The sequence below is a fragment of the Podarcis melisellensis genome (assembly GCF_964234715.1).
Source record: "Podarcis melisellensis genome assembly, chromosome: 13".
NCBI lineage: Eukaryota > Metazoa > Chordata > Lepidosauria > Squamata > Lacertidae > Podarcis > Podarcis melisellensis.
The window spans coordinates 34,902,328-35,046,506 of NC_138545.1; the positions used below are offsets into that span (position 1 = coordinate 34,902,328).

General features: G+C 46.7%; 1 protein-coding gene across 1 annotated transcript; it reads left to right on the forward strand.

Annotated features, from left to right (window-relative positions):
* The first annotated feature begins 50,647 nt into the window (after positions 1 to 50,647).
* Positions 50,648 to 113,427, forward strand: NGFR (nerve growth factor receptor). Its single transcript, XM_081884544.1, has 7 exons — positions 50,648 to 50,883; positions 73,348 to 73,486; positions 93,986 to 94,345; positions 98,010 to 98,087; positions 99,632 to 99,848; positions 104,216 to 104,376; positions 107,645 to 113,427. Exons 1-7 carry the CDS (start codon positions 50,821 to 50,823, stop codon positions 107,944 to 107,946), a joined length of 1,320 nt encoding a protein of 439 aa, XP_081740670.1. The 5' UTR covers positions 50,648 to 50,820; the 3' UTR covers positions 107,947 to 113,427.
* Positions 113,428 to 144,179: the final 30,752 nt, after the last annotated feature.

Sequence of the window (144,179 nt, forward strand, 5' to 3'; positions counted from 1 at the left end):
TTCTTTCTTTCTTTCTTTCTTTCTTTCTTTCCAAAGGCTCTACCTCTGATTTTGAGAGCAGGGTTTTGCAATACATCTGTGTTCAGGTAACCAAGCAAAGGTTGATGCAATCGTACTCTAAAGTAACCTTGCTAAAAAGCAAGCCCAGGGGAGTACTGTGTGGAAAAAGGCCTGAGATTAAAACACCTGTCTCTTTAAAGATCCAGCATCCCAGGTCTAGAACCTCACATGGTATTATCTACCCATCCTGTTTCAAGCAGATGGTTCTGTCTCCCAGACATAAGAATGGATATGTCTCCCATTTCTCTCTTTTGATGTTCACCTTCCTGGGTTGCTCAAAAGTGCCAATGGCCCATCTCTGCGTGTGAAGATATAGGACACACCATGGCTCATGTAAGAAAAAATATGCTGCTAGAGGTGTCTCCAAGTCCACACAGCCACACCCGAGTAGCAGATGCACCCCCTCTTTCCACAGGGTTAAGAAGTGGAAATTATCCTCTACACAGACTTGTCACCTACCAAACATCATGGATCATCTTTAATCCTCCTAGGCAAATTTGATAATCCTCTTTAAGATTGTCCAGTTCAGTTTACTTCAGCAATAACATGGAGTGTGTGTGTGTTCACCAGATTACAAGTCCAGCACTCTTAACCACTATACCACACTGTCTCTCGCCTATTATTAAAGCCTATTATTGTAGCTCAGGCTGTCTGAGAAACTCAGCATGTAAAGCGCTCTGAGCTGGTTGCTCCAAGCTCTGACCGCACAGCTCTAACACGCCTTTCTTGTGTTCCTGTACCAATAATTTAGGAACTTTCACCACTGTAACGAAGCAAAGTTGTACTGCCTGTGTTTTCTGACTGCTGTATGGAAAAGCACACAAACCTGACCTTTGAAATATTTGTGAGTAAATCACATTTTAACTTACCAAATGTGTGGTCTTTTCCTATGCTGGGGGAAGAGAGGATTTTTGAAATTCACAAGGGTATATTTTCAAGGTTTAGCAGCCAATTTTTCCATGCTTTGCTGCATATTTTGTAATTCAGAATCTCTGCTGATGTTCTCTCACTAAAGAGAACTTGCCCCAAACCTTGATTTTGGCATCCGGGGAATTCTTCTTTTTTTATATGTATTTTTTCCTTGTCTAGCAATAGAAAGGTGTGATAAAGCCATAAATAAACAATAGGCTCCACTAGCAGCCTCCGCCCGTTGTCAGCAGGCAGCCTCACAGTGATGCCTGAAAACTCAGGGGCACCTCAACTCATTGGAGGTTGTTGGGTTTCTGTTTTTTTTCCTGGTTAGAAGTCAGCAAGATAATTAAATATTTAGAGTTTGAATTAATTTGAAAATGGCTGGGAAAGCACTCAGCCATCGGTTGAGGGATATTAAGGCTCTCGTCAGAAATGTCATAGGATTGTAATGAGGAGGTAATATGATAAACTTTATTACAAGCACTTAATTGCTTGGGAGAAAATTGCGAGGGCTCATATGCCATGGCGGAGGATGCTTTCCAAACCCCCTGACGCGAGACTGTGGAGGGGAAGGCGAAAATACAAACCAACTGGTCTGTTCCTCCCCCCACCCCCCGCACTTTTCTTTAATAGCTGGGAGCTCGTTCCTTGATCCATCAAGCCTGAAATTTCTTTCCTACCAAGCTGGGCCTGGCAAGAATCATTCACACCTTTGCGACTCCTCGACTTGTCCAAAGCACTTTTCAAGGGCTGCCTCTGAAGGACGTCCAGGGGAGGCAACTGGTACAGGAGAGAGCTGCTCGTTTCTCAGTGTGGGGTACATTATGTTGAGACTGTGAGGTCCTTAAGGTGCTCTCTAATTGATTCCCAAATAGCAGGCTCCAGGGGTTGGATTTTTGGAGGGCTGGAAACTCGGCAAAGTGCCCTCCAGAGGGCTCTCTGCTACTTTGATGGGCCCTGGCAGTGGGCACTGCTCTGAATGACTACTGGGTGGCTGGGAGCCATTTTAATCTCCCATAATGCACTGAGGCACTGTGGGAAATTATAATACAGTGGTACCTCAGGTTAAATACTTAATTCGTTCTGGATGTCTGTTCTTAACATGAAACTGTTCTTAACCTGAAGCACCACTTTAGATAATGGGGCCTCCTGCTGCTGCTGCCCGATGGAGCATGATTTCTGTTCTCATCCTGAAGCAAAGTTCTTAACCTGAGGTACTATTTCTGGGTTAGTGGAGTCTGTAACCTGAAGCGTATGTAACCTGAAGCGTAGGTAACCCGAGGTACCACTGTACCAGTTTCCAGCTCCCGAAGTCTACCATAGGATGGAAGGTGCTTGAAGATCAGACATTGACCGGCAGCTTCTCCTTCCCACCTGACTTTCGTCTCCTTCTTGACAGTCTCTGCCCCCTTACAGTCCAGTATTGCTCCAAGCAGCCTGATCAGATCTGGAGCAATCATAGGCTGTTTCCACCTGACTCCAGATCCCTCTGAATTGGCCTGATTCAGTTTGGGATTCAGCTGTTTCTGTTGCACAGTCGTCCCCCCCCCCAATAGAACTCATCAAATGTTTCATAATTTTACATGCATTTTAAAATTCATTTATTGTATGGATTGTATAGCCCATGTTTGTGTAATTGCAACAAATCAATAACCAAACCAAACAGTTTATTGACCCAGGACCAGGACCAGTGGTGCTGTCAGGGCAGGACTTTAGGGCAGAGGTCCAGGTCCCCACATAACAGAATGACTAGGAGGGCCACTAAGTGCATCAGAGTTGGCTTACCACATTTTGAAGTAAATGAAGTAATAGACTAGTTGCTCTAGTTATCTCTTGCTTGGACTACTGCAATGCTCTACCTTTGAAGGTGACTCGGAAACTGCAATTAATCCATAATGCAGCAGCTAGACTGGTGATTGGGAGCGGCTGCCAAGACCATATAAAACCGGTCCTGAAAGATCTTCATTGGCTCCCAGTACGTTTCCGAGCACAATTCAAAGTGTTGATGCTGAACTTTAAAGCCCTAAATGGCCTCGGCCTAGTATACCTGCAGGAGCGTCTCCACCCCCATCATTCAGCCCGGACACTGAGGTCCAGCTCCGAGGGCCTTCTGGCAGTTCCCTCACTGTAAGAAGTGAGGTTATAGGGAACCAGACAGAGGGCCTTCTCGGTAGTGGCGCCTGCCCTGTGGAATGCCTTCCCAGCAGATGTCAAGGCAAACAACTATTTTACGTTTAAAAGACAACTGAAGGCGGCCCTGTTTAGGGAAGTTTTTAATGTCTGATGCTGTATTGTTTTTAATATTCAGTTGGAAGCCGCCCAGAGTGGCTGGAGAAACCCAGCCAGATGGGCAGGGTATAAATAAATTATTATTATTATTATTATTACAGTGGTGCCCCGCAAGACGAATGCCTCGCAAGATGAAAAACCCGATAGACGAAAGGGTTTTCCGTTTTGGAGGTGCTTCGCAAAACGAATTTCCCTATGGGCTTGCTTCGCAAGAAGAAGGTGGGGAGCAAAGCCTTCCCCCCCCTTCGGCCTTCAGAAGAGGTCCAGGAAGGCCGGCGGGGGCCAAAAGGCTTTGCTCCCCACCGCCAGCATTTTAAAAGCAGTCCGGGATAGCAGGGAAGCGCTTCCCGCTATCCCAGATGGCTTTTGAAGGCTGGCGGGGTGGGAGCAAAGACTTTTGCCCCCCGCCCGCCTTCAGAAGAGGTCCTGGACCTCTTCTGAAGGCTGGCGGGGGGCAAAAGTCTTTGCTCCCCCCTGCCTGCCTTCCCGGGAGAGCGGAGAAACGCAGTGCGTTTCTCCGCTGTCCCGGACGGCTTTTGAAGGCTGGCGGGGGGCAAAAGTCTTTGTCCCCCCTGCCTGCCTTCCCGGGGGCTTTTAAATCGCCCCGGGACAGCGGAGAATTCCTCCGCTGTCCCGGGGCGATTTTAAAATGCTGGCGGGCGGCAGCCCTGCCGCCCGCCAGCATTTTAAGATCGCCCCGGACAGCGGAGAAGTCCTTTTTAAAATGCTGGCGCTGCCGCCCACCAGCATTTTAAAATTGCCCCGGTACAGCGGAGGAATTCTCCGCTATCCCGGGAAGGCAGGCGGGGGGGAAGCAAAGACTTTCGCCCCCCGCCGGCCTTCAGAAGAGGTCAGGGGACAGACTGTCCCCGGACCTGGTCTGAAGGCGGTTTCCATAGGAACGCATTGATTGATTTTCAATGCATTCCTATGGGAAACCGTACTTCGCAAGACGAAAAACTCGCAAGACGAAAAGACTTGCGGAACGAATTAATTTCGTCTTGCGAGGCACCACTGTATTATTATTTAGACAATACACTCTGAAAAGGGGAGAGAGAGGCCCTCAGACTATCAAGTGGGCTGCCATAGCATCATAATGTCCAGAGTCTAAAATTGCCTAACCATACCACCAACCAGCCCTGGCTCAAATGAAGACCTGGAGGAGTTCAGGGGGATTGTGATGATGCACATAACTTAAGCAGACACAAAAGAATGAAAGGTGCAGCTGTGGTGGCTCAGCAGATCTCCTTCTGTGTCCACCTAAGCACGCTCCCTTGTCAAAAGCAAAGGAAGTGGCTGCTTTATGGGATGGTCCTGAGCAGCCATCGCTGAACTTCAGGCCTAGGGAACACCTGGGATCTGGACAGTCCCTAGACGTTGTAGGGCTGTGCCCCACATGTTGACCTGACCTGTTCCCGTCCACAGTCCCTCCTTTCTTCCTCCAGATCCCCACATCCCCACCCTCCCATGCCATAAAGGCCTTTTTTTAAGGGAAGGAAGGGAAATAAACCTGATTTAAGGACAAGGAACCTCGAAAGGCCATTGACCCAAAATGCAGGATGACAGGCAAACAGCCGAGTGGCTGTGTCAATGAATCTTGCCTATCCAGACACCAGCAGTTTCTGCGGGTGCCCCAGCAGCGGGAGGTGAGCCTGTCAATCGACCCAGCTGTCCAAAGAAAGGACGGTGGCCTGTGATTTAACGACGCTTGGAGTTAACGAGTCCAGGGATGGGATTCCCATTCGCAAGCAGGAATCCGAGCCATTTCCTGGCAGCCATCCCGAGGAGCACTTGGGAGCAGGGCTCTCTGATTGATCCTAGAGATTTTGCAACCACCTTCAGGAACAGATGGGAAATCAGTTCGGGGCCCAGTGAAACCTCTGCCTACACAGATTGCTGGACAAGTAAAAGGCATAGATTTAGGTTCAAGACAATTGATTTGGGCTAAGGTTCATACGCTGCTTTGGACTGTACCCCACATTGGGGGTAGTCAGGAAGGAATTTTCAAAAGCAGTACCGATTGGCCAGTAACTGGAGTTGCTTCTCTTCTTCCTGCATGGCTGCATACACACTAAATGTTGAAAACTCATTCCTCCCCCCAAGAAAGAATCATGGGAACTGTAGTTTAACCCTAACAGAGCTACAATTCCCAGCACCCTTTCACTAGTATATTCATTGTCATGTGTGCTATCCCTTAAAAATATTCATTTCTATAAACGTTATTTGGTTGGAGAACAGCATCACAAAATTCAGATACATGCAAATTTCGAAAGGCTGCTGTGCTTCAGCTCACATATTGTTCCAGAAAGTGCACATTTGCTAGATTCTCCTTTAAATGTAACTCCCCCGTGGCCCTGCAGTTTAGTTGTTGTTCCCTAGGGACTTCAGTGTGGCCGGCTCTGCCCTGTGGAACTCTCTTCCACTAGAACCATCCCTGTATTCTTTTAGACATGTTCCGAAAACCGCACTGATTGGGCAGGCCTCCTCAATAGGCATATCTCTTTCTAACCAATCGGTATTTATTTTCCGATGTTTTGCTGATGTTTCTAATTACATTTTTATGGATGCTTCTACTGATTTTCTGGTACAGTCGTACCTTGGATCTCAAACTCCTTGGCTCCTGAACAAATCAGCTCCTGAATGATTGAAACCCAGAAGTGAGTGTTCTGGTTTTCGAACGATTTTCAGAAGCTGAACGTCCGGCATGGCTTCTGCAGCTTCTGTTTAGCTGCAGGAGCTTCCTGCAGCCTATCAGAAGCTGCGCTTTGGTTGCCGAACGTTCTGGAAGTCAAATGGACTTCCGGAACAGATTCTGTTAGACTTCCAAAGTACGACTGTATTTTGTATGCTGCATACCACCTTGATATAGTTTTATGAAAGTGTGGATTTATACATATTTCAATTAATAAATACATTCCAAGCATCTCTCTGCAGGCATGAAGACTGATGACTTTCCTTTCCTTTTGCAACGCCCGAAGCCAGCCATCCCAACTCTACAATTCTACGATCCCTGGCACCACTCCCCCCCTTTTTTTACTATTTAGGAAATCCAGCACCGAGAGCAAGACACCTCCCCTCCCGAATACTGCCCTGTAAACGCTAACACGAGTCTGCTTGTGCCAACCTCTCGTCTTCTCTTTCCTCGATATCCACAGCAACCCGGTGTTTGAAGTTCATTTCCTTTGAACAACTGAAATCCTGTTCTATCAACAACATAAGCGGATCAATCGGCTCCTAAAACCCCGGCCGGTGAGAAGAAAGCCTGCCGGGCCCTTTTGCATGTGGAATCAATCAATATTTTAAGCAGAAAAATATTGATAATGCAATCCACAAGCCGTTGCAGACATATTTATGTGCCTTATTATAGTCACCACAAGGAGCTTGATCTTTCTCTAATACCCTCCCTGAACGTGCGGTTGTTTATCCTTCACTGCGTAATCTGAATTTCTTTCGATGACACTCCCTTCCCTGCCGCTAGCACAAAGAGCATTCTGCAAGCGCATCCATTTCCCCCCCATCTTTCTCTAATTCAGGGCTTTCTGCTCTCTCTCTCCCACCCCCCCACCCCCGTTAACGGATCGCGTTTCGCGGACATTGTTGTGTTTGGTTGCGCCGGTTCCTTGTAAGAAACCAAAGCTGCATTACGTCGCTTTGCCCCCTTTGGCCTGTCATTCTTCAGAGCGAGACGTCCCGTTGAAAGGACACTTTGTACGGAGAGAAAGGGAGATGGGAAACCTTTAACCAAAAGAAGATTAACAAGTGAAATGGGAGGTGGCGGGACGACATTAGGGGAAATTATAGGGTTGAGAATCAAGGGGTGTAATGGAAACCAGAGCAGGGTTCTTTGACAGTAATGGAAATCAGACATAGCGTAGGGCTTGGGCTGTGGGGGGAGGATGGGAAAGCGTTCTACCCCATTTACCCTGTACAAAGTGAAAGGGATCGGGATGCCAACTGCTGGCACATATTAAAAATAATAATAATAACAATCTTGCAATCCATACCACATTGAAAGGTTCTAACGTCGCTAGACGTGGGTGCAAGACAGCACCGCTTGCTCCCTGAAATACTGAATCTAAAAGGATTAATATTAATATTAATACTCTGTCACAAGAGACTAGGACCCTGTGGGACTTGACATCTTTCCGCAGGGCCTGCAAGACAGAGCTGTTCCACCAGGCCTATGGCCAGGGCACAGCTTGACTCCCTCCTTTGGCAGTCTTCACAGAACTCTAGCCCAATGGATGCCATTAATTTGATTTGAATTAATTTTATAATGACATGATTTTAGAATGTTGTATTATTTTATTGTTGTTAGCTGCCCTGAGCCCGGCTTTGGCTGGGGAGGGTGGGATATAAATAAAAAATTATTATTATTATTATTATTGTTGTTGTTGTTGTTGTTGTTTTTAAAAGTCGAATTCCAAGGGGCAACGGGTGTCCACCGCTGAAGCTGCCTAAGCTCTTAACTATCTACCTGTTGGGATGGTGGCAGTGCAAAAGGCATCACTGCGACCTGCGAAGGTTCCTGGTCCTTAAATGCTGCAGAGAGGCGGTCCTGTGTGCACAAGGCACAAGGCGCTCAGTGACCCACCGGCTGCATGCAAGCCACACAAGTTCAGTCATGTCAACGGTGCCACTGACCCCGAGTGAAACATTGCAAATTGCATTTTGATTTCATCACTTTCACAGTTCAAATTTGTTTAGAGAAATCGTTTAAAAAAGCGTGGTGTCTGACAGAAGCATAATAAAAGTTAATTGGGGGGCTAAACTAAATTTGGGGGCACTGGGTGGATCTTTGCACCCCAGTGGCGCATATGCTAAAGACGGCGTTAAATTGTGAAGGAGAATAATGTTAAAGGGTAGTAATAGATTGCCCCAATGGTGATGTTGATTAGCAGCCTGGATAGCTCAGTTGGTTAGAGCATGGTACTGATAATGCCAAGTTTGCAGGTTTTATCCCCATGTTGTTGTTGTTTGTTATTGTTATTATTATTAACATTTATATACCAGGGCCGTCTTTACCTGGGGGTGCAAGGGGTGCGGGGCACCCGGGCGCCGAATTCCAAGGGGCAACGGGTGTCCACCGCTGAAGCTGCCTAAGCTCTTAACTATCTACCTGTCGGGATGGTGGCGGTGCAAAAAGCATCGCTGCAACCTGCGAAGGTTCCCGGTCCTTAAATGCTGCAGAGAGGTGGTCCTGTGTGCACAAGGCACACTTTTTGGGAGAGCGCAGTGAATGGGGGTCTGCCAAGGATCTCCAGGTGGTGTACATGGTTCTTCCCCCATTTAATCTTCACAACAACCCTGTGAGGTAGGTTGGGCCAAGAAATGGTGACTGGCCCAAGGTCACCCAGTGAGCTTCACGGCTGAGTAGGGACCAAAGGGATATGGAAGATGAGAGAGGGGTGGGGTGGAGTGCTGCGTTAATTTTCTGCATTTGAGGCCTTATGTGGTTCTCCGATAAATATAAATAAAATGAAAGAGGATCAGAGATAAGAAAGCACATTTGATTTGAACATCTTTGTTTATGCCACAATACAGATAAGGAGAAAGAATTCACACTGGAACATTATTTTATATTGCAATGCAGATCAGATCATCAGAAGACCTTAGTATGGAGGGGGGGGGCTTTTTATTTTTAAAGAGATTTTCTGGACTTTTAGGTGTAATATTTTGAATCACAGTATGAAAATTAATTGCAATGTTGGATTCAATACCTAGCCTGACCAAATCCACAAAAAGTTTCTGAGAAATTGTAGACTTTAAATAATTTTTAATTAGCTAACTTTTGCTAAATAATCTCTCTCCAGAAGCTATTGTTTCTGGAATTGTTAATAGTATTCTTAAACTAACACAAACATTTGGAAACAAGTCACCAAATCTGTACTCTATTAACGAGTTCAATAGATTAATTGCTTTAACTATGCATTTACAAATTTGTTTTAGGTACTGAGGGTGAATGTTGCATTTCTTTTCCAAAACCAGCAGCTACCAGTGCCTTCAGCAGATATCAGTACAGACTAATAATAATAATAATAATAATAATAATAATAATAATAATAATAATAATATACCACCCATCTCATTGGGTTGCCCCAGCCACTCTGGGCGGCTCCTAACACAATATTAAAAACACAAAAACATCAAACATTCCCTATGAAGGGCTGACTCTTCTAAAAGTTGAATGGTTGTTTAATTCCTCGACATCTGATGGGAGGACATTCCACAGGGTGGGTGCCACTACCAAGAAGGCCTCGACAGAAGTGCTAGTCTTGACTGTCTTATGACTCCTCTCATCTTCCAAGTTCACTTCCATATGCATCTGTATCCGTTTCTTTCTGGTTTCCAAGCAAGCCTGCCGTCTCGCCTTGTTCTATCTTTTGCCAGAACTTCAGCACCGCCTCTCTGGATTGCCTGGGAGAATGTGGGCGGCAGAGAAGGGAAAGAAGCATTCTATGGAGGCGTACAAAAGGTCTTCACACAATACAAGCTCCCCGACTCCCAGGTGCCCCCTTTTTGACCCAGGGCAGGAGTATGATGGACCTCCTGCACCCCTTCTGCTGGGCTCTGTCTGGAGTCTAAGCTTAGCCAAGTTTGCTTCTGCATTTACCTCCAATCAATGGGATGGTTTGTGGTTCTTGAATGTTACTCTGGAAACAGTCCTTGGAGAATGGGTAGGGGTAGAGGTCGCAATCAGGAACGAGGTTGGCAAAAGGTATTTTGTGGGAAATCCAAATGTCAGTTCAAGACCCATAGAAATGAATGTCTGTGAGTAAGATGTAAGATTAGCAACAAAACGGCACCAACAAATTAGTTAAAAGGAATTTGAAGATAAATGTAACTAAAAGAAATGATAAATTTTGGATAAATACTATGTTAAAACTAAGTTTGTAAAAGTCGGGAACTAAGTTATCTAAAATTGGGGATAGAATATTGAAAAATTATATTACAAGAATTGAAATAAGGTAATAAATTGCTGGGTAAAGTTCGAGATTTTGGAATGCAGGAACGAGAGTCGTGAGGAAGTACAAAGAAGTAAACGAAATGTGGATATTGAAAAATTATATGTTATTTTATATGCTTTTTAATTGTTTAAACAAAAATTCTTAATAAAAATTATTTTTTTAAAAAAATAGAAATGAATGTCTGTGGCACAAGACTGAGGGTTCCACCTTCTAGTCCTATTGCAATGAAGTGTTGGTGCTGACCTTTAAAGCCCTAAATGTACCTGAAGCCCAGTGTACCTGAAGGAGCATCTCCACCCCCATCGTTCTACCTGGACACTGAGGTCCAGCTCTGAGGGCCTTCTGGTGGTTCCCTCACTGCGAGAAGCAAAGTTACAGGGAATCAGGCAGAGGGCCTTCTTGGTGGTGGTGCCCGCCCTGTGGAATGCCCTTCCACCAGATGTCAAGGAAATAAACAACTATCTGACTTTTAGAAGACATCTGAAGGCAGCCCTGTTTAGGGAAGTTTTTAATGTTTGAAGTTTTATTCTGTTTAATATAGTGGTACCTCAGGTTAAGTACTTAATTCGTTCGGGGGGGGGGGGTCCGTTCTTAATCTGAAACTGTTCTTAACCTGAAGCACCCACTTTAGCTAATGGAGCCTACTGTTGCAGCCGTGCCGCTGTAGCACGATTTCTGTTCTCATCCTGAAGCAAAGTTCTTAACCTGAGGTACTATTTCTTGGTTCGTGGAGTCTGTAACCTGAAGCGTCTGTAACCTGAAGCGTATGTAACCCGAGGTACCACTGTATTATGTTGGGAGCCACCCAGGGTGGCTGGGAAACCCCAGCCAGATGGGTGGGGTATAAATAATAAATTATTATTACATTATTATTATCATTGAGGAGAACTTCCTAGGAGATCGTATTAAATAGGCAAGTTGGTGGTGGTCTTGGTGTGGCCCTGCAGTAAAAAGTTTCGGCAATCGGTCAGCTCCATTGAAATAAAGAATGGAAGAGCAAGTCATTGATTTGATAGCTTGGGGCTCATCCAATTTGGTGAATTCACTTCCCAGTCCCCACACAGGCTCTATGAGTACTAAAACAGAGAAGTAGCAGGCCCATAAAGATAATTTAATGTGGCTTTTCGGAAATGAACAGGAACTTTATCCAAATGCATTAAAGTTCACATATGTATTGCAAAGGGTGTAAATCATATTGGAATTGGGACTGCTGAACAATTACATTTTTAGTGGATTAAGTGGGCTGCTTTTAACTCATTAACCAGGAAATTAATCAACCAAGTACTAAATTGCTGCAGATAGTCAATGCATCTCTCTCTCTTTCTCTTTCACTCCCTCTTTCATATATATAATAAAATTCACCGGCATGTCCTTTCCTGCTTGCGACTAATCTCCACCTCCAATCCATTTACTTTATAATGTTAAACTTTGTTTTACTGGCAAATGAAGCCCAGGGCTCCAATCCTGGGCACAGTTAGGAGGCAGAAAGCTGCACTGAACTGAGGGGGCCTTATGTCCGAGAGAACATGCAGTGCGATCCTAGGTGGGATTAGTTCCCCCTGTGTTCAAAAGGGCTTACTCTATATGACTGTCTAGTGGGAGAGAGGAGGGAGGAGAGGAGGCTCATGGGAAGCTGAGGCAGGGATGGCTGGAGACTCAGAAGGGAAACCAGGGCGGGCTCCTCCCTACCTAACTGAGCTGCCAACTTTTTGCTCTTGACAGGGTGAGCTCCCGTTGCTCAGTCCCTGCTCCTGCCAACCTAGCAGTTCGAAAGCACGTCAAAGTACAAGTAAATAAATAGGTACCACTCCGGCGGGAAGGTAAACGGCATTTCTGTGTGCTGCTCTGGTTTGCCACAAGTGGCTTAGTCCTGCTGGCCACATGACCCGGAAGCTGTACGCCGGCTCCCTCAGCCAGTAAAGCGAGATGAGCACCGCAACCCCAGAGTCGGTCACGACTGGACCTAATGGTCAGGGGTCCCTTTACCCTTTACTATCCCTGCTACACCTCCATAGCTGTAAATATATATATATATAATCCTCATTTCATACCCTCCAACATGTTGAGTCCCAAAACTGGGATACGCGAGTCGCGACTTCCTATCGGTCCTTGTCATGTGACCTACGCAAGCTCACGGAGCCAAAAGGACACACTTTGGGGGAGCTGTGCTCTCATGGCACCCAAAAATGCATGTTTTGGGGCACTGTGAGAGATCGCAGTCCCCCCAAAATGCTTTTCCCTCCAGGGTGAAATTGCCCAAGATCTCGGTGCCCAAAATCAGCTGGGAGGAGACTGGCAGTGTCTCCTATGCACCATGAAGCCAACGTAGAGATGGCGTTGGGGAGAGACTGCCAAGGTGGTAGAAGATGCAGACTCCAAGGAGCGTGCTGCAGTTGCTGCTGTCACAGTGATGCTTTATTGGAGACTGGCGATGTTTTATTTGGAGCCTCGTTCTGCTGCCCCTTTGGATCCTGCAGCCCGAGGCGGTTGCCTCACTTTGCCTCATGTATGGGCCGGCCCTGCTTAGTGGTGCCATTAATTCAAGACTTGGGGGAGCAGGAGTCCAGGATGAGCAGGAGGGATCCCCACCCCAGGCTATAGGGTTGGCTTTTCACATTTTGAAGCAAGTGGAATAATACATAGTGCCGTATAATATACGTAATAGTATCATGGAATACAGTGGTACCTTGGTTCTCAAACTTAATCGGTTCCAGAAGTCCGTTCCTAAACCAAAGCGTTCCAAAACCAAGGTTCCAAAACCCATCGAAAGTAATACAAAATGGATTAATCCGTTCCACGCTTTAAAAAAGAACCCCTAAAACAGCAATTTAACATGAATTTTACTATCTAACGAGACCATTGATCCATAAAATGAAAGCAATAATCAATGTACTGTACTATAAAATAAATAAGACAGTATTGTAGATGATAAAAATTAAAATTAATTATTTTTCTTACCTGCACTGATGATAGTTATTGTTTGGATGGGGGGCTTTTATCCATTTCCACAGTCACACAATGAGTCAGTAGCTGAACAGGGTTCCACACAGACACAAAAACAAATTAACCGGAAAAGCCTCAAAAACAAAAACACAAAAGAAATAGCAAAAACGAAAGCACCAAACTTAATCTGTTCCGGAAGTCCTTGTTTGAGTACCAAGGCATTTGAGAACCAAGGTACCACTGTATAAGTAAATCACTGCACCTCCCCCTTCTCCAGAATCTAACATGACGTAAGTGCATCACCAGCTGGGCCTCTCAATGTGGGACCAGAATCCAAGCACAAATTCTCCCCTTGCCTAATATAAGGTAAAAGTCACTGCCTATTAGCACAGTTTGCTTTTGCAAGTTCTAAAACTTCCTCCCCAGGGAACTTTGAGCTGGCCTGCTCTCCTTCTTCTTCTCCTTCTCCTTCTTTACAAAAAAACAACAACCTTTAGCTAGAAGATTACCCAAGCAAACCCCTCCTCTTGAAGAAGACCTTTGGTTTGCTAGAATGAAGTTAGGTCATTTGTATTCTTTAAAAGGTTTTATGAACTGGCTGGTCTTAATTGCTAGCTGTGTCTTGTTTAAATGGATTTTATTGTTTTAGTAGTTTTAAATGGTTTCTTTAACTGCTTCCCTTTTTATAGGATGTAAACTATGGCAAGAGCTTTGGCAGAGAAGTGTCAGCCAGCACCCGAATGGGAACAGTAAAGCAGAAGTTGGAATGAGGCAGAAATTTGATTTCTGTTTGCCTTTTAATGAGAACGTAGCTAGTTTGCACTTTTCAAACCAATATGCAAACTGAAACACAATTATCCATTGAAATCTGCACTTCTTGTGGGATGACCAGTCTCAAATAACCAACACGCTCATGTCTTATTAATACATGAAGGGGTTAAAACCATAGAGTAACTGTCCTGCCAGGCTTCTCTATGTCACTTCCCCTTACCTTGGGAGAAAGTAGGTAACCAAGCCTTTGTTTCCTCCCCAGTCTACCTGAGAAATTCAGCATGTGTAAAGGTCTGAGCTGGCATTTCTTGAGGCGCTAATTAACCTCCCCCATCCCTCTCAGATCTTCCTCTGGGTCAACTAATGCCAACTCCCTGATCTATTCACTCTCCTGCTTGGGATCTGCCCACCCCTTCTATGACATCCTCACGGGGCTCATGACACCCTCAAACCTGGAGCCAGCCTGGAAATGACTTCTAGCCACAAGTTCTCTTCTTCTCCCCATCTCCTAGAGTAGAGCACTCATGCAGTTTTTTCCTGCTCTTGTTGTGGTCTAGGATTGAGTTGGAACCTGTTTTAAAGAAAACCAAGTGGATAGGCCTTTAAGCCGTGAATTGCAGAAATGTTGTCAGAAAGTTGACCCTTTCCTGTAAAGCTCATCCTTACTTAACTTGAGGCTGCGGTAGGGCAATTTGTATTGTTTTCCCCCTCTCCGACAACGGAGGACATATTTTTAATCCGATCCTTATCCCAAGGAGGAATGGTTTTTTTGTGCATTCCTGTCAAAGTGTGATTCTGCGCTTCTTAATAGACGTTTGGTTGGCAAGGGATCACAACCTGGAACCGTGCTTCTGAAAACTCAGCCAGCCCTACTCTTCCGTTTGGGCTTGCCATTGCATCGACTAGAAATAAATGAGTGGTTTTCAAAGGTTCAGTGGGCTGGGAAGCAGTTCCAGATGTCAGGCTGCCAACATGGCAGAAGTTCACAAATATTTGTGCATATGCTTGGCTTTCCAATTTCATGCTCGTGAATGTCGACAACAGATTTGTGGTTTCTGCTTCCATTTGAATCGGTTTCATCTAAAACATCTCTTCTTCCACCACTCGCCCCATGGGGGTGGACCTGGGAGACCGGGGGTCAAGCTGTATCTGTGACACAGATTAATTGCATGGTCCTGGCCAAATCGTTTGTCTCTATTGCCTCAACATGACATCTGTAGAATGGGGATAAAAGCACCCACATCACAGGTGTCAACCTGTCACCTTCTACACCGACTTCATTCCCATTTCAAAGCCCTGCAGAGCCAGTTAGGTCCAGTAGCTAGACAGCTGGAAAGATGTGGGAGATCTGGACTGATGCCCCACCTCTGCCATGAACACTCTCACCCTGAACCATCAGACAGAATTCACATGCTCAACAGAGTGTGCACAGCCTTCTTGTTGGCCCTGCCATTCTCTTTCATGTTGCCTCGGCTCCACGTCTGTAAAATGGGAATAACAGTGTGGCAAACCAAGATCTATCAGCCTTTATCAATGGGTGGAATACAGGCATGGAGAGAACATGAAAGCTCCTGCTAGATGTGAGCTTTGTGGAGACAGGGTGAGCTCAAGCTATGGTTTCGAAGCTGCAAGGAACAGAGAGATCCTCCAATGAAAAAGATCAGGAATGGAAGACAAGTTGTCTAAATAATAATAATTATTATTATTTAAAATTTATACCCCCTCCTCACCTTGCTGAGTTTCCCCAGCCACTCTGGGTGGCTCCCAACAAAATATTAAAAACACGATTAAACATCAAACATTTAAAACTTCCCTAAACAGGGACTTCCGGTCGGCGCCAGCGTTAATGGCGGTCCTTGCTTCGAGCTCCGAAGCAGGACTGCTCCGTGAGTTCGGGTCTGACCCGCTACGGCGAGCGGGGGACCCCTAAAATCACAGGCGCTGAAGCCTGTGAACAAGGAGATTCGGTGGGCACCTTTGCGCCCCCCGGTATCGCGAAAGAGCCTTTTTAAAGGCTCCGGAGCGGCATCGGGTGTGAGCGCGGTGCTGAGGATCGCAACCCAGCTCACGGAGCGAAGCCGCGTCGCCATTGACGGAGAGCGCCGATTCCTTCCTGAAACTACCGATTGGAAACAACACCCGTGAGTAAGAACAGTAAATAAAGGGAACGGGACTTTAAAATTTAAGAAGATTTGGCTGAAAACGGGAGAGGCAAAAAATAAGGAAGTCTGCCCCCCGGAACTACATGATTGACTGAGCAACGAAAAGAGCAAGCTGTGCTTAAAGGGGACGTTTTTATGCTTTTTAAATTGGTTAAACTTGACATCGGAAGAGGACCTCCCCCCCCCAACGAGCAGGAGAGGGGGGGAAGAAATTTGACTTAATTTTATCTGCTCAAGAAAGGAGACTTGAATGGGAAACCTTCCACTGCCGATACCTCTGGCCAGGCTGCCGGGGCAGTGAGCGCCTGAAGTGAGCTGTCAAACTTGATTGAGGATACAAAGTAAGATTTGTCTGATACAAAATAACGGGACTTTAGCGGACAAAAACTGTAACATTTTAAACTGCAAAAAAGTAGGGTTTTTATTTGGACTTTCGCTTTTGGAACTTTGCATGGCTATTTCTTTCCCTGTTTCTTTGTCTTTGCATTGGATACAATGTACTCCCTCTAGAGGCTTAAAAGAGAGACTGCTGCATTGAGATATAAACAGTGGGATTTTCCAACTGCAACTGTTCCTGTGGGAACGACCTTGAGATATGAGCGGCCCACTGGATGAAATATCAACAAGATCCAAGGCAAAACAGGCTCAGGCTCAAAAGAAAAGAGGCTCCTTGACAGGAGCAACAGCAACACAGGAAAGAACAACAACGGTATCAATGGATTCCATGACACAGGCTCTACTCAGGATAAATGAATCTTTAGAATCGCTTACTAGGCAATCTACAGAGAACTCCAAGAAACTGACTGAACTGACAACAAGATTGGATTTGAACACGACAATAATATCGACTAATACAGACTCTATAAACCGTTTAATTCAGGAAAGCGCAGAGACGAGGAAAATAGCCGAAAGCGCGAGGACCACGGCCGAGGAAACCAAAGGGAAATTTGTTCCTATTGCAAAGAAGGTACATGAGCATGATGAAGCCCTGGCCCTTATGGAACTCGAGAGGAAAGGCAAGAACTTGAAACTGAGACTGGTACCTGAGGAGGAGGAGGACAAGCTCGGGGAATTTCTTACAGACAAGTTCCAAGAATTTTGGAGTGAAGAGTTGGGAGAAGAGGAAGAGGAATTTACAATAACTACAGCCTTCCGGATTGGAAGAAAGCAAGGCAAGAAGCCAAGGGATTGTTTAATAACTTTTAGATCCAAGGAAGAGAGAGATAAAATATTGAACCTACATTTCCAGAGGGCATTGGTTATCAAAAATGCCCAAATACAGATCTTCAAAGATATTCCTAGATACTTTTTGGAGGTGAGAACACAATTTAAAGACCTAGTCGACATATTAAAACAAAACAACATTCAATTCAGGTGGGAATTCCCACAAGGACTGTCCTTCAACTTCAAAGGGAAGAAAACTAAAATAAAAACAATTCAAGATAAAGAACACTTTTTGGAGAGAAACTTTGAGGACTTTCAGAAAGGAACTGTAGAGGGGGGAACACTGGACATTACCAACCTATCGTTTGGATTGAACCAAGCACCGACTGACGAGGAACAAGAACTTGGAGCAGTGGGTGGGAAAAGTACCCAATAACAAAAATGTCTCTGCAACTTCTGAGTTGGAACTGTAATGGTCTAAACCATCCCCGAAAAAGAGATCAAGTTTTTCATATACTAAAGAAAGAACAGTTAGATATAATTTGCTTGCAAGAAACCCATATTGCCAGGATACACAGGAAACTTCTGATAAATAAGAGATTAGGATTGGAATTTGTTTCCTCGGACAAAGTTAAGAAAAGAGGGGTGGTGATTTATGCCAAGGAAAAATGGGAACCAAAAATGATCTTTAAAGATGATGAAGGAAGATACCTGGCAGTAGAAATCCAAATTCAAGGAGAAAAGATTTTAATTGTTGGAGTTTATGCACCTAACGAGGGGAAGGCAGAGTTCTTCAAGAAGTTGCATGAGACTTTAATGGACTTTATGGACCTTAAAATTATAATGATGGGAGATTTCAACGGAGTTGTCTCCACAAACATGGACAAGGCACAAAGGCAAGTAATATCCAAGGATGGGAGACTACCAAAGACTTTTTTTGAACTCACTGACACCATGGACTTGATCGACATTTGGAGAACTAGGAACCCTCTGGAAAGAGAGGGAACCTTTTTCTCGGAAGCAAAAATGACCTGGACTAGAATTGATCAAATTTGGATTTCTAGCAGTCTGGCACCAAGAGTGAAAAAAACAGAAATCTGCACAAAAACCTGCTCCGACCATAACGCAGTAAAGATGGAAATGAAATTAACAACGGCTGGAACCTTCAGATGGAGAATGAATGACACCCTATTTAGAGACGAAGAAATTTATCAGAAGGCCCAAAAAATATTGAAGGATTACTTTGAGATAAATTTGAGAACGGAGGTGGAAAAAAGAATAGTATGGGACGCAAGCAAGGCCGTGATGCGTGGATTCCTAATTCAGCAAAATTCTATAAAAAGGAAGAAACAAAATGAGAGGAAGGAAAAGATTTTGAACCAGATAAAGGAAGGAGAAAAGAAACTGAGATCTAAGCCGAAGTCTCAAGAGATCTTAAGAGAAATAAAGTACCATCAAATGCAATACATGGAGTTGATGAATCAGGAAATAGAATGGAAGATAAAGCAAATGAGACAAAGGACATTTGAATCGGCAGATAAATGCGGGAAACTGCTGTCATGGCAACTGAAAAAGAGGCAAAAATTAAACACGGTGACATCCCTGGAAATAGATGGGAAAATCATCAACAAACCAAATGAAATAAGTAATTGTTTTCAAAGTTTCTTCAAAAAACTTTATGCACAAGGGCCTACAAATGAACAAGAAATAGAAGAATTTGTTAAAAAATATGGACTACCAAAGATTTCAGAACAAAATAAAAGGATCTTGAATGAAAAAATTACAGAAGAAGAAATAGAGGGTGCCATTCAGAACACAAAACTAGGGAAATCACCAGGACCAGATGGTTTGACTGCAAAATACTACAAAGATCTCAAAGAATGGCTAACACAGCCATTGAAGGAAGTATGCAACCAGATATTAGAGGGGGAAAAGGCTCCCGAATCGTGGAAAGACGCATTCATCTCACTTATACCGAAGACAGAAACTGAGAGACATCAAGTTAAAAACTACCGCCCTATATCACTCTTGAATGTGGATTACAAAATTTTTGCAGACGTTTTAGCAAAAAGATTTAAGAGAGTTTTGATGGAGGAGATTCATAAGAACCAAACAGGCTTTCTCCCAGGGAGACATATGGCAGAGAATGTGAGGAACATTATAGACATTTTGGAGATGCTAGAGGTGGACATCAATAGGAAGGCAGTGCTGATCTTTGTGGATGCGGAGAAAGCCTTTGACAACATTTCTTGGAAATTTATGAAGAAGAATCTCCATGGGATGGGGGTAGGTCAAGGGTTTGAAAACGGTATAGGTGCAATATATTTTGAACAAAGAGCGAAACTAATTGTGAACAATGTGGTAATGGATGAAATACCAATAGAGAAAGGTACACGACAGGGATGCCCTATATCCCCTTTACTGTTTATATCGGTCCTGGAGGTTTTGTTAAATATGATCAGGAGGGACCAGCTGGTAAAAGGAATACAGGTCGGATCTAAACAATATAAGTTAAGGGCATTTGCAGATGATTTAGTGCTAACTTTGCAACAGCCAGAAGCTAGTACCAAAAGAGTTTTAGAATTAATGGAGATATTCGGCCAGGTCGCAGGATTTAAATTGAACAAACAGAAAACAAAGGTGCTGGAAAAAAATCTAACAAAAGAGGAGAAAGATAGGTTTCAAAGTGAAACTGGGTTGGAAATAGAAAAAAAGGTCAAATACCTGGGGGTGAATCTGACATCAAAAAATGTGAATCTATTTAAAGATAACTATGAAAAATGTTGGACAGAAGTTAAGAAAGACCTAGACATATGGTCCAGGCTGAAATTTTCCTTGTTAGGCCGAATTGCTGTTATCAAGATGAATGTATTGCCAAGAATGTTGTTTTTATTTCAGACGCTGCAGATTCTAGACAAAATGGACTGTTTCAAGAAGTGGCAGAAAGACATATCTAAATTTGTCTGGCAGGGCAAAAAGCCCAGAATTAAATTTAAGATTTTAACCGATGCAAAAGATAGAGGGGGCTTCGCCCTGCCAGACTTAAGACTTTATTATGAATCAGCAGCCTTTTGCTGGTTGAAGCAATGGCTACTTCTTGAAGACACAGACATTCTTGATCTGGAAGGATATGACAATAGTTTTGGTTGGCATGCATATCTGTGGTATGACAAGGTAAAGGTTTATAAAAGTTTTAAAAACCATATTGTCAGGAAAGCATTGTACAATGTTTGGAATAGATATAAGGATTTATTGGAAAGTAAAACCCCTAGGTGGTTGTCACCAATGGAAGCGAAAGCAGTGAAAAAAATTAACATGGACTCTAATTGGCCTAAGTATTATGAAATTTTAGAATATGATGGCGAGAAACTGAAGCTACAAAGTTTTGAGAAGCTAAAGCATAAAGTTCGAGATTGGTTACACTACCGTCAGATAAATGAGATGTTTAAGCAGGACAGGAAACTTGGTTTTCAGAAGGAGAGGTCAAAGTTAGAAACAGAATTGTTAGAATCCAATACTAAAAATCTATCTAAAATGTATAATTTGCTGCTGAAATGGAACACACAGGATGAAACAGTGAAATCAGCTATGATTAAATGGGCACAGGATATTGGTCATGACATTATGTTTGATGACTGGGAACAGTTATGGACCACCGGTGTTAAATTTACGGCATGTAATGCCCTGAAAGAGAATATAATGAAAATGATCTATAGGTGGTACATGACCCCAGTCAAACTTGCAAAGATCTACCATCTGCCCAATAACAAATGTTGGAAATGTAATGAGGCTGAAGGTACCTTCTATCACCTTTGGTGGACTTGCCCAAAGATTAAAGCCTACTGGGAAATGATCTATAATGAAATTAAGAAAGTCCTTAAGTGGACATTTGTAAAGAAACCGGAGGCTTTTCTCTTGGGCATGGTCGGCCAATTGGTACCAAAGAAGGACAAGACATTTTTTATGTATGCAACCACAGCAGCAAGAATCTTGTTGGCAAAGTATTGGAAGATGCAAGAATTACCTACTCTGGAAGAATGGCAATCGAAGGTGATGGAATATATGGGACTGGCAGAGATGACCGGCAGAATCCGTGACCAGAGGAAAGAGACAGTGGAAGAGGATTGGGGGAAATTTAAAATATATTTAAAAAATTATTGTAAAATTGCGGACTGATAAGATGACAAGCGGTAAGAAACAAAGAATTACAGCTGTAAACCCTAAACTTCAAGAAAATGTAAAAGGGACCAGATTAAATACTGACTGATGAGTTGCTCGAAAAAATGGCAAAATAAGGATGTGGTGAAGGGAAGGCATGGGGAAGTCAAATTTTTGTTGTACGTCTTTGATGTTTGTGTTTTGTTTTGTATTGTCTTTAATATGTGTAAAAACCAATAAAAATATTATAAAAAAAAAAACTTCCCTAAACAGGGCTGCCTTCAGATGTCTTCTAAATGTCAGATAGTTGTTTATTTTCTTGACATCTGATGGGAGGATGTTCCATAGGGTGGGCGCCACCACTGAGAAGGCCCTCTGCCTGGTTCCCTGTAACCTCACTTCTCGCAGTGAGGGAACAGCCAGAAGGCCCTCAGAGCTGGACCTCAGTGTCCAGGCAGAACAATGGGGGTAGAGACGCTCCTTCAGGTATACAGGGCGGAGGACGTTTAGGGCTTTAAAGGTCAGCACAAACACTTTGAATTGTGCTCAGAAATGTACTGGGAGCCAATGTAGGTCTAAAGGATGGTTCGTTCTCCCTAACTGCTTTTCCTCTGCAGTGTGCAGCTGCCTTGGAGCGGTTGTGTGGTGACCCTAGATTCTAACTGTTTTGCCCATGTGGTCACCATCAGCCTAATGAAGACTGACATCCTGTCTCAGGACGTCGCCATCAGCAATGCTTGAGGTGATAAGCAATTTTGTCTACCTGGTCTTCACCAAAACCAGCATCCTCTCCATTGATGCTGAGCTGGAGAAGCATATTGGTAAGGCAGCTACAGCAATGGCTCACCTCTCCAAAACGTTATGGGAGAAGGTGATGGTAACAACCGATCCCAAGATGAAGGTCTACAAGGCTTGCACGTTGAGCACACTGCTTGATGGGAGTGAGTCGTGGGCAACTTACACCCACCAGGAACAATGCCTCACTGCTTTCCATATGCGCTGTGCCAGGAAGGTTTCGGGCATCACATGGCAGGACAAAGTCAACAACAAAGGTGTGCTCTTCCAAGTCCACATTCTCAGCATGTTTGCACTTCTATCTCAGCAGTGTCTACACTTGCTTCGTCATGTCCATGGAATGGAAGCTGGCAAGATCCTCAAGAAAAGGATGTGCTTTATGGGGAACTGGCTTCAGGCACCAGGCATGTTGGCAGACCAACTCTGCCTTATAAAGATGTCTGCAAACATGACATGAAGGCTAACAACATTAACCCTGCCATATCAGAATCCCTTGCAGACGACCGCAGTGCCTAGAGACAGATAGACAGGTTATGTATCCACAGCAATGACCAGAGGAGAAGTGATCGCTGAGAAGAGAGCAGAGAGGAGAAACACCACAGCGTATCTGTAATAGCAAAACCAGACATCTTCACCCGCCCCAGCTGCAACAAAACATATCTCTCCCATATCAGTCTCTACTTTGGCTCCCAGTACGTTTCCAAGCACAATTCAAAGTGTTGGTGCTGACCTTTAAAGCCCTAAATGGCCTCGGCCCAGTATATCTGAAGGAGCGTCTCCACCCCCATCGTTCAGCCCGGACACTGGGGTCCAGCGCCGAGGGCCTTCTGGTGGTTCCCTCACTGTAAGAAGTGAGGTTACAGGGAACCAGGCAGAGGGCCTTCTCAGTAGTGGCACCCGCCCTGTGGAATGCCTTCCCATCAGATGTTAAGGAAATAAACAAGTATCTTACTTTCAGAAGACATCTGAAGGCAGCCCTGATTAGGGAATTTTTTTATGTTTGATGCTTTATCGCTTTATGATGATGTTGGGAGCCACCCAGAGTGGCTGGGGAAACCCAACCAGATGGATGGGGTATAAATAATAAATGTTGTTGTTGTTACAGTGGTACCTCTGGTTACGAACTTAATCCATTCCGGAGGTCCGTTCTTAAGCTGAAACCGTTCTTAGCTTGAGGCGCACTTTTGCTAATGGGGCCTCCCACTGCATACACGCCTCTGGTGCACGATTTCCGTTCGCATCCTGGGGCAAAGTTCGCAACCAGGAGCAGCTACTTCCGGGTTAGCGGAGTTCATAACCCAAAGCGTTCGTGACCAGAGGTACCACTGTATTACAGCCACAGCAGCTGCTGTAGCTCTTCAAAGGCTTGACTTGACCCTCAAAGGCACAATCTTCCATTGTCTCTCCAGACAGTCGGATGCCAAGTTTCTCAGTTCCCATGGGGTAACCCTAGATTCTAACAGGTCTTGCTATACATGCAACTTTAAAGTAACCCAAAGGAGCTCAATTGCCAGAGGATGGTTTGTTTTGCGGAGCTGAAAGTCAAGCAGAAAACAGGAAGTGGGGTGAGATTTAAAGGAACAGGACACCACAACCTAGGCCCCACACAAACTGAAACTGTGACCTAAAACATGTGGAGCTCAAACATTCCCATCCTGAAAGACCATTTGAAAATTTCTGGGAGTCTCTTGGCAGACCACTTTAATAAACTTCTCCTTGTCCTACAAATCAAAACACACGCATAACTCATGTTTTAATAACATTTCCCCATCATCATCAAAACCGGTGCCATGTTATGTAAATCATAGCTTAGGTCCTGGTCAGCCTGCTAGATGATTTGGTCCTGTTCAAAATGTCCTCAAACTCCAGGATGAATAAAGTTAAGTGCAAATATTCTCAACTGTTCTGCTATCTCTCCACCGAGTTTGTGGGCTGTGAATTATGGAAATCTGTCCTTAATTTCACAAGTAGATACCTATCTCTTTTATATCGAGCGCTGAACTTCCTGCTCTGTGTTCCTCCCCTCTCTTCCCCATCTTCTCATATCCCATATTTTTGTTCTGCACTGCTCCAGAAGACTATGAGTAATTCTGGTCTTCCGCCGAGGCCTTATTTATGCATTGTTATTTATAACTTTCCACTAATGGGTGGCCAGCTTTGACAGGGAAGTAATTACCTCTTGCTTTTTAGTAAAATCAATGGAAAGTTTAGCTAGGTGCAAACGAGTGCAGAGTGTTTAACTTGATCTACTGCTGGAAGGTGAGGCATGGTACTTGCTCACAATGCCATGCCTTTGGGATGAAGAGATAACGAAATTCCAAGGAACTCCTGGGGCAGGGATGTGTTTGTGTGTGTGTGTGAGAGAGAGAGAGAGAGCCAACCTGCAGTTAACTCATTTCACAAAGGGGTGCGTCTCCCTGCTAATCCTCAGATGCGTATCTGAGTGTGTGCAGCTTAGATATGCTATCTAAGCTGCTTATCTTCAATTGGTGGCTTGGAAACCGATACTGGGATAAGACCCAAGCTAATGTGGGTCACGCCAGGCATGCCACCACTTCTTTCTCCCATGTGTGCGGGTGTTATAAGAATCCCAACGTGTCATAAATAAAATGAATTTTCATAAGTGCAGAAAGTAAACACACACAGACCCGCTAAACCACTGAGCCTCTTGGGCTTGCCGATCAGAAGGTCACTGCTTAAAATCCCCAGTGAGCTCCCACTGCTCTGTCCCAGCTCCTGCCAACCTAGTAGTTCGAAAGCACGGCAGTGCAAGTAGATAAATAGGTACCGCTGTGATGGGAAGGTAAACGGCGTTTCTGTGGGCTCTGGTTTCTGTTACGGTGTCCCCTTGTGCCAGAAGCGGTTTAGTCATGCTGGCCACATGACCCAGAAAGGTGTCTCTCGACAAACGCTGGCACCCTCGGCCTAAAAGCGAGATGAGCGCCACACCCCATACTCGCCTTTGACTGGACTTAATCGTCCAGGGGTTCTTTACTTTTTACCTATTTTCCAGGGACAGTCCCGGATTTACAGAAGCAGTCCTGGTTTCTGATTGGATCCTGGAATGTCCCACTTTTCCTTAGGACATCCCTATTTTCATCGGAGAAATGTTGGCGGGTATGGAATTATCTGACCCCTGAGCCATCTGAAGGCAGCCCTCTATAGTGGAGTTTTTGTGGGATTTTTTTTTTAAGTTTCATGTTTTATTATGTTTTTATGTATGTTAGAAACTGCCCAGAGTGGCTGGGGCAACCCAGTCAGATGGGTGTGGTATAAATAATAATAAAAAATTGTTATTGTCATGATGGAATAGGACGTCCCTATTTTTATCAGAGAAATGTTGGTAGGTATGAACACATGCATAAGTACATAAACCACATGACTGAAACATTACAGGTGAGCAATCCTGAAGCCATCTTGAAGGAGGCCTGCATTTCAGCTTGCGTATTGGTTCAGGAAGGGAAAATTGGGTTCGTTCTCCTGAAAATGAAAGCTGAACAAACTTCTCCCTCACCCTTAGGGAAAACTAAGGTTTCACCCAAAACAGAGTTTGTCAGTTTAGCCCCAGAAGCTGTGTCCAATGCTGTAAGAAGGAAGCAGAACAGCTGATTTGCATTCAGAAGAACCCAAGTCTAACCCCAGCCAGCTCTTGCTGAAATGATCAACCGGCAGATTATGGAGGGAAACTATTTGTCTGAGGCCTGCGAAAAGATGTATATGAGGAGAAATGTGTGTGTGTGTGTGTGTGTGTGTGTGTGTGAAAATGAATATGAATTTTCATGCCAATGTCAACAGCAAGCTGTCACCGATGACATGATGTGGAAAAGGGCAAATGAAGTTAAGAATGGAAAAATGGAAAACTGAAACTGACAAATTGGTCTTTCCTTAGTTTACTTCTAAATAAAGTCTGTGCTTGCAGGAGAAAACGGTACAGTTATAAGTGCTTTGCTTTCGCTCCCCTCCGAGGTCCTCTCTTCCCTTCCACCTCTCCCCTAACAGGTGAGACACCAACTTGGCCGCCGCCCTTATGGGAGCATCTTGAACCCACGCATTGGCCTGTATCCTTGAGGGTCTGATGCTTTCCAGGTCAGCTGCTTGCTGGAACCTGGTCCAAAATGGATCAGACTGAATTCTTCACTCTTGGCAAAGAAATAATTGGATATCGCATACATATGAACCCCGCTAATAATTCTTCTGGGATATCTTAAAAGAACTTGTGACATCAGGAGATCGAAATTCAGCTGGGGCTTTGTTAACCGCTGCCAAACCACTGATCTCAGCCAAATGGCGTCCTCCGATAGTTCCAAGAGAATTATAACGGTGTAGTAAAATTTGGTGTCTTGCCACGACGAATGGAAATGGTAGGCTTAAGGAAAGGTAGAGAAAGAAAATTTACAATTTGAGAGCCCAAGGTTCCCCATTATTAAGTGCAAGAACATCATCTAGAATTATACTTACGGCTTTTTCACTGCTGTGATAATGAATCATGTATGTTATAGGAAACAAACTCTAATATAAACTTTTGGAAACGTATACAGTCGTACCTTGGTTCTCAAACTTAATCCATCCTGGAAGTTCGGTAGACTTCCAAAAACGTTCAAAAACCAAGGCACGGCTTCCGATTGGCTGCAGGAGCTTCCTGCACTCAATCGGAAGCTGCGTTGGATGTTTGGGTTCCAAAGAACGTTTGCAAACCAGAACACTCACTTCCGGGTTTGCGGCATTTGGGAGCCAAAACGTTCGAGTCACAAGGCGTTCGAGAACACAAGGTATGACTGTATTTCTACTGCGTGACATTAAAAAGTTACAATTTTAATGTATGATGATTTGGAAGTAAAAGATAAATTTGGAGAAGATGAAGAGCACAGTATGTCACTTGTGATGATTTCCGGGATAGCTTGGTTGGTAGAGCACGAGACTCTTAATCTTAAGGTCATGGGTTCAAGCCCCATGATGGGCAAAATTGTTTTCTGCAATTCAGGGGGTTGGATTAGATGACCCTTGTGGTACCTAAAGGTAAAGGTAAAGGTACCCCTGCCCGTACGGGCCAGTCTTGACAGACTCTGGGGTTGTGCGCCCATCTCACTTAAGAGGCCAGGGGCCAGCGCTGTCAGAAGACACTTCCGGGTCACGTGGCCAGCGTGACATCGCTGCTCTGGCGAGCCAGAGCCGCACACGGAAACGCCGTTTACCTTCCCGCTGGTAAGCGGTCCCTATTTATCTACTTGCACCCAGAGGTGCTTTCGAACTGCTAGGTTGGCAGGCGCTGGGACCGAGCAGCGGGAGCGCACCCCGCCGCGGGGATTCGAACCGCCGACCTTTCGATCGGCAAGTCCTAGGCGCTGAGGCTTTAACCCACAGCACCACCTGCGTCCCTTGTGGTACCTACATACTCTATTATTTGGTTTGCATGTTAACACAAAAACAGGAATTCTTCCCTGTCACCCACAGGAAACAAGCAGCTTATTTGAGATGACGGATGCTTCTCCTTCAGGAAGAGCCTGGAAGGTTCAGGCGACAGCCCATCTGTCTGTTCTAACACATATCTGAACTGTCCATGTTAGGAGAGCATCTGCCTCCTGGAAGTAAGATATCAAATAGTCTCACAGCATGACAGAAGGACTTAAATCTCCTGAAGAAGAGAGATATGCAGGGGATGAAGTCTGCTGGAAAAGCAATATTTCTGTCCCAGAAACCCTCCCCGTCCGTGCAGATGTATGCAAGATGGGAAACAGTTGGGGTTACTCAACGGTGAAGGGCAAGACTCAACGGTGAAGGGCAAGACTCAAGTGCTCGTTGTCGTTTATAGCAGGGGTTGCTAACCTTTCAGGGCTCGTAGACACATTGACGTTTTCAAGAAGTGCTGTCGACACCAGTCAAGAAACAGATGACATGAGGGGGCTTGGTGTGACTCAGAATGACTCTCTGGCCGGGGACAATATGACTTCTATCTTCTCTTTAGTCTGTAGGACAAATACATTTTAAATGAGGGCGATTTAACTATGCTTAATTTAAGGCAGCAGTTCTCAACCCGTGGGTCCCCAGACATTGTTCAACTACAACTCCCATCACCCCTAGCTAGCAAGGCCAGAGCTCAGGGATGATGGGAGTTGTAGTCCAACAACATCTGGGGACCCACAGGTTGAGAACTGCTGGTTTAAGGGATAATGCAACATTTTCAGGGCTGAGCATCCACCCTAGGTGTTTACTCTTGGCCCACCGACTTTTTATGGGGCATCTTGAAGATGTTGTCACCAGACTGTGGACTTCCTGCCTTTTTCCTGTGGTGCTTCTGTCTCTTTGGCTCTTCCGGAAGGGGCTTAATATCGCCAACGGGTCCTTCGGGTGTCACAAACGGGTGACAATAAAGACGTTGTTTGTTTTAAAAAATCTGAACACCTGGTAAGCAGGGGATTCCATCCTGCGTGGCGCTGCTTCAGGGGGAGAGGTGTTGGGTAGGAATGAGAGGCTGAGTGGGAAGGAGAGATTGGGCAGGAAAATCCACACCCCATGCCCAAAGGGATTCACCTTCCTCCAGGAAGAGTTAGCCGGCTAGATGGGTCCTTCCTGCTCGCCTAGCCCTTTTTGCAGGTTCTCCTTCTTCCTGTCGGACACCTGCCTCTCCTTTCTGCCTGCTGCCTGACAGCATCTGCTTTATCTCTCTGCATGCACTGAAGAGATGTAGCACCTCCATTCCAACCTGATTTATCACCTTCCAACTCTACAATTCTACGAATGAATGAATCTTTATTTGTGTCAGCCATAGCAATAAAACAACAATACGATATACAAAGAACAGAAATAAAAAGTCAATTATATAAAATACATTTTAGGGTTTTGAATCAATAGTCAAATAGTGGATCTTATTCTGATTTATATAATTTAAAAAATTCTGATTTTATTTATTTAAAAAACAAAAATAAATCCCTATATTCTTAAAATATTTGTGCAAAGGCACTTAATTTTTTCAAAAAAGCCACAATATTAATTTTTGCATTGATATTCTGCTGAAAGCATGTGCTAAGATGTCACACACCTAAACCAAGTATACGATTCCCCGCAAATGCTACCCTCCCAGAGGTGTGGCAGCTCTGTTTCAAATCCGCATGTAGCACCCTCGGTGAGCAACTTTCAGGAGGAATTTCATTGCTCGTTCTGTTTCCTGAGCCCCTCAGGCAACGGATTCCTGTAGATTTGTCTGCCTATTAGTTTGTGGTCAAACTCAGGTTCCTTACCTGGCACAAAACCACAGCTTTTGAAACGAGCTCCAGATGGATCCAGCAGCTCTTTCATTGGTTCAGTCTGTCTCTGGAACATGGCACAGCCCATCAGGAATGTGAAAAAACGGTGGTACAATTTTAAGCTTTCACTCACTGTGTGTTGTATCTCTCATTGCGTGTTGTATTGCATTCAGAATAGAACCACTGAAATTAACACGCATGGCTAACTTAGTTCCATTAATTTCAGTTACATATCGTTGGCTGGAGAATTCACAGCGCAATCCAACTTCAAGATCCACCAGGATGCAAGAATTCGGATTCGGTGGCTCTTAGGTCTGCCTAGGCTTGCATAAGTTCCTCACCTGTGCTCAGCCCGGGTTCATTCACAGAACTTAAAATGGTGTTTGAAATGACATTTGTAAAAAAACAGAAGCATTTTTGTTAGGGATTGTAGGACAAGACCTGCCAAGAAAAACAAAGAATTTATTTATGTATGCTGTAACAGCGGCAAGAGTCTTGATAGCACAAGGATGGAAGAATGAGGAAATCCCAACGAAAGAATAGTGGCAAGAAAAATTGATGAGCTATGCAAAGTTGGATAAATTGACATACAAACTGCATGATAAGAATAACTGTGACTTTAAGTAAGAATGGGAACTTTTTACAAATTATCTAAAAAAACAACAAAATGAACTGGACTCCTTGGCAGGTTTGGAATAAACATTCACAAATTTATTGGTTGGTTATATGATAGATAGGGACGCAGGTGGCACTGTGGGTTAAACCACTGAGCCTAGGACTTGCCAATCAGAAGGTCGGCAGTTCGAATCCCCGTGAAGGGGTGAGCTCCCATTGCTCAGTCCCAGCTCCTGCCAACCTAGCAGTTCGAAAGCACATCAAAGTGCAAGTAGATAAATAGGCACCACTCCTGCGGGAAGGTAAACAGTGTTTCCGTGCGCTGCTCTGGTTCACCAGAAGTGGCTTAGTCATGCTGGCCACATGACCCGGAAGCTGTACGCCGGCTCCCTCGGCCAATAAAGCGAGATGAGCGCCGCAACCCCAGAGTCAGCCACGACTGGACCTAATGGTCAGGGGTCCCTTTATATGATAGATAAGGCAATGATATGTATAATTTTATAACATGCAGAGAATAATATGTGCAGAGAAATCAGAGAGAGGAGCTGAGGAAAGTCCTTGGTGGGGGGGCGGACAGAGGGATTGAAGGGGGTGGGGGAAAGGGGGGGGGATAACGTATGTGATTATATGGTCTGATAATTTGTTATGTTGAAATTGCTTAATAAAAATATTTTTTAAAAGAACTTAAGATGGTGTAACTTATGCCAGAGTCAGCGGCGGAGCAAGCTGATCGGGAGTCTGAGGCGGCGCACGTGCCCTGTGCCCAGGGGCGGGGGTCAGCTGCCCGCGGGGTGGGGCCAGCCAGGACAGGACGCTCAGCTGGGCCTCCAAGGAGTCTGCCTGCCTCCTCCCACTTAGCCGCCCTACAGTGTTTGGGGCAGGGCGGAGCCTGAGGGTGCCCAAGCCACCGCGTCACTCCCAGGAGAGATGCGTAGCTCGGGAACACTGCAAGCCCCGCGGTGAGTGCCGCCCTTCATTTTGTCACCCCCAGCAGTGGTGACACTCGGGGCGGCCCATCCCCACCTCGCACCCCTTCCTTCTCCCCTGGCCAGAGTAAGTTTCCAAAGAAAGGAGTCCTTCTCGGTAGTGGCGCCCACCCTGTGGAACGCCCTCCCACCAGATGTCAAAGAGAACAACTACCAGACTTTTAGAAGACATCTGAAGGCAGCCCTGTTTAGGGAAGCTTTGTAATGTTTGTTGGATTACTGTATTTTAATATTTTGTTGGAAGCCGCCAAGAATGGCTGGGGGAGCCCAGCCAGATGGGTGGGATAAAAATAATAAATTATTATTATTATTGCTAGGGATGTGGCATGGTGTGGCTGAGATGGGGCCAGGAGAGAATGACACCTGTCACAAACCCCTTGCAGCTCAGTCATGTGACCTAGCAACCCAGTGGAACTGATTCAGCAAAAAAGCTTGTGTAGGTCAGATTCCTCCCAAACAAAAGTTTGGAGTAGGGGTGATTTATGCCAGCTTTAATTTATAGCGATGTAACTCATGCCGGCTTCCTATAGTCAGGATTGTTCTGTGATTTGCAAAATTCAGAGGAGTGCAAAGTTCAAAGGATTGGCTGTGTTCCGGTTTTGGAAATTGCAAATTAAGTAGGTTTAAATGCAAACTGAATTGGATTGCCCCCCGCCATCCTTTGCTATGGAACTAAACATGCTCATCCGAGAGGGCTGTGTAAAGTTCCTACAGGGAGCAGCAGTTTTCATTTACCTTTTGCTGGCTCCCAGCCCGCCCAGCAGATGCATCCCATCTGATTGGGTGTCTTGTGTTCCAGCTTTCGTGTTGTCAGTAGTTTGGTGCGTGTGCACAAGACACACACACACACACACACAGTGGGCAGGGGGCCATGCAACAGCATTGGCAAAGCACCGCTTTCACCCCTTGGGGACATCTGCCTCCTTAAAAGCCACAGAGGGAGCACCACTGTGCGCAGCAGAAAAGTGAGGAGGACCTCGGGAGCCAAGCTGGAAAAGAGGCTGCCGCTTTTGATCGGGTCAGAAAGAGAAATTCCATGGCAAAGCGGGAATCAGTCACAGCATTCCTGAGGCAGCGGGTGATCGTCCTCCGAGTCTGGAGCTTTTAACCAACTTGGTCTACTGGAGGAGGGGCTGGGGGAAAGCAGAGCCCAGCCCTGGACTCGGAATCACATTGGGAACGAAGGCTTCTCCAGGCTGGTTTTCCATGCCCAACAATAAGTACATTCTATTTTATTTGGCTGTTCCTTTGAACTTTTCCCCTCAACTGTCCTTCAGCTCCGAGAGCAGCCCAGCTGGCTTTCAGCTATAACACACTACAGCAATTAAGCCCAAAAAGCAATAAAAAGACAATATCTCCCCAATTTACAAAGCAAAACAATATATAAAAGAAACCACAATCTTTCCCAGGGCAGGCTCGCTCCTCAAAACTATGCAACCAAGTTGAAAGACGCTAGTGAGAGTTGAAAGCCGGGCAGAACAGATGGTTCTCCCGGAGAGGCCCAAACTTTGACGGTAAATGCAGATGCTGGGGAGCGCATCATTCCCGGTGGGACCTTCTTTAAAGTGGAAAAGCTGCTTCCAGAGGAGGCCCAATCCAGACAAGAGAAGCAGCAGGAAGGGGGCTTAACCCTTTCTCTGCCTGCCACCTCCCAGCTTCCGATGGCTCCTAAGCACCATCACTCCACAGGGTATGAAATGGAGGATAGCACGTATGCATAATCACATGTGTGTGTGTGGTGGGGGAGCTGCTAAGGGGTGATTTAGAGCTGGGAGGGAAGGGGAGGGAAGGTTAGGCATTCCTGTTAAGGGGAACTTTGAGGCAGAAGAAGAGAAGAGTTTGGATTTGATATCCCACTTTATCACTACCCTGAGGAGTCTCAAAGTGGCTAACATTCTCCTTTCCCTTCCTCCCCCACAACAAACACTCTGTGAGGTGAGTGGGGCTGAGAGACTTCAGAGAAGTGTGACTGGCCCAAGGTCACCCAGCAGCTGCATGTGGAGGAGCGGGGAAGCGAACCCGGTTCCCCAGATTACGAGTCCACTGCTCTTAACCACCACACCACACAGGCTCTCACACTGGCAGGAGAAAGGTACAGTCATACTTTGGATCCTGAACGCCTTGCGAGTCGAACGTTTTGGCTCCCGAATGCTGCAAACCCAGAAGTGAATGTTCCAGTCCTTTGGAACCCAAACATCTAACGTGACTTCCACAGCTTCCCATTGGCTGCAGGACCTTCCTGAAGCCAATCAGAAGCTGTGCCTTGGTTTCCAAACGTTTCAGAAGTCAAATGGCAGCCCTACGTATAACACATTGCAGTAATCTAGTCTTGGCAACTCCACTTGCTGAGTGACAGCTGCTGGAAGCAATGGCTCTTGCTGTGTTCACGTGTAGTTTGGAGAATGAATGACCTCATGCTTTGAGGTATGCAGACAAGATTGTATTTTAGCTAGAACGGCAAATATATTTCACCACTGTGGGCAAGATGGTGAACAGATGAGCTGTGCGCCTGTTCAATCTGCTGTCCAGCTGCTGACTGTTGATGGGCATCCAAGATCCCTTCACTTCCTTCTCATGGTTCTTCATCTTCAAACCGGCCTTGGATTGGACAGCCCTCCCAAGAGAGGATTCGTGTCTATGTAACGATTATGTGGCCACCCTAATTCAGGTGTACATTAAAAATGTGACCCATGTGATGTGTGCATGGATATTGCCTACTGAAAATGAAATAGAGGACCGCCCTCTATAAAGTAGGACACCTGCCCACTTTAGAAAAAAGAGCAGACGCAGGAAACTCCTGACTCCACACCAGAAGACATCCAAGTTCAGCACCACCTAGTGGCTTAACTATATAACAGCACTGTCCACCCAACATCACACTGCCATTTCCCCAAGTAACTCAAAGCCTTGAAGCTGCTATTTGGTGCAGGGATGTCAATGTACAGTTATCATAATTGAATGCTTTCTCCCATGGGGTAAATGGGTTTTGAGGGAGGCCTTCATGAAGAAACTAGCATAATACCCTAGGTTAGGGAGGCCAGCTGTCTGGAGGACTGTCTTGTGATGACCTGCAAGAACCCAAGCAAGGAAGCTTAGTGGCTGAGCATGGGTTCGAGCTGAATCTTAAGCCCGACACTCTAACCACTCCACCACACTGCCTAGCAGCGGTCTGCACCTCTGTGGCTACTACCAGTTCTGTTTCAACATGCAAAGCATTTCGTGACAACTGCAGACCTTTCATCCAGGATGTGTTCCTTCCCTCGTTTTTACAAAACAACAACAAGCAACGTGGGAACAGTTTTAAATTATCGAACTCCGAAGGGACTTCATTCCATACTAAGCTATGCATAAACATGTAGTCTAAACCTTGCGATTGGGGCGGGGTGTGTGTCCTGTGTTTGCATGTTTGTGTGTGTTTGTGTGTGACAGAGAGTGAGAGAAAGAGAAAGAGAAAGAGAGAGAGAGAGAGAGAGAGAGAGAGAGAGAGAGAGAGAGAGAGAGAGAGAGAGAGAGAGAGATGGAGAGAAAGGATTAAGGTGCTTCACAGTCTCTTTGCTCTCAATCGACCCTGCAAGCTGCTTTTTGAAAAATAATAACGGCTCTGGGGCTCTAATATGTGCTTTTGTGCATAGCGTGCATTTAGCCCCTAAATCTCCCAGGGGTCAAAACAGACATCCACAGAGGTTTGCTGTACATTCTAGGAAATACAGACGCGCAGCGGGAAAGGGAGGGGCAGGGGGAGAGGTCTGAGATCAGTTTAGCTTCACCCCGTCCCCTCTGTTCAGGCACTTCCTTGGCCCAGCTGGGTCCCCTGAGCACCTCAGTTTGGTGGAACCCCACGTCCTGTAAGCTGCAGAACGCCAGAATCTAAGGCATGTCTCTGCTAACTGGAGGCCGGTCTCTGAGCTCCCCCTACCCTTCTCTTTCACACCTAAGGAGGGGCTTGATCTAAGCCAGCCAACTCAATTTCCAAAGAGGCTTCACCATGTGGGAAGCACATGTATGTGTAGCTTAGGAGCGGCTACAAGACTTGCGTTTTAGGTGAGTTTTTCATTCTTTCCAGGACCATAACTAGGACCTTGACGTTGATGTGCAGGTGGGAGGATGAAGTGATACCTGCTTTCAGAAATCGCAGGACTAGGAGATGCCCCAAAGGTCTGCGCTATGTGTTAAAGGTGGACTGAATTTGCTCAGTTGGAAGTCCAATTCCCCAGTCCCAGATTTGTGGCAGCCACTTGTAATTATTCTACATGTAGTGAGGGCAGTTGTGCCAAAGCTAGGGGGTCTTCGACCCCCTCAGTATTTGTTGGAAGGGGGCAGATGTAGCCCTAGGTATAAACAGAGTTTAGATCAGCAAGTTATAGAACAAACTCATTCATTTAAATACAGTGGTACCTCGGGTTACAAACGCTTCAGGTTACAGACTCCACTAACCCGGAAGTAGTACCTCAGGTTAAGAACTTTACTTCAGGATGAGAACAGAAATCGGGTGGCAGCAGCACGGCGGCAGCGGGAGGCCCCATTAGCTAAAGTGGTACCTCAGGTTAAGAACAGTTTCAGGTTAAGAACGGACCTCCGGAACTAATTAAGTGCTTAACCAGAGGTACCACTGTATTGGGGTGTTCTTTTCAGTGAATCCCTTTCGTGGAAATGGCATACCGAGGCAGTGAAATCTAAGGCACAGAAAACTATTGGGGCATTGATGAAGTTTTATTCTAATAAGGAAAGGCAGCTGATCAAACCCACTGTATTTTCTTTAGAATTTCAGAGCTAGTTTAGAGCTAAAGGCATGCTTGTTTCCTCAAGAAATGCTTTTATTGAGTTGCAATTTCAAGTGATGCCAACTGCAATCCAGGACGGCTGCTACAACAAGGTGGCTGATGAAGGCAGATTCTGTGTTTGTGGCCAATATCAGGTGGAAGACATTATTCCCTATCTATTAATCCGCCCTTTATATAGTGATCCAAGAGAGAGATTTCTGGAACCCTTGTTGACATATGGAAGCAGGAATACCTTGTGAAAAACAGTACAATTTCTTTTGAGTGACACTAATGACTTTGTGACACTTAAAGTGGCTCTCTTTGCGCTGTCTGCAAAAAGAAAGAAAGAGTTTGATAATATTGCAGTGAATTGTTTTGGAGACTCTGAGACTTCAATCTGATGTTGAGTTAACTGATGGTACTTCTAGTTTTTCTTCTGTTATGTTATCACTAGGGTTACAGACCACCCCAATCCCTATGAGCGGTGTGAGATACCATGGGTTGAAGGAACTCTTACCACAGCCTGTGTTCCCTTTTGGACAATGAGGCACAGTGGAGCCCTTATGATACAGTGGAACCTCGGTTAACGAATGCTTCGGAAGTCAACATTTCGGCTCTCAAACGCCGACAATCCGGAAGTGAATGCGTCCGTTTTTTATCGCAACTCGGACATCGAACAGCTTCTGAGGCACATTTCTTCATTTTTCCAATGGATTTTGCCGACTGGCAATTGCGCCTTGGTTGTTGAACATTTTGGAAGTTGAATGGTCTTCCGGAATGGATTACGTTCGACAAACAAGGTTCCACTGTACATGCCAGATGGGCACATACTAGGAGCTAAAGCTCACAGAGTGTTCCTGTTAAGTCTGCTAGAGAGAACTTTGTGAGAGACACTCCCCCTGTGCCCTGACAGGGGAAGGTGATAGCCTAATAGTAATAATAATAATATACCCGCCCATGTGGCTTCTGGACAGCTCCAAACAGAATGTTAAAAACACAATAAAACATCATACTGTACATTAAAAACTTCCCCAAACAGGGCTGCCTTCAGATGTCTTCTAAAAGTCAGATAGTTGTTTATTTCCTTGACATCTGGTGGGAGGGCATTCCACAGGGCGGGCACCACTACCGAGAAGGCCCTCTGCCTGGTTCCTTGTAACCTCACTTCTTGCAGTGAGGGAACTGCCAGAAGGACCTCAGAGCTGGACCTCCATGTCCAGGCTCAACGATGGGGATGGAGACGTTCCTTCAGGGAGCTGCCTGGGCATATTCTCTTTTGCTTCACTTTCTTCTCTTACTCTTCCACCTTCATCACCAAGCCAGAAATGTGAGAACAACTACTAAGTCTGAGCTACAGCTTGTCCTTGTAACTGAATTACCATTTTAAGCCCGGCTGAAAAAGGTGCTGTACTGTATCTGTTATTCTGCAACAGAAACTGAGTGAGTGGATGCTCCTCTTACCTTTTACAGTACTATTTGTGTGATTATTGATTTAAGGAGGAGAAAGGGGTAAATACCAGGAGAATCCAGTCTGCCTTAAAACATCTGGATTACTTAAACTAAAAGGCTAAAACTAGTCTATCTAAGCTTCCCCTTTAAGCTGCAAAAGGATGCACTCTGCTGAACTCACAAACGTGAGGAAGGAAGGATAATATCTAACAATTATTTTTTTTAAACATAATTTTTATTAACAGGCCAATCATATCACATTATTTCAAACCACATTAATAATATCTAACAATTATATCCTCACCTACAGTCTATACGCGTCCCTACTTTCTTTACACATACATAAAACCTGAGCCTAGACAGAGAGAGTTCAGAGTATTCACATCCCAAGAGGGTCCTATTCCCTCCACTGCTGCAGCCTCAGATTCCAGGAGACCCCAAACATTGTGTCTGACCCTCTCTGCAGCATAAAACAGGCAAACTGTCTTCTGCCTTGCTCCCCACTCCAGATGGCAAAACAGACAGTTCTTCTGTTTGTTTACATCAGGCAAACGGTTATCTTAAACCAAAACTACTGGTCGTTTGTCCTACTAACTATCCCTCATTTGAAGTGGGCACTGCCTTGGCTTGCTGGGTCAAGACTCTGCCTTTGTTTCCTAATGGCTTATATCCAGGTGATTCCCTGGACAGGAAAAGCAAGTTTATCCTGCTTTTTTACACTGTTAATCCAACATCTGATACCTTCTCTTAGTATTCCAAGCTTTGGTTAAATTCTAACATTTACTAAATCTTGGAACTATGGGTGCCTTGCACCCACAAACTCTAGTACTATGTCTGTGTTAAAGGAAAAGGGACCCCTGACCATTAGGTCCAGTTGTGGCCGACTCTGGGGTTACGGCACTCATCTTGCTTTTTTGGCCGAGGGAGCCGGCATACAGCTTCCAGGTCATGTGGCCAGCATGACTAAGCCGCTTCTAGCGAACTAGAGCAGCGCACGGAAACGGCGTTTACCTTCCTGCCGGAGCGGTACCAATTTATCTACTTGCACTTTGACTTGCTTTCGAACTGCTAGGTTGGCAGGAGCAGGGACCGAGCAACAGGAGCTCACCCCATCGCGGTGATTTGAACCATCGACCTTCTGATCAGCAAGTCCTAGGCTCTGTGGTTTAACCCACAACGCCACCCGCGTCCCTATGTCTGTTTTAGGTGCATTTTAATGTAATTGTCATTTGGCCAGCACAATAAACTTCTTGAATGAATGAATGAATGAATGAATGAATGAATGAATGAATGAGTCTCATAAGCACTCTCAACAAACTACACTTCCTAGAATCTTTGGGGGAAGCCATGGCTGGTTAAAGTGGTATGATACCCCTTAGAATGTATAGTGCTGAAAGGGTGCGTATCGGGTAGATGTGACCCAAATATGGTTTTTCTATTGTTCTTCTTTGGATTTTTGCAATGTTTTGCTTTTAACTTTCCTAATACCCTGCCTCGAGGGCAGTACCAGCCCAGGATATTTTGCTATCTCAGCCAGAGCAGCAGATCAATCCCGCTGCCAGGCAATTCGAAGTGTGTGTTTCCCACAGCCAGCCAAGCTATTTTAGCAACTTGGGTAAGAAATCCCAGAAGCACCTTCCTCCTTCCCTGGCAGTAAGAATACAATAATAATGCAATTAATGGATTAACCAAGAATACTCTTCCTGATGTTAGGACTGCCCAGTGCTGGGGGAAACCATTTGGGATATTAAATATTGCAAATAAATTCATTTCATCTGTGGGTGGAAGGACTGCAGTTTCCTGGTCACGAGGGGAGTGAACTCTGCATATGCTCAAGAGCCATATAATTTAACACAGGCATAGGCAAACTTGGCCCTCCAGATGTTTTGGGACTACAACTCCCATCATCCCTGACCACCGGTCCTGTTAGCTAGGGATGATGGGAGTTGTAGTCCCAAAACATCTGGAGGGCCAAGTTTGCCTATGCCTGGTTTAACATGTTCCAAAACCAAGTCTTGACACTGGAAGCAGGCGTGGGTGCTCAGGTACTCTCGCCTCTAGCCTTTGATGTCTTTGTAATTAACTTTATGCAGCCGGAATAATCGGCACCATCGTTGTAGTCTATCAAATGTTTTTTTTATTTGTTAATATTATAACCAGTTAGATGAGTCAAGCGCTGCAGCCCGAATTGCAAGCCCTCCTAACACTGCGAAGGGGGAAATTGTGGAATACGCCACAAAGCTCTGCGGAATGAGAAGTAGGCAACACCCTTGGTCTCTCGCACTACCATTAAAGCCCCTTTGTCGTTGCTAATCAGAGCAGACAGATCTATGAAAAATATATAATAATGACAGCAGAACAACTGCCCGGTCAGACCGATAACCCCACAAGCCTCAGCGGGTCGATCGTTCCTGCTTTTCAGAGAAAACCCCGTATGAAGCAATCGATAGGACAAAAGCTCTTATTCCAGAGAAAGATGTCAACTCTGGCGAAAAGGCAGGCAAAAGCTGCCACTTCACAACTGCTGTGCAGCAGTGAGAAAAAGAGATACATACAGTGGTACCTCGGGTTACATATGCTTCAGGTTACATACGCTTCAGGTTACAGACTCCGCAAACCCAGAAATAGTGCTTCAGGGTTCTCAGGATGAGAACAGAAATCGTGCTCTGGCGGCGTGGCGGCAGCAGGAGGTCCCATTAGCTAAAGTGGTACTTCAGGTTACGAATAGTTTCAGGTTAAGTACGGACCTCCGGAACGAATTAAGTACTTAACCTGAGGTACCACTGTATTGCACATGGATCGTCACCCCATCTGTGCCCTCTCTGTTTTTTTCTCTTCCTCCTTTCCTTTTCTCCTCAGAAAACGCTGAGAGGCTATATACCATTTGCTGGCAGCAAGGCCTGGACGGTAAGGAGGGTTATAAAAAAGTGTTTTTTTACGACCGGCATCTGAAAAAACACACCAACGCTTCATGCCGCTGCAGTTGGTTTGGGCCACCTCATTACTCGGAAGATATTGGCTAGCTGGAGAGAGTTGAGAGGAAAGATAATCAAAGAAAGGTTGAGGAGGGCACAGGGAGGAGGGCCTGATTTTGTGAAGGGGTTGGGGGGAAATAAAAAGGACAATGAACAGAGCTTCAGGGAAGGAGAAGAGTTCAGCCACATATTGTGAAACGTTCAAGCGGGGATTGGAGGGTTGTTTATCTACACCATTGTCTGGTTTTTGAGTCAACGCTTGGCTCTCCTGTTGCCACCTGACTTTCCACTAACTGATCCCTAGTATTGCTGTCAGGTAATGGAATCACATGCCCCACATTACAGAGGAGAGTCTTCTATTTGAAGGTGTCCTCTGTTTGAAGGTCTGTGTGGTCTGAGTCTGCTTTAAAGATAGAGGAAGGGCCGGCCCTAACATTTGGCAGAGTGAGACGGCTGCCTCAGGTGGCAGATGCTTGGGTGTGGTAGTGAAGTGTTGGAATACAGAGCTGTGTATGCCATGGAATCTGCTCTGCATCTCCTAAGCTAACATGCTGCTGTTGATGTGATGGAGGATAGTGTCCCATTGCCAGTGTTGATGGATGTGAATTTGGGTTAAGTATTGCAGTTCCATCACTTCTAAGTCCAGATCTGAATATTCTGACTGCCATTCCCAAATCCTCTATGCTTCTTCTTACATTACAGGCTTACAGGAGCCAGCACAACATTTTATTGCCTTTATGCAATTGAATTAGATTTTAACCAGGTGCCTTATAGTGCTTTTTAAATCATTTGCATCACTGTTATCTCCTGTTGCTGGTTTTATTTGGTTTGATGCTGTTTTGGTCTGTTTTTAGACTCTATATTTCTAATTTTACTTCTTCCTTGTCATTTTACTTTTTTCTTTTTTTACAGTATTCATAGCATTAAAGTATGCATACTCAAGAAGGCTAGTTGTATATGTAAACTGTGGGAAGATTTCTGTAATCCATTTAGCTGCTTTTATTGTGATATTAAATGGCACAATGTTTCGAAATAAATAAATAAATGGTAGTATATAATAATAACGTAAGGATGCCATCAAGCTGCATTCCACATGGCTGCCAACAGGTGGCCACACAAACTGCAGGGCGGTGATAGAACAGCAGACAAGCAAGCAGGTATTGAATGAGCAGGCAGAATAAGCAGTGTGATTTACGAATAAAAGAGTGTGATTTGGACTGGAGGAAAACTTGATTTAGTTTGCATTTAAAGACACACCTCCCTAATCTGCACTTTCCTAAACGACATGCGAACCGAAACACAACCACACTTTTCTGAATTTCTCAGCACAGTTCTCCAGCCAATGCAATGTGTACAAAAATGCATACAGTAGGGTATGCCAATGGTGGCTCTCAGTCTTCCTCATTGCAGGAAACAGATGTGGAAGCAATGACGGGGGGTAGAGGGGTAGGCTATAACCCAGGGCCGGATTTACGTATAAGTTAACAAGCTATAGCTTAGGGCCCCACTCTCTTGGGGGCCCCCAAAAAAATTAAAGGGAAGAAAAACCTGGATGTACATTTTCAAAATATAAGATAAAAAAACAAATAAAGTGAAACCTACATACAGCAACAGTGTTGTGCAAGCTCCTATGATGTAAGTCATGGGCCCCGCCTGCTAGCCAGCTCCCTAAAATATCACTGGTTTGCTCCTTTCTATATATAGGGTGCCTACATTCTGCATGGACTGGTTGCACGGCAACATGTAGCATGCAGCTGCAGACCGCAGTGCAGCACAGTTGAATGTAGGCCAAGCTGTTGTGCCTGTTATCTAATATTAAAGAGTGCTTGTAGACTGATGATCAGGCAGCATAGACTAAGGGTATGAGTCTTAAGCCCACTGATTGATTTCATACATTCAACACACACAAAAAACAGTAACAATTTGTTGTGGACAAAGCGCAGCCGGACATATGCTGTTGTTGTTTAGTCGTGTCCAACTCTTCGTGACCCCATGGACCAGAGCACGCCAGGCACTCCTGTCTTCCACTGCCTTCCGCAGTTTAGTCAAACTCATGCTGGTAGCTTCGAGAACACCATCCAACCATCTCGTCCTCTGTCGTCCCCTTCTCCTTGTGCCCTCCATCTTTCCCAACATCAGGGTCTTTTCCAGGGAGTCTTCTCTTCTCATGAGGTGACCAAAGTCTTGGAGCCTCAGCTTCAGGATCTGTCCTTCCAGTGAGCACTCAGGGCTGATTTCCTTAAGAATGCATAGATTTGATCTTCTTGCAGTCCATGGGACTCTCAAGAGTCTCCTCCAGCACCATAATTCAAAAGCATCAATTCTTCAACGATCAGCCTTCTTTATGGTCCAGCTCTCACTTCCATACATCACTACTGGGAAAACCATAGCTTTAACTATACGGACCTTTGTTGGCAAGGTGATGTCTCTGCTTATTAAGATGCTGTCTAGGTTTGTCATTGCTTTTCTCCCAAGAAGCAGGCATCTTTTAATTTCATGGCTGCTGTCACCATCTGCAGTGATCATGGAGTTCAAGAAAGTAAAATCTCTCGCTGGCTCCATTTCTTCCCCTTCTATTTGCCAGGAGGTGATGGGACCAGTGGCCATGATCTTCGTTTTTTTGATGTTGAGCTTCAAACCATATTTTGTGCTCTCCTCTTTCACCCTCATTAAAAGGTTCTTTAATTCCTCCTCACTTTCTGCCATCAAGGTTGTGCCATCTGCATATCTGAGGTTGCTGGTATTTCTTCTGGCAATCTTAATTCCGGCTATCATATAAATGGCCCCATTACCTTCAGCAGCCTAGGGCCTCATCAAACCTAAATCCGGCCCTGCGTGTAACCTCCAAGTTCCTGGCTGTGCATCTGAGGTAGATCGGTACTCCCAAGTGCTTAGCCGTGGGTCAGATCCACTCGCTGCTGATGGTGCTATATTGATGGAGGTGCAGATGGTGTATTGCAGAGGGACATAGTGATGGGCAGCTGGTCATTTTTGCCTCCCCCCCCCCGACTTTTTCACGCCTTTTTGCAGTTTAAATCGATTACCGGTAATTTATTTTGCAGTTTAAATCAATTTATTTAATTATTTCCTGGCACCTTGTATTAGACCCCCACGAATTATAATTATAACTATGAGGTTGGCGACATTAAGTGCTCACCAGGCCCAGCTATTTGTGCTGGTCTCATATGAGCCGGTGAGAACGGCTAGAGGGGCCCCTTACATGCAAGATCTTGTAAAAAAAAAAGGGGGGTCAGCATGTACCCGGACCAAAGGCCTGGCAGAACAGCTCCATCTTGCAGGCCCTGCGGAAAGATGTCAAACCCTGCAGGGTCCTGGTCTCTTGCGACAGAGCATTCCACCAGGTCGAGCGTTCCACAAATTGCTCAATAGTTAACATAATTACATAATATAACATAATTAGAAGTACAGTGGTACCTCAGGTTACATACGCTTCAGGTTACACACTTCGCTAACCCAGAAATAGTGCTTCAGGTTAAGAACTTTGCTTCAGGATAAGAACAGAAATCGGGCTCCGGCGGCGCATCGGCAGCAGGAGGCCCCATTAGCTAAAGTGGTGCTTCAGGTTAAGAACAGTTTCAGGTTAAGTACAGACCTCCGGAACGAATTAAGTACTTAACCTGAAGTGCCACTGTACATCACTTCTAAACTGGCTACTGAAGTATTTCATAAAAAAGGTTAAGTATCAGACCTGTGGAATATCTTTAAATGATTTTAAATATTTTTGTATTGAAATTTTGTGGGGAGAACGTTTTTCTCCATTGTTTCCATGGGTTACAAATCTTTTTTAAAAAAAACAAAAACAAAATAGGATGCATCTGGGCTAAGGCGACCCCACAAGTAAATGTAGAGCTGAAATTCCCGACGATACAGCTTAGGTTGGAACTCCAGTCTCTACAACATTATTCAAACTGTGAGAGGTGCATCCCTGAAGAAGCCATTTTCGGTGGATGTTGTAGAGCCTATCAATTTTTAAAAACGGCTCTCTCATTTCCTCTCTGCCGAAGCCCAGTTTTGAGGGAGTGTTTTCCAAGAAAGCAGAGCGCCTTCTGAGTTAGCGTTCAAACTGGCATTCATTATTAAAGCCACAAGAAAAGCCATAAAATGCTCTGATGAGCAACCGGAGAGGTTGTTCAAGCCGAGTCATGCTCCAATGTGCTGCTGCTGCTACTACACCCAGGATCCCTCCTCCCCAGAAATGCTTTGTTGAGAGAGATGGAAGGGTTACGGCGGTCTGAAATGTCTGTCTTTAAACAAGTGGGTAATTTAGCCATTCAAGGCTGAGTGATTGGAGCTCAGAAGGCCGGGCCTTTCATGAATGAAAGAGACAAGGCAGAACAGACAAGATCCAGTTCGAGCCTGCGCACAGAAGAGGGGCGATTTTTGTCGAGTCAGACAATTAGATCCTTGTTTCTGTTATTATTGATCTTACAATGGACTCAGAAAGGAGTTGTCTGAGATTGAGAAAAAACCAACAACCAGGGCTGATCTTGCCATGAACCACCATGAAGCGGTTGCTTCAGGCAACATACTGCAGAAGGAGACCCCTTATTTTGCATTTATGTTCAGGGCACATCGCTTAAATAAAGGAGCACCGCTTGTGAGCACGGTGAGGTTGCAGTTCAATGTTTTCTGATCAAATGCAAAACAACAACAACATAAACACCCCTCTGTTTTCCTGCACGTTTCTTAGATATATTTCACCAGCGTTTATAGCATCTTTCCTGCATGTTGTGGAACATGCTGGAGGCAGAAATCTGAAATGACATTCCCCTTCCACTAATTGACTGGGGTGGGGCACAAAGCGTCTCGTTGAAGCGGGTTTAAAGTGCCATTTGAGATGAAAAGGAACTGCGCAGAGCTTGGGCAGGAGAAACGGTGCCTTATGGCTTACAATTCAGGGTTTCCCAAACTTGGGTCAGCAGCTGGGTGGTGGTTGTTTTTTTGGGGGGACTACAAATCCCATCATCCCCAGCTAGCAGGACCAGTGGTCAGGGATGATGGGAACTGTAGTCCAAAAACTGCTGGAGAGCCAAGTCTGTGAAACTCTGTGTCAAGGACTGGGTAGAGGAGGAATGTTGGAGACCACTTCCCCAACCTGACCCTTCTGGAGAAGAAGGAGATCATTCAGAATTACAACAGGGGTTTGAGGGAGATCATAGTTCAGAGGCAGATGAGGGGGAAAGCTGGGAAATGATAAGAGAGGAGGAGGAGGAGGAGGAGGAGGAGGAAGAAGAAGAAGACAACCAGGGGAGAGACAGCTGACAGACTCAGTGTCTTTAGAAAGCATTTCAGACACCCCGAACCTGGTGGACATTGAAAGTAGGAGAGCAGAAAGCTCAGAGGCAGAAGGCACAGCTCAGCCACCGTAGGGATGACGTATTATAGGAGAGACGGAGGGGGTGGGGTTTCACTCAGAGCAGCACCATTACTCCAAGAAGCTGCATTACTAAGCCTCTCTCTGTGAATATTGAATAAACAACATTGGTGGTGAGAACTTTCCTTGTCCTATTGTTTCGTGGCAACCTACCGTAGGGGGTTGGATCCTCTGACGCCTGACACCTTGGAGCCTTTGATGATCTGATTGTCCGTCTTCAGTTGCAAAAGGTTTAATGGAACCCCAAATTTGCCACCTGAAGTGGCCACTTTTTAATAATACTTTTTATTGATTTTAACATATAAATTATAATATGTACCACAAAACTTTATCACCTATACAATCTTTTTGGACTTCCATCAGCACCTCTGATGATCCACCGTTTTAACCACTTCTTACACATTTTTAAAATTTATATTACCTTTAAATTTATTAACTAATCATCCTACCCCTTATCCATTTTTGCAATAATTCCAATAATACTCCTCACAAAACTTCTTGCAAACCTACAAACGTTGTCTGATCTTGACAAATACTTTTCAAATAATCTGTAAAATTACTCCAGTCTTCTGTGAATCTCTGGTCCCGCCGATTTTGATTCCTTCCTGTTAGTTTATCCAGTTCTGCATAGTCCATTAGTTTCGTCCTCCATTCTTCTTTCGTCGGTAATTCTTCTTGCTTCCATTTTTTGGGCCAATAATATTCTTGCTGCCGTTGTTGCATATAAAAAGAGCTTACATTCCTTTCTATTTATATCACTCCCTACAATGCCCAGTAAAATCTGAAGCGGCCCCTTCATGCCATCTCCTGGGAGGGCTGGCTCCGTTATGAGATGCTCCAGGACTAGGGCATGATTGAAACAGAGAACAATAGCTCATGTGAGCGCAGGCAGAATGACCTCCGAGGTCACGCTTCCATTTGTTGCCTGCTTGGCGAGTGCAATGCTCACCTGGTCAGTTTCTCACCCTGCCTTCCCTCCCGTTCTTCTTTTTCTTTAAAACAGGGTTGAGGAACTTTTCATATTGGCTTCTGAGCAACCTTTCGTGGTGGGTGGGGCCAGAGGCAGAAGCGGGCAGGGGACAATATAGGGCAGATCCCAGGGCCTGAACTAACTTTTGCAGGAGGCGAGCCTGAGGATTTGAGGCAGGATCTGGTGAGAAGAGATGAAGTTCTAGGTCTAACAGAAAAATAATAAAAAACAGACATTGATTGGATCTAATGGGCATCACCCAAGAGGGCATGGAAAGTTGCCAATGCAACACCAATTTTAAAAAAAGGATCCAGGGGCAACCCTGGAAACCAACCTCTCTCCCAGGAGAACTGGGGGAAAGTATTTGTCAGGGAACTTCAATCGGAGCCAGAGGCGGAGGCAAGGCTCCCAAGCGATGCTGGAGAAGGGCCCAGCAGGGAGAGAGGCAGCTCAGCGGCTGGGGAAGGAAATCAGCGTAACACCAGGGATAAAGGGGGGCAGATGGGGGAATCGGCGAGGGGGCTCCAGGACTCCTCGCCGGAGACCAGCGGGGAGAGCACGGGTCCTCCGCTGCCCACACCCTCCCTGCGCAGAAGACTTCCGCGCAGGGAGAGTAGGCGGAGACTTGGCGTGAAAGAACTTCTTTGCTGGAAGAGGTTCAAGAAATGCCCACTGACGGATTCTGCTAGTGACTGAAACAGCCACGAAGTGAAGGGCTGTCCAGACAGAAAAGGTTTAACCAGGCAACCTAGCCAGGAGTGGCGGCAACTTACGCATGAGCAACCCCTATAACCATTACAGTATTGTTAAAATAACCAAGCAGAGCCAGGCAGCATGGCTTCTGCAAAGGCAGGCCCTGTCTCACAAACTGATTACTGTATATACTTGAGTATAAGCCAACTTTTTCAGCACATTTTTAATGTGGAAAAAGCCCCCCCCCCCCGGCTTGATTGAGGTGGGTGGTGGCAGTGGAGGGACAAGCAGCCCAAAGGGAGCCCTTTCTTGCTGCTGGTCCATCCGCCGCCACCCGCCTCTCGCAAGGGCAGGCACGGGAGCTGTGGCTGGGAGAGACACTGCGCTTTTAGGCTGTTTGTTCTTCCTCCACCGCTGCCGCCACCACCAGGTTTCTGGTGTGGTGAACCGGCTTATACTCGAGTCAATAAGTTTCCCCAGTTTTTGTGCTAAAATTAGGTGCCTCAGCTTATATTCGGGTTGGCTTATACTCGAGTATATACGGTAGTTATTTGAGAATGTCAACAAGCATGTAGCTAGAGATGATCCAGTTGACATAGTATACTTGGACTTTGACAAGGTAAATAAGCTTAGCAGTCATGGAAGAAGAGGAGAGATCCTACCATGGATCAAGAGTTGATTAAGTAGCAGAAAGCAGCAATAAAAAGGCATCTCTCCAAATGGAAAGATGTAGAAAATGAGTCCCTCAAGAACTGATATTGGGACCTGCACAATTTAACTAGACCGTAAACGATATAGATGCAAAGGGGATTGGTGGCCAAGTTTGCTGGTGATACTAAATGATTTGGGGTTGATAAAGCAAACAGAGATGATGAAGAACTCTAAAAAATCCTCACCAAACTAAGTGAACGGATGGTCACATGGAAAAAGCAATTGAATGTAAGCAAGTAGGAAGTGGCGTATGCTAGCACAAATAATAATAATATTATTTTCACATATATGCTTGGGGTGAACTTGTGATGGCTTACCATGAGATCTCGAGGTCATAGTGGGCAGTGCAATGAAGATGTCAACCCAGTGTGTGGCTGATGTGAAAAGGGCAAATTCCATGCTAGGGATTATTAGGGAAGGAACTGAAAATACAACTGCAGATCTCATGATACTATTGTACAAATCTATGTTGTGACTGCATTTGGAATACTGTGTACACTTCTGGCGGGCTCACCTCAAAAAGGATATTGCAGAGCTGGAAAAGGTTCAGGGACCCCTGACCATTAGGTCCAGCCGCGGACGACTCTGGGGTTGCGGCGCTCATCTCGCTTTATTGGCCGAGGGAGCCGGTGTACAGCTTCCGGGTCATGTGGCCAGCATGACTAAGCCACTTCTGGCGAACCAGAGCAGTGAATGGAAATGGCATTTACCTTCCCGCCGGAGCGGTGCCTATTTATCTACTTGCACTTGATGTGCTTTCGAACTGCTAGGTTGGCAGGAGCAGGGACTGAGCAACGGGAGCTCACCCCATCACGGGGATTCGAACCGCCGACCTTCTGATCAGCAAGCCCTAGGCTCCGTGGTTTAGACCACAGCGCCACCCATGGCAGTAAATAAGAAGAGATCAAACGAAAGGAACATCTTACCAGTTAGATTCTTTAATAATTACAGTGAGAGACAAAAGAACCCGTCTACCTAGAATGGCGGTGCTCCCAATTAAGGGTCACACCCCTCTGTCCCTGTTAATCTATGTCACTCCTACGTCTTGTAATATGAGCTTGTACCCTCTACGCTTTCTGTTCTGAGACTTTCTGAGCTCTTCTCGACTTGCGGAGGGTGCTAGAGGAATGCTGTCCAAGGACTGTGAATCTGTAAGCCCTCTCTCTTCCACTGTGTCTTCTCCTAGCTGTTCCCCATCCAGTATTTCCCAGCTTCTGCCTTCTGAACTATGTCCCTCTGCAAACCACTGTTCCAAATCTATACTGTCCTCCTGCTCCTGGGAAGATTCAGGGAAGGGGAGGGGGAGGCTCCCACTATTCCTCCTCAGCCTGGTCCCTGACAGGAGGGGAGAGTGCTCTGGTGCTCAGGTCCTGCTTGCAGGTTCCCACAGGCATTTGGCTGGCCACTGTGAGAACAGGAAGCTCAACTAGGTACACCACTGACCAGATCCAGCAGGCTCTTCTTGTACACAATAAGCCCGTTTCATCCACACTCATGCGCACCACACTCTATCCTCCATCCAGCAAAGCAGGGGACGTTGGGGGCAGAGTTCAAAGACACATCCCCAAAACAGTCAAGGAGGGTGCGAAGCAGAACTAGCGAGGGGTGTGATCTGGGGAGAGGGGAAGTTGCTAAGGAGTGATTTCTGATTGAGAAGAATCTAAGGGCCAGATAATAATAATATTTTAAATAATTTTATTATTTATACTCTGCCAATCTGGCAGGGTTGCCCCAGCCACTCGGGGGTCAAGTGTGGGGGTTTGCAACACATATAAAAACATAACAAAACATCAAACATTGAAAACTTCCTGATACAAGGCCATCTTCAGATTTCTTTGGAAAGTCAGATAGTTGTTTATTTCCTTGACATCAGATGGGAGGGTGTTCCACAGGGTGGGTGCCACCACCGAGAAGGCCCTCTGCCTGGTTCCCTGTAACTTCACTTCTCGCACAGAGGGAACCGCCAGAAGGCCCTCAGAGCTGGGTATCAGGTTCTGGGTTGAACGATGGGGGTGGAGACGCTCCTTCACGTATACTTAGGGCTTTAAAGGTCAGCACCAACACTTTGAATTGTGCTTGGAAACGTACTGGGAGCCAATGTAGGTCTTTCAGGACCTGTGTTATATGGTCTTGGCGGCTGCTCCAAGTCACCAGTTTGGCAGCTGCATTCTGGATTAGTTGTAGTTTTCGAATCACCTTCAAAGGTAGAACGTATTGCAGTAGCGGGGGTGGGGCACATTCACCCCCCAAGTCCCCCTTCTCCACTGTACCAGGTGGCTGCCAATGCAACCCTCTGACTTCTACTCTTCCAAAGGAACTTTGGGGAAGCTGCCAGGGCGTGCCCGATGCGAATCTCTCTCCACCTTCGGAAGAAATCAAAGCCAGCTCTATAAAATGAAGGAATGGAATCAGGAATGCAATGAAACCGATTCATGTTCTCCCCTGTCAGTTCAGCTCTTGCTGGGAGCCTGAAAGCGGGCGGCGCCCTGGTGCCACCGTTGTGCGTGCGCCTTTCCCCCCCAAAGCCACCCAGCCAGTGGGCTGAGCGCGCCGCTCGTTTTAATAGTAATGAGGGGGAAGCGGGGCGGAGCTTCCCAGTTACAGAAAGCAGGTGCTGCCCGGGCTGCAGCTCAGTCGCTCGCTTCCTACAGGGGCCGCCGCCGCCGCGGTATCTGCATCGCGCTCCCTCTCTCGACCTGAGACGCGCGCGCGCCATCCGCCCGAGGAGTACCGGGAAGGGGATGTGGAATAAGCCTCCCGCCTGGCCCCCGCTGCGCTCTGCTTTCCTCCAGCTCTGACGGTCATGGAGAAGAAGAAGGCGACGAGGCTGGCGCTCCTGCTGGGATCGCTGCTTCTTCTTTCCGGGGTGAGTGGGTTCGCCCTGTGGATCAACCCAGGGGTGGGGGGGGGGTGGGGTGTGGAAGAGGCTCGGCGACTCACTCCCATCTTTAGAGGGCAGGGATGGGGAGAAGATCGCAAGTGACAGTGCGCACGGATCGTGGCGAGGGTTGAGACGGGGGCGTCGATCGGATCTGCCACCCATGGGTGCTGTGTGTGTGTGTGTGTGCGCGCGCGTGCAGTGGCATAGCGTGGGTTGTCAGCACCCGGGGCAAGGCAAGTAATTTGCGCCCCCTAACCCTAACCCCCAGATGTTGCGCCCAGTGCGGCCGGCCCCCCCTGCACCCCCCCCCCACGCTACGCCACTGTGTGTCTGTGTGTGTGTGTCCAGTCTGGGGTGCAGAGATGGGATGGGGCGGGTGGTAGCGGTTCTCCTTCGGGTCCGCTGGACACCAGGGAGCTCTGTCTCCGGCATAGGAGCCAACTCCTTAGGACCAAGGTTCCTTCGCCCCCCCCCCCACGGTTGATGGATACTGCCATTCAAATAGTGTGTGTGCACTGTCATGTGATCAATTATTTACAACCCCCGTGTTTAATTAAAGTTGGCACCCCTAGCCACTGAGGTTTAAGTTTATCTTTTTTGGGGGGGGTGGACCTGCTGGGAGGCGCCCCCTCCCCATCGGTTCGGTCCCTAGGGAGGGTTGGTGGGGGGTTGCTAATCAGCTGGGAAGGAACTTTTGCGCGCGCCCAAACCGATGGCGGGCTGCTGTCCTCTGCCCACTTCCTCGCGAGTAATGCTGCGATCCCGGGTGTCTGGCGCCCACGGAGTTCCAGAGGAGGCGCGGCGAGGATCGCGCTGTGAAGTCAGGGAGAGTTGCTTTCTCTGCGTAGACGCGTGCAAAGGATCCGGGTGGATACGCAGGGCAGGGCAGCGCCCGGCTCCCGGACCCCACCCTAACCACACCCCACGTCGGTTTGTTGGAAACCCCCCAAGCAGAGATTTGCCTGCTGGAGGAGAACATTTGGGGCGACAATGAGAGTCGCGGGAGTGGGGGGTGGGGGCAGAAGAAGAGGATTTTAAAAGTCCTATTTTGACGTTTCAAAAGGGGGGCGGGGGCGGCGAGGATGCGATCTATGTAGTGTCCGGAATGATAAATCTTGTTTTATATTCTCTGCGGAACGTGTGGAATGGTTTTGTGCGCGCAGGGGGCGCGGCAGGGAAACGAAAAAGAGCGGCGCCGAGGATGTGCTGAGGGAAGAGAGAGAGAGAGAGAGAGAGAGAGAGAGAGAGAGAGAGAGAGAGATTGAGCCGGCACGGTTCCGCCTTTTATGAGACGTCTAAGGAGCTCTGACTAGATTCCAGTTGGGGTGATAAACCGAGGAAGTACGTCTGCGTGCTCGAAAGTGCTTCCAAGAAATCATAGCGACAAATGTAAGCATCTCGCTGCGCTTTTCCTGCCTCTGGAGACCCTTCTGTAACCTCAAACCTCGGTGATGGTGATGATTGTGTGCGATCAAAGATGGGCATCCTTTGTCCGGAAGCACAAAGGTGCCCTGGACCAAAACTGCAAGGGGGATAACAAATCCTTACCCACCCTCCCTCCAAAGAGCTGCCAGGGTCATTTCAGTCTCGCAACAACCTTATCAGGTAGGGAAGGCTGAGAGATAAAGCCTTGCGCAAGGATATTCGCCTCTCGTAACACATTAATAATAACCGTAGCCCTGAGGTTGATTTTACATTGGGACCACCGCCGTCCTGTTTCCCTGAATCGCTCTCCTTCAGTTTGGGGTGTAGTTCTGCACAGGCTGGGTGTCTGACTGTCTGCTAAGCACGATCCCTACATTGGGTTGGGCTCGATGACCTCTGAGGTCCCCAACCCATCTCTAAAATACAGTGGTACCTCGGGTTAAGTACTTAATTCGTTCCGGAGGTCCGTTCTTAAACTGAAACTGTTCTTAACCTGAAGCTCCACTTTAGCTAATGGGGCCTCCCGCTGCCGCCGCACGATTTCTGTTCTCATCCTGAAGCAAAGTTCTTAACCCGAGGTACTATTTCTGGGTTAGTGGAGTCTGTAACCTGAAGCGTATGTAACCTGAAGCGTATGTAACCCGAGGTACCACTGTACTATGATTCTCTCACTCACCCTCCAGCTGCTGTTTGCCCCACGAGGCTAAACACGGTGGGAATTGCAGGAGACCTGCTATTCTTTACTCCGCGGGGAAAATGACAACTTCCACTCCCAAGCCCATCCACCACCTTCCCTGTTATTACTTTTAAAAAAACAAAAAACCCAACTATAGGAAGAGTGATCCTATTCCCGGATCTCCCATGTCGCACCAGTGTTAGCCTGTAGGCAAGGAAGCTAAGTTACCGAGGTCCCCTCTAAGCCAAATCACATACATTGATTAGAAAACGCATCGGCTTTTAAGCTTCGAGTGGTCATTTCTGCCTGCAGCCCTTCGGTTAGTGTGGATGTGCCAAATGACAACGAGCTGGCGTGAGAGAGAGGAGGGAGAGAGATCACAGAAGGAAGAGGGGCGGTTTTTAAAATTAATATAATTTTGCAGAGGGGAGATTTAGGATGCGTAGCCAGACGGAGGGAGAGGCTCGCTGGTTGAGAGGGTTTGGTTGCAATAGGGACTTAGAAAGCTGCCTGCCTTATCCCCAGTCAGACCCATTGGCCCGTCTAGCTTAGTACTGTCGACACTGGCTGGCAGCAGCTCCCCAGGGTTTCTGACAGGGGACATTCCCACCCATATCTGGAGATGCCAGGGATCCAATCTTCTGCATGCAGAGCTGAAGTTCTACCCCTGAGCTCCAACCCTCTCAAATCGTATACAGTGGTACCTCGGGTTAAGTACTTAATTCGTTCCGGAGGTCCGTTCTTAACCTGAAACGGTTCTTAACCTGAAGCACCACTTTAGCTAATGGGGCCTCCTGCTGCCGCCGCGCCGCCGGAGCCCAATTTCTGTTCTTATCCTGAAGCAAAGTTCTTAACCTGAAGCACTATTTCTGGGTTAGCGGAGTGTGTAACCTGAAGTGTATGTAACCCGAGGTATCACTGTAGTGTTTAGCTTGCAAAATGGGGCGGAGGGAGGCTGAACAGTCGTGGCTTTTGGATCTCAAGGTCCGTGTTTTCCACAAACCTCAAATCCGTGCCCATAACTCTTTGAGCATGCAAGGTGGAGATAAGGTTCTTCAGGGAAGAAGGAGCCCTGCATACGCTCAGAGGCAAATCGTTGCTTTATTGCCTTGCTCATTTCTGGACAGGAAACAGTTAATAATAATACTGTCTAGGGTCGAATTGCATTAGCCCTTAGCAGAAAAGGAGACAGTGGACGGCTAGTGCAGTAAAAGGCTAATATCTTAGGGGGCGTGGGGTTGGCATGTTGAGCTTTGGGGGTGATGGACGTTTAAGGTTGGTGGCTGACTGGGAGAGGCAGATGGCAGGACTGTAAGACATAAATTAGGAGGTTCGGCGCCACGGCAGAGGCTGAAACAGGGTCCATGGGGGCACCCTAGTATAGCATTTTTCTTGACACTGCGCCCACTGGCTTAACTTGAAACAGGAACCAGCTCTGCAACACATTTTTAATCAGTGCTCCCCCACTTCTTTTACCCTGGAATAAAAATCCATGTGACCAGTTTGAGTATAAAACACAAACATATATACAGACGATTGGAATCCCCAAACTAAACTGAAACGCCAGCAAGGAATATCAGCAAAGTAAATCAAAACACCAGCAGTTGCCATTTTTGCACAAAACACAAATGGTAGAAATTATGCCAAAGCAGGTGAAATTAGCAAAATGAACGAGACTTTAAGAATGATGCAGTTGAGGAGATAATACACCCCAGAGTGCCTCTCAGCATGTGAAAAGAAACTGGAGCTTTATACATGCCACTACTTAATCCAAGCATAGGCAAACTCGCCCTCCAGATGTTTTGGGACTACAACTCCCATCATCCCTAGCTAACAGGACCAGTGGTCAGGGATGATGGGAGTTGTAGTCCCAAAACATCTGGAGGGCCGAGTTTGCCTATGCCTGACTTCATCTCATCCTGGCCTAAACAGGAAGATCTTCCGAGGGACATGATTAGAAGGTTGGAAGGAAGGAATAAGACACTGTTGAGATGTCAATGCACAGTCACTGAACAGTAGATTTCTGCCCCAAAGAGCTTACAGACCTGTGGAAGGAGATCAGAGGGCAGGGAGGCATGGAAGAGGCAGGAGTAGAAGCAGAGAATTGTAGACTTGGAAGGGACCAATATGCAGCCGCCCCGTACCTGAACCTGCAACCTTGGCAGGCTTGTCTAGGAAGGACCATAGATGCAGAAATGCAGTCAACACACACTTTTTAGCCTGGGGGTACAGATTTGGTGCCTGGGCATTATGGGAAAGGAGTCTGGATTTATTATCCCTGGAGGAGGGAACTGAGGGAGGAGAGAGAGGTGGCGCTCTGAAGGTATTATGGGTGAGGTCCCAGGCATGACAGTTACAAAGCAGAGAGTGTGCGAGTTTCCTGTTTTGCTTAAACCCTGGAATCTCTGGGATGTTTGAAAAAAACAACGAGTTAAGCATCGTCTACACAGCTTCTCCCCGTCTTTCCCCCAGGCAGTCTCTGGCTGTGGACAGCTGAGTACAATCCGTTTCTTTCAGTGCTGGGTCTCCGAGATGCCGTCCCGTTTCCCTGGAAGTAGGAATAGGCAGGGGGAAGTTCACTGTGTGCGTTTAGAGACACACCTTCTGCAGCTCAAAAGGCTGCAAAAGCCAGGGAGAACGATCCCAGCACTTAAAATAAATGCAATTAAACAAGAAAGGAAGTTGCACAACATGTTTGTTCGCAAGTAAGCTTTGCTTAATTTAGGAGGCGGAGGAAGGGGTGTCGGTGAAGCCTAACATGCCTAGTTTCCAGATCCGCCCTCATGCCACAGGGGGCTAGGGATGATTTGTGCCGAAGAAGGAGGAGGAGGAGGAGGAGGAGGAGGAGGAGGAGGAGGAGGAGGAGGAGGAAGAAGAAGAAGAAGAAGAAGAAGAAGAAGAAGAAGAAGAAGAAGAAGAAGAAGAAGAAGAAGGGAAAAACAGAGGGAAAATGAAAGGATGGCTGTTATTGGATCATGTGTTTAGTTTAGGATTTACCCACCCCCCAAAATGATGGGCAAACTTTTGAGCTACACAGAATGCTCCCTCCCCCAAGGCTGTTCATGAAAAAGTAAAGAAGAGGTCTGGAGAGGTCCTCAAGACTACCCTGTTTCACTGAGAATCTATACTGGGGTGTTTGCACAAGGCTTATGCAGAGATTAGGGATGGCAAGACCTCACCATTTCTTCTTTCTCAGTTTCTTACTTTTCCAATCTCCTAAATTCGCTCCTCTGCATTTTGCAGTGATTTGTGACTATTTATTATTATTATTAAAGAAATCCTGATGAAAAAACAGCAGCGTTTTATTGTGAATCTCTCCTAATAAACACATTTTTTAAAAGCAGGTTTGACGAATATACACATTTTTGCGTGCAATTTCTCCTAATAAACGCAAATTTTTTTGTATGTCGTTTTCACTACGTCTCCATCCTTATGCACACTTCTACGTCATATATGCATTTTGGGAAAGACTGGTTGCAGAACTGCACTGCAAAATTCAGATGTGTGCGGATTTTGAAGGATGGCGCTGCCCCCATTCTCGTATTGTTTCAAAAACTGCAGATTTGATGGATCAACTTTAAAGGTGTGCTGCATGGACTTTCTCCTCCCTCCCTCGTGGAGGTTAGTCTATGTCTGGTCTTACTGAGCACCCATCCTGATCTGCTTGCAGAGTAAACCTTCCTCTGCATCTTTTGTCCCACCCCACCCCCAGAGCCTTCTGGCTTCCACAAAAAGCCCATTTTTCTTTTTTAAAAAATGGGTTCGTTGTGCTAGGGAGGCAGACGGCTTTTGTCCACTCCATGCAAACCTAAATACCCCTGCGTGCATGGTGGGTTTGCATCATAGCAGTCTGGAGGTGCCCTGTGACAACTTAGCAGGGGACGTGGGAGGAGGGGGAAGGAGAAAGGAATTGCACACTAATAACAACCTCTCTCCCACACTAATTTGGCAGCTAGGGATGTCCCTGACTCTATGGGAGGGGCCACAGTCCAATGGCAGGCCACATGCAGTTTCCCATAGACAGTCCCAAGGCTGAGTCCCAGCCTAGGAATCTCCAGTGGAAAAGGGTCATCTAGCAGCTCATGGGAAAGACCCTGGAGTGAGACCCTGGAGAGCAGATGAGGAGGAGAAATAGAAATCATAGAATCACAAAATTGTAGACCTGAGGGTAATCAACCGCCTGCAAGGCAGGAATATGCAGCTGTCCCATCCGGGAATCGAACCTGCAACCTTGGCGTTATCAGCACCACGCTCTAACTGACTGAAATAGTCTGAGCCTGCTTCAAGGCACAGGTCCTGTTTGCAACGTTCACCAAATTAAAGGCGAGGCAACTCAAATGACCCTACTTTTTCTAAGAAAGGAACAAGGATTTGGGGGGTGGGGAAGTACTTCAGACCAGGTTCCATGGAGCAGGCATGGAGAGGAGAAGAAGAAGAGGAGGAGGAGGAGCATGGATGTTATTATTATTAATAATAATAATAGTGTCGTCCGTTAAGAGTTTGGGTGTAATCTTCGACACCTCCCTTTCTATGGAGGCGCAGGTTGCAGCCATAACAAAGGCGGCATTTTTTCATCTCTGCCAAACTAAGCAGTTGGCTCCTTACCTCTCTCGCCCTGACCTAGCCACTGTGATCCACGCGACAGTCACCTCCAGGCTTGATTATTGTAACTCACTCTATGTGGGGCTGCCCTTGAGACTGACCCAAAAACTCCAGTGGGTGCAGAATGCTGTGGCGAGACTCCTTATGGGGTCCTCGCTGCAGGATCACATTCCCAGCTGCACTGGCTCCCAGTGGAGTACAGGATCAGGTTTAAGGTGCTGGTTTTAACCTTAAAAGCCCTATACGGCCTAGGACCCTCGTACCTACAGGACCACCTCTCCTGGTATGTCCCACGGAGGATATTACGGTCTTTAAATAAAAACATCTTGGAGATCCCGGGCTTCAGGGAGGTTAGGCTGGCCTTGACCAGAGCCAGGGCTTTTTCAGCCATGGCCCCGATCTGGTGGAACGCTCTGCCACAAGAGACTAGGGCCCTGCGAGACTTGACATCTTTCCGCAGGGCCTGCAAGATGGAGTTGTTCCACCAGGCCTTTGGCCAAGGCACAGTCTGACTCCCTCTCTCCTTCTGTAATCTTCATAGAACTCTAGCCCAATGGTTGCCATTAATTTGATTCTGAATTGATTTTAGAATGGATTTTAATTAATTGACTGTGTGATTTTATGTACACTGTGCTATTTTTACTTGTTGTTAGCCACTCTGAGCCCAGCTTTGGCTGGGGAGCGCGGGATATGAATAAGTTATTACTATTGTTGTTGTTTTTGTTGTTATTATTATTTTGCTGAACATGGGCACAAGCTGCCTCTGCCCATGTACCAGTGTTTGTGTGAAAGAGGGTACACTTGTTTATTTGTACAGCTTAGCTATTGTGTACACAGGTAAGCAGGGTGCCCATTTGCTGGGCGTTACATGCAACTAATTTTGCGAGCGTGCAGATAAACCCAGGTATACAGGTGTACAGGGATTGTACACTTGCTGAATCTAATGTGTGAACACCCCTATTGTTGGTGTTTTAAGAAATGTTGAATGAGAGGTGTGCTCCAGCACCAGAGAGGGTGTGTGTAAATTGTGGGGGGAGGGCGGAGAGTATTTATGGTGCAGTGGGCAAGACTGTTATCCGATCTTATCGGTGCGGGCCAACTTTGACTGGTGCATGGTCCTGCCCACCTGCCCATCACCCAATGTCATTGTGATGCTGAATGATTGAAAGGTGGGTCATCCTGTCCACCTGTCAAAGTCCCTCTCATTGCCAGCTGTGTGCCCAGTGCTTGGTTAGCCCCAATCATAGGGCTGGACAAAGCTGCTTTCTGCAGGGATTGGCTGCTCCACTGCTGATATCACATATGACATCAAGTGTGGGGCAAGTGGGCGTGGTTTGGGGAAATAGCTTTGGGACCCACACCAAGCCGAAGGTGGTGGTCTTTCCTTCCTTGGAAGGTGGTGAACAGAGTCTGGATGGCCATCTGTCATGGATGCTTTAGTTGAGGTTCCTACACTGCAGGGGGTTGGACTAGAAAACCCTCAAGATATCCCTTCCAACTCCACAAATCTAGACTGGTGCCAGTGTGGTGTGGTGTTTAAGAGCGGTAGTCTTGTAATCTGGTGAACTGGGTTCGCGTCTCCACTCCTCCACGTGCAGCTGCTGGGTGACCTTGGGCTAGTCACATTTCTTTGAAGTCTCTCAGCCTCACTCATCTCACAGAGTGTTTGTTGTGGAGGAGGAAGGGAAAGGAGAATGTTAGCCGCTTTGAGACTCCTTAGGGTAGTGATAAAGCGGGATATTAAATCCAAACTCCTCCTCCTTCTCTTCTTCTTCTTCTGACTGGGAGCAGCTGTCAAGATCATGTAACACCAGTCCTGAAAGACCTACATTGGCTCCGAGGAAGTTTCCGAGCACAATTCAAAGTGTTGGTCTGACCTTTAAAGCCCTAAATGGCCTCAGCCCAGTGTACCTGAAGGAGCGTCTCCACCCCCGTCATTCAGCCCGGACAGTTCCCTCACTGTGAGAAATGAGGCTACAGGGAACCAGGCAGAGGGCCTTCTCGGTAGTGGTGCCCGCCCTATGGGACGCCCTCCTGTCCGATGTCAAGGAAATAAACAACTATCTGACTTTCAGAAGACATCTGTTTAGGGAAGTTCTCAATGTCTGATGTTTTATTGCTTTTTTTATTATCGTTAATTCTGTTGGGAGCTGCCCAGAGTGGCTGGGGAATAAACAATAAATTGTTGTTGTTGCTTTCTATGAAATTTGATCCCTGAGCAGAAGGCTCCTCAGCCTTGAACTAAAAGGTGCAAATCATAAACATCTGTATTCTGAAATAAATTCCACTGAAATCAACGGGACTAACTTCTGATAATAATAATTAGTAATAATATTAATAATTTATTATTTATACCCCACCCATCCGGCTGGGTTTCCCCAGCCACTCTGTGGGGCTTGCAAAACATATAAAAACATAATAAAACATCAAATATTAAAAGCTTCCTGATACAGGGCTGCCTTCAGATGTCTTTGGAAAGTCAGTTGTTTATTTCCTTGACATCTGATGGGAGGGCGTTCCACAGGGCGGGTGCCACCACCAAGAAGGCCTTCTGCCTGGTTCCCTGTAACCTCACTTCTTGCCAGAAGGCCCTCGGAGCTGGACATCAGTGTCTGGGCAGAATGATGGGAGTGGAGATGCTCCTTCAGGTATACCGGGCTGAGGCCGTTTAGGGCTTTAAAGGTCAGCAGCAACACTTTGAATTGTGCTCAGAAACATACTGGGAGCCAATGTAGGTCTTTCAGGACCAGTTATGTGGTATCAGCAATTTATGCACCGCCTTTTTAAAAAGGAAAAGCAGTTTAAAAACTCTATCCACTGTACGACAGTGTCCCCGATATGCAAGGTGAGTCTGCCTATCTGCTTGCTAGGCTGTGCTCCATCTTCCCTCAGTTTTGGACCACGGAGGACAAGCTTTGTTTGACAACACCGAGGCCGCAACAGACACAGCTCCTGGCGCCCCCTGACACCTCTAGTTTAATTTATGGCACCTCCGAGGCTAATTGATGTATTGTGGCCAGAGCTGTCATGGGCAAAAGCTTCCCTTCATCTGAAGCACAGGGATGAGAGGGTGCTGGATGTATAATTCACAGGGCCTGCGGTGCAAGGGAGACGAAGTGATTAGTAGGATGAGACCCAGCGGAGGCAGAGAAAGAGAAGTGTGACTCATTAGCCAGAGTGCTAAAAGCCACAGAAGTATAACTTAAGTATTCTCCTGAGCACGCAAGGACACAGATTTGCATGAAATCCGCATTTTCATTTTATTTCATTAATACCGCATCTTTCCTCAAGTGAGCTCAAGGCAGCATGCATAGCTATCCCCCTTTTTGTGTGTGTTTTAATATTTTGTTGGAAGCTGCCCAGTCAGATGGGCAACATATCCTCCTCATCATCATTACCCCCTACTAATTTGATCCTCAAAACAACCCTGTGAGGTAGATCAGGCTGAGGGACAGCAACAGGCCCAAGGTCACCCACCCACAAAGTGAGCTGTGTGGTCGAGTGGGGATTTGAACCCTGGTCTACCAGGTCCTTGTCCAACTCTTTAACCGAGGGGTAGGCAACCTAAGGTCCAGGGGCCGGATCTGGCCCAATTGCCTTCTCAATCTGACCTGTGGATGGTCCGGGAATCAGTGTGTTTTTTCATGAGTATAGGTAAAGGTAAAGGGACCCCTGACCATTAGGTCCACTCGTAGCCAACTCTGGGGTTGCGGCGCTCATCTCGCTTTATTGGCCGTGGGAGCCGGCGTACAGCTTCCAGGTCATGTGGCCAGCATGACTAAGCCGCTTCTGGCGAACCAGAGCAGCGCATGGAAACACCGTTTACCTTTCTGCCGGAGTGGTACCTATTTATCTACTTGCACTTTGACGTGCTTTCGAACTGCTAGGTTGGCAGGAGCAGGGACCGAGCAACGGGAGCTCACTCGGTCGCAGGGATTCGAACCTCCGACCTTCTGATCGGCAAGTCCTAGGCTTTAACCCACAGCGCCACCCACGTCCCCCATGAGTAGAATGTGTCCTTTTATTTAAAATGCATCTCTGGGTTATTTGTGGGGCAAAGGAATTCGTTCATTCCCCCCTCCCAATATAGTCCGGCCCACCACATGGTCTGAGGGACGGTGGACCAGCCCCCTGCTGAACAAGGTTGCTGACCCCTGCTCCAACCTCTACACTTCACCAGCTATGCACAGATGGATATTTGGAGCATGGTGCTGATAACGCCAAGGTTGCAGGTTCGATCCTCGCATGGCACAGCTGCATATTCCTGCATTGAAGGGGGTGGACTAGATGATCCTTGGGTCCCTTCCAATCCTATGATTCTCTGATACAGTGCCTCTAGTATTACCGTCATTTAAATAAATGCATCTCAACATAGTGAAGAAAGCCTGACCTGTCTGCTTGCTGCTCAGTTTGCTTCAAGACCCCTGTTGTTCTTGACTTTTCTTTTCTTTTTATAAATTTTCAAAATAACCTTTATTACACAGTGGTACCTCAGGTTAAGAACTTAATTTGTTCTGGAGGTCCGTTCTTAACCTGAAACTGTTCTTAACCTGAGGTAATACTTTAGCTAACGGGGCCTCCCGCTGCCGCCGCACGATTTCTGTTCTCATCCTGAAGCAAAGTTCTTAACCCAAGGTATTATTTCTGGGTTAGAGGAGTCTGTAACCTGAAGCATCTGTAACCTGAAGCATCTGTAACCCGAGGTACCACTGTTCATCAATTAACAATACTTTAGATAAAACTTAGACAGTACATACAATACAAACAATACTCATTCCATCAATTACAACTTAAACACACCTTAGACACTAACTTCTTATTCTTCTCATTGTACTGTTTTGTTTTCCTGTAGACAGTTCATTATTGCTTTTTCGTTTCTCCATTTCTTATCAATAATCTTCTATTGTACACTGTCTTTATGTTTCAAGATTCATTCTAGATCTGCAAGGAGTTACCGTCATCACAATAGTTTTAAAGATATTCTTTAAACATTATCCACTCTTAATTAAATTTCTGTATCTACTTTCCTCTTAATCTCCCTGTCATCTTTGCGAGTGGTAAATATTCTATCATTTTTGCTTGCCAGTCAGTTTTTGTGGGGATGTTATCACTTTTCCAATTCTTTGCTATCAAAATCCTAGCTGCTATGGTTGTGTACATGAATAGAGGTCTATGATTTTTCTTAATTTCCATGGACATTATTCTTAATAGGAAGGCCTCAAGTTTTTGGATGAATGAGAATTTGAATATCTTTTTAAGTTCTTTATATATGGTGTCCCAAATTTCTCTTATTCTCTTACAATCCCCGCCACATGTGCATAAATGTACCTACCCTATTTTTACACCTCCAACAAACCTCTGAACTGTTTTTATACATTTTTGCCAATTTGGCTGGGCTTAGGTACCACCTTGTATAGCATCCTCATTACATTGTCTCTGAGATTGTAACAAGCAGTGAATCTAATATCCTCCTTCCACAGCCTTTCCGCTCATTCATGTATATTCATGTATTCATGTCCAATATCTTGGGCCTACCTTTGTTCTTGACCTTTCAACTGGACTCTTGCAAAGGGAGGAATGCCCTTTGTAAACACATGGCCACAACACAGAAATATAGTAGCAGATTTTCCCAAATAGGACAAACACCCTAAATCTTTATCCTGAGCCCGAAAAATGCAGTCAAACTGGGGAATGTGCTCCAGCTCTGTAGGTGTTCTTTTCCAACCGTCCTTGTGAATTTTTGTTGCTCAAGTAGAACGACCCTAAGGTCAGAAATAACACGTCCAGGAAAAAACAAAACCTAAGTTATGAACACTTCCCCACCCCCTGATTTAGAGATCTTGAAAGGGAGCAGGGAATCAGAGTCGGTTGTCATATCTGACTGAAGTGGCAGGGGAAAGAAAATAAAGAGATGACTCAATTGACAAGGAGTTAGTTAGGGCCTCAGAAACACCCTCAACTTCCTATGTAGGGGGATAAAATCAAAGCCCTTCTCCCCACCAGCCACCCCACATTGCAGCTGTTACTGGTACTTATTGTTTAGAGAAAACGTTGAATAATTTGCTGTAAAAATCAGTCACTCCCACTGCTGCCCAGCAATGGAGGCTGCTACGTCTGCCCATTTTACAGATGGGAAAAGGGAGGCTGGGAGGTGGTGATTTATCCAAGGCCTCATGGCGACTCCATGGAAGAGATGGGGCTTGATTTCCGTGTTAAATAGTTCACATCACAGGCCAAACAGGGGGAGGGAGGGAGGGAGGGATTTAATGCATTGAGGTTTATCGGACCTCAAGAAAATATTTGTGGCTTGTGAACAGGCAACTTTGTGCAACTTTTAAAAAAGTCACTTTGAGTTTCATTTTTTTTTGGGGGGGGGGAAATGAAATAAATAAAAATAATATCTGCATGGTGGCCTCCAAAAAGGTGCAACTGTGATGATGGGAATTTGCAGTGACTGTGTATTATTTAGCCTCCAAGTTGCGCACATCTCTCTCTGTGTGCACAGTTTGGCTGCATACAGTCCTACCAACATTTATGAAAGAGACCTCCTGGGTTCTCTAACTCTGGCTTATTTCTTCCTTGCAGCCTAAAGACTGCAGTCCCAACACCTTTCCTGAGCATTCAAAGCCCAACCGCTTGTGCCCCTACAAAGATGGATTCCTTCCCCCAAAACAGCACTTACCTGGATATTACAATTACTGGGTGGGATTTATGTAAGGCGTCCCTATGGAACAGCTTCTTGCAGTATGATTAGTCATCATGAGACACAACCTTTTCTCCTCCACTCTCAATTGTTTTGTGATGCCCCTTAATTTATGTTCAAAAATATTTCCAACTGCCTCAAAGCTGCCAGAGCTGGTGCACCGTAGAGCATATTTGTTCAGAAATACAGTCAAACCTCGGCTACTGAATGGTTCCGTTTCCGAACGATTCAGCTCCCGAACCCAGAAGTAAACGCTCTGATTTTCAAATGTTTTCAGAAGCCGAACATCTGACGTGGCTTCCACTTGAGTGCAGGAAGCTCTTGCAACCAATCGGAAGCCGTGCCTTGGTTGTTGAACGTTTCGGAAGCCGAGCGGGCTTCCAGAATGGATTATCTTCAACAACTGAGGTTTGACAGTAAGTCATGTTAAGAGGGAGTTTGGGCTGCACTTCTGCATGCTGTGGCAAGTGGATGGAAACCCAAGGACCACACTCCATACTGAGCAACCTCACAAAGACCTCCTGTGCCCAGGTGTGGGCGGGGCCAGAGGCAAAAGGTGGGCGGGGTGGCAGATGTGATTCGGAGCCCCGTACAGTAGGCAACAGTTGAGTCAGAGGTGTATACATGCGCGAACACACACACATGACTCTGTCTTCCATCTTATTGCACTTCCTGCCAGGCAAAAGCAGATGTGGAACAGGGATGAAGAGAGGGGTGCAATGGCAAGAGTCTCAGACAGGGGTCAGCAACCTTTTTCAGCCATGGGCTGGTCCACTGTCCCTCAGACCATGTGGTGGGCTGGACTATATTTTGGAGGAAAAAAAATAAATAGGGACTTCCGGGATAGCGCGAACGGGTAATGGCGGATTCCCTCCGAGCTCCGGAGGGAATCGGCTCCGCTAAGGACGGGTCTTGCCGTGCCGGCGACACGGGGACCCTTAGAAACCGCAGGCGCGGAAGCCTGCGGACATGGTGACTCGGTGGGCACCTTTAGCGCCCTCCCTGACCCGCGAAGAGCCTTTTTAAAGGCTTCGGAGTGGACCGGAGAGTGGTGTGGTGCTGAGAGTCGATCGCTGCCTTGGCGGAGCGGAGCCGCGAGCCATGACCGGAGAGCGCTATCTTTTTTCCTGAAATTCGGACTGAAACAAAGAACCCGTGAGTAGAAGGAAATTTCGGCACTAAAAGCTTTATATTTAAAAACACGCTGATTCCCGGACCGTCCGCAGGCCAGATTGAGAAGGCGATTGGACCGGCTCCGGCTCCCAGGCCTTAGGTTGCCTACCCCGGTCTCAGGGGTCGGAAAGGGAGGCATTTGCCCCTCACACCCCAGCCTAACCCTGGTTATCCATTCCTCCCCTGGGTGTCCCAAGGATCGGGTGGTCTGCTACTTGAGTCTCAGCTCTGTCAAAGATCCACCCAGTAGCCTTCATCAATTCTCTCTCAGTTTCAGCTCCCCATCTGCGATATGGGTGTGTGATCAGGCTGGCCCGCACTACAGGGTTGTCGTACCACTGCAGAAAATTATGTAAGCGAGCACTGAAAGCACATTACATCAGGTAATGTCTGCAAAGTGCTTTTAGCACTCTGTTAAGTATATATACATGCCAAGTATTATTGCCGTGCACATTAAAACTCTGGGGGAGGAATGCACTCTGCTGTGGATTACTAAAGTGCTTATACAGGAGTGTTTGTGTAGACATTTTTGGTTTAAACTGCAGCCAAGCCTTTCCATTCCCCAACTCCCTTTTATTTTCCGTTCAAAGGAGGTGCAGATCCCAGTTCCTTCTACAAATGTTCCTTCCTCTCTTCCTTTCATCTACCTCTCTGTCCACATAGATAATCTCAGAAAGGCTGAAAGGCACCTGGGCCTGCATCGATCGTCAGGTGGAAAGTAAAATATTTAGAAGTTAACCTGCAACATTCATAGGGGAAATTTGCCTATGTGGTACGCAGGCTGAGACCCTATCTGCCTGAGGACTGTCTTGCCAGAGTGGTGCATGCTCTAGTTATCTCCTGCTTGGACTACTGCAATGCGCTCTATGTGGGGCTACCTTTGAAGGTGACCCGGAAACTACAACGAATCCAGAATGCGGCAACTAGACTGGTGACTGGGGGCGGCCACCGAGACCACATCACACCAGTCTTGAAAGACCTACATTGTCTCCCAGTACGTTTCCGAGCACAATTCAAAGTGTTGGTGCTGACCTTTAAAGCCTTAAACGGCCTCGGCCCAGCATACCTGAAGGAGCGTCTCCACCCTCATCATTCTGCCCGGATGCTGAGGTTCAGCGCCAAGGGCCTTCTGGTGGTTCCCTCATTGTGAAAAGCAAAGCTACAGGGAACCAGGCAGAGGGCCTTCTCGGTAATGGCGCCCGCCCTGTGGAACGCCCTCCCATCAGATGTCAAAGAGAGAAACAACTACCTGACATTCAGAAGACATCTTAAGGCAGCCCTGTTCAGGGAAGTTTTTAATGTGTGACATCTTTGTGTATTTTTGGTCTTTGTGGAAGCCGCCCAGAGTGGCTGGGGAAACCCAGCCAGATGGGCGGGGTACAAATAATAAATTATTATTATTATGTACTCCAACAGATAGCTGGCAGTGCAGTCACAGGAGCGGATTTGGGTTTTGACATTTAAATGTAAATTCCGAACAGGGAGGGTGTGGGTTGCAGCTAAATCTTAGCCCTTATCAGAGTAAACCCATTGCAGATAATGGAGGTGAATAACTTAGGTCCATTAATTTCATTGGGTCTCCTCTGAGTATAACTTTGCTAGATACAAACCTGCGCGTACATAAGACGGTGAGTTACGTATACAGCTTACTTTATTTTTATTTATATGTTAGATTCTTATACCGCCCCTTCATCACAAGATCTCAGGGTGGTTCACAAGATAAAAAAAAAACAGGTAAAAGCACAAATCAATAATTAAAACAAAACCAACAAAATAGCAATTCCCACCCACACCTCCCATAGAGTTACCACATGCTTACTCAGAAGCAAGTCCCACTGAGTTTGTGAGATCTACTCCCATCCAGCAAAGTGTGTTTATCATTGCAACCTTCATTTCTGAAATGACCAAGGACCAAGCTAAAACCCACTGACTGCTCCCTCTTCCCCCATTCATGTGTTGGCCCTGGCTGTGGGTTCTTAGAGATGAGCTGAGAAGCCCGTTGACATTCACTAGCATTTCACAGCTTTCAACATGGAGTTCTGGCACTGAAAACAACCAGGTGTGGCCATTAGCATCTAAGGCCCGTAGCAGCTTGGGACCATTTAACCTGCAAGATCGCCTTGCCTCAAAAATGTCCCCTCGACCACTTTAATCTATGGAACTGGCACTGTTACAGCTGCCACCTAATACTCACCCTGCGTGAGTAAGAAATCAATATTTTAGTGTGGCGGCATCTGCACTTGGGAACTCCCTGCCACTTGACACCAGGCAAGTCCCTTCTCTATACCCTTTTTGGCGCCTGCTGAAAACATTTTTGTTTAGGTCAACCCGACATGTAGGGGCTTGACGTGTGTTTTAATTGGGTTTTTAGTTTATAGTTATTAATATTTTTAAATCGTTGTTTTAAGGCTGATTTTTTAAATTGTTATTATTAAAATCATCATTATTAATTATATATTATTTCTATAACCTCATTATTAAAATCATCATTATTAATTATATATTATTAATATAATTATTAATATTAATTAATATATTATTTATATATTATTAAAATTATTATTTGATTTTCAAAAAGAAAGAAAAGAAATAAGAAAACAAACATACATCAAAAGATCATACAAAATCCACATATTGAGATTGCTCTGAATCTCTTGACTCTCCCTCCCTCCCTCCCTCCCTCCCTCCCATCCATGCATATAAATACTTCTCCACTTTTATATCTTCCTAAGTTATCTGTACTTTCTGTTACATTACAAGTGTGTTTAGAATCCTGCTAATGTTTTGACCTGTTTGAAATAATTTTGTATATACATTAGAAACATTTCCCATTCTTTAAAAAAATTTCTTGTCTTTTTTTTATTTAAAACCCCCAATCATTTAATTGTTTTATTCATTTTGTAAAGTGTGTTGAGGGTTGTTGTTGTTTTACAATTGAATTTTACAATTCAGGAAATTAACTAACTAACTAACTAACAAGTTAGGTAGTGAAAAGATCCTACTCTTAAACATGATTACTTTATTGGAAGTCAATAGCACTTTAAATTAACCAGGTTTCTCTTTGAGGAAGCAGATTCAGGTTGGGGCTCCTCTGTGTGAGCTCACACTTAGATTATTGTATTTTTTACTGCCCGGGTGGGGAAAGCTCCTTTGTGGGGGTTTTCTGCCTCAGCTGGCACAATATCTTGACTGGCCTCGGATACACTTTATACCATGATATAGAGGTAGCAGGATGGCAGGGGCACCACCTGCTTTTCTGCCTCAGGCGGCAAAATATTTTGGGCCAGCCCTGTTGGCCTAAACACCCCCCTCCATATAACCACATCGAAGTGTAGAATGAAAGGTTTCTCTTCACAGTTCATTGTATTTCTTTGCAAAGGAGGAGGAGGAAACCCCACTGGCCCAAACATGAGCACGACTTAGAAAGCAATTAAAAGCTTGGCGAAGGTGTCTCTCCCCTCTCTCTCCTTGTTTTGTTCCACCTGTCAGAATGCTTTATGGGGTTAATACCTACGGCTTTGTCAACAGGAGTCGTGTTAATAGCAAGCACATTTAGATGGGCCTAATGCAGAACATGTGTCCTCCCCCGAGTGTGATAATCTGTGGGGAAGGGAGGTCCTGGACTCTTAGGGAAAACCCAAAGCTGAAGTGTGGGGCAGGATGCAATCCTGCTCCCAAAAGAAAGCTGGTGGAGAAATGGATGTTACATTTTTTTTACACGCTGTTGAGAAGTGGATTTTGTGTGTGTGTGTGTGAGAGAGAGAGAGACTGAAGAGGCAATGCTTACTCACTTTTTACCTTCCTTGCTTAAGAAGACCTTCCTTTATTTACACAGCCTGTTGCACTTCCAGGACTTAATTTCTGCCAGCGGGGAGCACTGGAACCTATTTTCAATGTGAGAGTCCAGCTCTGGAAAGCATTGAGGCAATCCTTTAATTTTTTTTATTATTTGACAGGTGGAGATATCTCTCTCTCTCTCTCTCCACCTGATCTGAGAGAGAGAGAAACTGGTGCCATCCAGTTGTTGTTGTTGTACTCCAGATCCCATCAGCCCCAGCCATTGTGGCCAAAGGTCAGGGATGATGGGTGTTGTGCTTAGGGATGGGTGAATCCACCAGTTCTGGTTTCTTGCAGTTTCTCATGTTTTCCAGTCATAAATCCAGCTCCCCACATTTCCATGTCAGTTTGTGACCCTCCCCACTTAAGTCCTTGTGAAAATTCTTTAGCATTTTAAGGCAAATTTCTGATAAAATACAAGCTTGTGTGCAATTTTGCCTGATAGACACATGTTTGCACAGCTGTCTTTCCTTAAAACAATAACAACGTATGTTATTTTCACTTATATGCCTTTTGACGCCCACTTCCCCTCAATAATTGCAATTTTGTGGCTATTACTCGGTTGGATTGCAAAATTCGGGAAAGTGCGCGTTTTGAAAGATGGATGTGTCTTGGTTTGCCCATTGGTTTGGAGGGTGCAAACCAGGTCGGTTTGCCTTTTAATGTGGACTGAACTGAATTCCTCTCCAGTCCCTAGCTGTAGTCCAACAGGATCTGGAGGACAGTAGCCTCCCCACCCTTGATCTCATTGGCTTTTTCTCATAAAGAGATCCAAGCTGGCAAACAGAATCATTTCATAGAAGTCAAGACAGAATTAACAAAAAAGTATCAAAACAAATAAAGGACAGAGAACAGAGTTGGTGCTGAGCATGTGCAGAGTGTTCACTCCCTCATTGCTGAGCAACAGCAGCCTGGTCCGGTCTCCCCACCCCACACACCTTGGTGCCTGATGTTCCTGGTTCAGGACCACCCTGGACACAAAATGACCCCTTACCTCGCTGGTCCTTAGTTGATCAAGCATGGTCAAGTTGACCATCCATCTGTGTTTTGTAGGCTGTATGTTTTGAAGAGAAGTCATGGGTCAGTGGTAGAGCACACACTTTGCACTCAGAAGTTCTATGGTTCAATCCCCAGTACTTCCTGTTAGAAGGGTTCTTCCTTAAGTAACGGTGCTGGAAGAAACCCCCGCCTGAAACATTGAGAAAGCTTTTGACAGAGTAGACTAGCCTACCCTTGATGTTCCTGGACTACAACTCCCAGCTCCCCTGACCATTAGCTGTGCTGTCTGGGGCTGATGGCTGTTGTAGGCCAAATATTTAGAGGCCACTGACTTGGGGATGGCTGCATTAGACTATACTGTCAGACTCAGGATAAAACACCTTTCTGTATCAACACACCTGAGGTTAGGAGCAGAACGCCAGGGTCAAAGGATATGACTTCCAAGCAGGCATAAACTTAGAAAGGAAGCACTGGAGAGCTCCAACAGAGGAGCTGAGCCTGGGCAGGGACTGCAGCCTAGTGTCCCTGCTTTTATTGACCAAAAAGGGAACAGGTCTGCCATTACTTCTACTCCATGTTTATCATGCTGGCTGCTCGTTTTTCAGGACTACTACTGAATCAGCTCAATGTGTATAGTGGGGCATACAGGTAGCAAGGAATGCTGTAGCTTGAGAAATCCATTGGCTGTCAGGGCTCGTCCAGACTTCCTTTTGTGCACATTTCCAGGTTTTTGAGAGCCAGTGTGGTGTAGTGATTAAGAGCGGTAGTCTTGTAATCTGGGGAACCGGGTTCGAGTCTCCGCTCCTCCACATGCAGCTGCTGGGTGACCTTGGGCTAGTCACACTTCTCTGAAGTCTCTCAGCCCCACTCACCTCACAGAGTGTTTGTTGTGGGGGAGGAAGGGAAAGGAGAATGTTAGCCGCTTTGAGACTCCTAAAGGGGAGTGAAAGGCGGGATATCAAATCCAAACTACTACTACTACTACTACTATTCTTCTTCTTCTTCTTCTTCTTCTTCTTCTTCTTCTTCTTCTTCTTCTTCTTCTTCTTCTTCTTCTTCTTCTTTAAAGCTCTGTACCTGAGTGGTTTTGTAAAAGGAGCCCAGTACTTTCCCCAGGAAAACCCACATTCTGCCACTGAATTGGAGCAAATGGCAGTCAGATTTCCCGCAGATTGCCATTCACACTGTTTTAGTGATAGAGCGCAGCTTTTCCCAGGGAAAGAGCTGGAACAACAACAACAACAAAAACAACAGCAACAACAACAACCTCTCAGACACAGAGCTTTAAAGTGCAGATCTGTGCCTACAAAGCCCAGGGAAAAAGGAAGCCTGGGTGAACATTCAGTTTCAACACAAGGCCAATTATTAGCTAATTCCATCCCACCTGAAATTTCTGTTTCCCACCTGCCTAGCTGGATACAGTACTTACTGCAGCCATTCCCCAAATTGTTAGCTTGCAGAGGGACTTTGGTGTGCCATGAGATTCCTCTTGGCAAGCTTCCAGAAAAATACTTAAGTAACTCTTAGTCCCGTCCTCCCCTCCTCCCCGAGCCCAAAACACCCATCCTGATTTCTGACTGGATCCTGGGATGTCCTGCTTTTTTGGTCCAGCGCTCTGGCACGAGTCAGCTGGTTTGCACCCGAGTACTGAACCAAAGAGGGACATGGGTGGCGCTGTGGGTTAAACCACAGAACCTAGGGCTTGCCAATCAGAAGGTCAGCGGTTCGAATCCCCGCCATGGGGTGAGCTCCCGTTGCTCAGTCCCTGCTCCTGCCAACCCAGCAGTTCGAAAGTACGTCAAAGTGCAAGTAGATAAATAGGTACCGCTCCGGCGGGAAGGTAAACGGCGTTTCCGTGCGCTGCTCTGGTTTGCCAGAAGTGACTTAGTCATGCTGGCCACATGACCCGGAAGCTGTACGCCGGCTCCCTCAGCCAATAAAGCGAGATGAGCACCGCAACCCCAGAGTCGGCCACGACTGGACCTAATGGTCAGGGGTCCCTTTACCTTTACCTTTACTGAACCCAAAGAAGCTAGAGGTTTTTTAAAAATCTCAAACTTTTACGCCAATCAGCTGCCCCCCACAAGAGTTTGGGACCGGAAAAACGAGCGCCCCGATTTTGATCAATGGCATGTTGGAGGTTATGGAGTTCTAAGAGCGAGACCCTGGCCTGATAAGCCGCTTTGCTCCGAAAAAGGCAGCAAGCCAATATATAACTAAGCTTTAAAGCACCTGCTCTTCTCCCGAAAGAATTAACTCAGCTCTGCTGCAGACTTTACCTCTGCTCCACCCTAGAGGTTGCCTGCCTAACCACACGGCTCCTTGGACGTATTACTGCCTTGCTTGGAAAAGGGTAATATTTATTCGTAAGCTAACTGCTACTCCCGAGAGGCAGAAGATGCATCTAAATCCTCCCAGCACCAGATTATAAAGCACTTTAAAGTATACATTTTCAATTATTGGGCCTCTGGATTCCTGGGAAGATAATGTCCCTTCTGACGTTATGCGCTTCTCCGGAAGAATTGTGGGGAAGCAGGTCTGCAGTCAGTAAATCTATTAGCCGCATCGTCTGGCTTTATGACGAGACAAATTGCTTGGGAGATGGTGCATAAATCTTTCTCTTAGGCTGCCGTCTCCCCCCCTCCTCCACTTACCAATTGAATTCAATAGCACTTACTTCAGAGTAGACAGGGCTGCCTGGTCTGTAGACTTGCTAGTCTTACCTTGGCCTATTCAGTTTCAGTCCTTTTGACTTTGTGGACCAGCCCTTGCAAGTCCAGCTAAAATAATTTTGTTAGGCATCAAGTAGGGAGTTGGACTAGCTGATCCTTGGCTTCGCTTCCAACTCTAAGATTCTATGAAGTATTTAAGGCTTGAAAATGTTCACATGCTTTTTTTTTTTTTTAATGTCTAGATACTTACAAAGCTAAACCCTTAAGTATCGCTGACAAATCCGAAGGCAATAAAAGCTTGCTGAATTCTATACTTGTTGGTAAACAAGTAACACACATCTTCTGCTTGCCTCTCACCACAGGGCTCTGCGTGGGCCAAGGAGACCTGCCCCACCGAGAAGTACACCGCCAGTGGAGAATGCTGCAAAGCCTGTAACGTCGGGGAAGGCGTTGCCCAGCCCTGCGGGATAAACCAAACCGTCTGTGAACCGTGCCTGGACAGTAAGTAACACACAAGCATCCTTTGCCCATCCCTGGAAAGTGTGCATGACCTCGTTGCTTAAAATCACCGCCCCAAAAGGGCGATCAAGAGTCAGACACAGGAAATTCCACAAATTATTATTTTCTTTCTTTATTCAATTTATATACCACCCTTTATCCAAAGATCCCAGGGCTGTGTACAACATTAAAAACACATGACAGAACATCAATAATAAAAACATAATAAAAAGCATAAAGGTAAAGGTAAAGGTACCCCTGCCCGTACGGGCCAGTCTTGCCAGACTCTGGGGTTGTGCGCCCATCTCACTCAAGAGGCCAGGGGCCAGCGCTGTCCGAAGACACTTCCGGGTCACGTGGCCAGCGTGGCGAAGCTGCTCTGGCGAGCCAGAGCTGCACACGGAAACGCCGTTTACCTTCCCGCTGGTAAGCGGTCCCTATTTATCTACTTGCACCCGGAGGTGCTTTCGAACTGCTAGGTTGGCAGGCAATAAAAAGCATACTGACCGACAAATAATAAAATGGTTAATAACAGTCCTCTGCTTTAAACAGTAAACGATGAAATTCAGTACATGGGAGCGCTACCTGTTCCAAGCAAATTTTGCTTATTAAAAATAAATATATTGAGATGGCTCAGGTGCACTGATATTCACACACACACCCAAATCATCTGGAGTGGATCTATGTTCACATATTTGAAGAACATTCAAACTCTCAAAGCACCCCAACTTAAGTATTCCACAGAATTTATCACCTGAGATCAAGTCAGACATGTGCTGTTCTGCACTTATCCTGCTCACAGGTTTCCCACAGGCATCTGGTTGGCCACTGTGAGAACAGGATGTTGGACTAGAAGGGCCATTGGCTGGATCCAGCAGGCTCTACTTGGACACTTCCTGGTTGTCCACCCAGCTGAGTATAGTCCACACTGACCGACAGTAACTTCCCAGGCTTTCCCAGATTTACCCGGAAGAGCAGAGGAGTAACTTGGCTCCCATGCACCCTTGGCAAGGAGCTGTATTAGCATCCCCCCACCTTAAAAAAAAAGGGACGCAGGTGTCGCTGTGGGTTAAACCACAGAGCCTAGGGCTTGCCGATCAGAAGGTTGGTGGTTCGAATCCCCGCAATGGGGTGAGCTCCCGTTGCTCGGTCCCTGCTCCTGCCAACCTAGCAGTTTGAAAGCACCTCAAAGTGCAAGTAGATAAATAAGTACCGCTCCCGCGGAAAGGTAAACGGCGTTTCCATCTGGTGCTCTGGGTTCACCAGAAGTGGCTTTGTCATGCTGGCCACATGACCTGGAAGCTGTCCACCGGCTCCCTTGGCCAGTAAAGCAAGATGAGCGCCGCAACCCTGGAGTTGTCCGCAACTGGACCTAACGATCGGGGTCCCTTTACCTTAAAAAAAGGACCACTTTACCACACTCCTTTGTGCTGTGGTGCAGCATGCGGGGGAGAGGAGGGCTGTAACCCCGGGCACAGAAAATGCCCTCACAACCCAGTGCCCTCACAACAGGTTCCCTCAGCAAGGCCACATGGCTGTCACCTTCCTGAGCTGTGGGGAGGCAAGCCGAACCTGGGCTGGGCCTTCAGAGCTGCAGCAGTGCTTCCTTCTTCTAGTGGCCGGTGAAGGGATGCCTGGTCCTGGGTGGGACCAGTGGCGTAGCGTGGGGGTGCAGGGGGGGCCGGCCGCACCGGGTGCAACATCTGGAGGTTAGGGTTAGGCGGCGCAAATCCATGGGTTATGGGGCGCAAATCCATGGGTTAGGGGGCGCAAATCCACGGGCTAGGGGGCACAAATTACTATACTTGCCTTGCCCCGGGTGCTGACAACCCACGCTACGCCACTGGGTGGGTCTCCCGCCCGGCCAAACCGGGAATTCTCCTGGCCTGCGCCGGTCCTTCCCCGGGGCCTATCTCCTGGTGTTTGACCTTGGGTGAGGTATGCCTTGCTTGGCAGGAGCACAGAGAGGAGAACCACCCGCTTGGCCAGGACCAGCTGGTGCCCACCCACATTGCGCAGCCAAGGAGAGGTGGCCGGAGATGGACTGCAGTTGGAGTCTCGGCCTGCTCTCTGCCGCCCTCCTCCTAGGCCTGCTGCCAAGCCCACCAAGGAGCACTCAGGGAGCTTGCTGAGCTGAGAGGGCAAACATGGCAGCCTGCAGGTGATCTCCGTGAGGAGCGGCTGCCATGGGGCACAGCGAAGTCTGCCTGTTGCCTCCTGTGCAATGCCCACAAGGATGTCTGGGGGCACAATCCTTGTCCCGGGCACTGCCAACGCACGCTATGCCACTAACGGGAAGCTTCTCATACACAGTGGTACCTCCGATTAAGAACTTAATTTCTTCTGGAGGTCTGTTCTTAACCTGAAACTGTTCTCAACCTGAGGTACCACTTTAGCTAATGGGGCCTCCTGCTGCTGCCGTGCCGCTGCCACATGATTTCTGTTCTCATCCTGAAGCAAAGTCCTTAACCCAAGGTACTATTTCTGGGTAAGCGGAGTCTGTAACCTGAAGCGTCTGTAACCCAAGGTACCACTTTATATGTCATACACTCCATAGTTTGATAGGTGTGTTTTTGAAGGGGGGCGTCCCCTTTCTCTAGGCCTGTGCCCCGCTGGGGGCTGGTTTCACCAACCCCTAGGTACGCCTCAGTGGCGGAGATGTTGGGAATTGGACATGGGCTCGTTTGCATGCAAATCAAATGCTCTGCTATTGAGCTACAGCTGTTCGCCAGTCGACAGCCTTTTGTGGAAGGAACAATATCTTTGATTAGAGCCCTGAACTGCTGTACCACTTGCTCAGATTTCCTTTTTTAAGGTTGAGAGTAAAGGGGACTCGGCAGCAAGCGGCAGCTTTAAGATGCAAAAATTTCTACATTAACAGCTCAGATGGCATTTCACAGAATGAATGGCAGTAGCTTCTCTTTAAACACTGCATGCAGATTGCATACCCTCCAACGTTTCTCCAATGAAAATAGGGACGTGCTAATAATAATAATAATAATAATAATAATAATAATAATAATAATAATACGCTGCCCATCTGACTGGGCTGCCCCAGCCACTCTGGGTGGCTTCCAACATATATAAAAACACAATAAAACATTAAATATTAAATATCACTTTCCCTATATAGTGCTGCCTATATAGGTTATATCTTGTTGGCTCGGGGGTCACATAATTCCAAACCCTCTGACATTTCTCCGATAAAAAAGGGACGCCCTAAGGAAAAGTGGGACATTCCGGGATCAAATCAGAAACTGGGATGGCTTCTGTAAATCTGGGACTGTCCCTGGAAAATAGGGGGACACTTGGAGGGTCTGTGATTCCAGGGTGTCTCCGGACAAGAGAGACGGGAGCTCCTAAGCCCTCGAAAGCACCAAGTGCCCCTGGCAGGGGAGCGACACAAAGGTCTGGTTCTGCTCCACACAGCACTGGTTAAAAATAAACTAAAAATAACATTCCCATGCAAAATCAATGGCTGCTACTTAACCTCAGCAGAGAACGGCAGCAGAGAGGCTGGGTATCAAATACCAGGCTGATAATCTGACCTTGGAAGACTTGCTGCATTGGCATTTGGCAGGGCAAGAAGGAAGGAAGGAAGGAAGGAAGGAAGGAAGGAAGGAAGGAAGGAAGGAAGGAAGGAAGGAAGGAAGGAAGGCAAGCTACTGTGCTGCTTTTCAGAAAAAGGAAGCAAGCCTGCAAACTTTCATTACTGCCCAAGGTGCTCTCAAGGCTCTGGGCCTTGTGAGGAGTCTTGGCCCAGGACTGATTGGTTCACCTGCATCTTGCATTCTACCAGATTCATTATCTCTATCTATCTATCATCTATCTATCTATCATCTATCTATCATCTATCTATCTATCTATCTATCTATCTATCTATCTATCTATCTATCTATCTATCATCTATCTATCATCTATCTATCTATCTATCTATCTATCTATCTATCTATCTATCTATCATCTATCTATCATCTATCTATCATCTATCTATCTATCTATCTATCTATCTATCTATCTATCTATCTATCATCTATCTATCATCTATCTATCATCTATCTATCTATCTATATCTATCATCTATCTATCTATCTATCATCTATCTATCTATCTATCTATCATCTATCTATCATCTATCTATCTATCTATCTATCTATCTATCTATCTATCTATCTATCTATCATCTATATCTATCTATCTATCTATCTATCTATCTATCTATCTATCTATCTATCTATATCTATCTCTATCTATCATCTATCTATCTATCTATCTATCTATCTATCTATCTATCTATCATCTATCTATCTATCTATCTATCTATCTATCTATCTATCTATCTATACGTACATGATTTGCAGGCATGTGCTGGCAGAATTGGATGCAAAGCCAGGAGGGCAGCAGGTCCCCTGGGGGATTTCGGCTGAAAGCGGACACTGTGGATAGGGCAAATCAATAAAGAAGAATAAGCACACAGCTGTGAGAGACAAAAAAAGCCTTCTTCCAGATGGGTCAGTCCTCCGAGCACCAAACTAGGCCCTCAGTGGCATCTGAGATTTATTTGGGAGTGCTTAGGCCTGTTTTCCTGTGTTGCAACTACCACTAGGAAAGGGAGAGAAGTGTGTTCATTCACACCTCCCGATTCAGTACCACAGGCATGGCAGACCCTCCAAATGTCCCTATTTTCCAGGGACAGTCCCGGGTTTACAGAAGCCGTCCTGGTTTCTGATTTGACCCTGGAATGTCCCGCTTTTCCTTACAACGTCCCTATTTCCTCAGAGAAATTTTGGAGGGTATGGTAAAGGTAAAGGGACCCCTGAACATTAGGTCCAGTTGCAGACAACTCTGGGGTTGCAGCGATCATCTCACTTTACTGGCTGAGGGAGCTGGTTTACAGCTTCTGGGTCATGTGGCCAGCATGACCAAGCCGCTTCTGGCAAACCAGAGCAGTGCACAGAAACACCGTTTACCTTCCTGCCAGAGAGGTACCTATTTATCTACTTGCACTTTGATGTGCTTTCCAACTGCTAGGTTGGCAGGAGCAGGGACCGAGCAACAGGAGCTCACTCTGTCGCAGGGATTCGAACCGCCGTCCTTCTGATTGGCAAGCCCTAGGCTCTGTGGTTTAACCCACAGCACCACTCACGTCCCTGGAGGGTATGGTAGGACACCCCTATTTTCCAATCTTTAGTAAATGTTGGCAATTATTTTTCTCTGATTAAACATGTCACCTTCGCCATCACAGCTAAGGGGACGTGACAGGTAGTAGATCTAATAGGGTTCAAATTACAAGAGGATGGGTTTAGGCGGAACATAAGGAGAAATGCCTTAATGGTAAGAGCAGTTCAAACTTAGAATCAATTATTTGCGGGGTGGCGGAAACCTCTTTGCTGCAGACCTTCCAGCTGAGGCCATACAACCACCTCTTGGGTATTCTTTAGCTTTAGCTTTCCTGCCAGGAGTTGGACGGTCTCCTGCAAGACCTCCTTCAAGTCAATAGTTTTATACAACACAGAACAGGGTGTCAGCAGAACCAGTATAGAACAAAAGACAAGAAAGTCTGGAGCGTAAAAAATGTGCAACTGCAGGATTCGGGTACAGATAGGGATGTAAAAAGACATTATTTTCCACTCTGCCACACACAGCGCCGTTTCTGTTCTGCTGCACTTCAGCTTCCCCAAAAACAATGCTATTTGGCTCCCTTTTCTCTCTGAACCAGATTTAATAATGTAATTACTTCGGTTATCATTACTTGCTTCTACACCATCCATTACAAGGGGCATGGGGGTAGGGAATATCGTTAATAACATATTGCTTGCATCCTGAAAAATATACAGTTGTACCTTGGATCCTGAACGCCTTGTGAGTCGAATGTTTTGGCTCCTGAACGCCGCAAACCGGGAAGTGAGTGTTCCGGTTTGCAAATGTTCTTTGGAACCCGAACGTCCGACATGACTTCTGCAGCTTCCGATTGGCATATTATTTATAAGCGAACTTCTAGTTCATATAAAAACACAAGAAAACGTCAAACATTACAAACTTCCCGATACAGGGCTGCCTTCAGATGTCTTCTGAAAGTTGTGTAGTTCTTTATCTCCTTGACATCTGATGGGAGGGAGTTCCACAGAGAGGGTGCCACTACCGAGAAGGCCCTCCGCCTGGTTCCCTGTAACCTCGTTTCTGGTAGTGAGGGAACCACCAGAAGGCCCTCAGAGCTGTATTTCAGTGCCTGGGCTGAACAATGAGGGTGGAGATGATCCTTCAGGTAGCTACAGTTGCCTCCTTATGCCCTAATCCAGCAAATAAAATGGACACTTAGAAACATACTCCTGCAGGAGGGGGTTTCCTGGAGTGGGTTTGCAGAAGCCTCTTGCCTTGGGGTGGTGGTGAAATGACTGCATGGAGTCACCCACATGCACAGCTTCAGAGGCATTGCTGGGCCTCTCTGGTTTGCATTCTGTGGGACACATTCCTTCCTATCCACCCCCAACCTCATATTCCAGGACGTTGCAGAGTGCAGACATTTCCTCTCTCATCTGGGATCTCCGTTTGGGGAGATGGGAGGGAAGAAGGCTTACCAGCAGGCAGATTTATGGTTTGTCTACCTCGTTGAAAACTACCACACTGTGCATATGTGTTTAGCTCCGCTAAGCTGCCTGTGGGTGGTTTGTGGGCATAAACACATGCGCTCCTGTTTTATGTTACCGTGCAGAAGCCTGACCTTGTGACACCCTTGCGCATCTGCGCTGCTCCGCCGGTCTGTTTCCGTTGTTGGGTTGCAAGATCAGAGCCTTTGGCTCGGGTCCCAGTGCTGCAGAGTCCCCTTCCCTTAAAAGAAGAAGACAAATAAAAAGGCAAGGGTAAACTTCAGTGAAGAAATAATTCTGGGGTTTTCCCTGTGTCAGATCAACATGGTAAAAGAGGGAGCAAAGGGAACTGCGATGGAGGAGGAGGAGGAGGAGGAGGAGGAGGAGGAGGAGGAGAAGAAGAAGGAGGAGGAGGAGGAGGAGGAGGAGGCGTAGAAGCAGAAGGAGAAGAAGGAGAAGGAGAAGAAGGAGGAGGAGGAGGAGGAGGAGGAGGAGAAGGAGAAGGAGAAGGAGGAGGAGGAGGAGGAGGAGGAGAAGAAGAAGAAGAAGAAGAAGAAGAAGAAGAAGAAGAAGAAGAAGAAGAAGAAGAAGAAGAAGAAGAAGAAGAAGAAATAATTCATGGTCAGGCAAAATCTTTGTTAGAAGGTCCAGCTCTGAGGGCCTTCTGGCGTTTCCCTCGCTGCAAGAAGTGAGGCTACAGGGAACCAGCCAGAGGGCCTTCTCGGTAGTGGCGCCCACCCTGTGGAACACCATCCCACCAGATGTCAAAGAGAAAAACAACTACCTGACTTTTAGAAGACATCTGAAGGCAGCCCTGTTTAGGGAAGCTTTTAATGTTTAATAGGTTATTGTATTTTAGTGTTTTGTTGGAAGCCGCCCAGAGTGGCTGGGGAAACCCAGCCAGATGGGCGGGGTATAAATAACAAATTATTATTATTATTATTATTATTATTATTATTATTATTATTACCAATAAAATGAAATAAAAATCACAAAATAGTGTTGAAGTTCACCACTACTCTGCGCACGTTGCAACTCGTCAATGTCCCATTGCTGGCAGCGGTTGGATTTATTAATATGTAGCTGTCTCCTCTTGGCATCCATCTGCTTTCTGAATGCTTCCCCTCTCGCTCCAGGCCGCCGCGGAGACAGTGCCCATTTGGCCCAGCCACCTCCCTCCCGCAAACCTGCTGTCTTCTCCCCTCCTCTGCACCAGTCTAATGGTCACCATCAATAATTCAGCCTGATGGAAGGATCCACCTGGGTTAATGGGAGCTGTTTGCTCCAGCCGCTGAGTTGGCGCTGGATGTAAAACCATGGTTCTTCCAGAGACTGGAGCAGGCGGCTTCACGTTCTCACGTCACGTTGGCAAGGGGCAGCAGGCAGCGGCCTAAGTGGAGGTTGGCCCATTGGGGCAAATCATAGAATTGTGGAATTGCAGAGTTGGAAGGGACCCAAAGGATCATCTGGTTCAACCCCTTGCCGTGCAGGAATAGGCAGCTGTCCCATAAGGGGATGGAACCTGAAACCTTGGCATTATCGGCACCAACTGAGCTATGGGGCGCCGTCAAGGCTCTGTCAAGGCTTCGGCAAAGCCATTCCTCCCCTGGTTGCAGCAATAGCAGAGAAAACAAGGCAGAGTCCTTTCTAATGAGTTCATTCAATCCTAATAGTGAGAGACAAAAGAACACAACAATCCTTAATACAGTGGTACCTCAAGTTAAGTACTTAATTTGTTCCGGAGGTCCGTTCTTAACCTGAAACTGTTCTTAACCTGAAGCACCATTTTAGCTAATGGGGCCTCCTGCTGCTGCCGCGCCGCCGGAGCACGATTTCTTTCCTCATCCTGATGCAAAGTTCTTAACCTGAAGCACTATTTCTGGGTTAGCGGAGTCTGTAACCTGAAGCGTATGTAACCTGAAGCATATGTAACCCGAGGTACCACTGTAATTCGTTCCGGAGGTCCATTCTTAGCCTGAAACCATACTTAACCTGAGGTAGCACTTTAGCTAATGGGGCCTCCTGCTGCAACCACGTGATTTCTGTTCTCATCCTGAAGCGAAGTTCTTAACCCGAGGTACTATTTCTGGGTTAGGGGAGTCTGTAACCTGAAGCGTCTGTAATTTGAAGCGTCTGTAACCTGAGGTACCACCTTAATGGTGTTGCTCCAAACTGGGCTCCTTCTCCCTCCTCCCTAGCAACAACATCTTCCCTTACAGTGGCCACTCGTGGTCAAATGTCTCTGATAACTTTGTTCCTGCATAGTTTGGGGGGGGGGGTCAGAAAACTCTCCAGTGACAACGTGTCATCTGGCTGCCCTGCCACAGTCCCCCCCCCTTCTAACACTTCCCAACTCTTCTGTTTGTCTAACTCTCCCTTAAACCCCTCAAAGCCCTGCTGTAAACCAGTTCTGCCTCCCTCTTCTCCTGCAGCGTCAGGAGAAAGGGGTGTGTGTGATCTCCACCATTCCTCCTCCATCTTGCCCTCTTGAGTCCAATCCCTGAAAGGTACTCTTCCCTCAAGAACAGTTGGCCCATAGCTGTCAATTTTCAGATTTGAAAATAAGGGATCAGCAGCCTCACCTGTCCCGGAGATAGTCTACGGGATATCTTAACAATCCGGGATAGCAGCGGGAAGCGGCGGGAAACTGCGCTGGAATAAGGGAATTTCCTGCAAAAAAGGGAAGGTTGACAGCTATGAGTCGGCCCTCAGTCAGGTATCACCTGCCTGCCTCCTTAAATACAACTCCTAGGGGCCAACTCCTAGGGGCTGAGACATCTTTGCCCCCCCATAAAATATTTGAGCCTCCCCCCAAGTTGATGGACATTGCCATTCAAATGGTGCATGTGCATTGCGTCATGTGATTGATTATGCAGGGCGGGGCTTACCTGAGTCCCCCCAATATTTTATTCAAGTTGGCACCCCTGGCGTTGTCTGTCAGCCTCCTTCTTTTCAGCCTCAGTGTTGCCTTTGTAGAATTCAGCAGGGAGGAGGAGGAGGAGGACGAAGCTGGAATTAGTTGGCTCGGCCTATTACTGTCTCTGTCTCGGCCTGCCACTGGCTTTTGCTCCTGTGACTGTGAGCCTCCATTGCCATCCATCTTCCCACTCCCAGCTGGGCACTAGCCTCCACTGGTAATTTTTGTTGGCATCCGTCTGTCTCAGGAGACAATGGAAGAGTGCGTTTTCAGGGCTAAGGTCAAACTGTTGGAAAGTTACAGCGCCTGCTGTGCATGTAGAAATGGATGCTGATTTCACAGAAATCAGAGAATCGTACAGCTTGCCAAGTGCTCCCTCCAACACGATACCACCAGCCATTGACAAACTGACAGCCATTGACAAATCCAACCCTCAGACCTCCACAACTTGCCTGGGCTACCAACCTGTCTATATCTCCATTCTTCAGTTCCCTCTTTGTCTCCCCTGGACTGTCTGCCTAAGCTGTGTGGGAATGTTGTGGATAATGGGAGAGGATATATTGATTAAAAATTATCCTTCCTCACTCACGCTAGTGAGTCAGTAGCAGAGTACATTCCCCTGTATATTGCAGAAAGCTAGTTAGTAGATTCATTAGAATCTCTTGAGTTAAGCCATGGGTAGGCAAACTAAGGCCCGGGGGCCGGATCAGGCCCAATCTCCTTCTAAATCCGGCCCGTGGACAGTCCAGGGGATCAGCATGTTTTTTTCATGAGTAGAATGTGTCCTTTTATTTAAAATGCATTTCTGGGTTATTTGTGGGGCCTGTCTGGTGTTTTTACATGAGTAGAATGTGTCCTTTTATTTAAAATGCATTTCTGGGTTATTTGTGGGGCCTGCCTGGTGTTTTTACATGAGTAGAATGTGTGCTTTTATTTAAAATGCATTTCTGGGTTATTTGTGGGGCCTGTCTGGTGTTTTTACATGAGTAGAATGTGTGCTTTTATTTAAAATGCATTTCTGGGTTATTTGTGGGGCATAGGAATTCATTCATTTTTCTTCTTCAAAATATAGTCCGGCCCCCCACAAGGTCTGAGGGACAGTGGACCGGCCCCCTGCTGATGAAGTTTGCTGACCCCTGAGTTAAGCAATCCAGTCTGGCTTGTCCAGATTTGGATTCCTGGTAAACCCCCTTGGTTCCTTCTAAAAAAAGAATAAAGACACAACAGTCTTCTCTTAAATGTAATAAGAAGTTTACTTACATTCAGTTCACGGTATGATCCTGAAGGTAGCCTTTAGCCTGTAGTTACAGAAGGGAGTGTGGGTTCATCCTATATGGGGATTGAGCCCATGGGCTGCTGGCTGAGAGCCAGCAGACAGCAAAAGCATCAAGATCGTATGAAGCGAAGAAGGGTCCAGAGAGCAGGGAAGGTGGCTGTCGGACTAGCTCTTTTAGGGGGTCTTCCAGGGTCTCGCCCATCTCCCTGGTCACATGCAGGAAGAGGATGCTCCAGACCAGGTGTGACAGGAAGTCCTCCTGGCTGGAGTAACATCCCCCTGTGTGCTCACTCTGGGCAAACAGGAAATGTTGTACTTGACTGCTACAATGATGTTACATCCCACAGGCTGCTCACCTACCCACATCCCATCCCTCCAAGTTATCACCACCTGAGGGTGGTCCCAGGGCAGGTTACAACAACTAAAACACAAAAGAGCCTCTTAGAGAGGGTCAAGGCCTTGGCACCAGTAGGCCAGTGTTGCTTCTTCTAGTGGGTAGTGAACTCCCAAGAATACCCAGCAGATGCCTTTCCCAGATTGTGCTACTTGATCCTTGAAGATATCAGGATTTGAATCTGGGGCCTTCAGCTCCACCACCAAGGAATCAGTCCTTCCCCAAGAAGGCTGAAGTCTCCGCTAACATTTCTTTTTTTCAGTGCTCAAGTCTCTTAACGTTTCAAAACATCCCTTCTGCTATTTAACCTTAATACTCCTTCCTGCAATTTAGATCTATTACTTTCCCTTCCTTCCCGCCCCGCCCCCCGAGTTAACAAGGGGGATTTGGGGAGGCGGGAGTTTGCCCGAGAGGCTGGAGACAAAGGCTACTGCTTCATTGATAGTGACAGCAAAGGGCAAGTTTAAATGAGAGCGTGGTGTGTTTTGATGGAGGCATTCAATCTGAAGAGTGGCTTTTTGCGTCCTGCCATTCAGAAGGAAAATGGCTATTTCCCAAGAATGTCCTCAAGAGATCACACAGCTGATGAAAGATTAATAGGGTGCAATGGGAGGGAGAGGGGGTGTGTGGAGGAGCTGGATGGCTGCAAAATCACGGCGGAAGGAATCAATGAAAAAAAAAACCCTTTGGTTTGCATTTATCAGCGAACCCACCAATTTTGCACTTTCTGAAACAGTACGCCAGCCGAAATGAGTTTCTGCGAATTTTGCAGTGCAGATCGCCAACCACGTAATGGGTAGGAAAAATGCATGTAGCAGGGTAAAGCAGGCATAAAAATGCACATATTTGTGAAAAAAGCATAAGAAAATGGAAATATTGGGCAAAATGGCACACAGAGGTGTGCATATTAGGGGTGTAGGGCTGTGTCTAGATGCTAGGAGACGATATATTTATTAGCTATTATCCTCCCTCCATCATGTTTGTGAGTTCAGCAGAGTGCATCTCTTTGCAGCTTAAAAGGGAAGCTTAGATAGGCTAGTTTTAGCCTTCTAGTTTAAGTAATCCGGAATGCTTTAAGGCAGACTGGATTCTCCTGGTTTTGCCCCCCCCCTTTCTTCTCCTTGAAACACAAATCACACAAACAGTGCTGTGAAAGGTAAGAATAACATTTGTTCCCTTCGGAGTTCCTGTTGCAGAATAACAGAGATGGTAGGTTTGTTCAGGCACCCTTAAAATGGCAATTCAGTTGCAAAGGCATGCTTAAGTCTAGCTTAAGATGGAGTCTGAGCTGTAGTTTTGTTTTTCATTCGCAAACTGATGTGGGAATGTGGAGGGCTGGACTTGAGAGTGCAAATGAGAAACTGAGAGGAACTGAAATGTGCAGCTTTGCTTAGCCCTAGGCTCAACACCACACCTGAAGGTAAATCAAGAAATGAATTAAGAGCATTTTTGAGAGGAGGGCGATTTAAGCCTGGCGCTGTGGGTTAAACCACAGAACCTAGGACTTGGCGGTTCAAATCCCCATGACAGGGTGAGCTCCCATTGCTTAGTCCCTGCTCCTGCCAACCTAACAGTTCAAAAGCATTTCAAAGTGCAAGCAGATAAATAGGTACCGCTCCGGCGGGAAGGTAAACGGCATTTCCGTGTGCTGCTCTGGTTCACCAGAAGCAGCTTAGTCATGCTGGCCACATGACCCGGAAGCTGTACGCCAGCTCCCTCGGCCAATAAAGCAAGATGAGCGCCGCAACCCCAGAGTCAGTCATGACTGGACCTAATGGTCAGGGGTCTCTTTACCTTTACCTTTTAGAGTCACTGTGCAACCTGGTTACACGAAGAGTCATTTCTTTAGATAGCCAGCACTTGTGTGTTCCTGCATCAATCTGAAACAAGTTCTCCTTCTCTAGACGCTTTTGGGTAATGATGGTGAGGGTGATCCCACAGAGAAAAAAGCAGGCCAGGAAATTTGGGACTTGAAGCAGGGCACAGAAAGATTGATTTCCACACACTATTTAATTCCCCACAGAGTGCAGCTGAAACCAGAGAAGCAGGAACGAAGAACAGGGTCAGTGGAAAGTCAGCAATTTTGGCATCGTTATTCAATGTTTACATTGGACACCAGAATCCTAATCCTTTCCCATAGCTAATTGACGGGAAAACAGATGCTTGATCAAACATTGCTCCCCGCATCCCCACTGTGGGACGGAGATGGCAGCAATGTATGGCTGCCAAATCAACATTTATTTACTCGTTTGCGGTATTTATAGGTTGCCCCATAGCGAAGTTTTCGGGGTGGCTCACAACGGGAAATGATGTCATGTAAAACTTAATAATAATTGAGACAGCGATAGACATACATTTATGTATGTATTGGCTATATATTTTGGAAAGTGGTTGACCTGTTTGCTATGCATTTGGACACCTTTTAAGACACCATAACCAAATCTTGCATGATGATTTCCTGAGATCAAGGAGCAGGTTGTCTTTGTTGGGATTCAATTAGACACCATTTGGAATCAAGATGGCGGACCGCACTGATTTTAACCACTGGTTTCAAAACTGCACTCATATTTTGGGTTTCTTAGAATTCCCAAGCAATGCTAGGTACACATGTACACACACACACACACACTTTTATGCACATACATGCATATAAACAGGGCTGGATTAACCATTAAGCAAAATAAGCACATGCTTAGGACATCAAGGGAAGGGGAGCACCACAGAAATTTTCCATTGCTGGATTTATTGTGAACCATATGGTGCAGCTGACCAGGTCCCCAAAAAAAAAAAGGCTCCCCTAATATGCGTGTATAATAATAATTTTTATTATTTATACACCGACCCATCTGAATAAGTTGTCCCAGCAACTCTGAGCAACTCCAGACAAAATATTAAAAACACAATAAAACCTCAAACATTAAAAACTTATCTGTACAGGGCTGCCTTCATATGCCTTCTAAAAGCCTGATAGCTGTTTGACATCTGATGGGAGGGTGTTCCACCAGGCGGGTGCCACTACCGAGAAGGCCCTCTGCCTGGTTCCTTGTAACTTCACTTCTCACAGTGAGGGAACCACCAGAAGGCCCTTGGTGCTGGACCTCAGGGTCTGGGCTGAATGATGGGAGTGAAGACGCTCCTTCAGGTATACAGGGCCAAGGCTGTTAAGGAATAATAATTTTATTATTTCTCAAGTTCTGTGCAACGACAACAAGAACACAAAGAGTAAAAACAATATTCAGTCAGCCTGAACTTTATAAAATAATTGCAGAAGACAATATTTTATGGCTTGTTATGCGGGAGGCAGTGGAAGACAGGAGTGCCTGGCGTGCTCTGGTCCATGGGGTCATGAAGAGTCGGACACGACTAAATGACTAAACAACAACAATTGTTTATATTTTGAATCAGATACAGTACATACAGGGGGCACCAAAATCTTTTAAGTGCTGAGGGCTTCTAAAAGTCTTAATCTGGCCCTGCATATAAATACCTGAGAACACACATCATTGAGAGTAAAACAGCTTAAAACCAAAATGCATTCAAAGGTCTGGGGAAATAAAAAAGGAAATTAAACTAGATGTTAGGTGATTATTTTTTTCAGGGGTGGGGTCATTCCACAGCTGAGGTGCCCCTCCCTCCAGGATAGACCCTCTCTTCCAAGGCCTCCCTTCTCTTCAGCACATCTCAGTCAGTAGTGGCAGTTGGAGAAAGACCTCCGAGGAAAATTTCAGTGTCCAAGCAGTTATATGGGGAAAGAGGTGATTCTTCAGGATTGGAGCAGTTCCCACAACTCCAGCCTCACAGACCAGCTCTTCCCTATTGGCTGAGATTGAGCCAATCCCTTCATTTCTTCCTCCATCTTGTGGAAGAGGAAGATGTCAACAAGGTGTGCCTGAAATTGGTTGGAGATTCCATGCTCAGTGGAGTTTGTTTCCAAGCAAACATCGTGGTTGTGACAGTTGCTCATTACCGAGGATTCCTGCTTCCCTGAAAACATCTGTAATTTGTTTCAGGGAAGCATCGTCCACATGTCGTGAAGAAATTTTGTTTTGGTTTGCATCTTAATGGGAAATTACTCAGTACCAGAAACAATACACAAAAGCAACGGACATCTAGCCTTCGAATGTTATCCCTCTCTGAATTTTGTAATGCGGTTCTTCAACCAAATAAGGTGTAGCAAATATGTGTACATTAGAGGAAAGTGTGTATAGAAACGACCTTTGGTTATGTTGGTTGAGGCTGGCGGGAGTTGCAGTTGAATCCTGGTGCGTCTAACGAAAATGGCTTATCAGCACCGCTGGGATCCAGATTTAAGGAAGCCTTCTCTGGTCTAGTGATACATTCCCCGGATACAGGATGCATTGGGAAGTTTTTAACATTTGATGTTTTACAGTGATACCTCAGGTTAAGTACTTAATTCATTCCGGAGGTCCGTTCTTAACCTGAAACTGTTCTTAACCTGAAGCACCACTTTAGCTAATGGGGCCTCCTGCTGCCGGCGCGCCCCTGGAACACAATTTCTGTTCTCATCCTGAAGCAAAGTTCTTAACCTGAAGCACTATTTCTGGGTTAGCGGAGTCTGTAACCCGAAGCATATGTAACCCAAGGTACTACCGTATTGTGTTTTTATATTCGTCTGGAAGCTGCCCAGAGTGGCTGGGGAAGTCCCACCAGATGGGTGGGGTATAAAGATGATGATGATGAACTTAAATCTCCAGTTAAAGCAAAAGACAGCCCACGCTTCATTCCCAGGGTAGGTCCTAAAATCATCTATCACCTGCTGTGCAAGGAACCTGGGCCTTTTGTGGCATAGCAGTTGTGCTAGGGGGAAGACAATAGCACTAGAAAGGAAGTGTGTGTGTGTGTGTGTGTGTGTGTGTGTGTGTTAGTCTTAAGGAAGGGCAGATCTGTCCATTTCAGTTTCTCTGCTTTTCTCATTTCCACAGTTCTCATAAACATTAATCCAGATTTTTCTGCGGCTTCATATGCACATTTTCGTATGCAATTTTTGCCTAATGCACACTTTATTGCAAAGGAATTTCCCTTAATACAGTGCACTCCCCCCCCAAGCATTACTGTAATATACACATTTTTGTATACATTATGTGGCTGGAGAAGCACATTGCAAAATTCAGAGCATTTTCGAGGATGGCTATGTTTCGGTTTGTGAATTCTTTTCAAAAGAATGAATCAAATCACTCCCCCATTCCTAGTGGATGATTCACAGAACGGAGAATTCTGCCAGGCATGGATTTCCTTGCTACGGCAGGTTTGCGATGGGGAAAGTGCCACCCCTGGAAATGCCATACCTTCTGTACAGGGGCTATTTCAGGGCATGAACTTGGCAATGTTGCCATCTGGGTACTGATCCTTTGCCAGCACCCCTTCCCTGGCTCGTGCGAAACTGGATATCTTCAGTGCTGGCTCCTCAGCTAGGAAGGAGCCACTGGAGCCAGAGCTAAATCGAAATAAACTATTTTAGCTCGAAGTCAGCGTGTTTGTATAGCTCCTTCTGCTGGTTTAACTCCCCCATTAAATCATAATATATTGCCTCTTTAGGCATCACGGCGCACTTTATAATGCTCACTGGTGTGTGATTCATCCTATGCGATCTTTGTAACAGAGTTGGGTCAATTTTATTGTTACGAGCCAATTATAACTACGCAGCAATGAACGGCAAGCGAATGTTGCCTTCAGGCATAGTTATGCAAACTCTAAACAGGCTTCCCCCACCCTGTGATCCTTCAGGAGCCATATTGGGATCACTTAATTTGGAGAGGAAATGAGGGTGGGGAGCAAGGACCATAATTAGGAGGGTTGGTATATTGCTACGCTTGCTTCAGCCAAAGGCCCTGCAGCCAGAGTTGGCAGGTGGCTTGAATCTGGGGTTGCGACTGAGCTTGTTTTATCAATCTGCACACCCACCCACACTGTTAATCCCTGTATTCGAGGTCAGGGGTTGGGGACGTGTGGCCCTCCGGATGTGGTGGGACTCCAACTCCCATCAGCGCTGGTCAATAGTCAGGGATGGTGGGAGTCAGGGCTGGCCCACCTATGAGACAAGCTGAGGCAGTTGCCTCAGGTGGCAGATCTGGCTTCCAAGGAATGTGATGCTTGCCACAGCTGCTGCGGCCTCCTCTACCACCTGCCACTGCCTGCTCCTTACTCCCCTGCTGCCTTATTCCTTAATGTATAAGGGTTTATGCACGCAGAGAAGAAGAAGAGGAGTTTGGATTTGATATCCCGCTTTATCACTACCTGAAGGAATCTCCAAGTGGCTAACATTCTCCTTTCCCTTCTGCCCCCACAACAAACACTGTGAGCTGAGTGGGGCTGAGAGACTTCAGAGAAGGGTGGCTAGCCCAAGGTCACCCAGCAGCTGCATGTGGAGGAGCGGAGACGCGAACCTAGTTCCCCAGATTACAAATCTACCGCTCTTAACCACTACAACGCACTGGCTGGGGTCCTGCATTTGGCCTTTAGGCCTATGAGCCCTGGGACTCTTCCCAGGTCACATTGGCCCTCATGGGACACAGGTGGCACTGTGGTCTAAACCACTGAGCCTCTTGGGCTTGCTGATCAGAAGGTCAGTGGTTCGAATCCCCGTGACGGGGTGAGTTCAGTCCCTGCTCCTGCCAACCTAGCAGTTCGAAAGCATGCCAGTGCAAGTAGATGAATAGGTACCACTGCAGCAGGGAGGTAAATGGCGTTTCCATGCGCTCTGGTTTCCATCACGGTATTCTGTTGCACCAGAAGCGGTTCAGTCATGCTGGCCACACAACCCAGAAAGCTGTGGACAAACGCCGGCTCCCTCGGCCTGAAAGCGAGATGAGCGCCACACCTCATAGCCACCTTTGACTGGACCTAACCATCCAGGGGTCTTTTACGTTGGCCTTGATCCATACTCTCCCAATTCTTTTGGCTAGTGAAATGTATCACTGCTTGCTTGGATGGAGAGATGTACATGAAGAAAACTCTGACTTCTATGTGACCGGGCTGTAGCCTTCTGTATAAAGGCAAGAGTAACATCTGTGGTCCCGCTCACCTCTGGCATGTGGCTATCAGAATGCTGCATATTAGGAGATGCAGCCCTCACACTGCAGAGGTTTGCCTGCCCTGGTAGGAGAACACCTAAAAGGCCTGGGAGAATAGAATGTTTTTGCCTGTTGCCTTAAGGGTAGTGGAGAAGGTGTCCGGTGAGCCTTTCTGGGAGGGGAGATACACCTACATGAATTGAACAGAACCACAGTGGGGAGTGTCAACATGATTTTTTAAAAGTCTAACAGTCACGAGGCAAGCAAAACACAAAGAACGAGGACTGAGCTATTTCCAAAAGTAACTGTATAAAATTTCTTCAAAGCATCTGGACTTATTCAAATCAGTACTGTAGCCCTGTTTACGAAAATTAATAAAAGGCAACCGGCCTAATCCAAAATTCTGCTTTGTTTTTCTTCCTCCCTTTTATCGCACATGTTTGGTAAATTAATTTTGACATCTCAATTTTTCCCCCATACTCGACACACCCATTCTCCAGTTGAAAGAACTGTAGGCATCCAGCATTTAAGTGTTCCAAAAAACAAAACCCCAGCTCTCAGTTGTTATCCTGGAAGTGACCTGGAAGGAACCTTGCTTCCAGCCACCAGGGAGGTCAAGAGACTTTAAAAGACTGGCAATTCAGAGGTATACAATCTCTGAACATGGAGGTTGTATTCATTTTCATGGCTAATAGCCACTGATCAACCTGTTTTCTAAAACCCTCTTAAAGCCATTTGAGCAAGTAGCTATCGCTACATCCTGAGGCAGTGAGTTCCATAGGCTAATTTTAGTCAATGGAACTAGTGATGGCCACCAACTTGGAAGGTTTTCAAAGAAGATGGGGCTGAGGCTATCAGTGGCTACAAGCCAAGCCGGATATTGGGAAACACAGATGGGTAGAGTGTGGCTACTCTCAGGTACTGCTTGCAAGTGTTCCATCAGCATCTCATTGGCCAGGATGCTAGCCTAGATGAGCCATCTGAAGTCGCTCCCCAGTCCCTTTTAACACCCAAGTCAATGGGCTCTTTATTCATTGAGAGACTGCTGGGCTTTTAAAAATCTTGGTTATTAATTTTTCACAAGGAAAAAAAAACTTTACAAATTTTAACATAAACCATAAATTACCGTACATTATCAATCAACTTCCTCTCCTCCACTTCCATGGTTTCCACTTTTAACCTTAAATGCTGCATATTTCACCTATGCTATTCAATACATTCAATTTCACCTATTTTTTTAATAATTCACATTGTTCCTCGTATTTCAAGTCCTGCTCATATTTTCATCTCCCTATAATAGTTCTTTTAAAAACTCAATAAAAAAGTTTCCAGTCCTCAGTGAATTTACCGTCGTTTTGGTGTCTAATCTTTGGTGTTAATCTTGACAGTTCTGCGTACTCCATCATTTTCAAAAGCCAATCTTCCTTTGTTGCGAACTCTCCTTTCTATTTTTGGACAACCAATATTCATGCTGCTGTCGTCGTGTACCTAAATAAGCTAACCAGCTCTTTTGTAACATCATTATCTATAATTCCTAAAAGAAAAGCTTTGGGTTTCTTGGTAATTATCAACTAAAACATATTTTTAATTTCATTATATATCATTTCCCAATAGCCCTTAGCTTTTTTTGCAACTCCACCACATAGGGAAGAATGTTCCTTCTGTCATTTTGCACTTCCAACACAAACTTGACTTCGCTTTATACATTTTGGCTAGCTTACTTTGTGTTAAATACAATCCATAAATCATCTTCATAAAATTTTATTTTAAAGTATAAAGGGAAAGGGACCCCTGACCATTAGGTCCAGTTGTGGCCGACTCTGGGGTTGCGGCGCTCATCTCGCTTTACTGGCCGAGGGAGCTGGCGTACAGCTTCCGGATCATGTGGCCAGCATGACGAAGCTGCTTCTGGCGAACCAGAGCAGGGCACAGAAACGGCATTTACCTTCCCGCTGGAGCGGTACCTATTTATCTACTTGCACTTTGACGTGCTTTCGAACTGCTAGGTTGGCAGGAGCAGGGACCAAGCAACAGGAGCTCACCCCGTGGCAGGGATTTGAACCGCCAACCTTCTGATCAGCAAGCCCTAGGCTCTGTGGTTTAACCCACAGTGCCACCTGTGTCTTACTTGGTGTTAAATACAATCCATAAATCATCTTCATATACTTTTATTTTAAAGTATAGCAAGCAGTAAATCTTAGATTCTCTGCCACAACTTCTCCCATGAAGACAGTTCTATATGATGCCTCACATCTCTTGCCCAATGGATGACTGTTGCTTCCTCTCATTCTTTCCAGGCGTCACCTATTCTGACGCAGTGAGCGCCACAGAGCCCTGCAAGCCTTGCAAGGAATGTGTGGGCCTGGAAGGTATGTTAGCACCCTGCGTGGAGTCGGACAACACCGTCTGCAAATGCATCTACGGCTACTACCGGGACGAGAGGAGCGACACTTGCAGGAAGTGCCGGATCTGTGAAGTGGGCCATGGCCTTGTGTACCCCTGCGGGGAAAATCAGAACACGTGGTGTGAGAAGTGCCCCCTGGGGACGTACTCTGACGAAGCGAACCACGTGGACCCCTGCTTTCCTTGCACCGTGTGTGAAGAGGACGAGATCACTGTCAAGGAGTGCACCGCCACGTCAGATGCAAGGTGCAGAGGTAAGGGTCATTGGGACAGGCTAAAAATGTGCATTGAACAGGAAGGGTAGAGCATGCTTACAATGCGCAAACATTTCTTTCCAGACCTTCACTGCTGTTTGTGGAGGTAACGAAGTGGGGTGAGTGGGATGCAATGACATTGGGGTCAGGGTCAGTGGGGTGATGTCAGACTTCGGGGAATCAGATCCCTTCCCCAGTGGCAGTAAATGAGCAGATTAAACAAAAGGAACTTTCTTACCAGACAAGTTCTTTAATGATCACAGCGAGAGACAAGGAATGCATATCTCTAAAAGAAATGGCGTTGGTCATCCCCATGCCCATTAATCTACATCACTCCTACATTGGGTAATCTGAGCTTGTTGCTGTTGCGCTTCCTGTTCTAACACCCTCTAGTCTTGGGTGAAGGGGGAGGGCCAGGAATGCTGTCCAAGGACACTGAATCTGCCAGCTGTCCCTCTCTTGGTGTTTTCTCTTCTAGCTGTTCCTCACCCAGTACTTCCCAGCTTTCCCCCACCGGAATATGCCCTTCTGCAAACCACCGTTCTAAATCAATAATGTCCTCCTGCCCTTGGGAAGGTTCAGAAAAAGGGGGCAGCAGCTCCCACTATTCCTCCTCAGTCCAGCCCCTGACATCTGATCCTGCTTCTCTCTGGGCATTCGCTCTACATGTGGTCTGAAAACTAGGCCTCGTGCATTTCCGCAGAGCTCTGAACTCCCCTTAGGTAAAGGTAAAGGGCCCCCTGACCATTAGGTCCAGTCGTGGCCAATTCTGGGGTTGCGGCGCTCATCTCGCTTTATTGGCCGAGGGAGCTGGCGTACAGCTTCCAGGTCATGTGGCCAGCATGACTAAGCCGCTTCTGGCGAACCAGAGCAGCGCACGGAAACGCCGTTTATCTTCCCGCCAGAGCGGTACCTATTTATCTACTTGCACTGGCATGCTTTTGAACTGCTAGGTTGGCAGGAGCTGGGACCAAGCAACGGGAGCTCACCCCATGGCAGGGATTCGAACCGCTGACCTTCTGATCGGCAAGTCCTAGCCTCTGTGGTTTAACCCAGAGCACCACCCCCTTACAACCCAGCTACTACTTATTCAGCCTTTGAATGGATAAACAGATCAGGGGAAGAAGCAAATTGTGAGGTTGTATAACTGTTCTCTGAGGTGTGTGGCCCATGCCATGCCCAGCCCAACACCCTACAGCTGGTGGGTGGCAGGAGGCTATGATTACAGACTTTCCGTCTACAGATGTTCCTTCTTCAACTTGCACGTGGAGACTGAGCAGCAGAGAACCGCCCACAATGCAATGCACTCCATTCCCCAGTGGTCTCATCTTCCCCTTCTTTCAACCACCAAAGATGAGAAAACAAAACTCTGAGTGTGTGCCTATTTCTCTTCCTGGCGTCTTCCATTCTCTTATCCATCCCTAACCTGAACCAGGCCAGGCTAACGTACACAATACCATCCATTTAGCTCACACACCTTTTATTAATTAACTTAAAAGAAATGATAAAAGGTGTATGAGGAAGAGTGGGAACTGTAGATCTGAGAAATGCAGGGTTCTTGTTCTATTCAGTATCTAGTAAAGGTAAAGGGACCCCTGACCATTAGGTCCAGTTGTGACCGACTCTGGGGTTGCGGCACTCATCTTGCTTTACTGGCCGAGGGAGCCGGCGTACAGCTTCTGGGTCATGTGGCCAGCATGAGTAAGCCACTTCTGGCAAACCAGAGCAGCACACAGAAATGCCGTTTACCTTCCCGCCGGAGCGGTACCTATTTATCTACTTGCACTTTGGCGTGCTTTCGAACTGCTAGGTTGCTGGAGCAGAGACTGAGCAATGGGAGCTCACCCCATCGCGGGAATTCAAACCGCCGACCTTCTGATCGGCAAGTCCTAGGCTCTGTGGTTTAACCCACAGTCCCACCTGCGTCCCTCATCCAAGATCTAGGAAGCAGTGAAACATCTGGTTCAAAGAGAGCCAGAAGATGTACTTTTGTAACCCAATAAAATCTTAATAAAAACAATTAACTATAAAAGAGGCTTCCCAGCAAAGGCAGCACCAATTTTAGCCCTCAGAGCCCCTGGAAACAGGACACAAATCAAGTCACGGCAAACAGCTGTCCCTTTTCACTGTGTATATTTGAAGATGGGAAATGGTTGGGCTTGAAACTGATGTGTGGACACTCGATGAACCTTTGCCAGGAATTCCCTTGACAATGGGGTGGAGTTAATGTGATCAGCAAACTGGCATTCCCCTGACGATGAGTAAGCAACTGTTGTGATGTAACAGGGCTTCAGGTGTGTGTGGGGGGGGGGGGAGTCAAGGCTGCAGAGCAGAAAGAACAGCTGTTCCCTTAGGCACTGCCAAATTCCGTAAAGCTAAGCAGGGATGAGTCAGGTCCAAGGCTGGATGGGAAGCCCTAAATGAGTGGGAAGAGGTGTAGGGGAAAGAGTATTGCCTGCTTATATGGGGTTGCTTAACTCAGTATCTTGAACTAAAGCAAATCCAAAGGGCTGGAGTGCCGAGGTTGTCAATAATTCTATGTGGGCAAAATGTGTCAGAACTCAGATGGCAGTAAATATTCATTATAATTTTTTTTTTGGGGGGGGGGGAACCACAAGTGGTTGTTGTTGTTGTTTTTGCAGACCTGTGAATGACCTGCAACATGCACTGATATTTGATATCGGTGACATCATTTGATAGATAACCTGAAATGGTACCTGTGAGCTTGACGGATCAACAGGTTTCTTTCTCCAGGCCTGCCAAAAAATTGAAGTAACCGAGAGATATCAACAAGCCGAAATAATTTACCGTATTTTTTGCTCTATAAGACTCACTTTTCCCCTCCTAAAAAGTAAGGGGAAATGTGTGTGCGTCTTATGGAGTGAATGCAGGCTGCACAGCTATCCCAGAAGCCAGAACAGCAAGAGGGATTGCTGCTTTCACTGCACAGCGATCCCTCTTGCTGTTCTGGCTTCTGAGATTCAGAATATTTTTTTTCTTGTTTTCTTCCTCCAAAAACTAGGTGTGTCTTGTGGTCTGGTGCGTCTTATAGAGCGAAAAATACAGTAAATGTTGAAGATGAAAACCCGTTCGAAATACAAATCCAAACTTTACATTTGAAATGTCCCAAATTGACAGTTCCCCGTGACTTCATTTCAGCTTTAAAAAATGAAACATCAGCAGCTCAGACCCCTGATCTCCTGGCACGAGTGTCAGTTTGGTCCTGGGAGACAGTGACTTGTTGAAGGCCGCAAAGTAATCTTTGTGGCAGGGCAGTGGTTTCAATCCTGCACCCAGACTAAACCCTTCAGTGGCCCAGTCACTACTTCTGTCTCTCCTGTGAAATGGCTCCACAGGCCTGGCCAGTGGCGTAGCGTGGGGGGGCCGGCCGCACCGGGTGCAACATCTGGGGGTTAGGGTTAGGGGGCGCAAATCCATGGGTTAGGGGGTGCAAATTACTTGCCTTGCCCCGGGTGCTGACAACCCACGCTACGCCACTGGGCCTGGCTACCCCCCAACCTCCCCACAGGCCTTCTCTTGTTGGAATCAGTGAGCTTAAGCAAATGAAAAAAACAAAAACAAAAAATGAGACTTTTGATGATGGTCACACCTTCTTGAAGTTTTCTTTACTCCCCTGATAAGTTATTCTCTGTTTTATTGGCAGCGATTAACCCACGGTTTACCACAGCTGCACCAACACCGGAGTCCAACACCACGGGTGCAACCACAGCTCCTCAACACGGTACCTTTGATGTTTGTTTGTGACATTTTGTTTATTTATTCAGATTAGATTTATATCCCGTCCTAGATCATAAGATCTCAGGGCAGTTCACAAAATAAAATACAGGATAAAAAGAAGTAAATAAGTAAAACAAAACAGCAACCCCCCCCCCAATTCCCACAGACACATTTAAAAGGCTGTAGAATATGAATCAGCCAAAAGCCTGGTTGAAGAGGAATGTTTTTGCCTGGAGCTTAAAAATATATAATGAAGGTGCCAGGTGAACTTCCCTGGGGAGAGCATTCCACAAATGGGGAGCCACTACAGAAAAGGCCCTGTTCTTGTGTTGCCACCCTCCGGACCTCACATGCAGGTGGCACACAAGGAAGGAACTCAGATGATGAATGCAGAGTCCAGGATGGTTTATATGGGCAGGGGTGGTCCTTGAGGTACAGTGGTACCTCGGGTTAAGAACTTAATTCCTTCTGGAGGTCTGTTCTTAACCCAAAACTGTTCTTAACCTGAGGTACCACTTTAGCTAATGGGGCCTCCCGCTGCCACGCGATTTCTGTTCTCATCCTGAAGCAAAGTTCTTAACCTGAGGTACTATTTCTGGGTTAGCAGAGTCTGTAACCTGAAGCGTTTGTAACCTGAAGCATCCGTAACCCGAGGTACCACTGTATTTATATACCACCTTTCTTCTAATGAGCCTTCCATGGTTCCCCTTCGCATTTCACCATTGCAACAATCCTGTAAGGTAGGCTAAGCTGAGAGAGAGTGACTGGCCCAACATCATCCATGGAACTTCACAGCCAAATGGGGATTTGAACCTTGGTCTCCCAGGGCGTAGTTTAAGTTTCTGACCATCACACCACAATGGCTCTTTGCACCTTTCTTTTGACCTGGTTGAACCAGTTCCTCATTTACTTGGTTGGTATAACTCCAAACATGGAAGGACTCCATTGGAAATATGAACTGTGTGAAATAATTCAGGTCACTAAAGCAGAATTTTTGACACACTCTGAAAGCTACAATTCCTGAAGTTTTCTGAGGGGAGGTAGAACACCATAGAGGTCAAAGAAGCTAAAAGTCAAGACTATGAGTTCATGTTTGTATACTTTCAGTAGAATGTGCCAACAGAACCACTTATGCCAGTAGCAGCCAGCAAGATAACTCTTTCCTTGATCCCACTCACAATCTCCCCTCTCTGTTAGCAAAGGCACTTAAATAACACAGATGGAGTCCAGAGAGAAAAGAAACCCTGACAACACTTTGCTGAGGAATCTGAACAAAACCGTGTATGATTTGAGGAGAAATCTGCTTATAACAGATACATTTCAGAAAGTGTGCCTGGTGTGCTTTGACTTCCAAAGCCTTCTTCAGTGGCATATAGTTAAAAGGGGGCATTGCCTTGTGCAAGGGCTCATAGAGCAAATTTATATAGTATATTATGCTATGGAAAAAGGAGTCCCTTCCAGTGACACACATTTTGAAAGCTGTGATTCTGAAATGCAGCCTCCCATTTCCCACACTAGTGACTCATTTGCTATTTTGCTTCCTTGCAGATTTTCCACCTGGGAGTCCTGAAGGCCCCTTTCAGGTCACAGATGGCCCAGATACCATGGATGTTTCTGGTAGCACCGTGGCTGGTACAGCAACCACAGTCATGGGTAGCTCCCAGCCTGTGGTCCGAAGCGGCACAGCGGACAACCTCATTCCTGTGTACTGCTCCATTTTGGCAGCCGTGGTGGTGGGGCTGGTGGCGTACATTGCTTTCAAGAGGTAAGCATGCTCCCAAGGTTCAGAAATGAGAGGATTATTGTGCAGAAGAAGGACATCAGCAACGTTCATTAGGGTCACTCACAAAGGCCAATCTTACTCACACCCTAAGCCCACCCTATTCTTACAAGCTGCTCCCATCATTGTTGCTTCACCCTTCCTCTGCCCCATGACCATCCTCCTTTTGTGAAATTTACCTTGGGCCAAGGGAAGGGTCAAGGCAACTTTGTTTGCTCTCTGGTCTTGGCAGAGCTGTTCGAAACTGGGATGCAATCGCAACCCAATAAGAAGATGAGGCTCTGTGTACGATTCCCATTTTCCCAGCCAGAAATGTGTGCAGAGTAGGGATGGTCAAATCTGTCAATTTCAATCCATTCCATTTCTCATTTTTCCCAGTGTTAAATTCAGTTCTCCATTTTACCGTAGAAATTTGCAGATTTTAGTGAAAATAATCCTGTGAAAATTCACCAGCATTTCTGTACGAATTTCCCCCCAATGTACACATTTTAAATGAGTTTTTGACTAACACAATGCATTTTTGTATTTTATTCTTGGAATGTATGCATTTATATGTGCAGTGTACACTAGCACGTGCATTTTTGTACATGTTTCTTGGCTGGAGAACTGCGCTATGAAATTCAGAAAAGAGCGGATTTTGACGGATAGCTGTATTTCAGTTTCCAGATTGTTTCAGAAAGTGTGAATTAGGTAAGTTCGCCTTTAAATGCGAACTGGATCCCACTTCTCCCCCATCCTTAGTGCAGAGAGTGTCACTTTCCCACTGGGCACCATCAGTCCCACTCCTGTCCTCTGCAGGGAAAGGTGCTCCATCACATACTAAGTCACCTCTGGATTTTCCATGCCCCAAAGTAGGTTTTGTGGTGGGGATGGGGGTAACTTAGGGCAGGGAGGAGGCGGAGGCAGCAGCAGCAGAGGCAAGGCATTTTGATGAGCATCTGCTTGGAGTTTTCGCAATGCCTTGATCCCTTTGGGGGCAAGCAAGGTGGTCTTTGAGCATCCTTGATGCTCATCAGCAGAATACACACCCATTTTCTCCTTCCTCTTCAAGCTGCTTGTGTGGGTTGGTGTAGGTTTTGGCACCCTCCTCCATTTGCCCCATATGGCAGGGAAACAGTCTCTGAACCTGCCAACATACCATTATTGTCAAGCCTATGTCTTTTCCAGACAGCTGCTATTGCCTAGATCTGGGAGTCTTCTTCTGTGTTGTTGGGTTCCCAGAAACCAGCCCTTGAAGGCTGGTTCATGATTCCTCATCGGAATGTGCAAGGAGGTGCCTCCAGACATGGAAATTTTGGCAATCGTTGCCAATCTGCTTTATGCCGCAGGTGGAATAGCAGCGCTTGCTGTAGGCTGTTGCCTGTAGGGATTGGTTGGGCGGCAGGAAGGGAGGCCAACAGTAGGGGGAGCCAGAGGAAGTAACTGGCATACTTCTGCTGAGTTCTACACTGAGACTAAGGAGGAAGAGTCAGAGATCCAGTACCATCCACATCTGGGGAAGGGCTGTAGCTCAATGGCGGAGGATCTACTTTGCCTGTAAAAGGTCTCAGGTATCTCCAGGTAGGATTGGGAGTGCTTCCCATTTGAAAATCCCGAAAAGCCACTGCCAGTCAATGTAGACAATGCTGAAGTTGATAGCCTCAACACCTTATGCTCCTGTATTTCTATCCCCTTTAGTCTAGTTGTAAGTAAGGAGACAGGCAGTTGGGAGCTGGACGAGGGCAGGCTGTGCCCCACTTGCCCTAATGGGATGGTCTCCACTGGCAACTCTGCTTCTGGAATCCAAATAACAATTTACGGTTTGGCTGGCAATCCCCCCTTTCCTCAGCTCTAAATGTTGGGTGTGTTGGTGGGAAGGGGGATGATTTTCATTTGAACCATGGTGTGGAGGGAAACTGTTAATTATTAACTCTACCCTCATTACACTCTTGATCATGATTATTCCCCCAAACATACTGCAATTTGGGGAATTGGGGACGAATTGATACAAAGGCAACGACATACCCGCCAACATTTCTCTGATGAAAACAGAGACGTCCTATTCAACAACAACAACGTTATTATTTATACCCTGCCCATCTGACTGGGTTGCCCCAGCCACTCTGGGCAACTTCCAACATATATAAAAACATAATTAAGCATTAAACATTAAACATTAAACAACTTCCCTATACAGGGCTGCCTTCAGAGGTGTTCTAGAGGTTATATAGTGACTTATCTCCTTGGCTTGGGGGTCGCATAACTCCATAGCTTCCAACATTTCTCTGATAAAATAAGGACATCCTACCATACCCTCCAACCTTTCTCTGACAAAAATAAAGATGTCCTAAGGAAACGTGGGACATTCTGGGATCAAATCAGAAACCAGGATGGCTTCCGTAAATCCGGAACTGTCCCTGGCAAATGGGTACACTTGGAGGGTCCGCAATGAGATTTGAAAAGGCAAGGGTTAAAGCAATAGAGCTGAATGGTAGACAGGAGAGACCGACCATAGAGAAGAAAATGTCTTGAGTAATCTATACAGGCCATAACCAGCCAATCTATGCACTGAACCGCTGCACAACGTATCACCTACATCTGGGGATACTGCACAGCTGTTCCATTGTGTGTGTTAAAAAAAACAAAAAACAAAAGCTTGGCTTTTCTATGCTCCAAGGGTTGGGGAGCGGAAGAAATGCTAAACAGGGAAACATTGGAGCAGGATGTTTTGTTGAAAATGCCGTTGAGATACCTTGTTAAAAAGTGAGTAAACAAGGCTTGGCTATTCCGTAGTAAGTGCATAGTTAAGATAACGGAATTCACTACCGCAAGATCTAGGGAACGCAACCGAGTCGGACAGCTTCGGGAGGGAGTTAGCTACACGCCTGGGGGATAACGCCAGCCATGACGGCTTTATTATGTCCAGTATCAGAGGAGGGGTGCCTCTTAATGCCGGTTGTTTGGGATTATGTGTGGGAAAGAACTGTGGCACTCAGGTCTTGCTTCGCTGGTTTCCCACAGGCAACTGTTGGGCTGCTGTGAGAACAGGACGTTGGACTAGATTGGCTTATGCGCGCTGCTCTGAGATGCACACGGGGTCAGGAACGTAACCTCTGCGCAAACCGGCCGTTGCCTGTGTATATAGTATCCACCAGCGTATTTATGGGCTTCACTTCCATTTGCTTGCTGTTTCAGGAAATGCACGTTAGGTAGAGTCAGGTTTAAACACACACTTTCTCCCCCCATCCTTTAAGCCCACCAAAATCTAGAGCTGGCTAGTGATGAGCTACATCAGCACTAAAGTTCAGATTTGTAGGCAGCCCTGGAATAATGATAATAATAATTTATTATTTATACCCTGCCCATCTGGCTGCCCACTCTGGGCGGCTCCCAACAAAATATTAAAAACATGATCAAACATTAAGAACTTCCCTAAACAGGGCTGCCTTCAGATGTCTTTGGAAAGTCAGATAGTTGTTTATTTCCTTGAAAACTGATGGGAGGGCATTCCACAGGGTGGGCACCACTACTGAGAAGGCCCTCTGCTTGGTTCCCTGTAACCTCACTTCTCGCTAAGAGGGAACCACCAGAAGGCCCTCGGAGTTCGACCTCAGTGTCTGGGCTGAGCGATGAGGGTGGAGATGCTCCTTCAGGTATACTAGGCCAAGGCTGTTTAGGGCTTTAAAGGTCAGCACCAACACTTTGAATTGTGCTTGGAAACGTACTGGGAGCCAATGTAGGTCTTTCAGGACCAGTGTTATATGGTCTTGGTGGCCATTCCCAGTCACCAGTCTAGCTGCCGAATGGCTGGGGTGGGGTTGCAACCAGCCTGCTGGGCTACTTGATAGCTGAACCCCATCCTTAGAAGGTTCACCCCTAGCAGGTGTAGGAGACCTTTGGCCCTGCAGATGTTGCTGAACTCTATCCCCCCAGCATGCATGGCCAATGACCAGCGATGGTGGCAGTTGTAGTTCAGTGACAAGTGGAGGGCCAAAGGTGTGTCCCCCCACCCGATCCAGAGGGCGGCTTCATGGTCTTCTGGTTCAGCACAGGAAGTGTCTTAGGGAGATAAATGTAGGCTCTGTTCCTTCCATATGAGCCTTTGTGGACTTCCACGAAAACTTTGGTTGCTGAGAATCAAGGAGCCAGTGCAGACGAATGCAACCTCATGCCTGGACTGGAGAAACAGTCCCTGCCGTGAGGTTTGCCTGAGCAAGCCCCGAGAAGATTGGGCTCACCACACCCAAAGCATTGTGATCCGCAGGGAGCAATCTACTGTGTTGGCAACCGGGCCAAGTTTGTGGTGTACCTTGATCTGGGAAAGGAGGCGTGAGCATCTGAGGCTCAGCTGTTCCCTGCTTTTTCACCTCTAGGTGGAACAGCTGCAAGCAGAACAAGCAAGGCGCCAACAACCGCCCCGTCAACCAGACACCTTCGCCGGAAGGGGAGAAGCTCCACAGCGATAGCGGCATCTCGGTCGACAGCCAAAGCCTCCACGACCAACAGCCGCAAACACAGACAGCGTCCATGCAAGGCAAGGGGGATGGCCTGCTGGGTGAACAGGGAGGAAGGCCTAGGGGACACCAGCCAGCTTCAGGGACAAGGGGGCAGCAGCTGCCAAACGTGTTCAGGCTGTCACCTGCAAATCTCAGAACTGTAGAATTGGAAGGGACCATGAAGATCATCCAGTCTAACCCCCTGCAATGAGGGAACCTTTCGCCCAACGTGGGGCTCAAACTCACGATCCTGAGATTAAGAGCTTCATGCTCTTCCGACTTCTGAATTGTAGGAGCCAACTCCCTTTGGCCCCCCAATAAGATATTTAAGGGGGCATTGCCATTCAAATGGGGTGTGTGCACCAGGTCTGGTGATCAATTACCTGCCCCCCCCATATTTTATTCAACTTGGCACCCTTGGACTGAGCTTCTCTAGTTGCAACTGGCAGAAGCTGGTGAACCAAGCAAAACACAATGGGAGAAAAAGTAAGGGGAGAAGGTCAGTCCTCTTTTTCCATCGCCCCACAGACTCAGTAGTGGCCCATTCAAATGATGGGGAATTCCATCTTGATTTCCAAACTGAAAAGGAGCATTGTAGCACAGGGCTGTTTGAGCAATCAGACTTCCGATGCAGAAAGCAAAATGCATAACAAATACAGTGGCACCTTGGAACTCGAATGGCTTGGCTCCCAAACAAATCGACTCCCGAACTCCGTGAATCCGGAAGGAAGTGTTCCAATTTGCAAACGTTTTTCGGAAGCTGAATGTCCGACACAGCTTTCGTGGCTTCTACGGCTTCCGCTTGAGTGCAGGAAGCTCCTGCAGCCAATCAGAAGCCGGGCCTTGGTTTTTGAACGGTTCTGGGAGTTGAACGGAATCCCGGAACAGATAAGTTCGAGAACCAAGGTACCACTGTATTCCCCAAGCAAATATGCATCTATTCATCTATCTATCTATCCATCCATCCATCTCTCTCTGTGTGTATTGCACAGAGCCCCAAAATATTCAATGTAGGGTTGTTTTTTAAAACCAAGGTATTTTGGGTTACAGAACTGAAATGATAGGCCCCCTAAATCTATTCCCCCACCCCTCAATGTTCTTTATTTAGAACTGGTGGTTTTAAATGCCTTTTTCGTTTGCAAAGCTTTAAATTGCAGGGGTTGGACCAGAAGACACTCGGGGTCCCTTCTGACTCACCAATTCTATGAAAACAAATAAGCAAAAGGGATGTATCTTTCTCACTTCTTCCTTGGGAAATGGAGATCACCTTTCACTCCAGATCGATGGAGTAATTCAGGGATGGACAGCAGGACCTGTCTACCATTAGGCAAATATGTATCATCACTGGAATGATGCTGGCAGGAGGCAGAGACTTTTATTCAAATATCAAGAAGAGTTGAAACAAAACCGTACAATGATTTCTTTACCAAATTCGTTAGGTCCACTAGAACATTTTTTTGTTGTTGTTGTTAAAAAAATAGTATGGAACAGAACTAATCCTGTATACTTGCCTCTCGCACGGCCACTTCGTTATAAATAGATTGTGTTGCATACAAATTAATACAATAATTCAATACAATCCATGTATGGTGCTGAACACATTGCAGCTTAGTGTTCTTTAGTATATGAGTAAATCTGATTATGATTATTGTTGAAAATTAGTGAGCGTAGCAGATTTATTTTAAAAATAGATGCTTGCCTCCATCCATCCCTCCATCCACCATCTTTCTATCTATATTTGGAAGAGAAATATCCCCCCCCCCCGGTTAAGACTGATTTTCACTTTGACTGGGGCACTTGTACTCGACATACGTTGCCTTCCATTGTAATTCTCCCACCATTAAGTATGGCCCACTCTCCATTCTACTCCTTACTCCCACATTTCATACCCCAACAGACTCTTTTCTGGTGCCACCACCTCTCTGTTGAGAGCCAGTGTGGTCTAGTGGTTAAGAGCGGTAGACTCGTAATCTGGTGAACCGGGTTCATGTCTCCGCTCCTCCACATGCAGCTACTGGGTGACCTTGGGCCAGTCACATTTCTCTGAAGTCTCTCAGCCCCACTCACTTCACAGAGTGTTTGTTGTGGGGGAGGAAGGGAAAGGAGAATGTTAGCCGCTTTGAGACTCCTCAGGGTAGTGATAAAGTGGGATATCAAATCCAAACTCTTCTTCTTCTTCTCCTCTGTTGGCATTTTGTTTGCTCAAATGGGAGGCTGTCAAAGCAGTTTGCTAAACTGGTCTCTGAAACAGCCCCCTCTCAAAGTTTACAGATGGGGGGGGACCGCACTTCAGAGAGCAGCTTGGCTTAGGGCCTTCCTACACCATTACTGCCGCTGTGGCCAGAGAAACAGAGAGAGAGAGAGAGAGAGAGAGAGAGAGAGAGAGAGAGAGAGAAAGCCTGCGCTTCAAAATGCAGAAAGCCTTCAAACTCCCTCCATGTTTCTCCTTCAAAACTCCGAGGAAGCTTAAAGAGAAATGAGGGGGGTGGGAACATAGACATCTCACCCCCATCAGCTGTTGGGCACTAGAGACCCCCTGCTCAAGGTTCCCCTCTGTGTTTCTGCTTCAACCCTCCGTGGAAGTTTAAAGGAGAAGTGTGGGGGGTGGGTGGGGGGAGTGTTGAAAAGCCATTTGTAAACATCCCCATGTGAAGATGCTTACAAAGGGCTGTTTGGAAAACCCTGCAGTTTGCTTTGAAGTCCTGACAGTCAGAGCAGCACCAGATAATAATAATAATAATAATAACAATAATATCTGACTGGGTTGCCCCAGCCACTATGGGCAGCTTCCAACATATATAAAAACACAATAAAATATTAGACATTAAAAAGGCTTCCCTATACAGGGCTGCCTTCAGATATCTTCTAAAGTTAATAATAATAGTAGTAGTAATAATAATAATAATACCTACTCAAAGTCCTTGCCCAGGGTGCCATATTACCAAAATCCATCTCTGATTGGAGAAGCAAAACCTGATGATACTCTGACATCAGGTGATTGACAAGTGACTGACTCTAACCACCAGGCAGCTTTGGCCTGCAATGGGTTGGGGAGATAAATATCTGGTCTTTTGGCTTGAAAAGGTTCTCTGCCCTTGGTGTAGACAACTCTGAGCTGGGCGGGACAATGGCCTGACTCGGGTTAAGGCACCTTCCTCAGTTCCTAGTGGGGCACTGATGGTCAGATGCAGGCCTGCTATCCCATGGACAGATCCAGGCCTTCTTGGCTTCTGAGGTGGGCTGGATGTTGACTTTGTACCTGTGTAACCCTTTTTGTGCTCCCCACCCCTCTTCCCCCCACTCCAGGCCTTAAAGGAGACGGGAACCTTTACACCAACCTTCCTGTCAACAAACGGGAGGAGGTTGAGAAGCTGCTGAACGGTTCTACCGAGGAGACTTGGCGCCACTTGGCTGGGGAGCTGGGCTACAAGGAGGACCACATAGACTCCTTCACTCAGGAGGAGTACCCCGTCCGCGCCCTCCTCTCCGACTGGTCCAGCAAAGACAGCGCCACGATGGACGCCCTTTATACCGCCTTGCGCAAAATCCAACGGGGGGACATTGTGGAAAGCCTCTACAGCGAGTCCACTGCCAGTTCGCCAGTCTGAAGCAGGGGAGGCGGGGCAGAGGTCCTACGGGCCAGCCCCTCTGTGATTCCCCACCCTGCTTTTTCCCTCACCGATGCCTCTCGGGGTGAAGACACATGAAGGAAAAATAATGGAGCTTAGTCTCCCCATGGCCACCATCGTTTCTGGGGAGCACCAGAGCAACCCTGTAATGCACTGCGTCGGTTGTGGGTTGTTTTCTTCCTCCTCCCCAGTATTTTCACCCAATACCTCTTACCTGTAGCAGACAGTAAGATGCTAAACAAAGGAGAAAGAAACAGAGGAAGGTAACTGGAACAAATGTTATTGCTTGTGTGTGTGTGTTTCGAGAAAAAAATGGATTGACAGCATTTTGCTGGTCCTGCAGAACTTGCACCCAGTCGATGCTGCTAGTTTGGTCTCACTCTTCCAGGTGCCTCTGAACGGCCATCTTATGTGCCTCTCCATCCTTGTCTCTGTGGAGCTTCTTTCCTCACTTGTACTTGTCAATCTTCAGCCACTGACTCTTCCTTTTTAGGCACTGTGCTCCCCTAAGCCAAGAAATACAAAAGGCAGCCTGGCTTGAATGTATTGTGTGGCCGACGGACTTGAAGGAGGCTGACAGAGGATGAATATATGGATCTGGAGCATGAGGATGTTAAGAGGACACGATGGAGACTTTATCTTCAGGGAGCGTCTCTGGGAGGGGAGGAAGGATGTGATTTCTGGCTTGTCAAAACTGACACTGTGAAGATCAAACCTCAAAGTATATGGACGGAGGCTTAGGAGGAGACCCCCATCCATGTTTCCATCCATGCATTGATGGCAACATCAAGAATGTCTTTGGTCCCTGATCTCTCTTTTCCTTGCTCAAGATGCATTCCTCGTAGCTCAGTGAATCTGTGTTGAACCTCGCCCTGTAGCTCCCTTGCTGGGTTTGATCAAAGCTAGCCAGTCCCCAAATGGGACAGCGCTAGTTTAAAAAGGGGTTATAAGCCATACTTGAGAGAGCAGAGCTGGCCAAGGCAAACAAACTAACAGTGCAAACATTGTTGTTAATGAGTGGGAATTGTATTAATCACTGTGATCCTATAAACCTGGCCTCCGATGTTATCCCAGATGTTGTGTTCGTGAGACATAATTAAAAGCGATGCTCTGCATTCTTCCTCAGACTAGTGAACCAATCACTGTGGGTTATTAAAGCCATTACCTCTGTTGCATTAAAAAAGGGGTGAGCAAAAGTCCCCCTGGGTGGCCTTAAGACATAAGGTGGAGAGAGGAGGACTGTTGGTTCTATGCTAAAGACTCAAAGCTAGATTTGGGTCGGGTGTTAAACCTCTATGGTTTGCCGGTGTTCCCCTATCCCCACCCATTTTCATAAATATTAGAGGGTCCTGAAAAGTAACATAAAGGGTTGGGGGGGGACGGGGATGGTCTCCATAAGTTAAGAGGATCCACCTGAAGTCATTGGGCCAACTAAAGTGAACTGGGATCATCGCTTCTCCCTTGATATATATTACAAGATATGTGTAGACCTGGTGGAGAACTTGTGATGTTTGAAAGTTTGCAGCATTTTGAACCACTGTGGAGCCTGCCAAAGGAGGTCATCGCACTGCTCCTGTTGTCTCTCTGGACTGGAATTATGCAGAAAAGGGATCCTCTTCACCCACCCACAGAAGTACATATAAGGGCTTTAGGAAGAGATGGAAACCAATACATAAGAAAGCTGGGATGGAATGCAAGAGAATTTTCCAGCCCCACACTTGGGTGTGATGAGGAGTATATGGCAGCCCTCCGAGAAAGGTTGCTTTTCTGGTTAAAACACATTTTGCTTCCGTCAATAATTTCTCCAGTGTTTTGCCTAAACTGGAACATCTCAATTTGCCTTGAAAATTTGCTCTAGGCAAAACTGAGTGGCAGTTCTATCTAGGGTTTATTATTAATTGTTATTTTTTTTAAACCTCTCTCTTGTCAGACAACTGGGACTACCACTTCCTTTACAAGCTGTTGGCATCAGACGGCCAGAATCTCTAAGTAAGAGGTGGACAAAAATCCAGAAGATGTGGCGAACCAGTATGCAAGTCCTGAGTGGTAGAATGTATTGGGAAATCAACACCACGGATGGTGTGTTACTCCCTTCGAAGTGCCACTCGGGTGATTAATCTTCCTCCCGAGCCACTGGTGCAACAGGTATCTGTAAACACCTGCACACAGTATCAGCAGATATCAGCAGACAGTGAAAGTGAGGCTTGAGGCGTAGATACGAAGCACTACGTTTATTATTTACAGGACAAAGGAAAACATGGCTCCTCTTACTTTCTTCATCGGCAAGAGAAGAGAAGAGCAAAAGCAATATCACGGAAACAGCGTATCTGAACTTCCCGTCCCATGACATCCAACACTGTGGAATGTAAACGCAGACGCGTGACAACAACAATCACACATCTGCAGCACGGAGGAATGGAATTCCCAACAGAATGGACTACACAAGAAAAGCATGAAACTGCTATATCCTTAGACAACCCATTGGCCTATCCATCTCAGTATTGTCCACTCTGGCAGGTTGCAGCCCCCCAATGGTTCAGATAGAGGCTTACCAGATTTTTTTTAATGGATAGAGACATTAGGAATTGGGGTGTTCTACACACAAGGCTCTACCACTGAGCTATAGCCCACCCCGATCTTAACCTTGGTCAGAAGGTCTCTAGGGTGGTCCTTCAACCATCAACCACCATGATCCTCCCCCTCACACCGTTTCTTCTCCTTCTGTTGGAGAAATGCGCCCTATATTTCAGGGGCTACCCAAGAGAAGCAAGAAGATAATGCAAAACGATCTGACTCTTCTTGACCATCCATGACTGTTGAGCCATTCTGTCCCCCTTGAGGCACACTGCAGCCAAGCATGCCCCTTATTTTTTTATTTTTTTGTGGGGGCACCATCCTATCTTCATGCTTAGAGAAGAGAGGCAAGATAAAAGCACTGGTGAAATTTGGATCATTGCGGACAATCATGTGTAGAATTACCCCCTCCCCCATTTTGGTGGGTCTATTTCTGCATGCAAAAAATAATAAAAAAATAATAATTTCAATTTCATTCCCCCCCCCCCCACCTACTTTGATCGTAGTTCTAACACTGGTGGGACAAAACTGGTGGTGGTAACTCCTAGCCAGAGTGTATGCATAGCTCTGTAGTAGCTACTGTCTATGAACAGAACAATAGAGAATGTTTGACCACTGTTGGCGAGAGCATAGTGCCATATATTCAAACTAAACTAACAGCTTTGATGTCAAACTCTTTAAAATAGAGATGGCGGAACCATGGGCAGCCAATTCCAGAAAGCTTCATTGGAAATATTTTGTCCCTTGAAAGGTAGTGGACTCTTCTTCCTTGGAGGTTTTTAAGCAGAGGCTGGATGGCCATCTGTCATGGATGCTGTAAGCTGAGATTTTTGCATTGCAGGGGGTTGGATGAGATAACCCTTGGGGGGTATTTTCCAACTCTACTGCCCTGTGAGTCTATGGTTCTGTCCGTTCTGGTCCACATTCTAGAATGCAATCATGGAATTCCAGACCGGTGGAATGACCTCCATGTGCATGTGCAAAACTCCACATGCCTGATGAAATCAGTGATTGTGTAGCACACCGAAGACCTCTGCAGATGGGCATAGAGGCCTGGAGGATGTTTCTGGGCCACATTAACCCCTCCCTGCACATTCACAGAATCCCTGACATTGCCATATTGCCAGTGAGTTAGTGGACTATGCACAGGAGCCTGGAAAGGTTTCAAGGACTTGCCAGAACTTAACAGAAGCTGCTGCATTAGCTGAGAGATTCTAGGAAGTCCTGTTTTCCTTCTGGGACCCATCCCACCCTGGCCGGAAGAACAGTACACTCCACCGTAGGCTGTGCTTGTAGCAGAATCAGGCAGTGTTCTTATCTGATAGGACAGAGGCCACGGATATCATCTCTAATTAATAAATGAGCATGGAACAGGTCCAGCTGCAACACCCCAGTTTACTACCTCTGGAAGATCACAGAGTTGCAGAACGGAAAGAGGAATCTCACGGTTATCAAAGCTGCCTCCAGACCATCGCTATTTTAAGCAAGGGATTCCATCTCATACTGGAACTTTAGTTTTGCATAGCTAAGCTAGATGAGCAGATAAGTGCTATGGTAACGTGGCACAGCAAATCCACCTTTAAAAACACACACCTTGTGCTGTTAGGAAAGCGATGGGAATAAATGAAATAAAAACGTGTAGGGTAAATGACTGGTGGATGGGGAGCAGCATAACCTCTCGGCAAATAAATCGGAACGATTGCCTCATGAAGAGCAGGCATCATTTAGAAGTTCCGTGAAACCTTTGTGCGAGCAGCTCGGGATGACTGCTCAGCTGAACGTGGCAGAAAGATACTGAGCATCCTTTTGGTTGTTGTCGATAGAAATCACAAGAGGCAGTGATGGCCACCAATTTGGATGGCTTTAAAAGAGGATTAGACCAATGCCTGCTGGTTAAGGCTATTGATGGCTACTCGCCCAGCCATGTGATGTCTCCAGTATCAGAGGCAGTACACCAGGAATTCTGTATATTGCTGGAAAGGAGAGGAGAGTGCTGTTTTCATACCTGCAGGCTTTCCACGGGCATTTGCTTGGCCACTGTGAGAACATGAGGCTGGACTAGGTGGGTCCATGGCCTCTTCTGATGAATATGCAGGCCCTGCTCAATCTTAAATTCATGAGAACATGTGTGCCTTTGGAGAAGAAAGCCAAATGTGTGTGTTTCGCTCCCCCACCCAATAAGTCAACAGATGGTAAATTCTTAAGCTGAGAACCAACTATGAGACAGGGGAAGATGGGGAGTGGCGGATTATACAGAACGTGGTTGCAAAATGGACACTGATGCTGAATAAGCTGATTTCACATGGAGAAGAGTCTTCTATATCAGACCCATGCTTAAGTTTCTAAAGGTATTTTGCATGAAAGAAAGAGAAAATAAACGTTGGAAAGCTACGTTTCCCCACAAAACTTGGTCGGCATATTTCTAAATCTGGTTCAGAATTTCACAGCTAGAATGAAAGCAAGAGAGAGGGAGAAAAGTATTATAAAAGAAAAAGGAAATAGCCAAAGTTAGTACCTTAAAAAAAATAAAAATCGCTGCCTATATTTTACATTTCTTTGTTGCGATGCGTGGGGTTTCTATTTTGTTAATACTCTTGTTTCCCCGTCCCCCCGTGGTTTGCTTGTAATACAAATGCCAGTTTATTAAAACAGTCTTTACCAATAATAAACATTTCTGTAACAGAAGCAATTGGATTGGTCAGTAGGTTTCACGGTGATTGTCCAAAAAGCCCCTTTCCCCCTGGCTTTTCAGTTTGCATGGGTGGATGACTCAAAGGGGACGGCGGGGGAGGGGGCGAAAGGTGACTTTAGATGATGTTGTAGTGGCTGCGTGGACAACTGTAACTGTGTACTGTTCAGATGTGAATAAATATGTGTACCTGTGTCCATTTGTGTCTCACGTGTCTTCCAGCAATCCAGCAGAGGAAGAGGCAGTTTTTTATTTTCAGCTCGGACAGGTCTCAGCCTGTTGCTCTCCTTTTCCCTGCCTGATTCTGCGGCTCTCCAAACAGCTTACGATTTCACATTCCTCCCCCTCGTTGTACAAAACTGACAACCCACCTACCCCCTCCCAAAAAAAAAAATGCTTTCTAAATTCTGCAGCCCCCTCCAAGTTTACTTTGCAATCAAAATAAACAAACTGAGCAGATTTAGGTAAACATAGTCAATGTGCATAAATCTCTTCTAGATGGTCCAGTTCAGACACAGATGTTTGCTCTTAGGGATAGATGATCTGGACCTCCTTTTGCTTGCGTTGACTAATAGACATGTTCAAGCACATTTGCCATAATTGATGAACTGGTGTTATGAATTTCCCCGGGACTGGCGTATGGCTGGCTGGAGGTCAGTCTCTCCAAGGGCAAGCTCCTTTGCAGTTTCATAAAGGTAAAGGGAACCCTGACCATTAGGTCCAGTTGTGGCTGACTCTGCGGTTGCGGCGCTCATCTCACTTTACTGGCCAAGGGAGCCAGCATACAGCTTCTGGGTCATGTGGCCAGCATGACCAAGCCGCTTCTGGCGAACCAGAGCAGCGCACGGGAACGCCGTTTACCTTCCCGCTGGAGTGGTACCTATTTATCTACTTGCACTTTGATGTGCTTTCGAACTGCTAGGTTGGCAGGAGCAGGGACTGAGCAACAGGAGCTCACCTTGTCGCAGGGATTCAAACCACCGACCTTCTGATCGGCAAGTCCTAGGCTCTGTGGTTTAACCCACAGCGCCACCCGCATCCCTGCAGTTTCATACAATAACACAATAGTCATTTTATTCTTTGCATCTGTCACCTTCTCTTTGTCCAAAGAGCTCAGCATCATGTGGACAGAGCTTGCACTCCTTGGCTGGTCTGGTCTTGTTTCAGGTCCAAATTTGTTCAGCAGCAGGTGCTTTTGATACTTTTATCCAGGCCCGGTGCTGAAATTAGTTCCTCCCTGAACAAGGAGCATGCAACAGGGCATGGCATAAACTTCCCTTGTGTGCAGGCATGTCTGCGTCACCTGTGTGCTTGCCTGTTGTGTCACTGGGGACGCCATGGGGCTAGCTGGAGGATGAGCACCACAGGTGCCACCTGTAAATTCCCTGAGCAATGCTCAAAGCCAACCTCTGAGTAGAGTCCCATCCACACCAAACATTTAAAGCACATTGCTTACCCCCAAAGAATCCTGGGAATTGTAGTTTAAGGGTGATGGGAATAATTGTGATCTTTGTGACTCCCTTCTAGGCCTAAAGACGAGGGGCACTGGCTATGGAAACTTGCTAACTGTAATGAAGAAGAAGCGCTCTGTACATGTTCAGAGGGGTTCTTGTCCATTGCAAGGCCCTGAAGTCTGAGCCCCTGATTTTAAAACAAGCTCCAGAGCTGAGTGTGTGTGCGTATATACATTTGGGGCACTCTTCTCCTGCTACCCAGAAACCACAAAAAAATAATGTTTGAAGTAACTTACACGAAGAGCTGGTGGAGAAGGCAACCAAACCACTGCCCCCAGCCTGAATTGTAACTGATGTTAGGCAAGTACTTATTTTCACCTACTTCCTCTTAAACCCCAAGCATAAATGGCAAGAGCTGGCAGTGGCAGCAGGAGGGGGTGGAGAAGCAGCTCACCAGATGTTCTGTGTTTGAAAGGAGAGTTTCGTTTTACATCTTGTTTACACGTCGAGAGATAGCCAAGGTTGTTTAATTCGGTGTCACGATCCCGACTCAACAATTTACAAGTTCATTTACAAGCTCAGGTCTGAAACCGGGAGTCTTTCATTCTCCCAGATGTGGAGAAGGGCTTGTTGTGCTTTTGCTTGGAGCACCCTCTGCACAGGCTCAGAGGTGCTTTCAGCCTCAGTCATTTCCATTGGTTGTTGTTCTTTCCCCTGCCGGAACTTGCCGGAACTCAGTTCCGGCACCTCTCGGGTGGGCGCCATTGCCATTCTAAGAGAACAAGGGAAGCGTTCATGGTGAGTTCTGGCACCTCTTTTTCTAGAAAAATAACACTGTTTCTCGAACTCAGCTTGTGACAGGTGAAAATGTCCACCATTACTTTTGGCAGTTAGTGTGGAGCGGTGGTCAGAGCAGTGGTGTAGCGTGGGGGCCCCCAAATTGTTAGAGGGTGCAAAATTTCAACACCTGGTGCTGCCTCAGTACAGCTGTGCTCTTCCATCGCTGGACTCTGTTGAAAACAGCTTCTCCATGCGAACCAGGAAGTGACCTCTGCAGACGACTCTACAGACACTTCTTTTCTCATCTCTGCAGCTGCGATCTCCTGGGGGACGCAGATGCCACTAGGCAGTTGAAAGCGCATGCATACCCCATCCGTTTTCCTCCCTCTGCACAGCCCCGGGCGCCAGCAACCCACGCTATGTTACTGGTTCAGAGTGCCAGGTTGGTCCAGGCTCCAATCCCCATTCAGCCGTGAAGCTCTTATGGAGGGGTCTTGGCCTGGGCAGGTCCCCACCTCTCAGCCTGACCTACCTCACAGAGTTGCTGTGAGTTTAAAATGGGGAAGGACAGAGAGATCCATGCACATTGTTTTGAGCACCTAGGAGTGGGCGAAAAGCAGGATATAAACAGAGATATAAATAAATCTAATAAAACTTTTTGCAGGCAGAGACTTATCCATGCAACATCTGACACACTGGTGACAATGCCAAATCTGATGTTTACACACCCTCAGAAATTCCAAAAGTGCTCATGGGGAAGCATGTGTTCTCTCTCTCTCTCTCTCTCTCTCTCTCTCTCTCTCTCTCTCTCTCTCTCTCTCTGTCTCTGTCTCTGTCTCTATCTTGCTCCCTCTCTCTCGTATCTCAAACTACATGCCATGACAGAGAAGTTGTCCTCCCTATGACCCTACAGATTTCATTTGACTACAAACTCCATCATCCTTGACCAGGGCTGATGGGAGTTGTAGTCCAACAACATCTGGAGCACAACTGCTTCCCCATCCCTCTGTTAAGATAAATGCTCCTCTTTTTAAAGCATAACCTGACTACTTTTATTCTGAAGAAAACAAACAGCGTAGTGGTTAAGAGTGGTAGTCTTGTAATCTGGGAAACTGGGTTTGCGTCTCCGCTCCTCCACATGCAGCTGCTGGGTGACCTTGGGCTAGTCACACTTCTCTGAAGTCTCTCAGCCCCACTCACCTCACAGAGTGTTTGTTGTGGGGAAGGAAGGGGAAGGAGAATGTTAGCAGCTTTGAGACTCCTTAGGGTAGTGATAAAGCGGGATATCAAATCCAAACTCTTCTTCTTCTTCTATAATGTACTATTGTCCTGGATCAGCACCCCACACTGGTCTCCTGCCAAATATCTATGCCACCACCTCCACCCTGGTTCCTCTTTTCTCCTGAAGGTGACACTCTCCCTTTCCTCAGTGAATCCCTACAACAACCCTATGATGGGTTGGGCTCAGAGGCAGCGACTGGCCCTAGGTCTCCGATCGGGCATCAAACCTGCAATTTTGGCGTTATCAGCACCCTGCTCTAACCAACTGAGCTATGTCCTGGAGCATATATTATTATTATTATTATTATTATTATTATTATTATTATTATTATTATTATTTATACCCCGACCATCTGGCTCCCAACAGAATATTAAAAACACAATAAAACATCAAATATTAAAAACTTCCCTAAACAGGGCTGACTTCAGATGTCTTCTGAAAGTCAGATAGTTGTTTATTTCCTTGATATCTGATGGGAGGGCGTTCCACAGGGCGGGTGCCACCATTGAGAAAGCCCTCTGCCTTTTCGCAGGGAGGGACCCACCAGAATGCCCTCGGCGCTGGACCTCAGTGTCTGGGCTGAATGATGGGGATGGAGACACTCCTTCAGGTATACTGGGCCAAGGCCACTTAGGGCTTTTAAAGGTCAGCACCAACCCTTTGAATTGTGCTCAGAAATGTTCTGGAAGCCAATGTAGCTCTTTCAGGACCGGTGTTATGTGGTCTCGGCGGCCACTCCCAGTCACCAGTCTAGCTGCCGCATCGCATCCTCCCATGGGGAAATGCAAAGGGAGAAACAGAGGTTTGGAGAAAGCGACAACAGCAGAAAGCCATGGGCTGCTGTGTCCAGAGTAAGCTCCTGTTATCCGAGAAAAGTTCCTGGCAATTGAAGAACAAAGATTCACCTCCTGATGCCCCCTCCCACTCGGAGTGGGAGGGGGAGGGAAAGGCGGGGAGGGAAGGGATGCAAGCTCCACGCATCAGAAGCTGGAGCAGAGCAGCCTGCTCACCACCCCATGCCCCCAGGCGCAATCTGTCCGCCACATGTGGAAGGCAGCATACATTCCCCAATAATGCAAAGCAGGACATTTGCACATTCCGGCTGGGTGCCAGACCGGAGTCAAACTCCGCTCCCCAAAGGCCTGTCCTGGTGTCTTGATAAACATGGGGGCAAGGGAAGCTTGATGTGGTGGGGAAATGTCAGCGCAGGATACGGTGGTCCCTTGCCGCTCTTGGCCTAAGCTGCGGTGAAGACCCAGGTCAGATTAAGCAATAGAGACTGGCGCTTGAAGTATGGCAGTGACTTGTTCTGAAACAGCTTTTAATACCAGGGTTTTGCCCTCAGATGCAGGAAGGAAAGAGGGCCTCTGAGCAGATGCAGAGTAGGGGCGAAAAACAGAGGAGGGCAACCAAGACGATCAAGGGGCTGGAAACCAAGCCTTATGAGGAACAGTTGACTGAGCTGGGTATATTTAACCTGGAAAAGAAGGAGACTGAGAGAAGATATGATAGCCGTCTTCAAATATCTGAAGGGCTGCCACATGGAAGTTGGAAAAAGCTTGCTTTCTCCTGCTCTGAGCTGGACCTCAGTGTTTGGGTAGAATGGTGCATGTCTGAGCTCTGCAGCTTAGAAACCATTTTGAACTTAGATTTTGTACTTTTGTAACTTAGATAGTAGTTATAAACCTGCCTTCATTTTGCTACAGTAACTGTTCCAATTACAGATAGGTAGCCGTGTTGGTCTGCCATAGTCAAAACAAAAAAAATTCCTTCCAGTAGCACCTTAAAGACCAACTAAGTTAGTTCTTGGTATGAGCTTTCGTGTGCATGCACACTTCTTCAGATACACTGAAACAGAAGTTTCCAGACCCTTCTATATAGTGAGAAGGTGGGGAGGGGTATTACTCAGAAGGGTGGTGGGAATGGGTGATTGGCAGATAGCTTGTTTGAGCCTGTTGACGACTCTGTTCCAAGACCTAGGTTATGTAAGTAAATACTACATCAGGGTTGCCATATTTCAAAAAGTGAGCTTTTGGGGGGCAAAGTTGTTGAGCTTGTTTTGTTTGTTTTGGCTAAAGTTGTTGAGCTTTTATTGCAAAATATTTCTGAGCTATTTTTAAAGGAAATTCGCCCAAAAAATTCAACACTTCCGATATGGACTGCCCTATGCCCAGATTTCCCCATACATTTTAACTGAATACTGAAAATTCTGCCTGGACGCTATTTTCAGTTGACAAATCCTGGATATGTCTGGGAAATTCCAGACGTATCACACCTCTATATTAAGAGGATGAGACTAGTATATTACTTTTGCTTCTTCACAAAATGTGTGTGTATGCGTGATTGTTATTTTTAAGAGGAAGATGATATGTTATACCATTGTTTCTAGAAGGTTAAATCAACCTTCTCCTAGTTTCCAAGTTTAAAGCTGCATAGAATGGTGCTCTGTTCATCTCACTCACACGACAAGGAAGGCTATATAACTAAATAACAGATCAGCTCCTACAGCCTAAATCCATTCCTACACAGGAAAGTGTTGTTGCTCACATGCACTGCTTGAGAGCTCCCTGGACACCGAACAGTAGTTATGGGTGTAAGTGTATGGCTGGACTGAGGAGGAATGGTGGGAACTGCCCCCCCCCTTCCTGCACCTTCCTGAGAACAGGAGGACAGTATAGATTTAGAACAGTGGTTTGCAGAAGGGCATCGTTCAGAGGCTGCAGAGGGGAGAAGCTGGGAAATATTGGAAGAAGAACAGCAGGAAGAAGAAGCAGCACCAGGGGAGAGACAGCCAACAGACTCAGTGTCCTTGGAGAGCATTCCTGACCCCTACCCCAAGTGTTGGCATGCAACCAAGGAAACAGGGGCAATTGGCAGGTCCCTGCTGGCTCCAACCCACCAGCCAATGTGCCAGGCAAACTCCAGTCCTTGGTGCAGCATGAATCTGTGACCCGAGCTTCAGAAGCTGGGGCATGCTACTCAGCAGAGTAAACACTGCGCAAACAGAAGTGGCAGGAGAGGCTGTGTGAGCATATTTACAAGCAGTTGGTTCAGCGTACAGCAGGACAAAAGGAAACATGTCTGATCTGCTTCGTGTCCAAAGCAAAACGGCTAAAGCTAAAGCTATACAGTGGTGCCCCGCAAGACGGAAAACCCGCTAGACGAAAGGGTTTTCCGTTTTGGAGGCGCTTCGCAAAACGAATTTCTCTATGGGCTTCCTTCGCAAGACGAAAGCCCATAGGGAAATCTCCGGGACGGCGGGGAAGCGCAGCGCGTCTTCCCCACTGTCCTCGGACCTCCTCCGAAGGCTGGCGGTGGGGCGGAGAGACCTCCTCCCACCGCCAGCCTTCGGAAGGCTGCTCCGAAGGCTCGCGGTGGGAGGAGGTCTCTCCGCCCCACCGCCAGCCTTCGAAATGCTGCTCCGAAGGCTGGCGGCGGGAGGAGGTCTCTCTGCCCCACCGGCAGCCTTCGGATGGCTGTCCTGAAGACTTGCAGTGGGAGGAGGGTTTTCCTTCCCACCGCCAACATTCAGAATGCTGTTCTGAATGTTGGTGGTGGGGAGGAAAAACCCTCCTCCCACCGCAAGCCCTGGGAACAGAGGAGAAGCGCTGTGCGCCTTCCCCTCTGTTCCCGTACCTGTCCTGAAGGCTTGTGGTGGGGAGAAAAGCCCTTCTGCGCACCGCCAGCCTGGCAAGCGGTCTCCATAGGAACGCATTAATTGATTTTCAATGCATTCCTATGGGAAACCGTGCTTCGCAAGACGAAAAACTCGCAAGAAGAAAAAACTTGCGGAACGAATTAATTTCGTCTTGCGAGGCACCACTGTACACAAAAGGAAGTTCCCAGCAAGCTGTGCTGGAGTGTAAACAGACATGTGACACACAACAACCATGCCTCTTCCTTAAGGTGGAACGGAATATCCCAACACCAAGGACCAGGTGGGCATTGAACAGAGAGCTCAGAGGCAGAAAGTTCAGATTGGCCGGCACAGGGATGACATAGACTAGGGACGACGTAGGGGGGTGGGACTTTACTTGGAGCATTGCCATCATGGCATCAGGACTACATTCCTTTCTCTCTCTCTGTGAATCTTAATAAATTTCATGGTAAGGACTCTTTGTGTTATCTGCCTTTTTGGCTGCCACAGGGGGAGAGATAGGGTTCCCTGAGCCCTGACAGTAGGGGCACAAAATGACCTTCATGTGGGCTTCCTATCTGGTTGGCTACAATGGAAAGTGGAGCATTGGAATCGATGGGCCTTTAACCCCTTCCACCCCAGGCATGCCCTTTCACGCTCTATGCTTTCAGTACAGGAATCCTATGCAACTGGAAAATGTATTATTATGGCCGTATGTGGGCATGCAGCCTTAGTTAGGCGGGGTCCAAGCTCAATAGAGTAACACTAAGTATTGGGGTTACTTTTGGGTGGAGAGGCGCGGCTCTCCCCGTGTGATTTGCTGTTTTGCACACACATGCAAAGGAAATTAAACCAGAAGGAGTAGGTGGTGTTCTTCAGAAACACGGCACATGGGTGTGACACCTCCTGCGTCTTTGCTGCTTGCATGATTAGCATAGCATATTGTCAGCTCTTTTTCTTACCTGCAGGGTATGTAATTTAAGCTCCGTTGGAAGAGTTTAAATTTCAATGACTCACGCAAGGCGGGGCTCTTGGGAAGCATACCGGTGCGTTGCCCTTGACGTGTTGTGATGCGACGGACTGCGCTGTTTTGACATTTAACTGGGGCAGACAGATGTGGAGAATGACACCGTAGAAGAGGGACATCGAGGGTCATCTCTAGCCCAACCCCCTGCAATGCAGGAATCTTGTGCCCAGCGTGGGGCTCAAACCCACAACCCACAACCCAAATTAAGAGTCTCGTGCTCTACAGACTGAGCCATCCCAAATGTGTGATTCCTTCTGAAAGCCACCCTTTCTGGCTTTTATACATTGCCCTGTAATGGAACTGAAATGGTTAGGAGTGAGGTGGGGAATCTGATTAAAATTGATTTATACACTTCCAACTCAACTGTGCTTTACTCATATCACACCACTACTTTTGTCAAATGCCTGCTTAGGTCTGGGCTGCTTGTGCATATATATTTTTTAAAAAGCATAATTATATGCTAAACAATATGCAAAAAAAGTACCTGCCATTTCTTTGTGTATTATATGTCTAATGCAACTTTAATTTCATTGTTGCTTTACATTGTATTACTTGGTGCAGGTTTTTATTATTGTTTTTAATGCCGTAGCCCACCCTGGTTTCCTTAGGGTAAATGGTGGGCAATCAATCAATCAATCAATCAATCAATCAACAATTGAGTCCCCATGCTGCACTATGTAAGTTTTGTTTAAATTTAAAAATTGCTGCAGAACTTAACTTCAACACACAAAGCGGAACGGAAACACCCTTTGAAATTCACTGTTTCCTGAAATTTGCAGTGTGGCTCTGCAGCCAATTATGTGTACAGAACTGCATATGCTGGGTAAAGCGTGCATAGACATGCGTATATTATTCAAAGCAGCTTACAAAAGAGCAACAGGTTAGGGAACATTGCTTGGCAAAAAAAAAAGTGCCTATCTGACAAAATAGTACTCCCACAATATCAGGAGGACTGCAGGTTCTTCATCCCTGCATTAGGGCCTGAACTATGGGATTGAACCAAGAGCTTCATAGAAAACACTGGATTTGTGGAGGGATTTTACATCAATGTTACAACATAAGGGAAGCATCAGTATGAAGTAGGGAGTCTTTATCCCTTGTCTGCATTCCAAACCACACAATACATTTCAAGAGCATTCAATACACATTTAAGGCACTTTGTTTCCCCTCAAAGAAGCCTGGGAACTATAATTTGTTTAAGGGTGCTGAGAATTGTGGCTCTGTGCTGGGTAAACTACAGCTCCCAAGATTCTTTGGGGAAAGTCATGTGTTTGGAATATGTCTTGAATGTGCCTTAAATGTATGGCGTTGAGTCCCTTCCAACTATACAATTCTATGATTCTAACAGGCTTCAATATGTGGGGTACAACAAACCCACACGAAAGCACTGGTCTTCCGATGGTAAATTGCATTTTGGGCACAAGGGACGGTAGGGGCCAGTAACGTTTGGATTTCATGGAAACTTTGCTTCAGAGTGAGCTCTTTCTCTCTCCGCAAGGAGCCAGAGTTGAAAAGGAACAGCTATGGGCAACAGGAACCAAGCATCGGATATGTTCTCACCTCCTTCTCAGTCCACTTTTTAAAATTTGGGCTGGGAATAAAACTCCCACACTGCACCAGCATAAGGCACTTTCTCATTGTAAAAAAGCCAGAAATAAAATCCTCGGTTTCCGGGTTTTCACCTCCCGCCAAGCCGACGGGATTCTGTAGGTCCCTGATGCCATTTGGAAAGAAACCAAGTTGGACTCCATATATATATATAATACACACACACACACTTATGCACACAGACATATATCCTCTGGACTAAATAAATAATCCCTTTCCTTTTTCCCACAACTGAAGCAGAGGAAAGAATTAAAGGTCATGAAAGACAGGATTGATTGCCAATTTCACTTGCTGGACAATATCGCTCCACATTAAAGCTTTACCTCCGAGCTGTGGAGAATGGCAGAAAGGGGACTCCTGTTTCTGCCGCAGAGGATGGCAGTGGGTAGAGCAAAAAGGGAGACACATCTGAAAGTCCCCCATTAGATTTGCAATGGAGGCTCTTCGATCTGTTTGATTTCCAAGCCAGCATCGTGTTCTCAAATTAACGGCTGGCATTCTTAAGCTGCTTTCTTGCTTATTGAATGTGACGCTTAAATCAGTTTTTATTCCTGCCTGTCCCCAGCACCTGTCATTCATATGTAAAGCTTCCATTTGGCCAGATTTTGACTCGAAAACGGGTTTCTATCTTGCCTTTGCCACATTTGCAGATGACACGTCCCAGAGATGGAAGCGTGCAGCTATATCGAGGCAAATCAGGGTGCCAGAATGTTGCATCCCTAACAATTTTGCGCCCGGGGCAACTGCCCCCCCGTGCCCCCCAGGCTACACTACTGTATCGAGCCAGCCGCCACCACTCAGCCTAACCTACCTCTCAGGGCTGTGAAATGAGGAGAGAGGAACCATGTATGCTGACTTGAACTCCTTAGACAAAATGGTGGCATATAAATTAGGGTTGCCATATGTCCGGAATTTCCCTGACATTGCTGGGAAAACAGTGTCTGGGTGGAAATCGCTGAAATGTCGGGGAAAATCCGGACCGATGGCAACCCATGTCGGAAGTGTAGATATTGGCAAGTACCCTTAAAAAGGGGCTCAGCGACTTTGGGCAAAACTAAAAAAAAGCCCAAAAACTTTAGCCAGAAAGGTCTGGATGTTCACTTTTTGAAATATGGCAACCCTAATATAAATGCAATACTGTAAACAAATAAATAGAGACTTTTTAACTGACAAGCACCATTGCCCAGTCTCAACCCACTTCTGCCTATGTGCCACAACAGACTAGGAAGCCAGCCAAAAATGAAAAGGCAGATAATTTGGCAAATATAAAATTTAAGGAGCAAACCTTCCTCCCCCCCCCCGCCCTTATGCTCTCTGCCCACCCGTGAAGACTGCGGAGGCCGAGCGAAAAAGGGAGCGTGGAAAGAATGCCTTCCTGAAAGGGAAAGCGCTCTGCCTTTTTCCAGAGAAAGCAAAGCCTTGCCTGGCATCCCTCGTAAATGCCAGTGTGCGAAACCACTCCTTGCAGAGTCTGTGCCAGATGCCCGGAGGGGCTTGGCAGAAGCAGAGCATGACTCAGTAAGACATGATGGGTGAAAGGAATTGGTGGGGAGCAGGGTTGTGAACAGGGAGAGATAAGAACAAGGGGAGAGCTGTGTGGGGATATATGAAGCCTACTTGGAATCACCTCATGGAGTGGAGGGAAGGAGAGAGGGAGGGAGATCTGGCAAGAAAACATGTACACCTACGCTTGTTGGCGCTGGGTGTGACCTCTCTGTGTTGGAGAAAGCTGCCTTTCAGGCTGCTTGTGTCCTGAAGCAATGTATGCAGAATCTAAGACTAGAGAGGTTTGGGGCTTCGGGGACGTGAGTGGTGCTGTGGGTTAAACCACAGAGCCTAGGACTTGATGATCAGAAGGTCGGCGGTTCGAATCCCTGCGGCGGAGTGGGCTCCTATTGCTCAGTCCCTGCTCCTGCCAACCTAGCAGTTCAAAAGCACCTCAGAGTGCAAGTAGATAAATAGGTACTGCTCCGGCGGGAAGGTAAGTGGCGTTTCCATGCGCTGCTCTGGTTCGCCAGAAGTGGCTTAGTCATGCTGGCCACATGACCTGGAAGCTGTATGCCAGCTCCCTCAGCCAATAAAGCGAGATGAGCGCAGCAACCCCAGAGTTGGACAAGACTGGACCTGATAGTCAGGGGTCCCTTTACCTTATGCAGAGTCTAAGACTAGAGAGGTTTGGGGCTTCGGAGGGTGGGAGCTGGACTGCCAGTCCTGGAGCTTTGGATATTTCACTGGACGTGTGTCAAAATGGCCAACCGCACAAACATGTACTTGGGACCGCCGGGGGATACTTTTCATGACCCGAGGTCATGTTTCTTCAAGAGCAACCTTCCGGAGGCCACAGGTTGGTGAGGTCAGAGGCAAAAGTGGATGATGGGCATTTACCTTGGTGCCTTAGGGCAGGGGTCCCCGGACCTCATGCCGGTGGTATGAGGCATGTCTGTAAACATGTCTGAGACCTGAAGGAGCGTCTCCACCCCCATCGTTCTGCCCAGACACTGAGGTCCAGTGCCAAGGGCCTTCTGGTGGTTCCCTCACTGCAAGAAGCCAAGTTACAGGGAACCAGGCAGAGGGCCTTCTCGGTAGTGGCACCCGCCCTGTGGCACGCCCTCCCACCAGATGTCAAAGAGAACAACAACTACCAGACTTTTAGAAGACATCTGAAGGCAACCCTGCTTAGGGAAGCGTTTAATGTTTGATGCATTACTGTATTTTAATATTTTGTTGAAAGCCACCCAGAGTGGCTGGGGAAGCCCAGCCAGATGGGTAGGGTATAAATAATAAATTGTTGTTGTTGTTGTTGTTGTTGTTGTTGTTGTTGTTGTCAGTTTGGAAGCATGAAGAAAGAGAGAGGTGCCCCAGCAGGAAAGAAGCAAGTAGTGTGACAGCTTCCTGCCAAGGTAGAAAAAGAAAGTGATCATACGGAGCGTTCTCTAGCAATTTTTTCAGGAAAGCTGTGAGCCTCGACCCTTTCATGTGCCTGTTTGGCAAAGCATGGGTTTCAGAGGCGCCAACTTCTGGAAAAGGTTGTAGGGGCACAACGTGATGTCCTGATGTCACACGAACAATGTCGTGAGGAGCCAGGGGGTGGATCCGAACAAGGTGGCAGCACGGCCCCAGTGGATGGCAGCCCCTGTCCTCTCCTCCCCCTGCTTCGCAAGGGGAAGATGGGGAAGCTGTCCCCAGCCAGGAGGAGGAACCATGCTGCACCTGGCTCCGCATTCGCCCTCCTCCACGCTCTGAACAATGGGGCCCCCATCCCCCTTTAAAAAAGACATTGGGGGGATCCAAAGTGCCTCAGTCCTTAGGAGTTGGCGTCTATGGTTGGTTTTGACTACAGCAATGTCTCACACTCCGCTCTTGTTTCCCAGTGCCTGGAAACAGGGTAGCGCTTCTGAGCTATCAAAGTGAAGCACCTATTGATTGACTTGCCCACCATAAATACATTTAGAAGGGAAAGCCATCTTTGATATTTTATTTTCCATGCCCTGTCATGGCAACCCATCAGAGGCAAAATTGCTTCTACAAGTCAACATCTGTACCCTTAAGTCTCAGACTCACTGATTAAAATTGCCCCCCGCAGCTTAGCCAATTAAAACTTCAGTTGATTAATCTACCAATTAAACTAATTAAAGTTAGCAGGCCTTAGGTGTTTGTTGTTGTTGTTTTTTTAAAACTCACATTCGCCGCCTGATTGATTACAGTATCTTGAAGTCAGAAATGAATTTCCTCCCTAGGGCAGATTGGCTAATGACGATGGGAATGACATAAGCAAGGGACTTAGAAAGAAATGGTTGCAGATGTGTTTCGAAAGCAGTAGAGTTGGGCATGTTTACTTTTAGAGAGCCAGTGTAGTGGCTTAGAGACATGAACTAGTGAAACCTAAGATGAAATCCTCACTATGCCAAAACAACACCAGATCAATGAATTGTTGCATTGGAAGGGGACCTTTTCATTCAACCTTCTGCAATGGAGGATGTTAATTACACCATTCCTGATTAAGGATGGGGGGGGGGGGGAGACAGACGGACCCGATTCAGTTCTCATTTACAGTTTAGTTTATCCAATTCACACCTTCCAAACCAATACGAGAACCAAAACACACCCATTTTTCCAAAATTCAGATTTAGCTGAGATTAGCTGTGCAGTTCTCCAACCAACCAACATTTACAAAAATGCATACAGCAGGAGAAATAATAATAATAATAATAACAACAACAACAACAACAACAACAACAACAACAACAATAATTTATTATTTATACCCCGCCCATCTGCATAAAACATCAGACATTAAAAACTCCCCTACACAGGGCTGCCTTCAGATGTCTTCTAAAAGTCAGATACAGTAGTTGTTTATTTCCTTGATATCTGATGGGAGGGCGTTCCACAGGGTGGGCGCCACTACCGAGAAGGCCCTCTGCCTGCTTCCCTGTAACCTCACTTCTTGCTAGGAGGGAACCGTCAGAAGGCCCTTGGAGCTGGGCTTCGGTGTCCAGACTAGATGTTGGGGGTGGAGATGCTCCTTCAGGTGTTTAGGGCTTTAAAGGTCCTAAACACTTTGAATTGTGCTTGGAAACGCACTGGGAGCCAATCTAGGTCTTTCATGACTGGTGTTGTGTAGTCTCAGTGGCCGCTCCCAGTCACCAGTCTAGTTGCCACCTTCAGGTACAGGACTGCAGCCATATAGATGATGATAACAACCATGCCTGGTGGAAGAGCAAAGACGGGAAGTAGCTTTGGAGTGTTGCCTGCTGTGCCCAAATTCACTGACACCTAACCCCCCAGTAGGCAAGCCCCAAAAGTGTGAGACGGTCTTTGCCTGTGAACAAACAGACACGCCTGGGCATGCAAATTCACCCGCATGCGTTTTCCCACCGTCCTCTCATGAAACAGTCCGCCTTGACAAGAAGCTCAAGGCTTTTTGAATGCAGGCTTTACGCCGGCTTTCCTCCAAAAGAAGCCTTAATCCAAAAAAGAAAGAGCGGAAAGCAGCGAGCAAGTTGACTGCGATTAAATTCATTGTTCCCATCAGGTTGATAAAAGCTCCCTGCTCCACCCACCTCAACTCACACACATGGCTGCTTTTAAGCCTCTGGAAACACAACTGTGTAACTGCCTCTCTGTCAGCTCCCCATCACTACCACACAGCCAACACCTTTTCACCGAGACATTGTTTTTCTTTGTGTGGTTTCCTCCCCATCTCTGAGTGGCTTCAGAACTTGCTTTCAGATGAGGACGCCGTAAGATATTTGTGGAACATGGAAAGCTGCCTTATGCCATTGGTCCACCCATCTCTATACTGTCTACACAGGCTAGCAGTGTCTCTCCAAGGTTTCAGGCAGGAGACATTCCCATCCCTGACCTATGGAAGTCGGGATTCGAACTCAGCACCTTCTGCATGCAGAGCTCACCAGTCAGGAAGCTCACTGGGTGACCTTGGGCCAGTTATGGCCTCTTCATTTCACAGACCCTCAAAGTGTCCCCCTATTTTCCAGGGACAATCCCAGATTTACAGAAGCCATCCTGGTTTCTGACCTGATCCCAAAATGTCCTGCTTTTCCTTAAAGGTAAAGGTACCCCTGACTGTTAGATCCACTTGCAGATGACTCCGGGGTTGCAGCGCTCATCTCACTCTATAGGCCGAGGGAGCCGGCATTTGTTTGCAGACAGCTTCCGGGTCATGTGTCCAGCATGACTAAGTTGCTTCTGGCGAACCAGAGCAGTGCATGGAAACACCGTTTACCTTCCCGCCAGAGCGGTACCTATTTATCTACTTGCACTTTGACGTGCTTTTGAACTGCTAGGTTGGCAGGAGCTGGGACTGAACAATGGAAGCTCACCCCATCACGGGGATTGGAAACGCCGACCTTCTGATCAGCAAGCCCACGGCTCAGTGGTTTAGGCCACAGCGCCACCCGCGTCCCTCGCTTTTCCTTTGGAAGTCCCTATTTTCATTGGAGAAATCTTGGAGGGTATGGAAGAAGATGTCACAATTTTTATTGGAGAAATGTTGGACACTATGGTTTCGCCTACCTCACAGGGTTGTTGTGAGGAGGATAAAATGGCCAGGAGGAGGGGGACCGTGTATTTAACTCATTGATGGCTAGAAAAAGTAATAAACGTGCTCAGAGATACCAGTTACCACTTCACACTTTCCGAATTGCTGGGAGCAGCTCAGGAAACAGCACCGACCTTCCAAACAGAAGGTTCCCCCCCGGACTACAACCACCCTCATGAATTGAGAAAGATGAGAAAAGGCTTGAAAGATAGAGCAAGGAGGCATCGTTTGAAGGCTGTGTGGTTCCATGGAGCCTCAGGCGTGTGGTACTGCAGCAAGGAGGTAAACATGCTGGTTGACAACAAACAAGACCAGGCGGGTATTTGATTTGCGGTCTGTGCACCTTGCATGCGAAATAAAGAAAAGAATTGGATTGATTTTATTTATTTTTCAAAGCAGAATAAGTGTAGACACAGCAGGAGCAAAGCCAACATGTGGACCATTAAGGGTTGTTCCTAGAACTCAGCCAAAATTTCTGAGCTGAGAAGATTTTTGAGATTTCCCTTTTTCTTACCTAACACCCCACCCACCATTTCATCTCTCTCTCTCTCTCTCTCTCTCTCTCTCTCACACACACACACACACACACAACGCCCCAGCATGATGGTGGCTTCAGGGGCACCATGGACAATGCAAAATGGTGGTCAGGCTGTTAACCCAGTTGCTCAAAATAATAATTAAAAGCTTGGGGGGGGAGAGAAAGAACCTGCTACTGCCCCTGGTAATAGATTTGGTGGCTGAAATCCAACTGCCATACTCAGAGCTAGGGAACTTTAGGTAATTTACACTTTCTTAAACAACACACAAACCAAAGCACCGGCCGTCCTTCGAAATTCCCACTTCTCTGAATGTTGCAATGCAGTTCTCCAGCCAAGCGATGTGTATAAAAATTTCCTATACGAGGGTAAAGTCTGCATATATATCCATATATGGCTGAAAATAGCATACAAAAAAATGTGAAAGGAAGATTACTTTGGGAAAATGTGTATATTAGGCAAAATTGCACAGAAGAACAGTATCGTCTCACAATTTTGCACTAAAATGCTGATGAACTTCCATGTGGATTTTAAAAAAATATATGTTGATCTATTGATCTATCATCTACCTGTTCCCTGTGAAGAGAGATTTATTATTAAGCCACTCTGGTATTCATAGCTCTCAGAGGGTCAAAGGTGCCAACTCTATGGGGCTGAGGACAGCTCAGCCCCCACAAAGTATTCAGGGATGGGGCTGAGCCCCTGCAATCTTGAGTGGCCAAGCATGGCCTCCCTACAGTAGCAGCCTCCTCCCAACACGTGTGATGTCACATGTGTGATGTCACATGCATGCAACGAGCCCCTCTGATGTCACGTAGAACTCGGCACCTATCTGGAGGGGAATAGGGGTCTCCTAACAACTCTGAGCACCCACCACAGTGCTTTAAATGTATACAGTGGTACCTTGGGTTACAGACGCTTCAGGTTACAGATGCTTCAGGTTACAGACTCCACTAACCCAGAAATAGTACCTTGGGTTAAGAACTTTGCTTCAGGATGAGAACAGAAATTGTGCTCTGGCGCTGCCGCAGCAGCGGGAGGCCCCATTAGCTAAAGTGGTACCTCAGGTTAAGAACAGTTTCAGGTTAAGTACGGACCTCCAGAACGAATTAAGTTCTTAACCCGAGGTATCACTGTATTCTGAATGTGTCTCATGGATAACATGCCAACTGGGCCATTGCTGTTCAAACTTGTCAAATGGTTTGGTTAAGAAGGCTCTCTTGGAAATCACAACTGTTCACAGGGAAGAATTTGTGGTTTCTTAATTCCCAAGACCTCTATACGATCCTTCTGTTAATGGAGGGAGGGGGAGGTATAACTGTGCTTCGAAAATATGCTAGTACTTTAACCTTGAACTTCGCTCCTGAGAAGTTTACAGAAATCACTTGCTCCAGTTTCACAAACACTCCCGCCGGAGACCATAATCTGGGAAAGGACCCCACTTGTCCCGTACTTCAGATCTGGGGCATATGAAAGCACAAGCAAAGTTAGGAGGTTATGGTGTAACTCAAACCCTATTAATGCGTGCCAGAACTCATTTCTCGCCTTCTGTGCTCCAGACCTCCACCACCACTCCGCCCTGCTAATGCACCCATCAACCTCACCTTCCCTTTCATTTCACGTTCTCTGAACGAGGGCAGGGGCAAGAGGGATGCAGGGCTGGGGAGACAAACCAGGCTCTTTCAGCCAGCAGGTGTGGTCGGTGTAGAGGAGAAAGGGGCAAACATCTGGAGAGGTCCATTAGCCGAGTCTCCATGGATTTGCTGCATGGGGACAGGGAGAGGATGGCAAAGCTGCTCATTCTTTCCATCCAAGGAAAAGGAGCACAGTTCCCTCAAAATTAAATGAGAGCTTTTAATTTGAGACAGAGCCCATGGTTTTGTTCCCACCTCCTCTGCAATGTCCCAACCCAGTCCGGGATCTTATGAAGCAGAATAGAGTTGCCTTTGGGCATGCACAGAATGACTTTAGGGCACCATGGGGGGGGGGGTGGAATACCAACATTGTTCTGCGCTTTATTTTATACTTTTATTTGTCTTTCAATGGCAGGTGTGGAGAGGTGTTGTAGCCCAAGTCTCACCTGTAGAGGAAGTTCCTTTACATCACCAGCTTGAATTCATCCCTAATTCCTCTCCCATAGGTTAGAGAATTTGACTGAAGCCACACACCCATACCATATATTCAAAGCACTCTTACAGTATTATGAGGGTGAGACCAATAGTTGGGTCCAAAAGCCAAGAACTTCTGCACAACTTGTAGGAGGAAGTGAGGGGCAGATGGAGCTCATCAACCTAGGAAGGTAGTCCATCAAGGAGAAGGAAAACTCTGGTTCTAAACCTCAGCTGCCTTGCGGGGTATCTTCGGGAGAAGAAATCCACTCCACCTCACTGTGGGGAGGAGTTGCAGTGGACCGCGTGGCCACCCACTCCCCTCCAGGGGGCGGGGACGAAGTCCCGCGTTGCCTGGGAGATCCCGGCCATGTCAGCCTCCAGCCAGCCAATCCGCTGGCTGGTGGGGGCATGGCCAGGACAATTTAAGCCAAGGCAGGAGCCAAAAGGTTTCCTCTTGGCTCACCTCTTCGATCTCCCTCCCTCCCTAGTTTTGCAGGTTTTTCTTCTTGGTCTTGCTATGGACCTTGGTTGGTCGCCATTAAGGGGCCTGGTAGGAATTTTCCCACTTGGCTGAATTGGCTTGGGGCCATTTGGTTTTCATAGCAATCGTCACAACTTTGTAAGGTTTTGTGGTTAGGCATTGTTTGACCTTGTGATGGGGGAGGGGAGGTGTGGCCATCACCTGCCCCTCCAATGGATCTTGTGGATCTTGTCTGAAGCCCGGGGCCATGACACGACCCCGACGGGAACACCTGGGGGAGCTCGAGTTGGTCTGCATCGACGGGGTTCCCCCTTCTGGTGGTTTACTCTTACCGGACTCCCTGTGCAACGGGCAGGAGTCAGATATAGTCGGGTCCATTCAATGCCTAAGCCAATACCACTCACACTCTGTAATCAATAAAGTTGTGGCCAAAATTTGCCCAATAACATTAACCTTATATTGGTGTTGTGAGTGTCACATTTCAATGAGGGGGTGGTTATGGGGTCTTGACACACAAAAGGCTAAGGAGTAAACCTGCCACAAATCTGGAGTGGACTCTCTGAGACAGTTGGATGACGCCTTGTACACCTCCTTCCAGCAACTCCTGCAGCCAAGCCGGTGCCAAACATATTGCTCTGCTTCCCTTTGGACCACATCAGTGAGGCCGAGAGGGAGGTCTCATCATCTGGGCAGCCTTGGACCTCCCTACAAATAGCCCAGGCTTGCGCCCCAGAGAGGTCACTCCAGTGTTGCTTATGCAGCCGTTTGACCCCCTCTGGAGTCACACTGCCTTGTCAGACAGATGCCAGCAACAATGATAACACTTCAACAACCATGAATTTTCCCAAAGAATCTTGTGAAACATAATTTGTTAGGGGTGCCTGACCATCAGGTCCAGTCATGGCCGACTCTGGGGTTGCGGCGCTCATCTCGCTTTATTTGCCGAGGGAGCCGGCGTACAGCTTCCGGGTCATGTGGCCAGCATGACTAAGCCGCTTCTGGCGAACCAGAGCAGCACACGGAAACGCCGTTTACCTTCCCACCGGAGCGGTACCTATTTAGCTACTTCACTTTGATGTGCTTTCGAACTCCTAGGTTGGCAGGAGCAGGGACTGAGCAATGGGAGCTCACCCCTTCACGGGGATTCGAACTGCCGACCTTCTGATTGGCAAGTCCTAGGCTCTGTGATTTAACCCACAGCACCACCCATGTCCCGCTGAGAGTTCTGAGGAGACCTCTTATTGCCCTCCCAGAGCTACAGTTCCCAAAATTCCCCAGGGAAGAAGGGTTGGCTGTTCAAACCACTTTGGAAATTGTAGCTCTGGGGGCAGGGAAATAGGGGTCTCTGAACAACCTCTGACTTTCATGGCTGGAATGAAGCCCACAGTAGGAAAGTAAAGATTGCATCACTTGCTCCACCCATTTCTCTCTCTCTGACCCCACCCCCTTTTGCCTCTGTCACCTGGCCATGTTGGCATGTGCCCCCACAAAAAAAGGTTGCCATCCAGAGGGTACAACCCTTGGGCTGAAAAAGATTGCACCCCCCTTGACTGGAAGGGAAATGGATTTTTGGAAACAGGCAAGGGATTTGAATGAAGAGAAATGAGTTGTGATCAGACAACTGAAATTCCTCAGGAAGGGGTGTTGGTGGTTGGGCCATCTGCTATCAACAAGCGTAGCCGGATATTATGACTGCCACATATGGAAGCTGTGGAAGCCACTTTCAGTCGCTCTCAATGAGACGGCGGTTCATGTGCAAATGCTTTTCGCCCAAATCAAGCACCTCTCTCCGTTTCTCTCTCTCGCTGCAGATGGAAGAAGGGAGAGGGGACGAAATGCAATTTGCTCACATTTTAAAGCAAACCTTCCTAATTTGCACTTCTTGCTACGAAATGTTTCCACAGAAATTTGGAGTGTGCAAAACAACTTGAAATCTCTGAAAAGGAAGAGAAGATGCTACGTTGGGCACCAGTCATGGCTGGCCAGAGGCTTGGCGGACTTATCATTCCCATATCTGGATGACGCCCACAGGACCAGCCAGCACCACTGAGAAATAGGGAGACATTCAATTCAGTTTGCATTTGAAAATGAATTTCCCTAACTTGCACTTTCTACAGCCCTTCCCCGCTAATTATCTGAAAACACTGAAGACTATTTATTTGGACCACTCAAGAGAGTTTCCTGCTACACATCTGAACATGGCTCTCCCATGCCCTCCAGGACCCAAGTGCCCTGGTCAGGGCAACACCAGCTCAGCTTCCATGCCCAGATAGCCACCATACTCCTGCTTTGATGCAAACCCCATGCTGCGGCCATTGAACCCATCCAAAGCCCCCTCCCCCCCAAAAATCTGGCCTTCCGCCTCCCCTCCACCGCTATCATGCAGGTTTGTAGTAGAAGCGTGCTGATGACTGCAAGCATCTGGGACGACATGCTTCTCTGCTTGCCAGTTTTATAAACCTGATGGACCTGTGCCAGGACATAATCAAAACGCAGGAACTCGCTCCGCAGAACAAAGTACCCGGCTGCCTTTTGATCAGCCCAGCACCTGGCCTCCACGGGTCAGGCACAAAACCTGCCGTTTATGTTTTTTCCTTTTTGCAGGAAAAAGAAAGAAAAGGATGAGGATTGTTCCATTTAGTATCTCACTGCAGCCCACAAGAAAGGTTGAACCCGAGAACAGGCAGACTTTGAAAAGACCTGGCTAGGTACACAGCCTGCCAAAAGAGGTAGGATGTTCTCCTTTGTGTTTGTAGGACCGAAAGAGCTTTTAAGCGATTGATGGGCATGATTATGGAAACCTTGAATGGTTAAAGGGTTTGAAGCTCACTTCATCAAATCCGTTCGAATGGGAAGGAAGGGACGAAGAGGGTTTTGGCGTAGAGAGGTACGCAGAGATTTTGGCCCAACCACGAGGCCAAGACATTAGAGAGCCCGATCTGGGAGTCCTGAGTTCAAATCCCCATGTGCCACAAAGTTCACTGGGCGGGTTGGGGCCAGTTGTGATCTCTCAGCCCTACCTCACAGGGTTGTTGTGAGGATAAAATGGAGGGGGAGACCTGTGAGTGCCACCTTGAGCTTTTTGGAGGAAACATGGGATATACATGTTGGGTGGTAAGAGGCTGTCTTAAGCATATGCAGTGCCGGGGTGCAAAGATCCACCCGGTGCTCCCCACCCAGGTTGCCCAGTCCCAGGTGTGCAGGAGGGCGGAGCCAGCCAGCTGCCTCAGCATCTCACTGGCTGAGTCACCCCCGAACTCGCAGCGCAGAGCCACCTGCAGCAGACGAGCCCGCCACGGTGCTCCGACCGACTGACGGGCTCTTCCCCGGACTCAACTCTCAGCCTTGCGCCCCTGAGAGCCCACACCCCGGTACCCCGCACCCCTAACACCTATGGGTAAGGTGGCACTGGGTGGTAAATAAATGAATAGGCTCAGGCAATGACCTCTGGACAGATAAGACCCCAAAGAGAGAAATTCACTGGTAAGTTCTTTCCCATAAGCACCATTGAAATTAACAACCACCAAGGCCAAATGAAGACAATTTTGTTGCCTGAGAGACAGCAGCACACACACATACCCGTCAATTGTCCTGGAAAAAGCAGGACAACCCATTTTTCCTGAGAGAGCACAGCGGCCATTTTTCCTATGAGAGCATGTGCTCTCATGTGATTTCGGACTGAGATCCCACGCCCCTAAAAACACCTTTTCTGTTGATATTTTCACCCCTCCCATTGACAGAATCTCCTGATCTGATGTTTTGAGACAGGAGAGGGCGGAAACTGCTCTTCTGCTCCCGACTGACTGCCTGACTCTGTGTGTGGAGAGAGTCTTATCTATTGTATGTAGTGACCAGATGGCTGAGTGGGAGATGTAACACACATGCAAGCCAGTAGTTTGTTAGTTTGTAGTAGCTATTAGAAATAAAAGGAGTTATGCTTCACAGCTAGCTTCCGTGTTATTTATACTCTGCATGAATCTGGTGCTCACAATGCACAGTTGTGGGTCCAGTGCACTGGGACCTGTTTTCCAGGATTGGAAGGTCTCTGAAAGTGCTCCAGTCACCTAGGCCCATCGGGGCAGAACCAGTTATTGAGCCCAGACCTGGAAGTTGGCATCCCGGTTTGGGGTAATGTTGCATTGGAGGCTATGCACAAACAAGGCCACAAGACAGAGTGACTTGGCTGCTTCAAGCAGCTGAATGGGGTGGGGAGGGTCATGAAAGGACAGTTATGGATTGCATTTTTACAACCCTCATGGGGTTGTTGCAAGAGGATAAGGTGTGGAGGAGGTAAGAAGCACATCCACGACTGTGAACTCCTTGGAGGGAAGGTGGGGGGGTGTAAGTGTAACGATACACCCCCTGCCCCAATATTCCCACATTGACACTACACAGCAAACATTGATTTGGGACGATGCCAGGCCCTGCGTCCTTCTGCCCTGCAGAAAAACAGGCCAGACTTTTTGCAGCTGGCGGCAAGGAGCAGCTCGAACGGCATGCTGAGACTTTCATGGGAAATCTGCTTTAAAGCACTTTAGAGGACTTTGAAGATCAGCCTGCCTGCTTCCCTTGGCTGAGTGCGTCTATTTCGGTAAATAAACATATATTTCAAAAAAGAGAGGGACAAAAGAGCCCCACCAGATGTCTTTGGTGGTCTACAAACTTCTACATAAACCATGCCTTAGTCTGGGGGCGTCCTTGCTCGTGGGGAGCAGGAAGAGAACATTCAGCAAGGCAGTATTTTGTGTCTGTCTAGATTTTGTCGGATCTGACCAGCAGCCGCTCTCGGAGAAAGTTCTTTCCTGCCACCCACTAACTGGAGATGTTGGGGGTTAATTATGGGATGTGGGGCTTACAAAGCAGACGCTTTGCCAGTGAGCAATGGCCCCTCATTTAATCATACCTGATGACCTCTTCTCTCATACTCCATCACACAACTGGATACTGGTCACACTGCAAGACAACTAAGAACTTCCTTTCTCGTTGTCCATTTCAAAAGCTAGGCTACTGGTTGCCCAGGGAAGTATAAAGACAAGGGAAAGTTTTTTACCATCCTTTTTTATTTCAGTCTTTACAGAGAGAGGCTATAGAAACCCAGCCTCTTAGATAATGGCATTGTCCTAAGTGAATCTCCACCTCCCATCTCTCCCACTTCCTCATTCGTCCTCCTCCTCATCTCCTCAATGGGTGCAGCTACGTGCCCTCTGTCTTTGAGCTCTTTGGTCTCCTACTTTTAAGAATCTCTCCCCCCCCCCCTGTCTCTCCCACTTCCTCATTGTCACCTTTACGGGTGCTGCAACATGCTCTCTGTCTTTGAGCTCTTTGCTCTCCTACTTTTAAGGCTCGCCAGGTTCTGGGAGATGTAGGGTCTGGAATGCTTTCTCATGACAACGTGTCAGCTGGGTGTTGTTCCGGCTCTCCCATGATTTCCCAGCTTTTCCTCTCATCTGCCTCTGAGGTGCTACCTCCCTCAAATCCCTGTTGCAAATCTATACTGTCTTCCTCTTCCTCCTCCCTGGAAGGGTCAGGATGAGGAGGCGGTCTCCACCATTCCTCCTCTGCCCAGTCCCTGACAGCTACATAGTAAGGCATTCTTTGTGGCTACCTTGGGGACCTAGACAGCTGCCTGATCCCAAGGCAGACCATGAGTCCACCTAGGGCAGTATTGGCCACACTGGTTGCCAGAAGCTCTCCAAGGTTTCAAGATGGGAATCTTTCCCATTCCTATGTGGAGACAGTGGCATGGCGTGGGGCGGGCACGGGGGCGGTCGCCCCAGGTGCAAAATTGTTTGGGGCACAAAATTTCAACACCCAGTGGTGCCTCAACACAGCTGCGCTCTTCTGTCGCTGGGATCCATTGACAACAGCTTCTCCATGTGAACCAGGAAGTGACCTCTGCAAACAACAGAGCGACTCTTCTTCCCTGCCTCCCATGCTATGCCACTGTGTGGAGATGCTAGCGATTGAACCTGTGACCCTCTGCAAGCAAATGAGATGCTCTACCACAGAGTTGGGACATGGGTGGCGCTGTGGGTTAAACCACAGAGCCTAGGACTTGCCGATCAGAAGGTCGGTGGTTCTAATCCCCGTGACGGGGTGAGCTACCGTTGCTCGGTCCCTGCTCCTGCCAACCTAGCAGTTCGAAAGCACGTCAAAGTGGAAGTAGATAAATAGGTACCGCTCCGGCGGGAAGGTAAACAACGTTTCCGTGCGCTGTTTTGGTTCGCCAGAAGCGGCTTTTTCATGCTGGCCACATGACCCAGAAGCTGTACGCCGGCTCCCTCGGCCAATAAAGCGAGATGAAAGCTGCAACCCCAGAGTCTTTCATGACTGGACCTAATGGTCAGGGGTCCCTTTACCTTTACATTTTACCACTGAGTTACTGCCCTTCCCCTTAGTCTTCTCTGGATACTCTCAGGATTGCTGTAAGGTCTTCTCTTCTAGGCTGGTCTCTAATAGCATGAGGTCAAACCAGTGCTTTTTTTCTGGGCAGATGCAGGAGTTATGCATACCCCTAAACATTTTGTGAATTTTTGTACTTTTGTCCATTTACTGTATTTATTTTTCCTAATTTGAACTATAAAATGGTGGTTTTCTTTTTTAAAAAATAGTTTTTTTTATTGATGTTTACATTTTTATCTTCATCACAATAGCATCATCTCATATATAAACCCAAACCCAAATACCCCTCTCCCCCCGCAGCTTCCCTCAGCTTCCTCTCTGGTTTGTTGCGTAATAATTTCCCTGCTTTTTGGTTATACAGTGGTACCTCTGGTTATGAACTTAATTCACTCCGGAAGTCCATTCTTAACCTGAAACTGTTCTTAACCTGAAGTACCACTTTAGTTAATTGGGCCACCTGCTGCTGTTGCGCTGCCGCCACACGATTTCTATTCTCATACTGAAGCAAAGTTCTTAACCCGAGGTACTACTTCCAGGTTAGCGGAGTTTGTAACCTGAAGTGTTTGTAACCCGAGGTGTTTGTAACCCGAGGTACCACTGTACCTTAATACTGTATTCTCTAAATTAGGTCCTTTCTTTTTTCTGTTTGGTAATTGTAAGTGTTTAGTCAAATCCTGCTAGTGAGTTCATTTCTTTACAATAGTTCTGCAAGTACATCATAAATGGTTCCCACTCCTCTTTAAAATCTCTACTGTCTATCTCTTAATCTCTCTCTCTTTTTTTTCTTTCAGGCTTTCAGAAACTTTAATTGCAAGTTTGAGCTGGTACAGGCAGGAAAACAACATTTTAACTGATAAGCAAATGTCCTACCATCCATTTCGTTATTGTTCTATGGGTTGACTCTGTCCCGTGTGCCATTCTACCTGCCTTTGAGCATAACGTGAAGCATTTCTAAAATTAATTTTCATATTGATGTAGACTTAAATTGCTGCACTTTTCTTTTTTTCTTTTTTTAACATAAATTTTATTAGTTTTCATCCAGTTATACATTTTATCCCAAATACAACAAATTATGACTGTTTTGGACTTCCTTCAGTGTCTCTGACAATCATCCATGTTTATACCTTTAATACACATTCCCTTCTTTCGTATTGCCATTGTTCCTCCTTACTCCCATTATTTCTAGTAAACAATACTTATTTATTTTTTACAGTGCCTCTTGAAATCCCACTAGCGTTGTATTTACACCACATATGTTTTTCAGATAATCCACAAATTTTCCCCAGTCCTCGATGAACTTTTGGTCTTTAGTATATCTAATTTTCCCAGTTAATTTATCCAATTCTGCATAGTCTATCAATTTTGATCTCCATTCTTAAAATTTACGGCATGTACCTCATTGAAAGAGAATGTGATGAAAATGTTTTATAGATGGTATATGACACCTGTAAAACTAGCAAAGATGTATAAGGTTGATAACAAATGTTGGAAATGCAAAGATAAAGAAGGGACGTTCTTTCATCAGTGGTGGGAATGTAAGAAAGTGAAAAGCTTTTGGGAAATGATATATAATGAGATGAAAAAAATGTTAAGATATACTTTTGTGAAAAAACCCGAAGCTTTTCTTTTAGGTATTGTAGGAAAGGACATAAGAAGAAAGGACTGTAAGCTTTTCCAATATGCTGTAACGGCAGCCAGAATCCTGTTGGCCCAGAAGCGGAAACAAGAGGAGATACCGACAATATCTCTTAATCTCTCAGTCAGTTTGGCCATTTTGGCATACTCCATAAGTTTGTCTTGCCATTCTTCTTTCATTGGTATCTTGTCGCTTCTCCACTTTTGGGCTAGGAGTATCCTCTCTGCCGTTGTAGCGTATGTGAAGATTTTCTTCTTAAAATGGTGATTTTCTTGAGTCAAAATGAGAGTACCCCTAAACATTATTTAGGGGGGAAAGCACTGGGTCAAACCATTATGGAATAATAATAATAATAATAATAATAATAATAATAATAATAATAATTTATTATTTATACCCCGCCCATCTGGCTGAGTTTCCCCAGCCACTCTGGGCGGCTCCCAATCAGTATTAAAAACAATACAGCATTACATATTAAAAACATCCCTAAACAGGGCTGCCTTAAGATGTCTTCTGAACGTCAGGTAATTCTTTATCTCTTTGACATCTGATGGGAGGGCGTTCCACAGGGCGGGCGCCACTACCGAGAAGGCCCTCTGTCTGGTTCCCTGTAACCTCACTTCTCGCAATGAGGGAACCGCCAGAAGGCCCTCGGCGCTGGATCTCAGTGTCCGGGCTGAACGATGGGGGTGGAGACGCTCCTTCAGGTATACAGGACCGAGGCCGTTTAGGGCTTTAAAGGTCAGCACCAACACTTTGAATTGTGCTCGGAAACGTACTGGGAGCCAATGCAGATCTCTCAGAACCGGTGTTATGTGGTCCCGGCGGCCACTCCCAGTTACCAGTCTAGCTGCCGCATTCTGGATTAATTGCAGTTTCCGGGTCACCTTCAAAGGTAGCCCCACGTAGAGTGCATTGCAGTAGTCCAAGCGGGAGATAACTAGAGCATGCACCACTCTGGCGAGACAGTCTGCGGGGAGGTAGGGTCTAAGCCTGCGTACCAGGTGGAGCTGGTAGACAGCTGCCCTGGACACAGAGTTAATCTGCGCCTCCATGGACAGCTGTGAGTCCAAAATGACTCCCAGGCTGCGCACCTGGTCCTTCAGGGGCACAGTTACCCCATTCAGGACCAGGGAATCCTCCACACCTGCCCGCCTCCTGTCCCCCAAAAACAGTACTTCTGTCTTGTCAGGATTCAACCTCAATCTGTTAGCCGCCATCCAACCTCCAACCGCCTCCAGGCACTCACACAGGACCTTCACCGCCTTCACTGGTTCTGATTTAAAGGAGAGGTAGAGCTGGGTGTCATCTGCATACTGATGAACACCCAGTCCAAACCCCCTGATGATCTCTCCCAGCGGCTTCATATAGATATTAAAAAGCATGGGGGAGAGGACAGAACCCTGAGGCACCCCACAAGTGAGAGCCCAGGGGTCTGAACACTCACCCCCCACCACCACCTTCTGGACACGGCCCAGGAGGAAGGAGCGGAACCACTGTATAACAGTGCCCCCAGCTCCCAGCCCCTCTAGACGGTCCAGAAGGATGTTATGGTCGATGGTGTCAAAGGCCGCTGAGAGATCCAGCAGAACTAGGAAACAGCTCTCACCTTTGTCCCTAGCCCGCCGGAGATCATCAACCAGTGCGACCAAGGCAGTTTCAGTCCCATGGTGAGGCCTGAATCCCGATTGGAAGGGATCCAAATGGTCCGTTTCCTCCAGGCGTGCTTGGAGTTGTTCAGCAACCACCCGCTCAATCACCTTGCCCAAGAATGGCAGATTTGAGACTGGGCGATAGTTGGCCAAATTGGTCGGGTCTAAAGATGTTTTTTTAAGAAGCGGTTTAATGACCGCCTCTTTCAGCGGGTCTGGGAAGGCTCCCTCACAGAGGGAAGCATTCACCACCCCGCAGAGCCCATCACCCAGCCCTTCCCGGCTCGCTTTTATCAGCCAGGACGGGCAAGGATCAAGGAGACAGGTGGTCGGTTTCACTCGTCCAAGCAGCCTGTCCACATCCTCGGAGGTAACAGATTGGAATTGATCCCATGTAACAGGACCAGACAGAACTCTAGCACTCTCCCGCCCTGGCCCTGCTCCCACGGTGGAGTCTACCTCCTTCTGAATCTGAGCGATTTTATCTGCAAAAAACTTTGCAAAAGCATTGCAGGAGATCTTGGGGTCCCTACCAGGCCCCGGTGGTACAGGTGGTTCTGATAGATTGCGAACCACCTGAAAAAGTCTCCTGCTGCTGTTTTCTGCAGATGCAATGGAGGCGGCGAAGAAGGCCCTCTTCGCCGTCGCCATTGCCACTTGGTAGGCTCGACGTTGAGCTCTAACCCGTGTCCGGTCTGATTCAGAATGAGTTTTCCGCCACCGGCGCTCTAGCCGTCTCAACGATTGTTTCATCACCCTCAGCTCCGGGGAAAACCACGGGGCTGTCCGGGCTCCATGCAGTCGGAGAGGGCGCTTCGGAGCCAGACAGTCAATAGCCCTGGTTAACTCCGCATTCCAGCGGGCCACCAGGGAATCAGCTGAAAGGCCATCAACTTGGGATAGAGCATCCCCTACCACTCTCTGGAAGCCAATTGGATCCATTAAGTGGCGGGGGCGGACCATCCGAATCGGTCCCACCTCCCTGCGGAGGGGAAGGGTTGCGGAGAAGTCCAGTTGCACCAGGAAGTGATCTGACCATGGCATGGAATAAGGGCTCCTCCAGCCCAGACAGCCTGTTTTATTGAGGATTTGCTTGTGACATGGCTTACATGAAGGTTAATGTCAAATCCTCACCAGACATTTGAAGAAAGCATCATGATACCATAATGCCTAACCACAAAAGTCCATCTTTTTTAACAAGTGGATTTGGTGCACTACGACGACAGAGCACTTCAATTGTTCAAACCTCAAGTTACTGCATGCGCCTGAACTCCAGAAGGTGTGGTAACCTAATTTTATGTTCCTATGTAGCGTATTTGTGGGGAAATTTATTTTGCTGGTCTTACCAGGTGATTTTAAGCCCTGTTCATCACCTTGAGCCCCTGAGGAAGGTCAGGTTCGAGCTCTAATATAATCACTCACCGTGTTTCTTGGGAATATCATTTTTTTTTAATTAAAAACAACTGTTTTCTCACATTTCAGGCCACATCAAGACACATTCTTGTTTGGAAAAGAATGTGACACGTGAGAAGACCAAATAGCAGGGATCCAGAGAATTACGTTTGGTCCACTTTTGCAAGTGAACCGATCCAATTCAAAATTATTCATGGACTGGAAGATCATTGTCGTTTTGGATTTCACACTTTTTGAGGTTTTGCAAAGACCACCCGCCTGCTTTTAAAAAAGCACCGCGGTGCATTTTAAAAACGCGTATGTCTACGCAGAGATGCAGACATTGAGATAAAACCAGCATTTACATCGTGTGGACTCTCGTATGGATTTTAAAAGGGAAATAATTCACAACTGAATGCGGAAATGGGGCAGAAAGGATTTTTGAATGAGCACGTGCAAAAATAATATAGTCCATGCTTAATTGAGAGACCTATGCTAGGGCCACAGTCTGTGTCCATTGACTGAACATAGCAGGCTCAACCCATATATATATATGCTTTCGTAGATTTTCACGGGTACAGGAATGCAGGTTTTGGTGTCCTCGGGTGTCTTCCCGTGTAAAAGTTGGGGTGTCTAGGCGACGTTTCGACGAGGTCTCACTCGTCATCTTCAGGCTGGTGCTTTCGGCTTCTTGTTACTGGAACAGAGCAGGATCTCAGTGTTTGAGTTCCTATAAATACTGTTGAGGGGGTGTGGTGTATAGCCTCCAATGTTCTGGGCAGAGAGGAATATATATATATTTATGCATGCATGCATGCACTTGATGCGAAAAGGTTGAGACATTTATGATTGAGCCAGGGCTAAAGTTCCTGGGAAATGCTGTTCCAAAC

Excerpts from the sequence above, each read along its gene's own strand:
- NGFR (XM_081884544.1), top strand. The coding sequence starts at position 50,821 with ATGGAGAAGAAGAAGGCGACGAGGCTGGCGCTCCTGCTGGGATCGCTG. Across the intron at positions 73,487-93,985 it reads CTGTGAACCGTGCCTGGACA|GCGTCACCTATTCTGACGCA; the intron begins GTAAGTAACACA and ends CATTCTTTCCAG. Across the intron at positions 94,346-98,009 it reads GTCAGATGCAAGGTGCAGAG|CGATTAACCCACGGTTTACC; the intron begins GTAAGGGTCATT and ends TTTTATTGGCAG.